This window comes from Balaenoptera musculus, chromosome 4, assembly GCF_009873245.2.
Source record: "Balaenoptera musculus isolate JJ_BM4_2016_0621 chromosome 4, mBalMus1.pri.v3, whole genome shotgun sequence".
In the NCBI taxonomy this organism is placed as follows: Eukaryota; Metazoa; Chordata; class Mammalia; order Artiodactyla; family Balaenopteridae; genus Balaenoptera; species Balaenoptera musculus.
Genome location: NC_045788.1, coordinates 89,753,482 through 89,897,660, shown reverse-complemented (window position 1 = coordinate 89,897,660; position 144,179 = coordinate 89,753,482). Strand labels below are relative to the sequence as shown.

Here is a 144,179-nt window from a genome sequence, read left to right as displayed (position 1 = left end):
CCTACAGGGTTAAGAGAAGAAAAGGGATTACACTAGGTTGAGCAATTAAAATTTGATACACTGGGTCAGGTCAACTGTTACAAAAACACAGGTGCTGCCATTCCATTTTTCACATTCATGGGTCCTTGGCCTATTGATCACAACACTCTTCTTCATGAGTTGTGTTGTCTGCCTCAAAATTCTTCTCAACATAGTGATCCAGACAGCCACTACCAATTTATCAATGTTGGCATCTGAGATGAAACCAATTTATCAACCCAGCACTAGGTAATAGGGGCAAATATGGGTCTTTGAGCAGGTGTGTGTGCACAAATGTGTGTGTGTGAGCGCTAGGGAGAGCAAAGAGTTGAGGGAGATGTAACAAAAATGAACACTTGAACCTGTTTATTAGTTAGGGACTTAAGTTTCAAATACTTCTTAAAAAACATTTTTATTAAAGTATAATTAATTTACAATGTTGTGTTCGTTTAAAAACACGTTTAACACTTTTAAAAAGTCTGAACCCAGAATACTTTGTCTCCGCAGAAGCAATGTTATAAATAAGAATTATACACAAAAGTCGGCACCTAAATTCCTACTTTCCCATACATAAGTATTAAGTATTAATAGAGATGCTTTTGGATCCTAACAAAAAACTCAACACTCATTGACCTTATCGAATAGGGCTTTTCTTTTCCTACCATAGGAAGAAATTTGTACATAGGCAACTGCCAGCATGAGTTCAGGGTTTTAACAATGCATCCCTGTGTTTCTGTTGCTACTTTCCTCATAGTTACAGAATGGTTGTTTTTGTTCCAGATGTTGCTTTCAATGCCAGAAGAATTTGGAAGTAGGGTTGCCCTGGAAAGAACGAGCTCTCTATGAAACCTCCCCTAGAAGACTTCCATTTACATCTCATGGGCCAGACAGGATCACTGACTGTCTCTAGCTTCAAGAAAAATGGGGAAAGCACATGTTTGTTTTTCCAGCCCCGATAGTGGGAGGTGGAAAGAGACAAGGGATTGGGAGCAGCTCATAAACAGCTAACCAGTTGTGAATGACACACCTAGAGGATAGTAATAATTGAATTCTACAGGTTAAAGTGACTCTCAGACATTCTTGAGCACAGGTGGAAAATACTGTTTACTATTCTACTCATTTCCATTTTCCAAATGAAGTCCATGTACAAGTACATTTGTTGGATGAGGGTGGATTCTACATATATGTGCGTTAGCAAAATAAATGCTTATTTTGCTCTTCAAAGAACCTATGTCTTAAAATCAAGTCATTAGGTAATTTTGATCCCAAATATTATGGATACATCACTATTCACTGCAGGATTAACCCAACAACTCACTGCAAACTAAAACAAAATTCTAAAATTAAAGTAACAATGAATTGTAATTAAAGGTAACAATAACTTCAACAGAATTTGAAGTCTCCCGCCCACTCATGATAACAGCTCTAAAAATGTAGAGCATATTTACTCAAAATTACAGAAGTTCCAAACTATCTCCATGCCTTTAAGGAGGTCACATGCCAAAGTTGACAATCCTTTGGTGCTATTCAATCTTCTTGGTAGAATATAGAATTTAGTCCTTGGTAAACTCTAATACTGTGTTATTTTAGATCACAATACCATATCTTAGTAATCCTTAGTAACATAATTTGTTGGTTATTAGAAAGAAGCTCTTATTATATGTAAGAAAGAAAATCTAAGGCATTGTATGTCATGTATGTCATATACTTCCAAGAACTGGAGGAAGGAAATTTTGGGGATTCATTTTTGGTCCAGTTTTGGATAATACATTGAACGCTATTTTAAAGAATCATGATGCAGTAGAAGAGAGAACGGGTTTGAAGCCAACTCCAGGATTTGAATTTTCATTCCACCTCTGACTACTTGGGGCAAGTCTCTTAACCTCTCTAAAGCCCACTTTCCTCATCAGTAGACCAGCTACGAATACAGAAACTCTACCAACAATCAAGTTGCAAGTGAATCCATTTGTTGGAAAGTCCAAAGTGACTAAACTTGCAGTCCCAAGTGCATTTCCAGAAATAGGAGCATGAATCAGTTTTGTAAACTTTTAACTAAGGCTAGCGGTCTTATTCATACATGTGCTATGCCGTGAATGCCTAGCTGAGACAATAGAGCTTGGCACACAGAAGATACTGAGTAAATATTTTTTGAATGATTGAATGATATATTTTCTCCACATCATCCTTGTTTGTGTCTACTGGAAGTCTATGCAGGCAGATAACTGCTTTCCTTGGGAATCTACCAGGGTCCTGAGCTGTCCCTTAGCAGCTAGTGCCCATCTCACCACCTCCCCCCTTGGGTGGATGTAAGGCAGATTGGAAGAGACTTTCTCTTTGGCTAGAGACAAGAGTTTCAGGAGTAGGGCCCCATCAGCTAGCCCTTAAACTTCTCCAATGCCTAGAATTAACCCAAGGCCCCTACTCACCCGGTGTCTAGCCATGCACTCAAATAGAGTTCCACTGTGTCCCTCTTCCCTTCTCTTGATGATATTGTCCATTGGAACAAGCACAGCATCTTTATATGTTACATGATTTGCTCTTTGTCCTTCAGAATCATTTCTACTCTTGAATAATTCATTCTATATTCACATGAAACATTCCTACTTTTCTCACTACTTTAAAAATTTTTAAATCTCTTCTGTTTCCATGGTGATTGTATATCTTACAAAGACTTTTAACACTCTCAGTGCTCTTGGACTTACTGGACCTGATGTGGTTAATAATGTTCAGGGAAAATGTCTTAAAGACAAACACAGCAAGATGCACTGATGGCAAGTAATGCAGTTTTAGAGTCCAAAAGGCAGCAGCCCACATTCCAACATCATCTGCTGGTACCATGCAGTGTGTTCTCACGGGAGAGTTTTGTTTTTATCTGTGCACATCCATAGGTTGAAAGTAGGCAAGCAGAAGAGTGACTGTAACTAATCTACTTTCTTCACAGTTTTGTTGTTGGAATAAAGTGAAAGTGAAACTGTGAAATGTTATTCAGATCTTTGTTATCATTTCCATGAAACATGCCCCATTTCTGCACTTCCATGTTGGGACACCAGGGGCAGATCTTTGTCCCACAGCAAAAGTGGGAACTCCAAGCTCAATCCCTCTTTATTTCAAACATATGAGCATGTGTTCAGTCATCTTCAATTCTCTTTTTTGTTTTCTTTTTCTTTCTCTTTCTTCTCTCTCTCTGTCTCTTTTACCTTCTTTTGTCTTTATGATATTTCAAGTTAAAGAACATTGTTGATGCTGTTACAGATCAATATATGTGGACCAGGTGGACCAATAAAGTAGTACATAAAGTGGCTAAAACCCAGTAAAAATATCTAGCTTCTACATGTCTATTTCAATCTGAGGGTGGTACATGTTTTATTTACACACACACGTACACACACATGCAGTCTCACTTAATTCTCCTAACAGCACAACTCTATAATAATTTTATGCCCAGTTTTTGGATGAATAAACAAATTAGATAAGTTGCTTAATACACACACACACACACACACACACACACACACACACACCCCACTATCAGCAGGAGAGGTAGGGTTCCTGGTCTGCAGACTTTTCATCCCCTACAGCAGGAAGGGGAATAGAGACAAAATTCCTATTTGTGGATAACTTGCGAACTCTCTTCATTTTCACAAGGAAACAGTTCCTATTATTTACTTAATGGAAGAAGGCAAATAATTTGATAAATGTTTTGAATTGGACTAAAAAAGGACACAGATTGAGATTAGGGTGAAGGATTTTTATTACATCCCAGAGCACCAATATAAATTATGTTGCAGTTGTGTTTAACTGAAAGTTTCTCTAAATAATAAAGAGGAGACTCACTGGCATTTCTGAAATGCTATAGGAATGAGGAAGTGGAGATGCCAGCTCACGTTCATGTAATGTAATCAAATAATGAACGACCAATTTTTATGTTAAGTTATAGAATCGCACAGTTATAAACAATTTACATAGAGGGAGGGGGTCATAGAGATAACCTATAGGAAAACAAGATGGATTTTTCCAGCCAAACTTGTCTTGGATCACAACTACCTTAGACATATTGTTAGATTTTATAAAGATATTTTTCCTCTCACACTTCACTTTCACTATCTAGAAGCCAAGTTGAGGCATTTTCCTTGATGAGGGGAACTTGTAAGGACTAGCTCAAGAGTGGAGTGGGCTTTAGGCAAAGCTAAATGCAGGAGGAATTATTGCTGTAGCTGCACCTAGTTTCAGTGTCTTGAGCCCAAGCCCTATCCTCATCCCCTCCCAAGCACCTCGAATTCCTGCAGACACAAAATCCACCACAGAAGCGGCTCCCTGCTCTTTTTAACAGTGCCCTGGGCTTAATTTCTTTTTTGCCACCATCCAAAATTTAACAGTTCAAATATTTATTTCTTCAGGGCCTCAGTTTGTGAACATTAATTGGTACTAATACCCATAGTTCTTATGATGTAAAAGTATTTTTCTTCCGAGTACGTAGTTTGCATTTTAACAAGGGTAAAAACAAATGCTTTAGTTCAAAAGACTGGCATCATAGGGTTGTTAAAATCTCATTTCCTCCAGGAAGTAACTCCTGTCTCCCTCCATCCCCACAGGTTAAAATGTTCTAGAAAGGCTCCCGAGCAAAGTGTACTTTTCCTGCCATGGCACTGAGCACCAATTACTGTGATCACCGTTTAACTGGCCCCCTTCTGGACCCACTGTGAGTTCTGTGTGCGTTGCAGCCTCATATATATTCATATACATATACTGCTCTATGAGTTCCCACCACCTAGTTCTGTGAAGAAACACTTGGAGGACCTCAATAAATACTTGTGGACTGAAGAATGAATGAAGTGTTGAGAATTTCAGAAGCTATAGAAAAGTGAAGGGAGAGGAGAGCAGCATTTTGGAGGCCAGATGGTTTTTGTTTATTCTTCCTATTTAGTTATTTTATGAGGCTAGAAGGCCCTGCTGACAAACCTCGGAAAATGGCACTTGAAGATAACAGACACAGATTTCAATATCACTTTATGTGCTTTAGAAGCCCACTCAGCATTGGATGTAAATGATTAGTTAAGGGGTGCAGTCTTGATCTGTTACAGCCAGAGGTACTGTTCATATACAGAAATTATAAAGAAAAAGTCATGGCATCCACGTTTTACTCAATGAGGGAATTCATTGTTCAGGTTGAAACCAACATGAAAATTACTCCCTCAACCAACAGGAGCAGAGAATGAGAAGAAAAACGAAAGTAAAATCTCCCCAGTATGACCTAGAATACAGTAGGCCCTCCTTATCTGCTGTTTTGCTTTCTGAAATTTCAATTATCCACAGTCAACATTGGTCAGAAAAGATTAAATGGAAAATTCCAGAAATAAACATTTCATAAGTTTTAAGTTGCACGCTGTTCTGAGTAGCATGATGAAATCTCGCTCCGTCCCTCCTGGGATGTGAATCATCACTTTGTCCAGTGTATTCCGCCAGGTAGTCACCTAGGTTATCAGATAACTATTGCGGTATCACGTTGCTTGTTGTCAAGTTACCTTTATTTTACTTAATAATGGCCCCAAAGCACCAAAGTAGTGATGCTGGCAATTCTGATATGCCAAAGAGAAGCCGTAAAGTGCTATCCAAATTTAATGTAAAGGTGAAAGTCCTCAACTTAGTAAGAAAAAGAAAAAATCGTGTGCTGTGGTTGCTAAGATCTATGGTAAGAATGAATCTTCTCTTTGTAAAACTGGAAGAGGGAAAAAGAAATTCACATTCACCACATTAAGTGATAAGTGCTTAGTTAAGATGGAAAAGGTATTAAATCTGTAAAATAAGATATTTTGAGAGAGAGAGAGAGACCATATTCATATAACTTTTATTACAGTATATCATTAAAATTATTCTATTTTATTATGAGTTGTTGTTAATCTCTTATTGTGCCTAATTTATAAATTAAACTTTATCATAGGTATGTATGTATAGGAAAAAAAACTTAATATACACAGAGTTTGGTACTATCTGTGGTTTCAGGCATCCACTGGGAGGTCGTGAAACATATCCCCTGCAGAAAAGGACAGGGGGCTCCTCTGGCCGGATAAAAAAAGAGAAAAAAGCTTTGAGGGAAACAAAAATAAAAAGAGGAGTATTCCAATGATACCCCAAGTACATAGTGGCTAGAATTTTGATTCAGTCTCTGGAGAGTATGAGACCTTCCTTAGCAATACAGTGATAAGAGCTCTTCTCAAAGTAAAGCAAACGTGGAGCAAATGAATGAGAAAATATTGAGAACAGGGGCCAGCTAGACCGCAGCCTCTCAAAGCAGGCGGGGAAGGCTTGGCTGAAAAAGGAGGAAAGGAAAGTTAATCCTAGACCAGAGACTACTCTATTTGTCTTTCCCGTGGGAGTCTTCTTCAGCTCTCAGTGAGGAGGAATTGTGAGTTATATCAGAACTCCACTATATGGAACATACAGTTTTTTAGTACAACTATGGCTAAGTCAACTGCATGTAGCTCTCAGTAATATGGCACTTCGGTCATTTTCAATTCTTTCTTTTTCTTTTTTCCTTTCTCTCTCTCTGTCTCTTTCACTTCCCTTTGTATTTATGATATTTCAAGCTAAAGAGCCTCTCTGATGCTGTGATAGATAAGTATATGTGGACCAGGTGGACCAATAAAGAAGTTAATATATAAAGCAGCCAAAGCGCAGTAAAAGCATCTAACTTCTACATGTCTATTTCAATCTGAGTGTTACATGTTTTGTTTATATACACGCACACACAATCTCATTTAATTCCCCCAACAGCAGTACTCTATAATCATTTTATGCCTATTTAAAAAAATTTTTTATTGAAGTAGAGTTGATGTACAATATTATATGTTACAGGAGTACAATATAGTGATTCACAATATTTTAAAGTTATATTGCATTTATAGTTATAAGATACTGGCTATATTCCTCATGTTGTACAATATATTCTTATAGCTTATTTTATACCTAATAGTTTGTACCTCTTAATCTCCTACTCCTATGTTGCCCCTCTCCTGTTCCCTCTCCCCACTGGTAACCACTAGTTTGTTCTCTATATCTGTGAGTTGGCCTCTTTTTATTGTTATATTCACTAGTTTGTTGTATTTTTTAGAACCTATTCCATTTGGAATCTAAAAAATGCCTATGTTAAGATGAATAAACAAATCAGGTAAGTTAAGTAGCTCGGTCAATAACTAGAACGTGGGGCATGAATTCAAAGCCAGCTTGTCTGGCTCCAAAGCCTTTATTCTTTTCCCTGCCTATCTTGGGAGATAACATGTACAAAGTAGGACCGAATCAGTGTTGCAATTATTGCTTAGCTTAGATAAAGTTGTAATATCCTCCTTCATAGGGAGTACATTTCCCTACTCTTGAAGACAAAATTGTTTTAAAGCTACAAGATACAACTGAAGATTCAGAAGCTATCCATGCACAAGTTTTTAAACACAGCATCTTCATGGTTTCCTTCTTCCTTTAGCCTGGGCCAGTGGACAAAATGGCCATGTTCTTGGCATGGAGATCTCATCCATTGTAGATGTTCCTGAATTGGTGCCTGAGGCTCCAAGGCTTAGGGGAATCCCTCCAGGGTCCTGCACACCTTCCACTCTTCCACAGGGCACCCAGATGAGTGGCATGCCCTGGCACCGGTTCAGGATCTACCACTTCTACTTCTCCCTGTTTGACTGACAGTATGACCTAGTACAGGATCAGAATGTTGATATATTTTAATTTGCTCATATGCCAAATTGCAGTGTTTATATTTGCAACTCTGAAAGTTGATGGGGAGAATAAATAGAATTGGAATTCATAAATATGAACACCATGAAGCACTTTGAGCTTCACTAAAAGGGGAGATACACAAGACATTACACTGAGAAATTGTTTAGGAGCAGCAAATGGAGAGAAGCAACATTTTGTTTTAAAAAAAACCTCACATCACAACCCCTTCATTATGTGCAGCACACAATTTAACAGGTGTGTGATTTATTCATTTATTCACAGACTCATGGACAAACCATTTCATCACAGCACTATTGTCTGTGAAGCAAAACACATTTACAACAAACTGTACCAGCTTCTTCAGAGACACTGAATTAGCTGATCTCCAGAAATCCTTTGCTGCCAGTTGAAAAGAGGGTTAATAATCACCAAAATGGTGAACATGAATAATTAAACTTGACCTCAATAAACTCTTTTCCATCCTGGGATTTCTGGGTCATCAATAACCAGTGCTTGATATGAAAGGAAAAAGTATTTTGGTGTATTATTTCCATTGGAGAAATAATGAAAAATAACAGTTTCTTTACATGCTTCCGGAATGGTCAATGACCCTGGTGGGAAACGTTCTATAGCCCTGCCCTTCCCACCTTCCTCAGTTCTTCTCTTGGAGGAAGATGGTCTTCTAATTGGTGAGACTAGGGAAAGCGCCCCACCTACTCGCCACATTTCCTTACTGGGCAAAGTTAAGTGTTGATAGGTCACTGTTCTTTTTCTCCTGCTTTCTTAGACCCAAGTGCTCCTAGGAGCTGCACGTGCCTATCTCACGTCTCCAAGAGGTTAGCTTGTCACTGATGGGTCCAGCTAAGTGACTTGTTCTTGCTTCTCCACTTGCAGGTGGGTAATAAGTCATGGTCCAGTGGATCCCCAGGTATAGATACTGAGCAGAGAACTAGTAGGTCCGGGCTGAACTTCCGCGCAGGTTAACAAAGCGCCTTGGGTTTTCTGGCCCTATCAGAAAACTGATCCTGTGCTTGGATGTCGCAGTGTTATCCTATCCGGCTTTCCTGCTGGTAAAGCTGATGCTGTGCTTTGTTCTCCAGTTGCTCCTTTTGCCAAGCTCTTAACTGAGTGGAATTGGAAGGTGAGGATTGGATGAGTGATTTTTACCCCGCCCCCAAACTCCAATAGAACGGGAGGATCCCTGAAGAGAGGCAGGGCAGCAAGGAGATGGGTGGGGAGGATATCGTGGAGGAATGTGTATGCCTATGGGTGTGTGTGGAGATATAGCTACTTTTCACTTTCTGCCTGCCTTTAATACATTACAGTGCCCTAATATAAAAAACTAAAAGGCTATGTTCAAAAACGATCCAGGGAACTAGAATGCTGTTGGCACAGTGAGGAACATGCAATCGATAAGTAAACAGACCATGTCAGCCTGAAGAACTTTCAGAACAACATTTCTACTCAGGAAAAAATAAATAAATAAATAAAGGTAGATTTAGTCTATTTAAATATTTCCCGAGATCTCTGTTAAATTTCAGGTAATAATGTTCCTTCCTTTGAACCTCATTGCATGTTTGCCTTTGACTGAAAATAGCCTGGGCTAGACACCATTTGATATTCACCCTGTGACTATTTTAATATTGGGGCTGGACCAAAAGAAATTCGTGCTCACTGAAATGATTTTCACTTACTGAAACAAATTCACTTTTTGCTTCCTTCAGCAATTCATCAATCTAATGGGAGAAACAGAAGCTATCATAATAATGAGAATAGACTTCTAGGAGCATGAGCCAATATCAATACTTTAATAATGCAAATTCGATTGCTATATATTTGGTTTCAATCCAAATTTGCTTTTAATTAAGTTTTTTGCCATTGCATGATCCTCTCTCTCTCTACACACACACACACACACACACACACAAACTTCATATATATATATATATATATTTTATAGCACAGGTATCACATTTGACCAGATCCTATTGTCTCTGGGCAACATTAATAATGACATGGAGGATATCACTATTATCATCATCATTATCATCATCTTGATAAACATTTTTAGAACATTTTGAATGTGACTGTGAACTGCATTTTGGATAAAGTAAATACCTCCTGTCCGATATATCCCAAAACAATAACAGTAATTGAAAATTGTAGAGAATGTTTTTTAAAGTAACATATTAACATAATATATAAGTATCAAAATTTCATAATGTGTCATGGCTTAACTTATATAACACAGGACGCTCTTAAACTAGAAGGGCTACCAAATTCTATTATTTCATTGTTTGTGTATAGAACAATTTTAAATATTTTTAGGGTAAGTGGTTCTGAGCAGCAGGCATCTATCTATCTAAGAATGGTATGAAATCCTGTGGCTTCTCCCATCTTGTCCCTCTATCTTCAGTAAGATGCTCTGGGCATCCCATAGTTAGCAGGCATTTCCCAGTCTCTCTCTCCTTCATTTCTGACCTGTTCCTGGGCTATTTCCAGCCTGTTCCTGACTCTGCTTTATTGTCCCCTACTCTCTATCTCCTTTTATTCCTTGAACCAGGACTTTGATTTTGGGTTCCCTTCAAGGACTCTTGCCTCTCTTTCTATCTGCTTGAAAAGGGATAACCCACCCCAGCAGACTCCAGATACAGCTGCTGACCTAGTTTCTCTGGTGGGTGGATTTGGACAGCACAGATTCAGACTGTAACGCAGTTGTTCTTCAGCCTTCTTTATCCAGTCATTAAACATTGGATTTCCACGAGGCTTAGCCCTGGGTGGAAGAAGGAAAGTCTACACTGGTTTATAAAATAGTTACTAGATTCTGAGAACCATGCTAAGAGTTTTAAATTCCTCATGCCATTTCATATTCCCAACAGTGTTATAACATAGGAAATATTATTGTCTCTGTTTTATAGATAGGAAAATTTGGTATTGTCTCTGTTTTATAGATAGGAAAATTTGGTTTAGAGTATTCGAGTCTTTTCCTCGTGGGTGTACAGTTAGGAGGAAACTGAGCTGGGCTGCAAATCCAGGCAGTTTTACTCCAAGACCCCACCCTCAATCACCACTCTGTATTGCACGAGTTATATGGGATCTCTAAGTGATCTCATCCACACGTATGAGTAGAATTGCCATCAAAGCATGACGACTCCTGAATTTCAGGTCCCTCCTCCAGATCTCCATTTGGATGTCTCAGAAACACTTTAAGCTAAGCATATCCAAAAGTTAACATAATTATTCTCCCCTCCAAACCCAGTCCTCATAAGTGTTCCCTCCATCAGTGAAGGAAAGAGTCCTCCATTTAGTGGTACGAGCCAGACACCTAGGCATAATTCCTGACTCATCCCTCTCCTCTCCTTTAATCCTGTATCCAATCCATTATTAAGTCCTGTCACTGATACCTCTGAAATGTGTCTCAAAGCAGTCTTCTTCTCCCCATCTCCACTGCCACCCGCTTTGCCCAAGCCACGGTTATCATTCATCTGACCTGGTGCCATAGACCCCTGAGTGGTGTTCTCACTTCCAGCCTTGGCCCTCTTCATCTGTTCTTGACACTGCAGTATAAGAGGCCTTTTTAAAATGCAAACTGACCATATCATCCCCTGCTTCACATGGTTCTTGTTGTTCTTAGATAAAGAACTGTCTACTTAGCAGGACCAGCAAGGCCCTGCAAAGTCTGACCCCTGCCTGTAGCTCCAGCCTCATGCGAATCCCCTTCTCTCTGTTCTCTGTACTCAGGACCACTTGCTTGCTTTCATGTGGGCATCTTCAACCCACTGCAGAGGAAACATGCTGTTTCCTCTGTCTGAAACGCTCTCCGCACCAAGTCTGGTTAACTTGCTCATTCTTCAGTTCTTAGACCACATGTCACTTCTGCAGGGACACCTTCTTGCCTCACCACCCCCGACCTTCCCAGACTAGGACAGGTACTCCTGTAATATATCTTTATAACACCCTGAACCTCACTGTCATAACACTTAGCTCCGTTTGCAATAATGCTTTTGTTTATGTGATTATTTACTCAACGACTCTCTTCCCTGTGGGAATATCAAGTCTCTAAGGGCAGGGACCAAGTCAGTTTTTGCTGAACATTGTATCCCCTGCAGGCATTGATAAATATTCATTGAATGAATCCAAGTTGACTTTTAAAACACAACAGAATTAATTTGAAATGCAACAGATTAAATGGCAAGAACTAAATCTCTGTTGAGTGATAGGGAGTATATTAAATTTTAAGGTAGTTAAAATTTTTTGACTCAAAACTCTCTTCTATTGTAAGCCTCTTACCACACTCTGAATTGTATAATCCTTTTAATTCTCTCAGTGACATATGACAAAAGGGTATGATCTAATCTTTTCCATCCTTGGGTCTTGAAACTTGGCCTCGCTGGAGTGTGTGGCAGCCACAGGGTGTTGCTTTGGGGTACTGGCTTGGCTGCCCTCTTTTCCACCACACTCATTATACTTCCCTGCATCTTCAACCGTTTGGGCTTCCCAGCTACCCTGCCTTCAAGTCAGAGCCTGTTTCTGGTCCTTGGTTGGGGTGATTCTTAGGCTCTATCTTTTGCTCCACCCTTGGATTTTGTGTCCCTACAGCTTCAGCAGAAGTGGGGAGTGCAGGGCTGGGGATGGAAGGAAGAGAGGATGGCAGTGGGGATACTGATGGTTGGGCTCATTCCAGGGGCCTGGCAGGAGGGAAATTTGTGAAGGTCTGACCTAGAATCCAAACAGTCTAGAAGAAAGAACAGGGGAGTGTTTAGAATTTCATGAAAGGATGAGACACCAATAGGATCCAATATTTTCAGTGTGCTTTGGGGAAATGATTAAGTGCCAGGTCTTCTAACTCTGAATCTCTGAGACTGGCCCAGAAATCTGCACTTTAATATGCAGCCCAGGTAATTTTAATGCATGTGGTCCCTGTACCGCACTTTGAAACAACAGTGGCATAGAGTCACATTTTACTCAGAGCACTGTTAACACTTACTCTCAAAAAAAAAAAAAAAGTCCTATATTCTTAGCTCTACTGACTTGCTTGGAACAAGATACATATATTCCACCAATGGGCTGATCCTCTGGTCCCTTCTATTAAATATATTAATGGCTATTATTGTGTTTTTATGCTAAGAAACATAGAGGAGCAGTCACCTGTTTTTCTTTGTGAATCCCAGGAACATCTGTTGCCTAACACCTGGCGTTCTCTGTGACAGGTGTATGCTCGAGATAGCAATGGTAAAAAATCAGATGATGTTGGCTCAGATCATGATTTGCAGCCTGTCACTCCTGCCAAATGGGTCAGTTGAGATGGAAACCACAATTTGAGCAGATGTGTATTAATAAGTTAGGGAAGAGTGACAATTTAAAGGAAAGAGGACAAGAAGACGGGCTGTCTTGTGAAGTGGGAGAGGCAGTTTTCAACTGTCCAGGAAGATCATTTTCTTTCTTCCTCTTTATAAGTTCTCATTCCCTCCTTACTCGTCCCCCAAAGCATTAGGTACTTCTAAAGCCTATGAAGGAGATAGAAGTTGGAGCGTTGTTTGAACAAAAGAAAGCAGTTGTGTCGATGGTGGAGACCTCAGCTGGATACTGTTAGATTGTCTGGTTCAAACCTTCCACTACGTAGACAAGGAAATGGAGGCCTAGGGACATTATGTGATTGAGCCCAAGGATGGGCTACTTTATCTTTTATTCTGTCTGGAACCCAAAGCACAGCTAAAGTCCAGGTGTCAGATGTAGTTTATTATTCTTGCCACATTATCACAACATGGTAACTCGAAGAGTTCTAGGCAAGGGAAATGGTCAATGATGTTCTCTCCACTACAGTGGAGATTGTATGACTGCAAGCACCTTGCCTGTCTTGTTCTTCACTGTAACCTCAGCGTTTAAAACAGTGCCAAGCACATTGTGAGTGATTGGTAAGTCTCAAGAAGCCCTGCTAGCTTCTACTTCTGTGTTTCTGGGAACCTTGAGCTGCCCATAAGAAGTCTGGCTACTCTGATGGAGACACCAGGTGGACAGACCATGTGCCAAACCGGAAACTGTGAGTGAGACCTTATTTGGAAATAGGGTCTCTGCAAATGGAATCAAGTTAAAATGAGGTCATATGGATTAGATGGAACCTAAAACTAATGGCTGGTATGCTCATAAGAAGCCCATGTAAATACACAGATACACAAGGGGAAAAGGCCATGTGATGACAGAGGCAGAGATTTTAGTGATGCAGCTGCAAGTCGAGGAACCTCAAGGACTGACAGCAACTGCCAGAAGCTAGAAAGAGGTGAAGAAGGATTCTTCCCTAGAGCCTGCAGAAGGAGCATGGCCCTGCTGACACCTTGATTTTGGACGTTTAGCCACCGGAACTGTGAGACAATACATATCTGTTGTTTTAAGCCACCCGTTTGTGGTACTTTATTTTTACAGCAGCCCTAGGAAACGAATATAAGAGAAGCAGCCTTGGAACTACATGGAGACGGAATGAAGACCAGCTATACAGCATTCTGGTTGGTTCTTCAGGTGACTCTAGCCCCAGCTGTCATCTGACCACAACCACATGAGAGACCCCAGGTGTGACAAGCAGAACTGTCAAGGGGCCTCAGATACACGAGGATCCATGGCATGGGGCGTCTTGGACATTCCAGCCCAGATGACTGCAGCCCCAGCTGTCATCACCTGCGATAGAAGAACCACCCACCAGAGGCAGCCCACCCACTGAATTGTGAGAGAGAATAAAACAGTTGTTTTAACCACTACATTTTGGGATGGTTTTACTATACAGCGAGAGATAACCAAAATATTTGGATTCCTCAGAAGCAGACTCTGAGATAAGGAAGTGATTTATTAGGAGGTACTCCCAGGAATACTAGAAGTGAATGGGGAAGTGGGACAGCAAAGGGAAGACAACCAAGCAAGGATGTGGCATCAAACAAAGTCCCATGGAGGGTAAGTTTGACCTACTCTTGTCAGGAGCACAGGAGACAGTGAAAGTCCTAACTCAGTATTGTCCCCATCAGGGTCAAAAACACTGGTGTATCTAAACCCCTTTACCCTTCAGTCATTGGTTAAGAGCTGGCCCAGGGACAGATAAACCCTCAGTCACTTCTGGCTCTTTGAGGGGGGGTGCGGAGGAGGTTAGGGGAGGTTAGCAGCCTGAGGGCAGCTCTTCAGCAAGGAGACACAGGTGCCAGGAGTGAAGACGCTCACAGAAGCAGGGTATGTAAATTAGAAAAGGGAGGGTAAGCCATTCATCCCAGTTTGCCAGGGACTGTATTTAAAATGGAAAGTCCCACATCTTGGGAACTTGCTCAGTTCCAGGCAAGTCAAACAATTAGTTGGTCACCCTAGAAAGGGATCCCAGGGGACATGGGCAGAGCCTGACAGCATCTGCTATAGCGGATGCATGAATATCTCTAAACTGGAGAGAGTGGGGCTCACAGACTCTCCAGAGGCACCTCTGTAAGAGACCAGGGATGCTGGACTTCAACCAGCAGTCAAGGACCCTCTCAATGATAAGAGCCTGTGACCTATGACAGGTATAAACGATTTTAAACTGTTTCAAGCACTGCAGAAGGGCTGAGGATGATCAGAGTGGGGAAAGGTCTTTTAGTTTGGCAATTAGAGGCATGGGTGAAAGAAGAGGGGCAGAAACACAATGGTACGACATGAAACTCAACAATGGGTAGACAGCACAAGTCCCCCATGGACGAGGGTGTAAAGGGAATAAGAAACCTGGGAGTTAGAGGAATGACAGGGGACAGGAAGAGATGAATTTAGTGCTAGGATGTTTTTTAAAATGTCTGTGTTCAATAATGATCATTTTTGGATGTTTTCTCAGGGAAAAGAGCTCATGGATGAAAATGAAGGTAAAAGGTAGTCAGGGGAGGGTTGAGACTGGTGGCTGATGGTTCCAGTAGGGGGAAGAGATGAAGTCCCAGTCACTTCAATTACAAGCAGAGAAGCTGATTTATGTAATTAACAGAATGGAAATAAGGATTTTATTAGCAGGAATGAGAACTCTTTGGTGAGAAAAAACAAAGAGAATGGGGAGATTTCATTAAGGCTTATAGATTAATGAATGGTCTGAGGACAAAAAACATAAATGTGTTCATTTAATCTCAGCATATTAGATGAAAGGTATTTGTTTTTCAACCAAGAAAGAAATGCTTATAGGATAAACCAAAGGAATCCTATTTTATTTAATTCAACAAGGAAATATATGGAAGAATCCCTGCTAACAGGGTGTAATAGGTAGGCTAAATTGATAAAGAGGTTCAAGACAGGTTTGGATAAATTACTGAGTGCAAATCCATATCAGATTAATAAAGAAAGATGTTTAAGATTTTCTTGTTTATTTTTTCATGTGTATTTTATTTGATTTAAATATTTAGTAAATATAAAAGGCCATACCGTGAAAACTTGCTCTCTTGCCCCTGTTCTACATCTCCCCAGTCCCTGCCTCTCCCAACAAGTAATCACTCTTATGGATTTCCTGTATCTTTTAAAATACTTTTTAAAGTGCATATACAGGCAGATAAGAATAAATTCCTTGAAGGCAAGGAGTTTAGTCTGTTTTGTTTGCAGTCATATCCTCAGAGTCTAGAAGAGTTCCTGGGACATCGAAAGTGTTCAATAAATATATATTAAATGATCAAATATATTTACCCCCATAATTGTTAAACAAATAGCAGCATCCTATACATACTTGCTTCTTTGCATATTGCTTTGTTTATTTGAAAATATGTCCTTGAGATCTTTCCTTATTTGTACATAAAGACCTTCTTCGTCCTTTTTTTAGAGCTGAGTAATAGTCGATTGTATGGATGTGCCCTAATTTATTCAGCCTATCTCATTAACGACCACCTAGTTAGTTCCCAAGTTCTTGTTTTTACAAATGTCAGTGCAATGAATAATCTTGTGTGATTCTTGTATTTGTAGGATAAGTTTTCAGATGTGCAACACCAGTTTTTAAGAAGTCATGTCTTCCCTTAAATGTCTCAGATAATGGTGGCAGAATTCTTGATCAAATGGACCACTGACCTGCCCTGCATGACATTTCTTATGTGTTTTTCGGTGGTCATTGCTAATGCCAGGTGTCTTTGGCCTGCTTAAAAAAAAACAGAGAGATTTGCAGAATGAGAAATAGTGAAGTATAGGAAGCAGTGAAATTGACACATGGGTGCTCGAGATCGGGCTGAAACATCACTGCAGAATCGAATCGAAAATCCCAGCTCTTGTGTGGCCACTGCTTGGATGGCTAAGCTGGCTGTTTTCACTGTAAGGTATAGGTTTTAATTGCCACTGTATCATAATACACATCTATGTTTTTACTTCTTTTCTAAGGACAATTGAGTACCCAGGGTTCTTTGCCAATCTCACTTCATCATAGCCTCTTATTTTCATCGTAGCCTTGGAGCTTTGATCTTATTATTTTGGTCAGACTGTGACACCGGGGGCATCAGGCTGCAATGACAGCATCCCCCTTGGTTTATCGCAGTGTTGTTTCTTACAGGGGAGGGCAGAGCTGAATTGGACGTGGATGATGGTGCTAAAAGAAAACAGTCTCTGAATCCTTAACCCAGACACACGTGGCTATGCTTCTGTTCCCTGCCATGTTTCTGTCGGAAACATAAAAATAATAATACATGCCCTGCACCCATTGAAGGTGTGGTGGTGAATATTAATAAGCTTCAAAATGCAGTTTGAGGTCTTCAGCCCTGAGGTTCTTGATAAAAATTGGGTTATAGAGTTAGTGAGATAAAGAAGCACATTCCAACCATGACCATTTTTCATTATAGAGTACCTTGACAACTGCTTTAAGCCTCGAACTCCAATACGATACCTAGGAACTTTCAGTACAGTGCATGTGTATTTTTAATATTCGGCTTTATCATTTTATGTACTAACTGCCAGGGACTGTGCTTGTTCAGTCAATCAGCAGATGTTTTAAATGTTCACTGGATTCTGTGGAGGCATCAGTCTCAGAAAGAGCCCTGGGCTCCTGGCCGGGAGATTGGCTTTTCTACGACTCCTCCCCAACCACCTGAAAGCCTGTGAACAGCCACTTCACAGAGTCTCAGTTTCCTTTTCAGCAAATCAGGGTAATGACTCCTGCCCTGTGCGTCTCTGCGAGCGAATGGGAAAGCTCAGTGACAATGGATGGACAGGCTGTTTTGTAGGATATGGTCCATTAAAGATTAATATGACTATTAATGTCTATGCAGGGTACTTCCTCACATGGGAAAGAGAACTGAGATGTCAAGAAACAGGGGCCACACACCCCAGGCCAGGGCTTCCCAACCTCAACTGAACTACAAACCGGTAATATATCGAAGTTTTCTACTGTGATATATCAAAATCACATAGGCCTATATATGTGTAAAATATGTACACAGGATATATGTAAAATATGCATATATGGATATAAAATATAGGGATACCAATACTTCAGTGATAGCAACAACAAAAAGATCTTCCTTTCAGTCAGATCACACTGAACTGGCCTATGAGGGAAGCTGGTTTTCTGACCCCTGAAGAGACAGGAAATGTCAAAGGGGCCCAATGCCAAAGTCAGAGCCCTGCCAGCCCACGTTCCAGCCCTGGGAACAGGCTCAAGGCCTTTGGATGCCCTTAGGAGCCTTGTACGGACTCCATTCCAAGAGCTCTAGGGATTCAGTGAGAGGGGGAAAAAAAACCCTGTTGATCATTTTTTTCCCCTGAAAGTAGACAGCTAACTGAGGGCTGGCGGTGCTGGTGCCCTTGAGAGTGATGAGAGTCTAGGAGGAAGTGAGAATTCACTCGTTTCCACTCAAATGCCTACTGGGCTCAGCAGGTAATGCAGAAGCGTGTAGCAGCCAACATAAGAATTCGTATAATCCAGTGTCGTTACATTTCGTAATCAGAGCTGCAACCAAAAGCCTCGTTTTGGGAATACGGCCGGGAGTGGGGAGGGCTGAGGTTCAACAGAGAGTATCGCTCCTCTTGATCTGAGGTCGCAGATGGGGATGCAGGCTTCGTGTTGTGGCATCCTCCGATTTTTAGTTGCGGTCTAATGAATTCTATGTGACATTATTCTAAGTTTTGAATGTTGGCGTGTGTATACATGTACTTATACATACATGCACAGATAGTTATGTGAGGCAAGCTGGGGTGGTCTCCTGGGGATCCCTGGACCCTCAGGGGTGGAGAGGAGATAGTGGTGTCAGGCAGGAGGAGCAGACATGATTATAACTCAACAATATCATGGTCTCTCCTTCTGGAACTCAGCCTAACCTCCAAGGTGCGGGCAGAGAGGCTGCTGGGCCATGACGGAAACATTCATCAATTTCCTAGGGACCGGCAGTTGAGAAAGACTCCTTTACAACTGTTTTAGATTCCCCATTTGATTTGTCAAGGATCATGGGTTCCCCTGGCCGTAAGACAGTTAACAGGCGGATAATGGAACTATGCTTTGACAGCTGTGTGGGTTTCTAAGAGAAAACACTGTGCATTATATTACAGGAAATGAGGGTCTGGGGAGTGGACTTGGTGACTCCTAGAATCATAAACGCTGGCTACTTCTAATAAGGGGAAAAGGTAAGCAGGCCAATGATTAACATCGCTGCACTTGTAAAATAGAAGAGCTAAGCAACAGACCTCCTGTAAGGGAATTCTGGGGAACTGCTTTGCTCCAGAGCTGGAAGGATAAGTACTTCCAAATGACTCATTGTCTTGTTTCTTTTGACTCCCTGGAATCTCCCAAATGCTAAGCAACAGGCAAGAGAGTGTCTGCCAGGGCACAGACTAGAACTATACGTCTGGATAGGGTACTTCTATTCAGCTGATTATTTCAATTTTCTCACCCATTAAAGGGTAGAGCAAAGAACACCTTTTCATACACTGTGAAAGCTGATTTGGAAACCAAAGGCTTGATTCTTTTCTTTCACTATTAAGCCTGTATGTAGAAATCAACCACACCTAATATAATCACACCTGTTTCTATTTTGATGATGAGATCAAGGGACTTACAAGCTGAGGCGTACAACCCCAGGGAAGCGGGAGGGTAGGAAGTGGTGCCAGAAGTGGTGAAAATCAACACACGTTGAGCACCCAAAGATGCAGTCATGTCCACAGTCCCATTTAATACTCACAGCTTCCCCAGAGGGAGGTAGCATTACCTTCATTTTCTAATGAAATGAGTTTTCTTTTTGAAGGTGTGTTCTAATGGGAAATCAAAGTGAAAAATAAAAGTGATACACAGGAAACAAGGGACGGAGGGAAAGAAGGGAAACATTAAAACTACATTCTCCTCACTTACCTTTAACTGATCTGATTAATCCTTCTTACTTTCCTTCCTCTGGACGGCCCTTAAGGGTAAGCACTTCCAATCCTTAGTCCTTTCCCAGTCTCTGTTTCTGAAAGATCTTACCTACTCCAGGCTTGAGGTACAGCCTCCTGAAAGATGACTCCCATCTCTAGCCCTGATTCCGTCCTAATTCCAGACCTGTGTAGCCTTGGTCACTCCCAGCTACCTGTACACATAAATGAGCAGGGCTGAACTGCTCATGGGCAATGGGTGTGTGTGAGGCCAGAGTCACTCCAGCCCCTTCCAGAATCCCAGTGAGAGTAGGACCAAAGAGCATCTGCCTAAAGCAGGAGATCAGAAATCTGACTGAAGGGGGCACCTTGGATCGGCAGTGCACTCTGGAGATAATGGGGCTGCTGAGTGGTTTCCAAGGGCCTTGCGTTTTGTGGTGTCCTGGGCATTTTGGACCCCCTCCCAGGTGTGTTCACTGCATGGGGACACCCATCCAGTATCCCTACCAAATCCTATTTCCCTACCAGCCCCAGGACGTGGGAAGACCAGTTCTTACCCTCGTTCTCCACAATCTGGTTTTACCTACTTTAGCATTTGGTATCATACCCACTCTGCTCTGACCCATGTCCCTGGATTGAAACCTCAGGATTGCCACTTCCTGATTCCAAACTGGACTAAATCGTGACATCCCTGAGCAGACTCGGTCTTTGCCATATGGGTCCCCTCCAAGGAACGGAAGCTTGGTCCATTTTCTCATTTTCCATTTTAGTTTCAAGTCAGGTTCCTCCACCATCTCCCATACCAACTACTGACTGACAGTCCCAGCAGCTGCCTATTTGAGTGTATCCACATGCATGTTTTGAACATGCTTCAAATCCCAGGAGACTCAAATAAAGTAGGGCCTCTCTCCTGACCCTGACTCTGGTTCCTTCTCTCTGTTCAAATGGAAGAAGTGTCAGTGGCAGAAGGCATAGAATGGTGTAGCTGTCATCCATAGCTACCAAGACTTCCTCACTTTTTTTCCACTGATACCTCTCTGCAAAGTCATGACTGGTGTCTTCTCTCCCTCCCTCCCTCAGCTCCCTCTGTCCTTTTTGTGTGGCTTTGCCACTAACTGGGTGACTTTGGTCAAATCTTTTCTTCAAGCTGTTCTGAAAATTTAATACAGGCATACCTTGTTGTATTGCACTTCACGTTACTGTGCTTCACAGATATTGTGTTTTTTACACATTGGAGCTTTGTGGCAACCCCTTGTTGAACAAGTCTATCAGCACTCATTTTCTAACAGCACTTGCTCACTTCGTGTCTGTGTCATGTACTGGTAATTCTCACAACATTTTGAACTTTTTCATTATTATAATACTTGTTATGGTGATCTGGGGTCAGTGATCTTTAATGTGACAATTGTAATTGTTTTGGGGCACCACGAACCATGCCCATATAAGATGGCAAGCTTAATGGATAGATGGTGCGTGTGTCTGACTGCCCCACTGGCTGGCTGTACCCCAGCTCTCCCCTCCTTGGGCCTCTCTAATCCCTAAGACACAACAATATGGAAATTAGGCCAATTAGTAGCCCCATAATGACCTCTAAGTGTTCAAATGAAAGGAAGAGTCACACATCTCTCACTTTAATTCAAAAGCTAGAAATGATCAAGCTTAGTGAGGAAGGCATGTCAAAAGCTGAGAAAGGCTGAAAGCTCGGCCTCTTTTGCCAAACAGTTGGCCAAGTTGTGAATGCAAAGGAAAAGTTCTTGAAGGAAATTAAAGTGCTACTCCGGTGAACACACGAATGATAAGAAAGAGAAACAGCCTTCCTGCTGATATGGAGAAGTTTAGTGGTTGGATAGAAGATCAAACCAGCCTAACATGCCCTTAAGCCACAGCCTAATTCCAAGGCAAGGCCTGACTCTCTTCAATTCTGTGAAGGCTGAGAGAGGTGAGGAAGCTGCGGAAGAAAAGTTTGAAGTCAGCGGAGGTTGGTTCACGAGTTTTAAGTAAAGAGCTGCATCCATACATCAAAAGTACAAGGTGAAGCAGCAAGCGCTGATGTAGAAGCTGCAGCAAGTTATCAGAGATCTAGCTAAGATACTTCATGAAGGTAGCAGCTACAACTAAACAACAGATAGATGAAACAGTCTTATATTGGAAGAAGGTGCCAGCTAGAACTTTCATAGTGAGACAGGAGTCAATGCCCGCCTTCAAAGTTTCAAATGACAGGCTGACTCTCCTGTTAGAGGCTAACGCAGCTGGTGACTTTAAGTTGAAGGCAATGCTCATTTACCTTTCCAAAAAGTCTAGGGCCCTTAAGAATTATGCTAAATCTACTCTGCCTGTGCTCTCTAAATGGAACAACAAAGCCTAGATGACAACACATCTTTTTACAACATAGCTTACGGAATATAAGCCCACAGTTGAGACTTACTGCTCAGAAAAAGGTTTCCACTTAAAATAATACCACTTATTGACAATGCACCCAGTCACCCAAGATCTCTGATGGAGATGTACAATCAGATACATGTTGTTTTCATGCCTGCTAACACAGCATCCATTCTGCAGCCCACGGATCAAGGAGTCATTTCGACTTTTAAGTCTTAGTATTTAAGAAATACATTTCGTAAGACTATAGCTGCCTTAGATGGTGATTTCTCTTATGGAATCTGGGCAAAGAAAATGGAAAACCTTCTGGAAAGCATTCAACATTCTAGATGTCATTAAGAACATTCGAGATTCATGGGAAGAGATCAAAACACCAACATTAACAGGAGTTTGGAAGAAGTTGATTCCAACCCTCATGGATGATTTTGGGGTGTTCAGGACTTCAGTGGAGGAAGTAACTGCAGACGTGGTGGAAATAGCAAGAGAACTAGAAAGAGAAGTGGAGTCTGAAGATGTGACTGAGTTGCTGCAATCTCAGGATGAAACTTGAATGGATGAGAAGTCGCTTCTTACAGATTAGCAGAGAAACTGGTTTCTTGAGCTGGAATCTACTCCTAGTGAAGATTGTTGAAATGACAACAAAGGATTTAGAATACGATAGACGCTTAGTTGATACAGCAGCGGCAGGGTTTGAGAGAATTGAGAAATCATGATTTCTCTACAGAGAAATCATTCGTGAAAGGAAGCGTCAGTCGATGCAACAAACTTTACTGTCGTCTTATTTTAAGAAATGGCCACAGCCACCCTATCGTTCAGCAACCACCATCCTGATAAGTCAGCAGCGTCAACAGCGAGGCGAGACCCTCCACCAGCAAAAAGATGACGACTCTTTGAGGGCTCAGATGATGGTTAACATATTTCAGCAATAAAGTATTTTTTTTAATTTTTATCTATTATTTATTTATTATTTATTTTTGGCTGTGTTGGGTCTTCATTTCTGTGCGAGGGCTTTCTCTAGTTGTGGCAAGTGGGGGCCACTCTTCATCGCGGTGCGCGGGCCTCTCACTGTCACGGCCTCTCTTGTTGCGGAGCACAGGCTCCAGACGCGCAGGCTCAGTAGTTGTGGCTCATGGGCCTAGTTGCTCCACGGCATGTGGGAGCTTCCCAGACCAGGGCTCGAACCCATGTCCCCCGCATTGCCAGGCAGATTCTCAACCACTGCGCCACCAGGGAAGCCCCAGCAACAAAGTATTTTTAAATTAAAGTATTTACATTTTTTTAGACATAATGTTATTACACACTTAATAGACTACAGTATAGTGTAAACATAATTTTATATGCACTGGGAAATAAAAAATTTGTGTGACTTCATTGCGGTGGTCAGGAACTGAACAACAGTATCTCCAAGGTACGCCTGTACGTATGTTAAGTTCCTTACAAAATAGTAGCTGCTCAATAAAGGATTATTATAATTTAAAAAATGTATTACACTATAACCAGCTTGACTTACCGTTGCCCTCCCACGTCATATATCTTTACGTTTCTCAGATTGAAAGTATTATAGCATAATGGGTTCAAGTCTACTACTGTGGGGCCTTGGGCATGTTACTTAGCTTCTCTGCAGCTCAGTTTCGTATCTGTAAAATGGAAATAATACCTCCCTCACTCAGTTGCAAAATGAAATCTGGTAATATAGATAAGATGTTCAGCACAGTGCCTGGCATATAGAGTGACAATCACTATATTTGTGCCTTTGTTCACGTTAGTCTTCTTAGAATAGTGCTTCTCCTCTTTTTCATTTTGCAAAATTCTAGAAGAAAGACCTGGTTGAAACATCCTTTCTTCCTCGTGGATTCATGTTTCCTCAATTGTGTTCCACTGCATTCAGGTCTATTATTACAGTTTATTGCATTATACATATTTGATTTACCACTTTCCCTGCTTGACTCTTTATCCTGGTATTGATTTTACCTTTCCTTTCTCCCAATGTTCCTCTAATACTTCCTCTCAACCACCTGACCCCTTACAGTAACACACCCCCATGACTTTGTGCCTTTCCTTCTGCCTGGAATGGCTTTTCCCCATTTTTCTTTGCTACTGGAATCTTACTCATCCATCAAGGACCAACTCTACGAATTCTTCTCTGTCTCCTCCAAGTTAGAATTACTTTTTTCAACTAGCTTCAGTAACACTGTTTATTTCTCTATTAGGAAACTTAGCATTATAACATTTTAATTATATGCACATATCTTTTGCATTAGACTGTGAGCTCTTGGAAGGAAGGATAATGTCTTATTCATATTTGTTCCCTCAGTACCTAATATTGTGCTCAAAAGATAGGAGTAATTCATCAAAATTTTTTGTTGTATTTATACTACTTAAATGTACTAAATAGCATCTGCCTAAACCAATAGGTCAGATGTATGACTGAAGGTGGCACTTCTGGATCAGCAGTACCTTCTGTGAAGCTCATGGGTTGCTGAATGGTTTCCAAGAACCAGATGAATAGATGGTTTAAAATGTAGTGGGGGCTTCCCTGGTGGCTCAGTGGTTGAGAGTCTGCCTGCCAATGCAGGGGACACGGGTTCGCGCCCTGGTCTAGGAGGATCCCATATGCCGCAGAGCAACTGGGCCCGTGAGCCACAACTACTGAGCCTGCGCGTCTGGAGCCTGTGCCCTGCAACAAGAGAGGCCGCGACGGTGAAAGGCCCGCACACCGCGATGAAGAGTGGCCCCGCTTGCCGCAACTAGAGAAAGCCCTCGCACAGAAACGAAGACCCAACACAGCCAAAAATAAATAAATAAATAAAATGCTGGCTTAACTCCTAGAGTTTCATTAAAAAAAAAAAAAAATGTAGCGCAATATCTATCTGAAATAAAATATCCAGTCATGAACATAAGTATAAGCTAACATTTAATGACTAACGAAGTCCAGGAAGCCTAAAAGAAACCAGGTCATATGCAAGGGCAATAGGTCAGTGAAACTACGAAAAAATCTAATAAACTCTGGCTGTGATTTTTAGTTCCTGTGTATTATGAAGAATCCTTACTGACTGAAATTTATGCTTGTGGAAAACTGGCCAGTTTCAGTCTCAGCATGGTTGGGTCAGGGACATTTCCTGTTATCAATAGGAAGCTGCTATACAATTAAATGGATTAATGATGCAGTGAACTGAATTAGTTGTTTTTTTTACAGCCAAGTAATTGAACTAGTTGTGCATTCTACATATTTTTAGTTGTACAAGCCTGATCTTTGAATCTATCGTGTAAGAAGATGCTTGGGCTGTTTTATCCTATTGATTTGAGAAGCAGTAAAAGGAACTGGGTTTAGTTAGGAAGGCAGTAAAATAACATCAATAAAATGGTGCAGGGGATGCACATTTGACACACTCAGTAAGTTTATGGAGACAATGATTTTTGAGAACAATTTGCAAATCTGGTCTAATTCAGTTAGTACTATAATAATCTACCTTAAAATATGGTGGAACATTCTGTTGTATATTCACTGAATTTGGTTCTAGTCTATGGAACATTATAATACTTATTATCAGTGGTGTGCTGGTAAACCTGATCTCTGTTCTGTTTTCTTTTTGTTTTTTAAAGCCCTGATTTTTAGTGTTTTCCTATTTCTATGGTGTAAATACTCCCATTATGGGCTGGTTTTAAGCTACCAAGTTTAACAACTGCTCTCAAAGTTTCTGAATCTCTGACAGTCAGCTCTTAGGAGATGGTGCACCATTGCAAGTTATTACAAACAGTGGAGGAGAGCCTGTTAAAGTTTTAAAATCAGGCAGTCTTAGGACTAGAAGCGTCCAAAATATTCTAGTCCTACTGCTAAATTTTCAGAAGAAGAAAATTGACACTAAGGATAAGTAACATCCTAAAAGTCATGCAGGCAATTACTAGCAAACTTGGGATTGGAATCAAAGTGTGTGGACTCCCCATGCAGTATTCTATGCAAAAGCCTTTATATAGGGAGTAGAGAAAAAAGTAGTCATTGGATATAAATGGAAATATTACTGTATAATCTTGCGTTGGGATGTGGATGGGACAGGATGGGTGACAGGGGCTGTGAACGTGAAGTTCCCTCAGAGCTGTTTCAAGCTGTGTTGGGAATCACTTAGGAAACTGAAGTTTTTAATCTTGGTTTGTTAAATGGGCAGGCCACTTAACCTTTTGGGGCTTTGGTTTTATGATTTTTTTAAGTGACAGTTTTTAATATTAGTATGTCTTAAACTCTAGTGTTTGTTACATAATCAAGGGTACTTATTAAAAATCATTCCAGGCAGGGCTAATTTTAAGATTGTTTACAGGCCATACTTTAAAAAACAATAATTTAGATCCTCTTTAAAGACCCTTTTAGATCTAAAATGGTTTATCTGTTTACTCGTAGCCAGGAAACATTTCTAGAGTGGTAGCTCCTTAAAGCAGTTCTTCGATTAGCTGCATCAAAGTCACATGAGGAGCTTTTTAAAATTTCTGACCACCCAAGGTCCCACCAGAGACCTGTGAAATAAGAACTGAGGGAGAAGAGGGCTGAAAAATTGGGTATTTTTCTAGAAGCTGCCTATTTGATTTTGATTCCCAATTAGAGTTAGGAACTTCAGCTGTTTCTAGCCTAGAGACTGCTGTGTAGGGTAAGAAAGCAGTAATTAGTTGTTAACTACTGACCCATACAGTAGGGGCTATGTACAAAGACTTTATCCAATAGCTTCTCAAGTAGGGGATGGGAAGAAGCAGGTGGTGGGCTCTAGGGTACTGTCTGAGGGTCAACTGGAAAATGTCCTTGTAGTACTTAGCAATGCAAGGACAAAGTATGGAGGGGACCAAGGTGGGCTTAAAATAAAGCACTGATAGTGAGTCAGCAAATCGCAGGTTTGAACTTTGCATGTCTGTATCAATAGCACCCAATTATGGAAATCCAATGCTTGAGACCTGCTATTTAGAACACGTTTAGATGAGCGTGGTTCTTGCCCTTCTCTTCCCTATATTTTTAAAAAGACTTGTCAAACAACAGCAACAACAACAACAGCTAGTGAACCCCAAATTGTTTTTACCCTTTATAAATGCCATTACACCTCTTCAAATATAAAGTTTTAGGAATTACGACTTGGCTGTTGGGCACACTCAGTTTTAAAAAGGTAATAATGCTTTGACAATGGTTGCTATTTGACCGCAAAGTAGAGGGGTCCTTTCTAACTACTACAATTGCATTGTTATAAATGAAGAAAGAAAACACAAAAAGCCTTTTGGGCTGGCAGAGAAGAGTTTTAAGAAGAAAAACATTTGGCCATTTAATCCCATGTTCTCTACAAAGTTTCCCAAATCCTCAAAGTCTACTGACATTCAGAGAGCACCATCCCATGCTTGTTAACCATATCAGCAGCGAGTTTTGAATCGAAGTACATGTTTTCTATACCTACACAGGTCCACAGTTCTAATAAAAGGTTGGAAAATAATCTCAGATTTGTTTGATTATTATACCCGATTTTCAAAAATATTAAATCTGCATTCTTAAAGCGTGTTCTGAGTGAAAAGGGTCTGTGATTACATATTTGCGAAAAAAAAGGAACTACACTTGTTGCTTGCAGATTCACAATGTAGATGAGAAGTCCTGAAGAAAATGAAACTTGTTTAACGTTTCTCAAATTTACTAGTTACAGAGACTTTTGCTTTTGTTTAAACTCATGGGAAATGCTGACCTAGATAAATTAAGAGGGCAGTAGGGAAAAACTTCCTTAGAGGTGTCAAAAAGTTGTTCCTACTTGGTCAATGAGTAAATGATTATATAAGCTTAAGACATGTTCACCAGGCCATATAATTTTATTGGAGAGGTTATATGATTTATACAGTTGACTGTCTATTTGATTCAGAGGGGGACTAAATTCTGTATAAAGCATATCATTTCCAAGAAACATCATTTTTTTAACCTTTGTATTTTGTAATAATTTCAGATTTATAGAAAAGTTGTAAAAAATGTACAATGGATTTCTATATATTCTTCTCTCAAATTCCCAAAAATGTTAACGGTTCACATTTTAAAAATCATTCTCCCTTTCTCTCTATATGTGTGTGAATATACAAACACACACATATGTATATGTACATTTTTTCCCTGAACCATTTGAGAGCAAGTTGCTGACATGATGCTCCTTTACCTCCAAAGATTTGTGTGTATTGCTAAAAACAAGGATATCCTTTTATATAACCACAGTACAAATATCAAAAAATTAACATTGATTTAATACTATTATCCAGTCTACAGACCTTATTTGAATTTTACCGGTCTCAATAATGTCCTTTTCTGGGACTTTCCTGGTGGCGCAGTGGTTAAGAATCTGCTTGCCAATGCAGGGGACACGGGTTTGAGCCTGGGTCTGGGAAGATTCCCACATGCTGCGGAGCAACTAAGCCCGTGTGCCACAACTACTGAGCCTGCGCTCTGGAGCCCGCGAGCCACAACTACTGAAGCCCGTGCGCCTAGAGCCCGTGCTCCGCAACAAGAGAAGCCACCACAGTGAGTAGCCCGTCCACTGCAATGAGAAGCCTGCTCACTGCAACGAAGAGTAGCCCCTGCTCACCGCAACTAGAGAAAGACTGCGCGTAGTAACGAAGACCCAATGCAGCCCCCCCCCCCCAAATGTCCTTTTCTAACAAAGTTTTGTTTTGTTTTGTTTTGTTTTTTCCTGGACCAGGATCCAGTCTGGAATCACTTGTTGCATTTAATTATGTCTCTTTCACCTCCTTTAATTTAGAGCAGTTCCTCAGTCTTTGTGTTCATGACGCTATCATTTTTGAAGAACACAGGCCATTTTGAACAATGTCCCTCCATTGGATTGTCTGTTTCCTCATGACTAGATTCAAGTCATACATTTTCAAGAATGTGTGCTCTTTTCAGGAGACACATGATGGCTATTTGTTCCACTACTAATAAGGTTAACTTTTGATCACTTAAAGTGATATCTGCCAGGTTTCTCTACCGTAAAGTTACAATTTTTCTTTTCGTGTAATATCTTATAGGCTTCGAGATTAAGTAAATATTCAGTTTTTCATTAAACTTTCACCTACTAGTTTTAGCATCTGTCACCCTAAATGAAGAGGTAAATTGAGGCAAGCTCAAATTACCAGAAATATTGGTGCCATTTTTCCATTTGCTCATTTCATTCTTTGTGTCCCATTTTGGTAATTTTTGCAATATTTCACTTTATTATTATTATTATATTATTATATGATTGGTGATCTTTGATGCTACTACTATGACTATGACTCACTAAACCTCAGACGATGGTTAGCATTTTTTAGCAATAAAGTATTTTGTAATTAAAATATGTACATTGTTTTTTAAAGACAATGTTATTGCACAGTTAATACACTACAGTATATTGTAAACATAACTTTTATATGCATGGGAAACTGAAAAATCCATGTTACTTACTTTATTGTGATATTCACTTTATTGTGGTAGCCTGGAATTGAACCTGCAGTGTCTCTGAGATATTCCTGCATGGTAGTTGCCAGATGGTGATTTCTAAACGCAGTATTCCTTTTACTTTAACTGTCATTCTGTTGTAAGGAAGACCCTTCTCTTCTGCTGTTGATTCATTTATCTCTATCTGTATGGACTTGTGGTTTCTTGTTTCATTCTGTGGGTTATAATTTATTACTATAATTATTTGTTTTGACACTCAATTATCCCAGATTGGCTGGTGGGATACCCCTCAATCTGTGTCCTTTAGTCATATCCCCATCATTCTCTGAGCACGTCCTTACTATCTGGCAGAGCAAGGTATTCAGGCTTATCTTGTGCTTTCCCTGCCCCAGCCCAGGAATCAGTTGTTTTTCTAAGAAGTCTGGGTGTGTTTGTCAGGTTTTTTTCTTTAAGTAGAAAATTTAGAAACCAGGATCTGACTGTTAGGTATTCTCGTTGTTATTGGGCTGTCACTGCTCCTAGACCCTCTTAGGGGACAGAACTAGTAAATACATGTATATGTGTATATGCATATCTGTATCTATAAATATTTATATTTTCTATTCATCTATATGTATGAAAAACCCATGAGTTCATACTGATGCTGCCAATTCCAATCCTGGACCCATCATTTATAATTACTATCTTGAGACTGTGTCGAATCTCATAGACTTGAAGACATTAAATTCACCTGCTGTAGAATAGCAGCCACAAGATATTCTGGAACTGCATAATTCCAGTCATCTACCCATTCACTTACTAAGTCACACCTTATGTGCTAGGACTTGGCTAGGAATATGGAAATGAAAAAGACTTTCTTCTTGTCCTCAAGCAGCTCAATCTACTAGAGACAGTTGAGGAAAAAATAATTACAATATAGTACAATAAGTTCTGTATTGGAGTTATTCACAGTGCTCTATGGAAACAGAAAGGAGGGCCCCCCCAACCCAACCTGAGTAAACTGGGTTATTTCAAGGGAAGTAAAAATAGGTTGCTTACAGTAGTTATTGGAATTCTTAGATTACTGAATTTGCATGCAGCAAAGAGTGCACTTTGCTTCCAAGCAAAAGTACATTTTGTGGAGAGCTCTGATTTATCTAGAAGGGTTCTCTGCATTGATTGAATTCATCACAAAACTACTCAGCCATGACAATACCTCTGCAAATAAGTTTCAGGGGAATCACTGTTAGTTTGTGGGTCCAAAGGTTAGGTTTCACACTTTCTATTCTGCCCCTTCCTCTGACCATACAGGAAGGGAAAAATTTTGGACTTTTTCAAACTGCCTCTTATCCCAAATTCAATAAACTGACTTTGCCATTGTATCGATTGCCACCCTCTTGTGTAATAGTTTACACATACTGATTTTCTTCTATCTAAACTCAATCTTGAACTAGAGAGAGTATGAAGGAAAGAAAAAGATTTATGTGTGTGAGGGTATATATCTAGAAAGTAATGGCTAAAAAAAGAAATTGGGGTGGGGATAAAATATTAAGATAAAAATGAGAAAGGGATTTTATTATTTTTGTTGTATATATATGTATTCTTATCAAAATTTATCACTAGATAAATTTATTTTCCCCCTTCTTTTCAAAAAATAAATGTGGACTATCTTGTGGTTTGAGTGCATCTCACCAGTTTCCCCCAGTTCCAAGTTTGGTCACTCTAATATTGCTTATTTCACCAATTTAGAAATCCCAGACTAGAAAGTTGCTCAGTAAGACGTGTAAGTAAAGATCACCAGTATCAGGAGGCGGATCTTGACATGACTTGCTGTCTCTCCTTCTGCTACAGCATGATTCCTTAGATAGCTGATACCACAGAAAAAAAGTAGAACTGAGAAATGTATATACATTTTCATCACTATAGGAGCAAAGCCAAACACGACTGAAATGTTTATTTTTTATTAGGTGGCCTTAGATCATAGAAGATATCAAATCAGTTTAGTCATGAAATGCTCGTGATAAATAGTAAACTTCAAATGTTAATAAAGATACTGAAGATTTTTCTGAGGCTTTCTTTTTAAAAAATGTAATTTTAGGTAACCAGAAAGCTGAGGCAAGGGTAGTTTGGGTTCTTGGAAAGAATCCGCAGCCATCACTGGCTGCCTCTGGGTGCAGAAGTACTTGTGATCACTGTGTGTGGATCCAGTGGAAGGGGCCAGGCTTATGTCAAAGGTCCATGTGCTGACAGCAGCGGCAGCACCTGCAGAAAGCACGGGTCCTACACATTCTGCATCATGTACCTCTTCCTCAAATGCACGGAACCATAAGGACAGTGAGCCACCAGGTGGGGGCTTTCACATATGTAATGATTAGTGAAAGCTTCTTTGACAGTGAGAATTTTTCATTACTTTATTATATTCAATTGAAAGGCTTTGACCATCCATAATCTTCATTGTATGTATACACACATACAATATGTGTGTATATATGTAAAAAATACCCGTTCAACATGCTTTAAAAGGAATAACTGTGTTTTGAAGTCTATGCAACATGAAATATGATTTGATATAAAAAAAACAACTAATCAGAAGCATGCGAAACGATATGTTTTAATAAGAGCCTATTGCAGATTCTGGAATGATTGTGGCATGCATGTCCCTGGTCATGTTGGACTTCTCCTTCAGTTTTGACTGGAGTAATGTGTGTTCCACAACACCGATTCTAATGTCCATCTGAATAGTTTCTTGCTTCAGCTTCGTTAAACTCTGTTTAATCTTCACCAAAGGAGCTGCAGAATGAAAATAACATGGAATAAAAATATTCATTTGGAGTATCAGTGTATTACAGAATGGTATGACATTTTCCTCACTTTGTCTTAAGCCAAAAATGGGGTTAAAAACACAGCCAACAATTTACTGACATTCACACAGTTTTGCTGTGGCATTTTAAACACCTGAGATTTCTAGGCTGGGAAATGATGCAGCATTTGATGTACTGAGGCTGAACCTCCTTTCTTTTCTAGAGGAAGAGTTGCTAAAGGTGTGTTTAAGAATGTCTTCAATATTTTTTAAGGGGCTAGTATATTTATCTAAAGGAAAAGGGGATACAATGGAAGAAAAAGAGAAGGAAGAACTACCTTTAAGACATAGCTAATGGCTCATTCAAACATACTGCAAACCCCCTATACATCACCTTCTGAAAGATCACTCAGTATATTCCACTGGAACTCTAGAAAATCTTTCTAGAGCAACGAAGGGCCTTAGGCAATCACCACTAGGCCATGTCAAAGTAACTAGCTCACAACAGAGGACGATTACTGCAGGATTATTAATTCTTCTCTATTTGACCCTTGCCCAGTCAGGTCTACCAGGAAAGAGGGGAAAAAAAGGTCATCACATCACCACCTTTGTGCTGTTTGGGCATACACTTAGTGCTTTTTTTGTACATAAAATGGAATAATGAAGCTCATTTGATGAAAACGGAACAAAATATTATTTTTTTAAACTGGCATAACAAAGTGCATATTTAACTATCTCCTACTCTATTTCTGAATTAATATAGTTTGAATTTTTTAAAAAATCCTAAATGACAGTAAAAACATTATGACTCTTCTCAGCTCATTTATAAGGAAAACAGTATACTGATTATCAGACCTCATTTTTGCACCATGTACCTCCCCTTCAAACAAATTCATTTTAAAAAGCAGACTTCCTATTTATTAATACCTCTTTTAAAAATAGATTTCTTAAAGACATATTCTTCTTTTACTCATTTTCTTCTTAAAATGAGTGTGTACTTACCACCATCAGTCATACTGCTGCCTTTTTCTTCCATTTCTTGTTTTACCTTTTCTAGCTCTTCTGTAACCTTTCATTGAAAACAAAAGTTTTCATGAGCACTGGATTTTAATAAACTTTCAAAATTTTTGTATGATGTATTAAAAAATTAATTCAGATATAATACATACATAAAGGGATACAAAGATATTAGCAGTATTCTGGACATAATTTGAATAATAAAGTGTGCAGATATGCAAAGCTTTTTATCTTCTGAGAGTGCTCCTATTGTTAAACTTCACCAAATTATTTTTTTAATTGACTGTCCTCAGGTTGGGTAACATGATAGATAAAAACGATCTAAGTTGTTTTTTTAGGCATCAGGCACTCAAGCTTTGCAGTTATCTCTTAGCATCTACCATGCCAGTCTCTAATGATCAGTTATTCATTAAAACAGCACAAACATCCTAAAAAGATTTTAAATTTCTAGAAGTTTACTACGTATCTTTCTTAATATTACAGTTTTATAAGAGAATATGCCACCTTTCCCTCTATAGGACACTAAAAATAACATTTACACCATATGGCTATATATAAAAATATTCTAACTGCTTTATCCAAACCATGAACTCCAAGAGGCACACTGTGCTGTGATATTGGCTCTAATCTGTACTCTATATCATACTCAAAATTGTACTACTATAGCCTCTATAAAATTCCAAACTAGCATAAATATAGGTAGAAAATATCATCTTTTAAAAATTGAAAAATTTTGATATGATCTAGAACGAAACCATATTTATTGTAACTTAGTAGCCTTTATTTTTATCATGCTGGTGAGTAAAAACTTCCTTGGGAATAAAGTGCTCATCCAAGTAAAAGCAAATTAACTTTTTTTCAGGCACCTGAAATGTTACAACTGGGGATAACTACATACTCCAAAAGAACTAAATGGTTCCCTGGACTCCCTTCAAGTGTTAATTTACCTAACATAAGTGAGCACTTCTGTATAATGTTTTATCTGCCTAGAAGCACCACAGGGTTAGAGTCTAAATATTTCTAAAGTTATATTTTTAGTATTTTAAAATAACTATTTACTCCTCAAATAATCTCCATAAAAGAAGCTTAATTCTATTATACAGAAAAGTTTGTGACAATTATACTTGATTGTATCCAAAGATAATCTTGGACTTTAGTCCCATATTGGCTACTGACCTTGTTGTAAGGCTTTTTTTCCTCTCAGCTCGTCAGTGAAAAATGGGAGTATATATTATTAATATACATATATAAATATACATAGGTAAGACCTAATATATAATATGTATGTATTACTAATATAATTCATGTAGTATGTTATATGTTAGGTCTTACATCTCCTGCAAGATGATGAAAATAAATACACTATATGTAAATATTCCGTAAGTTTTTAGAAGGGAAGGGTTACAAGCCCACTCCCATTTGTGGACAGAGGAAATACGCAGGATCACACACAAGTTACCAACAACGATCACTAAAAACAAAATCTTATATCTTAAAGACTAACATTAAAATTTATTATAAGACATTTAAGTCAATGCTTTACTACTCTTCTATATATTAACTACAATTATTATGTTTTAAAAAAGATTAAGGAAGATTAAAATGTGCTAATATTATCAGCATGTGTTATGTTACATTAGTAAAACAACCTTCAGCATTTTGTGGAAACAAGTAGTATATAAATAGGTAATTGATTCACTGATAAGACAATTTAGGGATTTTCTCCTAAAGGAAAGGATTTAAGAGCCACAGGAGGCAATCACTAGAGTAAAACAACCCACGGCCATAGTCAGATTAACCATCCATGGCTCTGAACCATGTACACCCGCTGACAGGTGAGAATCTGGCTGGAGCACACAGTATGTACCTCGGACAGGAGTCTGGTCCTTTCAGTTACTCCGCCGTTTCCCTGCTGGTAACGCTCCCTTGCCTGAGGGAGAAAACATGTGTTTAATGGCAAGTTCAAAACAGAAGCAGATGACTAAATATGACCTCTTTGTGTTTGTAATTCCTGCATACCATTTTATGACAACGCCCCTCCTTGTTTGTGAATACTATTGTGAAAAGTGACATTTTAACGGTAGCTATTTTATGTCCCTCATAGGCACCATGTATTTAACAAAAGCACTATACAACGATGAACTACCTTAACCTTCATATAATAATTGTGTAACTCACAGGGGCACGGTTCACAATAAAAACTGTCCTCAGCCGTTCCTAAACAGTTTAGACAATGGCTCATGGTCGATCTAATCTGCGTGCTATGCAGAGAAAACATGTTCTAAAAAATCAATCATAATAGAGCATCAGAATCCGTAATTAATAAGGATTAACAAGCAGTATGACAATATGGAATATGTTCTTGGGAATGAACTTAATCAATTATTTAATATCATTGTTTGAGAGATACAGGGTGGATTTAATCAGAGACTTTTTATAGCATTTTAAAAGTAAAAACATTTGCAAATAGACGTGTATATGTGTGAATAACTAATTAAACAAATAATAAAACAGTGAAGGTTACTTTCTGCTTGGTTTTTGAGAACTTCTGAAAGTATGGAAGTATCTCAGGTTTATTTCCATTTTTTTCTCCTTCTAACCTTGTCTGCTGAAAGAAAAAAATATGCCTTCAACTGACATTTGCAGTTGTTGAGGAAGACATTAATAGTCTTCCTCAACATCAGGAAAGGGGGGCAAAGTCACAAAGGAAAGCCTTTAGATCCCTACTGTTGGAACAAAAGCACTGTTGCTCTGAAAGGCTGAAGGTTTTATTTTATTTTGGTTGAATTTCTAAAACTTTGAAAAGATTAAAAAATTTGCTCATTTAATTAATTAAACTGGTTGTCTTCGAACGTGTCTTGCTTTCATATTACTTATTATTGTGGTTTGTAAGCCACAATGGCAAGGATGTCTTTTCCCCCTGACACATGTAAATGCACACTATTCCACTTCCTCCTACTCAGACAGTAAATTAACAGCAGACTTAGAAACAAAACCAGGTGTCCTGACACTCTGTTCCTGTTCTAAGCCATGTTTCTCAGCAATATGACTTCTTTTACTTAAATCAAATGAAGAAATATATTTAAAGACTTCTAGGAGATAATTTCTATCACATGTAAAATGGAGATGACAAGTTGTATTTGCTTCCTAAAGTGGGCAGAGAATCAATGTGCTGCTGTTTGTGAAAAGTATTTCATGATTCTCAAATGAGAGGTCCTGTGTCGGGACTTCCCTGGAGGTCCAGTGATTAAGATTCTGCCTTCCAGTGCAGGAGGCGTGGGTTCAATCCCTGGTTGGGGAAATCAGATCCCACATGCAGTGGGGTGAGGCCAAAAACTTAAAAAAAAAAAAAGTGCTGTGTCAAGTTTAGGGATTAGGGTCATTAATTGGAATGAACCCTGGATATCATTCCTCAGTTACCTCACTCAGCTGGGCTTGAGCTGCACGATATTCCTGAATCAAGTGCTGAAGCTGATTGTTGATGTACTTTTCTCGGCTGCCAATCTTCTCCAGAGTCCTGCTAATTTCATTATGAAGTTTGTCCAAAAATCCCTAGAAATATTATGAAATTTTAGTAGACAGAGAATTCACAAATATATTTTTCAAAAGTAGTTTTAAATGGGTTAAATCTCCCTCAATTCATCTCACAAATTCTCAACCACCAATGAAAAAGAAGATAGTTTGAAATTTTCAGCAACGAAAAAGTCTGTAATGAAAATTATTTTAGTCACACTTTGCAGAATGTTAAAATAAAAAAGCACCTGGTAGTGTAGGTCAACTTATTTGTCCTTACGCAAATCTAAAATATATGTGAGTGGAATGTGCTTTATATAAAGTTCACCATCAAAGTAGGTAAGGGAATAACACGATTTTCCTATAGCACAATTCAAAGATGACTGGAATATTCCAGTTAGAAGTAGATCATTAAACTTCTAGCTCTAGTCTGGGACCCAAAACTTCTTACTCCAGCGTTGCTTCTTTGTGGTATTCTCCAAAAGTCCCTATTTCTGGCAGGGCAGCAAGCCTGGGAAGCTGTAGGTTCTAGGCGTTGCTGGCCTGGTGCTGTTATCCCCTGAGATTCAGAGAGGAAAGAATGATGAAATGATTCTAATACGCCTACCTAGATATCTAGAGTATGTAATATACTAGGTATATATCATATTGCTTTTATATAGTTACCTTTCTTTAGTTGGTTTAAGTGTTAGGGCTGTTGAAACATAAGATGGTACATTCAATCAGGAAACTCCTCAAGGGCAGGGATTGGGTCTTTCTTCCTTTCATGTTCTCCCTTAATAGGTATTACACAGATGAGAAAATGCACTCCTGTACTCATCTGAAGTAATTCACATACCTTGGTCTCCTTTAGAGCAGATTCAATTCCACTTTTGTGTTGGTGCATTTGGTCAACATGGATTCTCCAATCCTACAGGCATAACAGCGTATAGGAACAAGTAAAAAATATTACATTTCCTTCTTTCCACTACTTTTTTGAAGTTGTATCCTTTATTTTAATTACTTTGGTTGCTGCCCTATTTCAGGTGGGAGAGTCCTATATATAGCTTGCAATCAGATTGTAAAGAAATGTGTGTACAGCACTTTAGGATAAAAGGTTCTAAATAAATCTAAATTATTTTATGTGTTCACAGAGTGATGTCTCACAATTTGAATGTAAATTATCCCTGCACTGCTGGTGGTTAATAGTTATGACTACCCATCAAAATGAAAAAAATTCTAATTGCTAGAAAAGAAATACCTGTTTAAACGGTAACAATTATGTTTGCCAGAAGCAACTCTGGAATCAAGTAACATGTATCAAATATTAGCTTGCCCCTTGAAATTGAAGTGGGATGCTTCTTCAGACTTTGGAATCTCTTTCTTAAGAAAGGAAGTCTGTAATGGTAGAGTTCATATATTTGAGATGTACTGTACTACCGCTAGACCGCTCTGAATCTGTGTGCATATGTGAACTCTCTAATCCAACATTTTAATTTCCTACAAGGGCTCCTCAAAATGTTCTGGTTTACATTACTAAAGGTAACAATTTTAAGACTTGAGAAATACTCATCAGAAGAGAAAAAATGTTAAGGTGAGTTGGAGTAAGTGATGGAGCCAGGATATCCCTCAATCACACATATCTGCTTGCATGCCCTGACGCTCCACTTTGCTATCTACACTATTTTGTGAAGGAAAAACTATTTTGTGAATAATCCCATTCTACCGACTTCTTAACTTTGAAACGTGGGCCAGTGACCATAGGGTAAAAAAATCCTTGGGTACTTCACGCATACCAATTATAAAATTACATTACAGCTGCAAAGAACCTCAAAGAATATCTAGCCTGACCTTCATCATTGCAGAGATAGGCAGAGGCCCAGCGACAGAATGGGGCACACCCAAGGCCACGGAGGTGGTGGTGCACCTGGATCAGAAGACAAATGCACTAATTCCCATGCAGTACCTCTTGGCAGTTCAGAGTTAATAAAAGGAGGAATTGGCCGCTTGACACCAGTGAAAGTGCTAGAGCACTCAACGGTACTAATTATTAGAGAAATGCAAATGAAAACTACAATGAGGTATCACCTCACACTGGTCAGAATGGCCATCATCAAAAAATCTACAAATAATAAATACTGAGAGGGTGTGGAGAAAAAGGAACCCTCCTACACTGCTGGTGGGAATGTAAATTGGTATAGCCACTGTGGAGAATAGTATGGAGGTTCCTTAAAAAACAAAAATTTGAGCTACCATGATTTACACTTTTGATTCAGATACTTATTAATATTTTTCTTTAAAAAGTGATTTGTATGTGGATATTTTTGACATATTACTGTAATTATTTACTCATTATTTATTCAATATCCATTGCAATCTAATAATACTTACATAGTCATTATCCTCCTGAATATGTATATTTTAATTTATCCTATGTTATTCTTGGTTAGTTTTGTAATGAATATATATTTTATTAATTTGTTAAAAATTAGAATTAGCTTTATTTTATCCATATGCTCTTATTATTTTGCCATTTTATTTATTTACCTCTGATTTCACTTATATCAATTTCTTCCTTCTCTGAATTGATCTATTTATTTTACATCACTTTTTTATAAATGAGTATTAAATTCATTTTAAGATATGTAAAAAATAAATAAATAAATAAAAAGAAAGTGCTAGAGCAGAGAACAAACAGCACTTTCCTTTGTCCTTAAGCATTTTTCTGTCTCATGAACGGAAAAGTATCTCAGAACACAGAGCGTGGAAAGGACCTTGAAGATCATCTACTCATCCGTCTAACAGTCGTCTAGAGCAAGGCGTTCATTTTACAGTTGAGGGCACTGCTCACCACCTGTGACCACGGCTAGACAGACGCGGCCAGGAAACAGGCCCTCCAGCTCAGCCAGTCAATACTGCAACAGGAAGGAGAAGCAACTGGCTGGCCTCCTGCAACTAGACCTAATATGGTTAAGCTTCAAAATGGAAACCTGCTTAAGCCCAAGCAAGCATCTTTATGAAAGATAATGAACCTAGCAAGTATCATTATATTAATTTTTTAAAGAAGTATTCATCCTGCCTGATTCCAAAAAGAATTTTAGAAGCTTAATAAACACCAAACTCAAGTATTCCTATCGGTCTCTGTCTCCGTCAATAGATATATATGTATATGTGTGTATATATACATATATAAATGTATAAACATACACGTATATATATCTATACATACATTATATATATATAGTTTTAAAATTTACTGTAATTGATGTGTTTAAAATAGTTTGTGTTCTGCTTTTTCTACCCAGCATTATTTTCTATCCAGCAAATGTAAAAAAATATATTTTTTTCATGTTTTGATATTCAAAGTATTTTGAGAGAAGAAAACATGCCTGACTCATCTAAGAAGTATAACTATGATAACTTACATTGATGTTAAGCTCCACGGAGGAGCTGGCATTTCAGTGGCACCTTGAAGCATGAGTAGCATTTCAACACACTGGCAAGGAGGGGGAGAGTAAGGGTATTTTAGGCTGAGGGAGTAACAAGAACAAAGAAAAACAGGAAAGTGTATAGAGAACAGGCAGCCCAGGCTGGCTAGAAGATAACACAAAAAGTTCTTGGTGTGGAGTGTGGAAGGTGAATTACAAGGAAACAAAGCTGGAGAGGTAGGTTGAATTAGATCAAGGGCTTTAATTAAGGAGTGTGGATTTCATCTTGTAGATAACGGAGAGTTATCAATGACTTTTGGTTTCAGTTTTAAAGACAAGTCTGTGTTTTGAGAAAGTAACAGAGTGAGGGACTGATTAGAAAGGCAAGAGACTGAAGACAGGTAGCAGACCAGTTAGGAGGTTGTGTCACCGTCCACCTGACAGATTAGCAGGGGATGGAAGGGAAGGGATGGATTCGAGGGACATTGCAGACACAGATTAGCAGCACTTGATTACTGACTAAGGGGAAGTGAGGGGTGGCTGAAGTGGAGGTGGGCCAGTAGAGAGAAGATGTTTGTAAGGTTTCCAGTCTGAGGAACTGAGAGGATAGTAATATCACAGTGTGACAAGAACAGAGTAGATTTCAGGGAGTCTGAATTATTGAGGAATTTGGTTTTGGACTTTTTAATTTGATAAGCCACTGGAACACTGTGTATTCTTATTGTCTTTTAAAGTGGAAAGCTAGTAATGATTTATAATTACCCATCAGGCAAATCTGAATGTTTGTTTTATTAAAATCTTCTAAGTGGACACATTTCCTGATGTACAGCTATTTTTATAGAAGCCTTAAAAGTGTTCTTACCCTTTAACCCAGCAATTTCACCTCTATAAATTATTTCCAAGGAAATAATTGGGGATACACACAAAGATCAATGTATAAGTTCTGTGTAAAACAGCAGAAGACTCTCTAAATATCTAACAGTAGAGGACAATTTCAACTAATTTTGTAATGTTCATTTCACCCCTAAAAATAATGCGGTATGATACCGTTTTTACAAAGCTCAAAGCAAAACTCAAGGATACACACTATTTGGAGATACACACATATGTGAAAACACACACACACACAAACAAAAACACGAAGAAGAAGAGGCAGCAGCAGCTAATGACAGTACACAAACCAGGGGACAGTGGCTACCTATAGGTGGGAAGGGGCAGCCGCAGAGCAGCACGTAGATAACTTCCAGGATGTTGTAATGGTCTAGTTCTCAAGTTGGGTAGTGGTGTCATAAGTGATCGCTTTATTACTGGATTTTAGAATTCTATATGATTGCATATTAAATACATTAATATTGTATATTGAAATGTTAAATTCATGTTCCCAAAAATATTTCATAGTCAGAAAAAATGCATGTTGACAGCATACAGTAATGTGGAAAAACACTGCCAAAGAGTATACTCATTAGTTGTCCAATTTAGTAAAAATTAATATTTGTGTATATCTGTATGTGTGTATCAACACAGGGATTTGAATACTGGTGTTTTTAATTTCTTCCTCATCCTAACAACATTTTCCAAATTTCCTATAAGAGAATTTTGTCACTCTTAATCATCAGGGGAAAAAATGTCAAAAACTTTCTGGGTGCCCAAGACGTTTCCAAAAGGGGTTTAATATAGTTATAATAGAGAACATAAATGACTGTACTTGTAACAGTTTAAAGACATGAATACACAGCTTTTAAAAAACTGCAACTGAGATGGTTAAAAACTTTATAAACGTTTGTGGTAAGAATGGAGACTATAGGTTTTAATGATATGTAAGGATTTGATCCTCCAAATAAATAACAGTAAAAGGAACTGTTAAACAATAATAGCTATTCTTAAACAAGAGAGAATCCATTGGGTTACAATGCACTTTTAAACATCTTTCCTTACTTGAGACTCACAAAGGTTTGGAGCACTAAGTAGATATTCTCATCCCTTCTTGTTCACCACTATCCTTCCCTGTAAGAGGGTTATGTGACTTGCTGGCTGGTTGTGGGAGGACTGCACCTCACTGCTCCAGTGATGCTGGCCTTGGCCATGTGCTTCTCTTTGGCCAGTAGAATGATGATGGACACGGCCTATGCCAGGACTGTGCAGAAGCTGTAAGAGGTATCCACCAGCTCTCTTGCCCTTTCTTTCAGCCATGATAATAGGCATGCCCCACAGAGGGGTTTATCCTTTAGGTCTGAGAATATGAAACATGGAGCATAGCTGGAATAGAGCCACAGCTGTGCCACACCTCGGCAGATGTGTATCTTGAGTGAGAATAAATGCATGCTATTCTTATTGTAAACCACTGTGATTTGGGGGTGGTTTGTGATACCAAGAAACTGACTATATATACATAATTTATAGGGACAAAAAAGAATCAGATAGGTTAAATGACCTTTCCAAAGTTTTATGTCTGGGAAGTGGAAAGCACTCCACACCAGTGCTTTTCCCACATATTATATGCTGCTTTTCTTTGTGATAAAATGAACTACCAAAGAGTATCTAAGGTAAACCAAGAATTCTTTTTGTTACATATCAAGTGAAACCACATGGGCCACTGGAGGTTACTAGTCACCCATTCCGAAGTGCTCTACGTATGTCTATTAAGCATCATTTCTGATCTCTGTTGAAGTTGAGCTTTTCGCCTAATCTAGCACATTTCCTCTCTATGGAAATGAGAAGACTAATAATGAAACAGAATATCATTTCTTTAGACTTTCTATTTTTAAAAATCCTTTCATATACAATCTCATGTGTAATTCTCTCTGTCACCTGTGAGGTAGATGGCAAAGGTATTGTTGAACTATAACTCCCCTCCTGGCTCCAAATTCTTTAGCACCAAATTATATATCTCCCTTTTTTCAGAAACTGGAGAATTGTGATGACATCTCTGCAGATGGTGATTCACAGTATACCGTAAAATCACAACATATGAGATCTTGTTGCAGAAGTTAAGGTGACTGGAAGACTATACGGATCTCTGGGTTTTCCTTCAACACAACAGCACCTCAACAATTTCCTTTGCGGACACAGAGACATTTTGTTTCTTTGCCTGGATCTCCAGCTCGGTGCTTAAAGTGCCTCTCTGAAACTGCAGGGGAAAGACAGACTGAAACATGAGCTAAGCATGGCAAATGGAACTTCTATCTGTGTATAAGTTACACTAATTTACAACTTGTGAAATGTCAAACTCTCAGTTTTTTTTCACCCAAGTTTGAGCTTCTTTACGTGTGGAGAGGCAGAGTGCCAAAGGACTCTTTTTTTTTTTTTTTTTTTTTTTTTTTTTTTATTCACACACACACACACTGTATTTTATTTTTACAAGACATAAATAGACTGACACCAAGCATTGTACATGGATGACCACAACATAAGCAACAATGATTGCAATTACCAAACATGAAACACACTCATACTATGTCATAATATTGACATTCAGTCCAGTAATCCTCCACTGTAACAGCTCCTTTACTTTGCAGTGAAAATTGATTTGTATATTCTTTGCCTCTGAGTCCTTGTGGGATTTTTTTTTTTTTTTTAAATTCAGACAGAAAGTCACAAAAATTATACTCATCCTCATCAGTTCACTCAGTCCCATGTAATTAATTTTTTTTTCATCTTGATCTTTTGTTAGCACTTTTATGAGTTCATCAGTTTTTCATTAGAGTTCTGAAAATGCTTATTCATTCAGTTCAGCAGTACAGTCAGTTACCAGAAACCTGTACTTGTCAGAGTCTTTTCCATGAATTTCTTGAAGATGAAACCCTTTTATAGGAACATATTTGCAAAATCATCAGAGTACACCCAGAACTGTCTGTAAATGACAAAAGACTTAAAAATGACCACGGTTAAAGATTTGATGAAAGTTCATAATAATGCAGTTGACAAGAAAATTAGTTATTTCTGAGATATACATTTTAAAGTAATAACTAGGATTATTACTTATAACATTATACCAGAACATATAAGATTTTAGAAATTTCATGTAATGTCTGAAACATTTATATTAACATATTTCCATACATATTTCCATACAAATACAAATATAAGATTTTTAGAAATTTCATGTAATGTCTGAAACATTTATATTAACATATTTCCATACAAATAACCCAATGAAAGTTTAGTATTAGTTGTTTTGTTTGTTTTTTTATACTGCAGGTTCTTATTAGGCATCAGTTTCATACACATCAGTGTATACATGTCAATCCCAATTGCCCAATCCAGCACACCACCATCCCCACCTCACCGCAGTTTTCCCCCCTTGGTGTCCATATGACCATTCTCTACATTTGTGTCTCAACTTCTGCCCTGCAAACTGGCTCATCTGTACCATTTTTCTAGGTTCCGCATACATGCATTAATATACGATATTTGTTTTTCTCTTTCTGACTTACTTCACTCTGTATGACAGTCTCTAGATCCATCCATGTCTCAACAAATGACTCAATTTCGTTCCTTTTTATGGCTGAGTAATATTCCATTGTATATATGTACCACAACTTCTTTATCCATTCGTCTGTTGATGGGCATTTAGGTTGCTTCCATGACCTGGCTATTGTAAATAGTGCTGCAATGAACATTCGGGTGCATGTGTCTTTTTGAATTACGGTTTTCTCTGGGTATATGCCCAGTAGTGGGATTGCTGGGTCATATGGTAATTCCATTTTTAGTTTTTTAAGGAACCTCCATACTGTTCTCCATAGTGGCTGTATCAATTTACATTCCCACCAACAGTGCAAGAGGGTTCCCTTTTCTCCACACCCTCTCCAGCATTTGTTGTTTGTAGATTTTCTGATGATGCCCATTCTAACAGGAGTGAGGTGATACCTCATTGTAGTTTTGATTTGCATTTCTCTAATAATTAGTGATGTTGAGCATCTTTTCATGTGCTTCGTGGCCATCTGTATGTCTTCTTTGGAGAAATGTCTATTTAGGTCTTCTGCCCATTTTTGGATTGGGGTGTTTGTTTCTTTGATATTGAGCTGAATGAGCTGTTTATATATTTTGGAGATTAATCCTTTGTCCGTTGATTCATTTGCAAATATTTTCTCCCATTCTGAGGGTTGTCTTTTCGTCTTGTTTATGGTTTCCTTTGCTGTGCAAAAGCTTTGAAGTTTCATTAGGTCCCATTTGTTTATTTTTGTTTTTATTTCCATTACTCTAGGAGGTGGATCAAAAAAGATCTTGCTGTGATTTATGTCAAAGAGTGTTCTTCCTATGTTTTCCTCTAAGAGTTTTATAGTGTCCAGTCTTATATTTAGGTCTCTAATCCATTTTGAGTTTATTTTTGTGTATGGTGTTAGGGAGTATTCTAATTTCATTCTTTACATGTAGCTGTCCAGTTTTCCCAGCACCACTTATTGAAGAGACTGTCTTTTCTCCATTGTATATCTTTGCCTCCTTTGTCATAGATTAGTTGACCATAGGTGCGTGGGTTAATCTCTGGGCTTTCTATCTTGTTCCATTGATCTATGTTTCTGTTTTTGTGCCAGTACCATACTGTCTTGATTACTGTAGCTTTGTAGTATAGTCTGAAGTCAGGGAGTCTGATTCCTCCAGCTCCATTTTTTTGCCTCAAGACTGCTTTGGCTATTCGGGGTCTTTTGTGCCTCCATACAAATTTTAAGATGATTTGTTCTAGCTCCGTAAAAAATGCCATTGGTAATTTGATAGGGATTGCATTGAATCTGTAGATTGCTTTGGGTAGTATACTCATTTTCACAATGTTGATTCTTCCAATCCAAGAACATGGTATATCTCTCCATCTGTTGGTATCATCTTTAATTTCTTTCATCAGTGTCTTATAGTTTTCTGCATACAGGTCTTTCGTCTCCCTAGGTAGGTTTATTCCTAGGTATTTTATTCTTTTTGTTGCAATGGTAAATGGGAGTGTTTCCATAATTTCTCTTTCAGATTTTTCATCATTAGTGTATAGGAATGCAAGAGATTTCTGTGCATTAATTTTGTATCCTGCAACTTTACCATATTCATTAATCAGCTCTAGCAGTTTTCTGGTGGCAGTTTTAGGATTCTCTATGTATAGTATCATGTCATCCGCAAACAGTGACAGTTTTACTTCTTCTTTTCCAATTTGTATTCCTTTTATTTCTTTTTCTTCTCTGATTGCCGTGGCTAGGACTTCCAGAACTATGTTGAATAATAGTGGTGAGAGTGGACATCCTTGTCTCGTTCCTGATCTTAGAGGAAATGCTTTCAGTTTTTCACCATTGAGAATGATGTTTGCTGTGGGTTTGTCATATATGGCCTTTATTATGTTGAGGTAGGTTCCCTCTATGCCCACTTTCTGGAGAGTTTTTATCAGAAATGGGTGTTGAATTTTGTCAAAAGCTTTTTCTGCATCTATTGAGATGATCATATGGTTTTTATTCTTCAATTTGTTAATATGGTGTATCACATTGATTGATTTGCGTATATTGAAGAATCCTTGCATCCCTGGGATAAATCCCACTTGATCGTGGTGTATGATCCTTTTAATGTGTTGCTGGATTCTGTTTGCTAGTATTTTGTTGAGGATTTTTGCATCTATATTCATCAGTGATATTGGTCTGTAATTTTCTTTTTTGTAGTGTCTTTGTCTGGTTTTGGTATCAGGGTGATGGTGGCCTCATAGAATGAGTTTGGGAGTGTTCCTTCCTCTGCAATTTTTTGGAAGAGTTTGAGAAGGATGGGTGTTAGCTCTTCTCTAAATGTTTGATAGAATTCACCTGTGAAGCCATCTGGTCCTGGACTTTTGTTTGTTGGAAGATTTTTAATCACAGTTTCAATTTCATTACTTGTGATTGGTCTGTTCATATTTTCTGTTTCTTCCTGATTCAGTCTGGGAAGGTTATACCTTTCTAAGAATTTGTCCATTTCTTCCAGGTTGTCCATTTTATTGGCATAAAGTTGCTTGTAGTAGTCTCTTAGGATGCTTTGTATTTCTGTGGTGTCTGTTGTAACTTCTCCTTTTTCATTTCTGATTTTATTGATTTGAGTCCTCTCCCTCTTTTTCTTGATGAGTCTGGCTAATGGCTTATCAATTTTGTTTATCTTCTCAAAGAACCAACTTTTAGTTTTATTGATCTTTGCTATTGTTTTCTTTGTTTCTATTTCATTTATTTCTGCTCTGATCTTTATGATTTCTTTCCTTCTGCTAACTTTGGGTTTTGTTTGTTCTTCTTTCTCTAGTTTCTTTAGGTGTAAGGTTAGATTGTTTACTTGAGATTTTTCTTGTTTCTTTAGGTAGGCTTGTATAGCTATAAACTTCCCTCTTAGAACCGCTTTTGCTGCATCCCATAGGTTTTGGGTCGTCGTGTTTTCATTGTCATTTGTCTCTAGGTATTTTTTGATTTCCTCTTTGATTTCTTCAGTGATCTCTTGGTTATTTAGTAACGTATTGTTTAGCCTCCATGTGTTTGTCCTTTTTACGTTTTTTTCCCTGTAATTCATTTCTAATCTCATAGCGTTGTGGTCAGAAAAGATGCTTGATATGATTTCAATTTTCTTAAATTTACTGAGGCTTGATTTGTGACCCAAGATGTGATCTATCCTGGAGAATGTTCCGTGCGCACTTGAGAAGAACGTGTAATCTGCTGTTTTTGGATGGAATGTCCTATATATATCAATTAAATCTATCTGGTCTATTGTGTCATTTAAAGCTTCTGTTTCCTTATTTATTTTCATTTTGGATGATCTGTCCATTGGTGTAAGTGAGGTGTTAAAGTCCCCCACTATTATTGTGTTACTGTCGATTTCCTCTTTTATAGCTGTTAGCAGTTGCCTTATGTATTGAGGTGCTCCTATGTTGGGTGCATATATATTTATAATTGTTATATCTTCTTCTTGGATTGATCCCTGGATCATTATGTAGTGTCCTTCCTTGTCTCTTGTAACATTCTTTATTTTAAAGTCTATTTTATCTGATATGAGTATAGCTACTCCAGCTTTCTTTTGATTTCCATTTGCATGGAATATCTTTTTCCATCCCCTCACTTTCAGTCTGTATGTGTCCCTAGGTCTAAAGTGGGTCTCTTGTAGACAGCATATATATGGGTCTTGTTTTTGTATCCATTCAGCCAGTCTATGTCTTTTGGTTGGGGCATTTAATCCATTCACGTTTAAGGTAATTACCGATATGTATGTTCCTATGACCATTTTCTTAATTGTTTTGGGTTTGTCTTTGTAGGTCCTTTTCTTCTCTTGTGTTTCCCACTTAGAGAAGTTCCTTTAGCATTTGTTGTAGAGCTGGTTTGGTGGTGCTGAATTCTCTTAGCTTTTGCTTGTCTGCAAAGCTTTTGATTTCTCCATCAAATCTAAATGAGATCCTTGCCGGGTAGAGTAATCTTGGTTGTAGGTTCTTCCCTTTCATCACTTTAAGTATATCATGCCACTCCCTTCTGGCTTGCAGAGTTTCTGCTGAGAAATCAGCTGTTAACCTTATGGGAGTTCCCTTGTATGTTATTTGTCGTTTTTTCCCTTGCTGCTTTCAATAATTTTTCTTTGTCTTTAATTTTTGCCACTTTGATTACTATGTGTCTCGGCGTGTTTCTCCTTGGGTTTATTCTGTATGGGACTCTCTGCGCTTCCTGGACTTGGGTGGCTATTTCCTTTCCCATGTTAGGGAAGTTTTCGACTATAATCTCTTCAAATATTTTCTCTGGTCCTTTCTCTCTCTCTTCTCCTTCTGGGACCCCTATAATGCGAATGTTGTTGCGTTTAATGTTGTCCCAGAGGTCTCTTAGGCTGTCTTCATTTCTTTTCATTCTTTTTTCTTTAGTCTGTTCTGCAGCAGTGAATTCCACCATTCTGTCTTCCAGGTCACTTATCCGTTCTTCTGCCTCAGTTATTCTGCTATTGATTCCTTCTAGTGTAGTTTTCATTTCAGTTATTGTATTGGTGATCTCTGTTTGTTTGTTCTTTAATTCTTCTAGGTCTTTGTTAATCATTTCTTGCATCTTCTCAATCTTTGCCTCCATTCTTATTCCGAGGTCCTGGATCATCTTCACTATCATTATTCTGAATTCTTTTTCTGGAAGGTTGCCTATCTCCACTTCATTTAGTTGTTTTTCTGGGGTTTTTTCTTGTTCCTTCATCTGGTGCATAGCCCTCTGCCTTTTCATCTTCTCTATCTTTCTGCAACTGTGGTTTTTGGTCCACAGGCTGCAGGATCGTAGTTTTTCTTGCTTCTGTTGTCTGCCCTCTGGTGGTTGAGGCTATCTAAGAGGCTTGATGGGAGGCTCTGGTGGTGGGTAGAGCTGACTGTTGCTGTGGCGGTCAGAGCTCAGTAAAACCTTAATCCACTTGACTGTTGATGGGTGGGGCTGGGTTCCCTCCCTGTTGCTGTGGCGGTCAGAGCTCAGTAAAACCTTAATCCACTTGACTGTTGATGGGTGGGGCTGGGTTCCCTCCCTGTTGGTTGTTTTGCCTGAGGCAACCCAACACTGGAGCCTACCGGTGCTCTTTGGTGGGGTCAATGGCAGACTCTGGGAGGGCTCACGCCAAGGAGAACTTCCCAGAGCCTCTGCTGCCAGTGTCCTTATCCCCACGGTGAAACAGAGCCACCACTCGCCTCTGCAGGAGACCCCCCAACACCAGCAGGTAGGTCCGGTTCAGTCTCCCCCAGGGTCACTGCTCCTTCCCCTGGGTCCCGATGCACACATTACTTTGTGTGTGCCCTCCAAGAGTGGGGTCTCTGTTTCCCCCAGTCCTGTCAAAGTCCTGCAATCAATTCCCTCTAGGCTTCAAAGTCTGATTCTCTAGGAATTCCTCCTCCCGTTGCCGGACCCCCAGGTTGGGAAGCCTGACGTGGGGCTCAGAACCTTCACTCCAGTGGGTGGAATTCTGTGGTATAAGTGTTCGCCAGTCTGTGAGTCACCCACCCAGCAGTTATGGGATTTGATTTTACTCTGATTGCGCCCCTCCTACCGTCTCACTGTGGCTTCTCCTCTGTCCTTGGATGCGGGGTATCCTCCTTGGTGAAGTCCAGGGTCTTCCTGTCAATGATTGTCCAGCAGCCAGTGGTGATTCTGGTGCTCTCGCAAGAGGGAGTGAGAGCACGTCCTTCTACTCCGCCATCTTGGTTAATCTCCCCAAAGGACTCTTGATACAGAAAAGCTGAGGGAGGCACCTTCACGTGTACTGGGATGGTTTTCTCCTGGGCTCAGGAAACGTCCATGCCAGAGCACAGCTGGCTCTGGCAGCAGGGGCCCTGCCTCTCCCCCAAGGGCAGGTGCAGGGCCCCAAGGCTCTGACGTGCCTTGAATTGCTGTCCATCACAAAATGCAACTTCTGCCATATACCCCACTTTTCTCCTCTATTCTTACTGTTCCTCCCTCAATTCTGTTATGAATAATTAGTGATGAAATCTTAACTCATTGTTCTGCTTTTGCAGTTTTATTTTGATGAATATAAAAATATTTACAAGGGCTTTTATGGGCTCCCTCCATTAAAGGTGCCTAACCCATTTTTTCTTACCAGGCCTTTGTTTCAGCTCTGAATTCACTTTCTCTAGGGATTTTCAAGATCACTCTGGGGAGGAGATCCTATGTACCTCACAGCCATTTTGAGATCTTTCTAAGTCTAATAACAACAACTTCAATGTTAACATTCAGGGATGCTACATAAGTGTCAGGCACTATGCTCGGCACTGTTCGTACATCATCGCATACAATTCTCTGAAAAACTTTACGAGGGTATTGAGATGCAGCTACTTTAAAGTAGGCGTCCCAAGCTCACACAGTGGTAGAGCCTAAACCTGCAAAGACCACTATATCATATCATGTCATTCCCCTAATGAAATGCAGTAAAGCATAACTAGAAATTTTAATGGGGCCATCGCCCCATTAAATTAAAGGAGACTTTAGTTTAGTTAAAGGAGACTTTAGTTTTATCTTTAATATTTGAATTTTTATAAGAATGTATTTATATATCAACTGTATAATGAAAAAATATATTTAAAACATTTTAGGATAAACATATATAATTAAAAACTTTCTCACAAAGAAATAGCCACACCTACATGGCTTTATCAGTGAATTTTCTCAAACATTTAAGAAAGAAATAACAGCAACCTTATATGAATTCTACCAGAGAACAGGAAAAAAAGGGAGAGCAATTGCCAACTTGTTTTATAAGAACTGCATAGCATTACACTAAAAAGCCTGACAAAGTCACTTAAAAAACAAGAAAATTAAAGATTAATATCTTTTGTAAATATAGATATAAAAATCCTCAACAAAATACCAGGAAATAGAATCCAGTAATATACAAAAAGATAATATAACATGATTAAGTTGCATTTATTCCAAAAGGCAAGGTTAGTTTAATACTCAAAAATCAACCATTATATACAGTATTGTAAGCCATATTCATACTGCTCTACATTAGATCTCCAGGATGTATTCATCTTGCATAATGGAAACTTTGTATCCTTTGATCATCCCTCTCCATTTCCCCTTATCCCCAGCCCCTGGCAACCACCATTCTGCTACATGCTTCTATGAATTTGACTATTTCAGATTCCTCTTATAACAGAGATCATACAATGTTTGTCTTTCTGCGTCTGGTTTACTTCACTTAGCATAATGTCTTCTAGCTTCATCCATGTTGTCACAAAAGTCAGGATTTCCTTTATTTTTAAAGCTGAATATTATTCCATGTCTGTATAATATCACATTGTATGGATATACAATCTTTACTTTATTCATTCATCAATTGATGGACATTGGTGTTGTTTCCACCTTTTGGCTATTATGAGTAATACTGTTATAAACCCACGTATCTGTGGTCAACTGATTTTCAACGAGGGGGCCAAGACCATTCAATGGGAAAAGAATAGTCTTTCCAACAAATAATCATGAGGCAACTGGCTATCTATATTCAGAACAATGAATTTGGACCTGTACTTCACATAAATTATAAAAATTAACGCAAAATGAATCAAAGACCTAAATATAAGAGCTGAAACTAGAAAACTCTTGGGAGGAAAAATGGGTGTAAGTCTTCATGGCTTTGGATTAGACAAGGACTTCTTAATTATGACATCAAAAGCACAAGCAACAAAAGAAAACACAGATAAGTTGAACTTCACTGAAATTAAAAACTTTGGCTCAAAGGGAACCATCAAAAAAGTGAAAAGGTAACCATCAAAAAAGTGAAAAGGTAACCCACAGAAGGGGAAGCAATATTTACAAATCATATAATTGATAATGGGATAGTACCCATTATATATAAACAATTCTTATAATGCAAGATGAAAGACAACCCAATTTAAAAATGAGCAAAAGACTTAAACAAACATTTTTTCCAAGGAAGATACACAAATAGTTAACAAGTACTTGAAAAGATACTCAACATCATTAGTCATCAGGGAAGAGTTTTAAAACCACAATGAAATACCACTTTATATCCACTAGGAAGGTGATTTTTTTTGAAAAGGAAAAGGAAATTAACAAGTTTTAACAAAGATGTGGAGAAATTAGAATCCTAAACCCTCTGCTTGTAGGAATGTAAAATGGTATAGCCCCTGTGGAAAACACTTGGTATTTCCTCAAAAAGTTAATAAACTTACCATACAATCCAGCATTTCCACTTGTTGGAATTGCTGCCAAGTACACAAAGACAACTGAAGACATATGTTCATACAAAAACCAGCACCATAAACTTTCACAGCCAGTGACAAACTGTGTCTGCTTTAAGCCTACCTCCTTCTCCCTCCTCAGCTTTTTTCATGCTTCAATTTTCTTTCTCATTTGGGAGTAAAAGTTCTTTTTGTGGAAGAAACACTTTGCTTTTTTATTGAATATATTTAATATATTTTGTTCTAACAAAAATTCACTTATTTGTGTTTTGGTTTTCCCTTGCTATATTGTAAATGATAACATTTATGGTCTGACATACAAACAATACATGTTATTGCATAAAAGTCAACTGCTTGTTAACAAATATATTGATTGTTTAGCAATAAAATGGAGAGAGTAAAAAAAAAAATCAACCATTATAATCCACCATAACAAGAGAGAAAAAAAGAGGAGATAAGTCAAATGGTCATCTCAATAGATGAAGGAAAAAAAAACAATCGCTTGAAAAAATTTAACATCCATTCATAATAATAACTCAGCAAACTAGGAACCAAAGGAGAGTTCCTTAATCTACCTTATGATATTTGTGAAAGTCATAAAGCTAACATCATCCTTAATGGTAAAATTGAAATATTGAAAGCTTCCCCCCTGTTAATGCCACTTATATCCAACATAGACTAGGTACTGTAAGCAAGATAAAGGAAATAAAAGGGATAAGCTTGTAAAGAAAGAAATGAGATTGATGTTATTTGCAGATGATATAATTGTATACACAGAAAATGCAAAAGAATCTACAGGCTTATGGTTAGAATAAGTGAATTTAGCAAGTTTGCTGGAGATGTGTACAAATATACACACACAGAGAAATGTATTTTTATATAACAGCAACGAATAAACAGAAAATAAAATCTAAAAGATACCACTGAAACAAACAGACCAATGTAATAGAACAGAATGTCCAGATACAGACCCTCACAAACATGTTCTCTGTTTATGACAAAGCAGAGCCCTGGTAAAAGGATAACCTTTTCAGTAAACTGGGTCAACTGCATATACATATGAAAACCAAATAAATCTTGAGTTCTACCTCACACCCTCACACTGTACACAAGAATAAATGCTAGATGGACTGTAGATCTCACTGCAAAAGGTGAAACAATACAGCATCAAAAGGAAAACAGGAGAATATGTTCACAACACCGGGGGAAGCAAAGATTCTTAAACATAGATTTAAACAAAGAGTAAACGAAGATTCTTTAAACGAAGATTAAAACATAAATATTAGCCATACTCCACTCCCCGCAAAAGAGATCATTTTGAGTATGTTAAAATTAAGCCGCCTTTATCATAATACACCAATAAGAGTGAAAAGGAAGCTAAAGAGTAGATATTTGCAATACATATATCTGACAAGGGACTCATATCCAGAGTATATAAAGAACTTCTATAAATCAAAAGAAAAAGCAGATAACCCAACAGCAAAAGACAAATGAGAATATCCAATTGCCAAATAAACATATGGAAAGGGGCGCAACTTCATCAGTCATCAGGAAAATGCATATTAAAATGACAGTGAGACATCACAACAAACCTACCAGGATGAGTAAAATAAAAAAGACTGAACCAATACTAAATGTTGATGAAGACGGGGAGCAACTGGAACTTTCAGACGCTGCTAGGAGTATAAATTTGTATAACCACTTTCAAATATGCAGACACTATGACCTAGCAATTTCACTCTGAGCAGAAACTGCAGGAGAAAGGTGTACTTATGTTTTCCCAAAAGACACTTCAAGAATTTTCAAATCAGCATTATTTATGTCACAAACTATAAACAACTCACATAAGCCAGATGTGGGCTCCCCTGGAAGGGCACCACCTTGAGTTAGGCAGCTCTGCACTGAAGGAGCAGACAGCTGGAGGTTGTCTGCTGACCGCACTCTCTGCGGCTCGGCGGCAAGTCCTTGTTTGGAAGGGGATCTGGACTATTCATCTCTGTTTTAACCACAGAGAGACAGACTTAGTTATTAAAATGATAACTGTAGCTGCAGTGGTAGAGAGGTAGGGCCAAGGGTGAGCTGCAGTCCCAAAGTGATCAGTCTCAAGATTTCACTGTGGAATACTGATGTTCCTGTGACACATTTATACTCCATCCACAGTCAATGATAAAATTCTCTGGAAATCTGATGGCAGGAAATCAGGTTAAGTGAAAGAGGCAGAGAAGACAGCTTGATAGAAGGAGTTGCATATGTCTAAGTTCACTGTAGCAAATATTTTTGGGACAAGTCAATAATTTATCATGGTCTTTGCAAGGATATGAGCAGCGTATTTCCCTCCTCCACCCAGAACACTCCCTTCTCTAATGACGGAACATTATTTGTATTCTCTCCTTTTGCCACTTTGCACAAGCAGTTTTGCCATCTCTTCTTCCTGTTCTAATTGTTAGATTAATTTTCAGCTTCATCACTGCTCACATTTATGTGTGTATTTGTGTGTGTGTACGTGTGAGAGAGAAAGAGAGAAAGAGAGAGACTGTCCATTAAATTAAGTAACTTTTTCATGAGATTACTTTCTTAATGAAAAATGCCCATCAGGTTGCAGGATAGTTGCAGAGTGCGGCTTTCCCGAATATTTAAATGTGACATTTTTCTTTAATTGTCAGCAGCTTAAAGTCTTCTGTGGTATACACCTTTGTGGTGTGAGAGCATGATTTTTCTTCATAAGTGTTCAAAGAACTAGACATACGACTTAGGAAGAGTTCACTATGTATGTGTGCTGTATGCTGTATGTGTGTATTTGTTGCAGGGGGTGTGGGAATCAGGCTGGAAATATATGTTTCCTCGGGAAAGTTCTTGCTTTCTAGATATTGCTCTTGTAGAGAAAAATAATACGTGTGCATAGAGGGTAAGCAAAGGCTATCATAACAATCACTGGGATTCTCACACCTGCCTGTAATTGAACTGAAACTGGAGATCCATAATCTCTCCATAAAATACCTTGTTAGTAAAATGATTACATTTCTAATGTGTGTTCAGAGATTATCTTTACTGACTACCATCTGTTACTAAGCATTTTCACATGTTGACTCAGACTTATTATTCATGCTTATTCTATCCACACCCCTTTTCTATGGCCACACAAATCTTCTGAGTGAGGTTTTCCAGACTTTAGAAGGCATTACAAGCCTTGAGAAGAGATTTGGCAAGGCAGAGACTGGGGGCCTTCTGAGAATGCAGGAACACTCTTAGGCTGACTCAGAATGTCATTGTTTCACAGGATGCTGAGGAACCATGGTGGATAGTCGGAAGAGATGACCTCGCCAGTCCCTCTCAACTTTGATAATCTACTAGTCAAAACTTTGATCTCATACTGATACTCAAAAAACAAAAACTGAAAAAATGGAGTCATCTCCATATCTGAAGAACTAAGAAACATTAAATCACTACCTTGGCCTAAAGAAACAATCACATATAATGGGATAAAGACTATGGGGGTAACAATTTGCCCAAATATTAAGAAATTTGTAATAAAACACTCTGATAGTGAGAACTGCTCTAATACTGTTGATTGGAAAAATGAGTCAAGGCAATTAAAAAGTGCATTTTATAGGGAGGTCCATACGATAAATGGTTTCTGCTTCAATTCACATTTTATATTAAGTAAAAGGAAACATGAAATTATACTTTGTAATAATGATATATTTAGGCTAGAAATTTCAATTATAATCAATGTGTATTAACTCAATGCTCTCAATCACAAATGTCTATTTGAGGTATACCTACCATGAGGCATTAGTAACTTTCCTCCTTAGCATTTACATAATATGCAGTCTTTATTGGTTATTTCCTTAAAAATCTACCACTGTTGATGCTCCTTAGTTAGAGATGATGGTAATCTCTAAAGCAAAAACACTTGTTCTCCTATTTCAACTTGTGATAAATGAAACCTTTCCGGATCCAGTTGAAACATTTATCATGCTCAGGGTAAATAGGAAGGACGGCATCATCAACTAACTTTAAACACAGAATATCCTGAATGTTCAACAAGACTGGGACAGAAGCAGCTAAAAATTGTTTCCAGTTGCTTAAGGATGGCTGGGTTTTTCTACACCCCTATGCAGTATTTTCAAATGTATAATTTAAGCATAGTATTCTTTCCCACAACCCTGTCCATGACCCACATGCTACAAAGGAAAAAAAAAAAAACGTTGAACTTGAGAATACAACTTAAAGTCCACCAAATAACACCATATTTTAAAAATAATACAAAAATCCAAAACGGTATTCTGTTTTGTGTAGTCTCCCTTAAAGAAAGCTTGCCTGTAAAAGTCCACCAGTGAATACTTCCCCTCATTCTCTGAGACGACGTGGCAGTTGAGTAATCACACCGGCTGCTCTAAAAATGTATGTGTGTCTAGTTAATTTAGGCAGTTTATTTTGATAGCATTCACCTCTTTTTGATTACAGCAGGTGTTTCAAGGATAAATTTGCTGAAAATTGTATTTTGTTTAAACAACAGCAGCATGTACATTTATGGCCTTACTATATTAAAAAGCATTTACTGTCTGGCAGCAATGGATACAATTACAAACATTTGTGACAGTAATTGGAGCTATTACTCCTGCATGGAGTCTCATGAAGACCAGCTTATTGCCACCTGTATTTACATGTGTTACTGGTAATTGCAAAAGCTGATTTTTAAAAATTTGGTTCCTTATTTTTTAAAAATTGTGTGACTATGTTTCAACAAAAGGTCTGTCTACCAGCACATCTGTAAGAATTATAAATGTGGTTTCTCCGTTATTTAAATAACAGGCAGAATCCCATTTTATGAGGAACATATATGTAAAATGTATTCCTGTATCCTAGCCCACAGAATATATTATACTTTTTTGCTCATGACTGCAAGAAACCTATCAATATAGCCTATCCAGCAACCAGAGTACAAGTCTTGAGAAATGCTCTTTACTCCAAAACTATAAAAATTTATAAATCCCTACAGGTCAGAAATATTTAGAAAGCTAAATTTTATTACACTGCATCCAAACACAGTGATGGCAGAAGGTCAAAGCAAGTTGACCTTCCACTGCTTCGGAATGAAAAAAAATACCCTCCATTGCTTCCAGATATAGATTTGTCTACAAGAGTGAAAAGAGGAAGCCTACCATTGTCCATTTCTGCACGATTTGGCTGCCAATTTCAAGAGACTTAGATCTAATATGGCAATTCTGTGGTTCTCCCAGGTTCATTTAAATGGAATTCCACCTGCTGATTAATGAAGGCCTCTCTATTCCCTCTTAGGTTTTGGCTCTCACAGTGACTAGAGAGCCCAAGAGCTCAAGACTATTGTCATGATTCCATCCTTAGCAGAAAGACTCTTTCCAAAAGGTTTCCTGCTGTGAATTACCCAAGGCAACACCTGTACGACTTATTTACATTAAAACGAAATCCAATTGCTTAGAGTTGAAATTTTAAGTTTAAGGTTATTTTTACAACTGCAACCTTCAGAAAGTTGGACACTGAAGAACAGGTAAAGATGTAAAAAAGCAGTTCAGTAAAGCAAAGGCTTGAAATAACTAGAAACACATGCTGTAGTACTTCCTAAGCCTTAAATAAAAAATAATCTCTTTATCTAAATTCCTTGTAATGAACCTGAAGATTTACATAATTACTAAATACATTTTGGTGGAATGAAGGGGGTACCTAGCCAACTATCTTTTAAAACAACAAAGCAGGAAACATTTAATTATAATTTGGAAAAAAGTCTATTTAAGTCATTAATCAAAATTCTAATTACAATATCCACAGGGCATTAAAGCACGATAAAACATTTGTTCATTGCATTAAATACCTAATATTAAATCATTACAATATACAATCTTTTCGGAATAAATACTGCATAACTGAAAAAAAAGGGCCTATGTAAGGTTTAGTTGAAAACTGATTTCACGCTTGCTGCTCTTCTTTATTTCTGGGGAACAGAAATAAATATTATTAATGATTACTTAGTTTCTTTGTAAAAACCCTTGACTTGAAAAAAATCATTCTCCTGATAAAGATTAATAAGAGTGATCATTTTAAGAAGACACTTTCCCTCAGTTCAGTGAATGAAGTTGAGAAGCTGAACATACAAATGGACAACAGATAACAGCTAGATCATTACCCAAAATATTTAGAATTCTGACCCACAATCTGTGGCAACTAGTCCAGAAAGCCAAATATAACCTCTGTAGCAACTGACCGAAATGGTCAGGACTTAGTAACTGTCAGCTTCCCCAATTTTTGCTCAAACCACACTCTCCCGCCCCGCCCCGCATTTCCAATGTAGGACCAATTAGACAAAGCCAAATATCCTCCCCTAACCAATCACATGGGAGGCCCTGCTTCTAGTTAGCCCACCTCCAAACTTCCAGTCACATCTGAACATACTTGAAGCCTTCCCTTTTTTCCACTACAAGTCTCTCAAATTCTCCTGCGTGCCTTAAGTTCTCTGCCGACGCAGTGGTGAGGGCTGACTCCCTTGCTATGGCAAGCTCTGAATAGCTTCTGCCTGTTCTCATTTAGGCGGCCTCTGTTTATTTCCACAAAGCCAAATAAAAGCTTGCTGTTTTTAATAGTAAAACAGAAACTAAAAAAGATAGAATAATTTTCCTCAAGAAACGGCATTAAGTATTTATTTAGCAATCAAAATTAATCAGAAATACAGAGAGTGAAATCTATATGAATATGCATTCACATTTTCTATTCCCCTAGAAACAGAGGACATGCAGAATTCTTTCGCAGCTCAGCTTCAACCATTTTATTATTCAACTCAGCAACTGTCAACTGATTCACTTAAAAGTTTAAAAAATTACTATTATGGAATTTAAAATATTTCAATCAAGTAGGAAATATTATCCTTCAATAATTATCATGAAGTACCCTGAGGAAGAGCCCCTCACACGGTTAAAAACAGGTAACAGCAGCTACAACCTACAGGCTGGTCTGACTGTACATTCTTGCAGCAATGAGTAAGTATACAAGATTTCTAAATTTCATTTTCTATTTAATCTTCATTTCTGCTTCTTGCTCTCCATGTTTTCTCTTTCAGCTGGATTTCCACATTCAACAACCACTTGTTCTCTAAAATGACCCACTGGCCGATCCATTTCTTGCTATTGGTCTGTGTTCTCAGATCTTCTGGTCCTTAGGCTTGCCCATGTCCTAAGCATCACCTCTTGCAGGACAATGCCCTGTCATTTCTCCACCCAGATCTTAGAGCTCCTGGTTTGACCCCAGCCTGCCTAGCTTGGCCAAGCCATCTCCCTACCACGCACTCAGCTGGAGATTGACGGTAACCTTCTAGCACTACAGACAGCCATCTAAAGTTATGGTTTATAATTTTTAAGGATATGTGGAAATGCTCATGATGAAATGATATGTTAAAAAAGAGGTAAAATCTCAACACCATACATAAAAGCACACAGAAATAGTGGTCAACATATATTAAGTGATTCTTCTGGCACCATTCTAAGTGCTTTAGATATGTTAATTCATTTAATACTTTTAATAACTTTGTTGAGGTAGGCTTTATAATGAATTCCATTTTACAGATGAGGAAACTGAGGCACAGAGTGGTTGAGTACCCTACCCACAGGCTCCAACCGCTAATAAGTGCTAGACACAAGATGAGTACTCAAGTGTCCTGAGTTTAGAATTTGTGCTTTTCACCAGTATGCTATATTGTCAATAACTGAATAGGTAAGAGCCTGGGTTGGAGGTTCAAATATCATATCTGTCATTTACTAGGCAGAGGCAAATAACTTCTCTGTGTTTCAGTTTCCTAATCTGTAGTAAAAGGTACCTGCATATCATAGGGCAGTGGAAAGGATTAAATGAATCAACGTATGTAAAGTGCTAAGAACAGCACTTGGCACAATGCAAATGCTTAGTAAATATCATTTATTATTATTATTTTCATCATATCATATATACCTTTACTAAGGAAAAAATTAGAAAGATTTACCAGAGTGATACTTATATGAATCCAAGTACATCCTAGGTAAAAATATAAGGCTGATTGTTATCAATATTCCCTTAAATGATGGAAGCATTAGGGCAGAAATTTTGTAAATTCTTCCTGAATACTGATACAGACACAAACATGAGAGGGCTATCATAGAATACAATAATATTACAAAACAATATTGTAACATAACAATAATTAACATTTATTAGGCAGTAACTATGTGTCAGACACTGTTCTTGTTGCTTTACAACAACTCCATGAGGTAAGGAATATAATTAGTCCCATTTTACAGATGAGGAAAGGAGGAACAGAGAGCTATAGTAGCTTGCCCTAGATCACACAGCTAGTAAGTGGTAGAAATATGAATTTTGGGTGTCAAGGGAAGGTGTGTGAGATAGGTTTCATCTTCTCTGGGTCTTTATAGCTACCAAAGTTCTACTAAGTTTCTGAAACTTTGGGTCAATAAATCAGGATTTGATGGTGGGACTAAATGTGTGATCCCTAGCTTCTAATTCACAGTACACTGCCTGCCTCCTCTCCCCTTGAAATATTACTTCTGTATTATTTTTATAATTAACAACAAAATTGTGTTTTAAAAAGACTCAGAGATTAGGATAATTCTTGACCAGTTACAGATTTAAGTCTAGTGAGTATAATCACAGATGTTTGCTCTTAGTTTTAAATTCCACCAGAGTAGTTATATAACACTTGTGGGCACTACTATGGGGTCTAATAAAGAACAATAAAAAAAAAAAGATAAAAACACAGCAGAAAAGGAAAGAGTTAGAGAAATAAAGAGTAAAGAAAAGAAAGGAAAGAACAAAAAGTCCAGGATGTATTATACTCGTAGACGATTTTATTAGGTGGCACCGATGTCCACTCTAGTTTAGAGGTGTCCTCAGACTGCCCTTCTAAGGAATTGATGCCTGAGCCTTACTCACTTGGTCAGAACTGAGGCATTAACTAGGTTGGCTAATGACCTGGTTAATGACCCAGGATTTGGCTGAATTTACCGACTCTCTTGGCGCAACTTCTGACTGTGTCTTCAGATACATTATTCCAAATTGAGGCAGATCTGAGATGGGTATATAGCTACTCTAGAAGTAATCACCAGGAGCATTCTCTATACCCAGCTCTAAAAAGGGAACTGCTAATATAGTCCATTCAAGCCAGCATATGACAAAAATCCTTTATCTTCAGTTGTGGAATGTATTATTTGTAGTTTTGGCAACATACTTATTTTCCCAATTGTAATTTGTTTAAGCTAATATTAAAATTTATTTGCATTCTTTGAGAACTGGTAATAGTAACAAGTAGTGCCAGAAACAAGGATAAGCTAACCTAGCAATAAAAACCTGATTACATTATGAAGAATATACAAAATAAAATACTGGTGTATGACAGGATCTCATCAAGCATACAGACTATAATATATGCAAAAAGAACGGAAAAGAAGATTTACTTTTTTTTATAATACACTGCTGGGACGCATACAAGGACTAAAATGAACCTGTGAGGAAAAAAAAGCAAAATATTTGATCCGGTGCCAAATAAATATGGGACTTTTTTTTACTTCTAACACAAGGTAATTTTAAAGAAATTTATAATGGTTTGAAACAATGCTGACCCTATATTACTTATCTCCTACATCTCTATGCTACTTAAAAATTAATGTAACAGTGATCAGTAAAACACATTGATCTGAAAATAATTAATTCCTTTTCTTCCCCCTCAAACATGAAGTTGAAATCTTGAAAGGTCCTAAATGGCCTGTGGTGAGTGAGAGGTTATTGTTTTGTCCAAAAGTAAAAGAGAGGGTTTGGTTTTGGTAGAGTTAGGAGTTGAGGAAGAATGGGATCTACCATGATTCTGGTGTCAACCCTTCCTGATTAAGGAGGATAATGAGTCCGTGAGAAACCACATATATAACCAGATTACTCTATTTCTGAGACATGAAAAACATTTCTCTATTCATTAGCCCCTTATCTTCTCAAATCAACGTATAATTTTGTTTTTCTTAAGTAAGCTGAATAAAGAATTGACCCTAAAGCTGTAATTCCCATTTGCTACAGCTGAAATACTTAGGAGAAAGAAGGGTTTACGAAACACTGGACACAAGGACCAAATTATCTAGAGAAGAATTCTGAAAAAGCAATCAAATAGGACTTTATGTCAGTATTTTTACCACAAAAATCTAAACTCAAAATGACATTCACATATTTGAAAAAATACCAACCCCCCAAAAACTTTATCTGACATTTTCAAATGTTGCCTGTAACACGGACTGTATAATTAATGACAAAGTATATCCTCATAAGAACAAGGCTGGTAATGAATGGCATGAGACTAGGAGTCCAACTCCGAATTAGTTAATTCTTCCCCAAATCAGGAGAACATTGATTCTTTATGAATCCAGGATTTTGACTACTGCAGTAATGGTTTATAAAACTGTACAGGTTAGCAGTTACATTTATATTCTCTCTTTCTTTATTCAGTTACTTCTATTATGTGGAGATCAATGACAGTTCTTAAAAAAAACACACTCGTGTGATCCTATTAGATTTTAAGTGAGATGTTTGATTTCAAGAGTTTACTTACCTTGAAAGCAAACAAATTAAACTTGCTTCCTCACGGGACTAAGATGTACTTGAGAGTTCCCAACTACACAATTATTTTAACATGTCGTCCTAACTACAGTCACAATAATAGTGATGTTTAATTGTATGAAGGAAATTTGTTCTGACAAAACTAAAGAATCAGAAATTACATTTTCACAAAAAAATTACATTTTTGAAAATTATGACTTCCAGCAGAGATCAAATCAGGAAAGAAATTCTTATTAATATGTATTTACATATAAGAGATACATAAACAGAGAATTTACCCCCAATGTACTCAAATAATAGCTGTCCTCCATAATGATTGGGTAAATATACAGTAAACAGGCTGCAGGATTTGCCCACTTACTCTAGATAAAGCTTGTTCCACAGCTGTTCACGCTCCAGGAAGACCTCTGTTGTCCTTATCTTATTTTAGGACTGCCCTAGGAGTCTAGGCTACTTCTTACCTTCTCTAGGATACAGTTCTACATGCCCAAATCCAGGCAATCGAAGTATGAATTAGCTTCCAAGGCACTGAAAACAGCAATCTTTGTATGGCTGCTACTTTGGGGAGTAGACATACAACCACATTTGTAGAGTGACAAGTTTCCCTAGAACCTTGTTCCATAATTCTGGGGCTTGTCTCTAGCCTCCAAGGAAAAAAATCCTTTAATTTTTTTACCTAGATGTCTCTTTAGCCCCTTTTATAGAGATTATTATAATACTAATGAGAGTAGTATTGTCTAGTCACCCATTAGCTTGTTCTGAAGTTCTTACTCATAAATTGTAGGTAAAAAGTAAGCAGAAACTTGATTAAATGGGCCAGTTCATCTGGCCTAATCCCCAAATCTTTATTGCATATGATTTCTTGATTATTTTCTTAATATTTAACTTTTAATCATGTGTACTGAGTAGATTATGTAAGGTAGCTTCCAGGACGCCTTCTGTTTTGCCAACCAGCAGAGTTCTAAACCATTTTTTAACTCTACTCAGTTAGTATACAGTCATAGAATTCCAATTTCATTCACTATTCACCTAAACAAAATATGATTGCCAAGCAAATATATCAAAATGTATTGAGAAAATACGCCTTAATCCCAGGGAAATATGATGTGTTCCAAATCATTTTAAAGATACACCCCTTGCTTTGTGGGCCATATTACATTATTTATTCATTCAACAACAATTTATTAAATCTCTATTAAAATAAAACACTGGAAACTGAATCCCTTCTTAAATCATTTTTGTAACTGGGAGTACCCTTGACCCTGAAATGGCCTTATAAAAATCTATCTGAACAAAATGTGTTCTCTCTTCTATACCTTATTGTCAGTCCTGATCGTGACTTTCAGTTGTGGTAGTACACGTTCCACTTCTAGACTCCATTCCGCAGCATCTGTTGTGGATTCCAAAATATCTTCTTGTTTGGCAGACTCGTTCATATCCTAAGAAAGGAAAGATATCACAGGATTGAGAGTTTATAAAAAGAAATGGTAAAATTTTGAGGCATTTTAGCAGCACTGCACAATTTATATCAAGCATGGTAGTATTAAAATTACAGCAGCAGAAGAAATTTTTTTCTGTCCTCCTATCCATGTTGAAAGAAAATAATGCACCAACCTGGTAGAATAGAAAAGTTAGTATTTATAAAAGAAGCAAATATGTGATTTAACTATTTTTACAAAGAATAATTTTTTTGAGATATCAGAGTGAACTCAATGGGAATACTGTCAAATGAATACGCCATTTAGGTATGTTAATTGGTAATGGTAGAAAAGATACAAACACTCACATGTTTGGTAAGAAAACATTGTCTTATTTTGAATTCACTGTACTGAAATACAAACCCAAAATCTGAAAGACAAAAAAGATAAGATCCCAGAAGTAAAGGGCACGTTGTTTACAAATTTTGTATTTATAAGGTAATATTTTGGTTAGGTCAAACCATAATATAGCTTAAAAATGTGATTTAATGCAGACCTATTTGAACTCAAATAGGGTAGGGGTCGACTTTCTGCATTTGTTTTCTGCTGTTGAGTAATAAGCTCAATTCAGGCCTGTTTTTGAATCAGAAAAGGAAAAATTTTTTTTCCATTTTCTCAGCCTTCCACGTTTCAGCATTAAGTATGTATGATTCTGAAAATATAAAGAATGTAAAAATTAATGATTTAAAGATAAAGTTTAATGCATTAATTTTGGTAGTATTTTTCCTTTTATGCTCCCTTGAAAAATTATTTAAAGAGTAAGAAAAATATAAAAATTTATTAATATAGAAAAAAAGAAACCTGAGAGATACAAACAGCCAAATACAATGTATAAACCTTACATGGATTCTAACTTAAACAATCTGTAAAAAGATGTTTTTGAGACAATCAGGGAAATTTGAATGTCGAAGAGTATTAGATGATATTAAGGAATTATTATTAATTTTATAGGTATGACAATGGCATGGCGGATATGTTAAAAAAAAAAGGCCTTATAAATCAGAGATAAATGTTGAAATATTTACAGGTGAATTTACATAATGTCTGAAATTTATTTTAAAATACTATGGGGCAAAGAGAAAAGGAGGGAGGGGCTTTAGAGGAAACATGATCAACCAAACGTTAACTGTTAAACCAGGTACTGTTGCATAAGGGTTCATTATCTCATTCTAATTCTGTATATGTTTGCAATTTCCCATAATACAACATTTAAAAATAAAAGACTATATAAACAACCTCATGGTGAAATTACATTCTCAGTGTGAATTTATGTCACTAAAAGATATTTCTTGTCCAGTATAACACTAAGTACAAGAATAACCTTATATTGGGATTTAATTTTGGGTGGAGCTTGAGGTCTTTAGGGGCTTTGAACTGACTCCTGACTGAGTCTCTAGGGCACTGCTGATGTGAGAAAGCCTCTCTCTCTCTCTCCTACCTCTCAGCTCATATTAGCAAGTTCTGAACAAACTCAGAGCCTTAAAAGGAGCATATATTGCTTTTTGTTCAGAAATTCAGGGGGCTATACAGTTCTAACCACGCAATTAGAGAATTGGTAACTAATATATGCTTTTACATTTCACAATATGTGGTCTGAATTTATTCAGTTAGTATAAAAAATACAAGCATTAATTTAAGAAAAGTAAAATGTGGAAACTCCAAGTGAATAATGTCCAAGATTCTATTTTAAACATTAAAGTGCTCATTTAAATATAGAAACATTGTATTACTTTGAGTACCTAATATAATGCTATAGACCTATATAAACTGAATCCAAGGTAGCACAATAGCATCATAGCTGGGGACGGGTGGCAGTATTCACAAAGCAGACATGTGTGACGTTATATAAGAATGTATGTGATGGCATGAGAAGAGATACTGGGTCTCCCAGTGGAAACCTAAAGCCACAGTGAAAATTCTCAGTCATGAAACTCCACACTGACATTCATTAATGTTCACATACTTGCACACTCACTGGCACATCCCAGTACCCATCCCTGGCTCTAGGAGGCCCAATTCTGACCGGCTCATTTTCTATAAAAAACCGGGTAGACTTATGAGGATGACAGTGGGGGTGGGAGGATGTACACACTACCAGTGGGATGTGAGCCCTGACATTTGGAGCGTGTGTATGATATATACACAGGCTTGCTCCTTCCAGGGTTATGAGCCTCACATCCCAATCCCACAGAGCCAGACTGAGTCAAAAAGGGGCACGTCCTCTTAAGCAGCAGTTCTGTATGATTCTTAATAGAACGTAGGTGTTCTGGTCACTGATTTAAAAATAAGTTTGACTTACAGAACCACTGTTTGGGTGAATTGAAACTGGTGCTACTGATTAAATCCTTGAGCCACTCTTCCCCAACCCCATCATCCCCTCCATTCCATCCCTCCTTCTTCCCTTCCTTACAGGAGGGTGGAGTCCAGAATCACCAGACAAAGCCAGAGAGGGTACCCATCCACATTCCCACCTTCTTCAGGCCTGTGAACATCGGATTGTTCAAGCTGGGCATAACATACTTGAAATTTTTACTCAAGGAAGGGCACATCGTTCTAATTTTCACAAAGGCAAATGGGTTAGCATTGGCTCTGTTTGAATCGGACTCAGAATCTAACAGTTAGCAAAGTACATGGAGATCAAACACCACATCAAGACAGCCCCGTGCATAAGCTATACTACTATTTGGTTTTATATTGGGCCCTTCAGTAAGTTGCATTTACCCTTCTTAGCTTATTATTTGGTTCCCTCAGGCAGTAATTTGCTAATTCCTACTCCCAATGCCCTGAAATGATATAATGTAGCAGCTCAAAAATTTTCACTCATTCCTAGGCTATAGTTAATATACTGGGGGAAATGGCCTAGTTACTAAATGAAGAAAGGGCAAAAAAAGAGAACATTAGGCTTGGTAGAGCAGCATTAACTTATTCAAACTATACAGTCTCTTCCTACTTCCATCTTTGCACATCTATTTCATAACGTTGTTCCTCACTCAGAATTTCCTAATGCCTAATAAGTGGATACATTAACTGAGCAAGCCCTACATATGAAGTATAAATCATTTTAACCACGCCTTGGTTATAATACTTTGAGAAAACCTTTCCTTTCCGATTGTTTCTCTAATAACAAATGGTATTTTATGTGGAGCTATTAGTTAAAGAGAAATAAACTGCTGTTTCCATTTAATCAAAATTTTACATCATCATGACCAAGTCCCTCTCTGAAACAACATTAACTAAGATAAAGCATGGCTCCTGGGAAATTGCACTTTCCAGTTAATGCTGCTGAAGAAACAATTAGAAGCTCAATAAGACACAGGTTATCCCGAAGTCTCATTTATAATTAATTAATTTACCAGTAAGCCATTTGTTAAGCTCCTACAACATTCAAGGTAAGAATCCAGGCACTGTGCTTGGTATGGAGAGATAAAAGGATTTAATCCCTGCCTACAAAGAGTTTACAGCCTATTAGGAAGAGTCTGAGGCTAGTTAATGGGGGTAATAATTGGTCCTAAGAAAAAGAAACTGATGAGAACTGACCCTAAGACTGCCAAAGGGAGAGTTGAAGAGAACAGTCTAAGGCATCCCCTAACGTAACCTTGAGGCATACTACCCAGGGTCAGTACAAGGATCGAAGGTGCAAGGTTGGAGCTCCGGGCTGCTCCCTCCCCGGGTGCCCCTGCCTCCCTCCCTCCCGGAATGACTAAGGGCAGAGGGGTCCCACCTCCCAAACCCCGCCGCCCAGAATGGAGCCCGCGTTTATGCGGAGCTGGAACGCCTGGCTCAGGGCCTCTTCCCTCCACTGCCGCTGAGCCGCCCCAGAGCCCAATGGGAGGGTGGAGTGACCCCCAACCCCGACCCCGCCCACGGCCGCAGCGCCGCCAGCTCTGGAGGGGCCCCTCCGGCGGAAGCCGTGACCTTCCTGGGGACCGAGGGCCAGGAAATCAAATTATCAGTGCCCGAAGGAGACTGACCAGAGGCCCAAGAACACAGGAAATACCAAAGTCATCACACAAACATCAGCCCCACAGAACCCCTAAAGCCCAGATCCTGAAGAAGCAAAAGGGGAGACAAACTGCCTCAAAAGGGATGTTAGTCATGTATACTCCCTGTAAGAGTACAGCAAAGGGCTTGTTTCCACTGATGATGACAAGAGATGCTACAAAGGCACTTTACGTTTTCAATATAATGAAATAAAAACTATTATACTGGCATTGTAATTTATTTTCCCCAGGCCATCATTGAAGTTGGGTGCCTCTTCATATGTAAAATGATCACTTTTATTTCTTTGTCAGTGAAATTTAATTTCATAGGCTCCAAATAGTTTTATTTGGTCACTTCTATTTTTTCTTTTGATTGAGAGGCAATTCAAATATACTTTATATTTGTGGTGTCTTCTCCCACAGCATCCTTCCAAGCTAATTACTGTCCACACGGTCACTAAAAAATTTGTCAAGGAACTTGTTTTCACAGGTCATCCACCACTCAAGACACTTGATGTGAGGGCCATTTGCCTTGCACAGCCTTATATCAAGAGCTCTGTATGGAGCTCTTTGCTCTCAACTTGTGGACCAGATAAAGGACAGGATGACGATATCTTTATTTCCTCACAACCTGCACCCAAGCACATTGGTCAATGCTCAAACATCATTGCCAAGCTGACAGACAACACGCCTGGGATATTTTCCTATGATTTTCCCCAGCTTGCCACCAAGACATTTGATCTGAACCATGTCACCATCACCTTAATCCTGAGAAGTTTGTTTCTAAAATGAACCTGAGGGACTTCCCTGGTGGTGCAGAGGTTAAGAATCCACCTGCCAACGCAGGGGACACGGGTTGGAGCCCTGGTCCGGGAAGATCCCACATGCCCTAGAGCAACTAAGCCCATGTGGCACAACTACTGAGCCTGCGCTCTACAGCCTGCGAGCCACAACTACTGAGCCCACGTGCCACAACTACTGAAGCCCACACGCCTAGAGCCCATGCTCCGCAACAAGAGAAGACACCGCAATGAGAAGCCCGCGTACCGCAACGAAGAGTAGCCCCTCCTCACTGCAACTAGAGAAAGCCCACGTGTAGCAACGAAGACCCAACGCAGCCAAAAATAAATAAAATAAATTTAAAAAAATAATAAAGTGAACCTGAAATACAAAAAAACCCAAAAACAAAAAAAAACCATGCAATGTTACTAGCCTGCTCAGAATCCTGTTCCAGAAAGTAGTCTCCCCTTTCTCCAAGTAATATTAATGGGATAGTTAAGCATCTGAAGAAATACTGTGTTCTCTGTGTATGTATTTATACACACATACACAAACACACATAAATATACATAGTTGGATGTGGCTGGTCTTATGATGATAGGGGTGTAATAAGAAGAGGCCCTGCATATCGGTAAGGGAGATCATGTGAGGATATATAAAGCCCTTTGCATTGGATAGCGTGCATAGTGCTGCAAAGCTGTTCTGGTCAACTAGGCTAAGTATGACTACAAAACCTGATACATTTTCAAAGTACAAAACCTCTTACTTAACTCTGGAGACTCCAGGTAGTCCACGGCTACCAGTACGGGGAGTAATGTATTAACAGAGAGAGACGGACCTATTAAGTATTAATACAGAAAACTGTTACAGGTGATATACAGTGGAAGCACTGGTCATGTTTTTGGTATACCTGTTGAGTTGCCATCTTAAAACAAAGAACTTAAAACTATCTCTTTGGGGAGAGACTATTCCTAATGGGTACTGCACACTCATTACTGGAAAACCCAGTAAGAGTTTATCATTAAACTCGGGGACTAATCAGGTTACTGGCCAGAGAAATGTTGACTATGACTTCCTGATATCAGTAAGAGTTAACGCCACTCATTTCAACTCTGCTAGGTCCATAACAACAAAAGCCTTGTACTACAGGATCTTTTTGATCCCAAGGGTCCAAGCCAGATTGGGCAGTTGGCTCTGGTTAAGATATCTCCCCATTGGGAATAAAGAAGAAAGCTGGGAATAGCATAAGGCAGTATTTCTAAAACTTGACTAATTATGGCAACCCTACAAAACATCCCTTTATCACTGACTGAGACCGTGTCTGGTAAAGGGAACATATATGGCTGCATGGGCAGACCCAAGAGTGAAGCTCAAGGCTCAGGCACCTTGCTCAGGCAAGGAAATGAGAAGACATTTCCTTGGGAATGGAGTCCCCATGTCAGACATTACAGAGAGATCACAAGTTCAGATGGGAGCCTGCTGGGAGGACCTAGATCGTAAGGGCCTGGACAGAAGCTGGATTCACAGACTTCCAGGTGAAAACGGGAGATGAAGGGAGAGTTAGAAGATCCCAACACCGAACTAGTAATGAAACGAGAATAAGTGGAGGTGCTTACGTCTACAATTACCAAGCCAAAATCCCTACCTCTTAGGAAGATCAGACACCACTGTCAGACTGGATTCTGGATACTGGTAAATGCTGACATTTACTGGCTGTAATTTTTAAAACATATTTATTTGTTTATTTGGCTGCAGCGGGTCTTAGTTGCGGCACGCAGGATCTTCGTTGCTGTGTGCGGGCTCTTAGTTGCGGCATGCGGGATCTAGTTCCCTGACCGGGGATCAAACCCGGGCCCCCTGCATTGGGAGCATGGAGTCTTAACCACTGGACCACCAGGGAAGTCCCTTACTGCCTATAATTTAATCTTTTTGATGTCTCGTATTGTATGTACTATTCCGTAATACAATGATGCCCTCAGGGCGGAGAAATCTGGATATGACTGACTGCACACTAAATGATCCCAGATAACTAAAGTTGCACACATTCTGCCTGTAAACTGTTCCTGTAGCTTCCTGTTATCAAGATGCCAGTGATCACCTGCGGCTGTCTCCCTGCTTGCCTGTAGCACCCCTTCCTCCTCCTAGGCTGCTGTGGGTTTAGAAACCTAATAACCAAGCTTGTTAGAATTTAGGCAAAGTCAGAATACAGGGAAAAGCGAGCACTCAGGGACAGGGGGCAGTGAGGTTAGGACTCTTCACAGAATCTTTTTAAATGGAAGTGTTTATACTTATTTTGGTTGCTCAGAGGCCTTTTTTTCATTTTTCCTCATCTGCTGTTTTTTCAAGATAGGATAGGTGGCCAAAAGGCTAATATAGTATATATGGTCTTACTATGAATTAAACAGGGTTTCTCCTAAGGATATCTAGTGTCCCTGTTTCCTTACAATCTATCAATAAAGCTAGATAGAGGGATAAGTTATTTCAATGAAGAGTGTTCCATCAAAATCCAATAATTTTAACAAATTATACTGAAGGCAGAGTTAAAACCTTTCATGTCCCTACAAGCCAATTCTTCTTCATGATTAAAGAAGCACAAATTGTGATTTTTGATTCATTATTTTCTTTCCAAATTAGGTTTTACATAATTTAACACTATATTACTATGAAGAAGAAAATGTTTAATACCATAAAAAAAAGTATCTTCAGATTTGTTCTGAATAACCAAATTAAACCCCGGCTAATCTATCAAAAGAAATAGATAGATGGTAGCCTCTGTCTTTAAATATATGAAGTTCATAAAAGGTTTTCTTAAGTTCAATTTTAAGACTATCAAAAGAAATTTTATTCTAAGTTATAATGTGAACCAAGATTTGAATAAATTATGCTCCAACAAATCAAAAAAGGTAAAAAGAAAGCTCCCCAAATTAACACAAAATAAATTTAATTTTCCAATAAGAAATACGAAATTATTTTTGAATGAGAATTTAACCTCCAATATTATTTCTATTTAATACATCAAACTACCTTTGCTACTACTTTAACTACTTAGCTACATTGGTACACTAAGTGCTACAATAAAACCATCTCTGACTTTTTATTTTCTCAAAATAAAACCAAAAGAAAGCACCCCTGGAAGTACGTCTGAAGGAACTAATGTAGACATTATACTTGGTGTTGCAGGGTATGCAAAATAAGTCTAACTTTTTATGGCATGAATTTCTAAAAGGCTTCTTTCCTTTGAGATGGCAACCACATAGATATACCAGTGCTCAAATACTATACTTGGTCAATACCAGGAGAAGGGGTCCCCAACCCCCGGGCCGCACACCTGTATTTGTGGCCTGTTAGGAACCAGGCAGCACAGCAGGAGGTGAGTGGCCGGTGAGTGAGTGAAGCGTCATCTGTATTTACAGCCACTCCCCATTGCTCGCATTACCACCTGAGCTCTGCCTCCTGTCAGATCAGCGGCAGCATTAGATTCTCATAGGAGCGTGAACCCTACTGTGTGAACTGCGCATGTGAGGGATATAGGTTGCGTGCTCCTTATGAGAATCTAAGGGCTGATGATCTGAGGTGGAGCTGAGGCAGTGATGCTAGCGCTGGGGAGCGGCTGCAAATACAGATTATCATTAGCAGAGAGGTTTGACTGCACAGACCCTAATAAATCAATTGCTTGCAGACTCATATCAAAACCCTATCAGTGGGCTTCCCTGGTGGCGCAGTGGTTGAGAGTCTGCCTGCCAGTGCAGGGGACACGGGTTCGAGCCCTGGTCTGGGAGGATCCCACATGCCGCGGAGCGACTAGGCCCGTGAGCCACAGCCGCTCAGCCTGCGCGTCTGGAGCCTGTGCTCCGCAACAAGAGAGGCCGTGACGGTGAGAGGCCCGCGCACCGCGATGAAGGGTGGCCCCCGCTTGCCGCAACTGGGGAAAGCCCTCTCACAGAAACGAAGACCCAACACAGCCAAAAAATAAATATAAATAAATAAATAAATTTATAAAAAAAAAAAAAAAAAAAAAAAAAAAACCCTATCAGTGAGTGGCAACTGACTTTGTCCGTGCTAGAAGAGGATCAACTGCTTGAGATCGCAAATGATGGTGGCCTTAAAAGTATGTTTAAGACAACTTCAAATCTCCATATGTTCTAGATTAAAGTCAAGGCAGAGTATCCTGAGATTGCCACAAAAGCACTGAAAAGCCTGCTTCCGTTTCCAACATCCTATCTTTGTGAAGCAGGGTTTTCTGCAGTGACAGCACCCAAAACGGGATCACGGAGTAAAATGGCCATGAGCAACGCACTTCGGGTATCACTGTCTCCCATCACCCCCAGATGGGACCATCCAGTTGCAGGAAAACAAGCTCAGGGCTCCCCCTGATTCTGCATTATGGTGAGTTGTATAATTATTCCATTACATATTACAATGTGATAATAATAGAGATAAAGTGCACGATAAATGTAACGCACTTGAATCATCCCGAAACCATCCCACCCCCGCCCCCGGTCCGTGGAAAAATTGTCTTCCATGAAACCGGTCCCTGGTGCCAAAAAGGCTGGGGACTGCTGTTGTAGAGTGTGCAAAATAAGTCTAACTTTTTAATGGAACGAATTTCTATAAGGTTTCTTTTGAGATTGTAACCACATGGATATACCAGTGCTCAAATACATTTGAAGAACTCGATTCATATACCTACTGAGAGGAACATGAAAGTCCAATTAACTGTCAAGAGTAAATATTCCCAGGACTCAGGGAAAAGGGAACTAAGTTGTCTTGAGAATCACCACAGCATGATGTAAATGTTAAGTGGACAAGTCAGGAATGCCGTCTCCGGTCAAATCCCCCCTTCATCACTTAGTAGCTGTCATTAAACCTCAGGGTTCCCATCTGTAAAATGGGAATAATAATAGTACCCTCTCCTCATTGGAAGGGTTGATATGGGGATTAAATTAAATGATGTATTTGAAAGGCTTTCACAATACCTGGTACATAGTAAGCCCTCAATATATGTTAGCAGCTATAATTATCATTATTATATGCCAAGCTTGGTACTAGATGCTTTTACATATGGGTTAAGTGCCCAGTAATAACACCATGAATCAAAGGAGCCTTATTCCTATTTTTTTCGAATGAGAAAAATGAGGTAGAGAGCAGTTAGGTAATTTTCCCCATGTCACATCATTAGTAAGTGGCAGGGCCCAGGCAATGTTACCCTAGAGCACAAGCTCCGAAACACCTTACTGTATGCCTATCAATCCTTTGTCATATAGGTTACAACTATATCCGCCCAGTTTATTACTTGTTTTTTAACTTTATGGTGTTCCCCACCCCTCCATATATAAGGTTTTAATTTTTATGCATTCAGATTTATTAGTATTTTTCCTTTATGGTTTTTAGTTTTCTTGCCATGCTTTATTATGCCTATTTCAACCCATGAATATTACACTTGCCACTCATATTCTTGTGCCTCATCATTTTTTAATTTGTTGATCCATGTGAGGTTTATTTGGGTGTAAGATATGAAGGAGGAGTCCATCTTTTTTCCCCAAATGGGTAGCCTGTTATCCCATCACCATTTAATTGAATAGTTAGTTTTCCTGATTGATTTGCATTGCTTCATATACTAATATAACTGTATACGTGGATTATTTTATGAACTCTGCACTACTTCATTAATCTATTTTTGTGTCAGTATAATTTTTTTCAGACTTACAAAAAATTACACAAGTAGCTCAAAGAATTCCCATATACCCTTCATCCAGATTCATTAAATGTTAGCATCTTACATGACCTCAGGGCAATTATGCGTAAAGGGATATAATGTTTATACCTGGGTGCTGAGATTTGAAGAAATTTTTAATTTTTTCTTTGTACTCTTTTGCGCTTTCATTTAAAAAAAAAACAAACCAAGGAATATACTTCCCTTTTAAAAACAATAAAGTTTTTTCAATAAAAACAAGTAAAAATATAAGTTTGATTAACTTCCAAAAACTAGCTGGTACAGGTGGTAAATGCTTTAGGAGTTTGAATAAGAGAGAGAAGTGCATTTTAATGGCGATGGTGAGATTTAAGTTTAACTTTACAAGGAAGTTTGGAATGTAAACAGGCAGAAAAGGCAAGCCAAGTGTTTATATAGGCAGGAAAGCATCATAAGCCAAAATATGAAATACTGAATGAACATGGCTTGTGAAGATCATACGAGAAGAGAGACGAGGGGCTTAAAAAGGTGAATCCTGGGGAGCAAAAAAAATTGAATATATTGTGAAAGACCTTAGAGGACAGGCTGAGGAATGTGAATTTTGTCCTTTAAGCCAGAGGGGAGGCAAAGTAAAGTTACAGACAATGTAAAATAACTTAGCCCACCAAACTTTATTTAGTACCTACTATATACCAGGTACTGTGCTACTCCAGGGACAGTGAATAAAATGATAAAAAATCCTCATAAAAGAACATGCTAGTTGTGTTTTATGAAGATTTATGGGTTGTAGATTTGTGGATCATAGGATTAAATGGGGCTGGGTGAGAAGGGAAGGTATCACTAAGAAGGCAGAATTTGAGCTGAACCTTGAACATTGAAGAGTCAGGTAGGGAGATGATGGAAGGCATTTGGGGTAAGAGACAAAGGAAAAGAGGATAGGATGAGAGAACAGATATACTCCTGAGGTGTTTCAAAACCTATGAGAGGTCCTCTTTAACTTACCTGGAAAAGTTATTCCAGTGAAAGAAAATAAAGTTGGCTATGTGGACAGCTGTCAAATCGCTAAGGGTTTTGAAAGCCAGACCAGAAATGTATTGCTTTATAATCTGTATAAACTGACCTGAAGACAACGAAAAGCCATCAAAAGTTACTGAATTCAGAATGATCTGACTCAAGTCATGTTTTGGTAAGTAAGATTGAGGAGCAAGATGAAAAATGTTTTGGAAAAGGGAGGTGGGGAGATGAACATGAGAGAGATTTCAAAGGCCGCATCCACAGGTCTTAGTAACTAACTAGATGTCCTGGATGAAAGTGAATCATTAGTCAGATATTCAAAGCACTAACACTGTTAGGGGGGGATGGGTGGGGGTGGGTGTATTTAAAGATTGTACGTTTGCAGAGGAGGACTGAAAAAAAGCACACATTCTGGGTATGCATCTAATATACTGAATTACATAATAAATATAGGCTGTTAGTGTTGATTTAGGAAATACATCCTACCCGTTTATAAAAGGACGGCTTTCAAATGATTCCTGGAAAAAAAATCATTGTATTACTTTTCATTTAATTCCCCTTAGTCATTGCTGTAGGGGAGACCCTACGTGACAGCAGATTGAGTCCAATGGGCCTTCAATAATACTTCATGTGACAGATTATGAAAATAAAGCCATGCTATCACCAGAGCTTCCTAATTTACATCAAAATGCAACCTTCTTGATAACTTATATGCTATGTAAGCTTCTTATTCAAAAATACTCATGGTGATCTAGAAATTTATTTGTATTGAGAGACTGGGGCTTCTTCTATTCTCCTACAGCACCTAAGAATGTTTGTAACTAATTCCAGTCTCTAGGAGAGGTAAAAAATTATACAAAATAAGAAATGCATCAAATGTATACTCTAGGCCAGCACCATGCTAGGTGTGGTGCCCAAGTTCTATTAACCTTAAAATAACCCTTGGTTGAATTGTGTCCCCATCTTACAGATAAGAAAGCTGAGTTACAGAGAGGATAAATCGGTATGGCCACATGGCTAGTGACGTGTGGTCAGTATTTTATCTAAGGCTGCTTTTCCACTGTAGCATTGACCTTGAAGGTATGGACTGAGCTAGAAGGGACCTTGAAAAGGCCTTGCTTCCTACTTCTTTCTAGGCTCACAATAAAACCACGAATGGAAATAAGGATCTTTCCTATTTCAAGTGTGCGTTCAAAAGCTACACTAAAGATCAAGTAAAACTCTCTTTTACACTCAGCAAGAACTGCTGTTTGAGCCTCCTCTGAGCAGAGAGGAGTACAGCTTTCTTCTCTAACCTACATTTCCTATTCACCTCCAGATGTAAAACTGATGGGGTGGTACGGCCTAGCTACCAGAGAAATAAAAGCATTTACTCAGCAATGTGTTCCATCACACTCGAACATGTGGCGTTTTAATTGTTTCTTCTGTGGAACACCAACGATAGACTTCCCACAGTCAGAGCCCAGACAGGAGAACTCACACCCAAATGTTTCAGGAAAAGAGAAGAAAAAACATTTTCCTCGAGCAGGAATCAGAACCAGGGGCATCCTATGGGGCACATTATGTTGTAGAATGGTATTTTTTCCCTGTATTAAGAAAGGACATTTTGTTGAAGAGTAAAGTGTAAATCATATGAAAAATGAGGAAAATGTAAAGTATTTAAGATATTAATCGAAGTAGATCCATCTTCTCCCCCTTTTGATCACAATATTGCAGCCTTACCACAATGACATCCTAAACTAAAACTGAAATGATGATTTTTATTCTAAGCCCAGATTTTTACTTCCTTACAGCTTTTGCTTTTTAAGCTAAAAATTCTCTCATTCTTGGTACAATGAATTTTTTGCTAAGTAATTAGAAACCAATTGTGTTTAAACCTTTTGAGATAGTTGGTTTTATGCTGTATAACTCAGGATTTGGTTTCTAAAACCTCAAATTTAGCATCTCAAGGAAGAATGGTGTCTATGGCATGTTTGAAAAAAATGTTTTGAAATGAAGTGATGGGCATTTAAAAATAGAATTCAGAGAGCACACAGCTTCCCTCCCATCCTTTTTTTTTCACTGGGGGAGAAGAATGACACATCTGCATCATGCTGCCAGAACACTACTGCTGTGATTCTATTGAGCTTCAGAATGGAGGGGAGCTACAAAGACCACTCATAATTACAGCATAGTTACCATGAACATAAGGCACTTTCCAATCAGCATACTCAAGTTTGAAACAGGAATGACCCAGAACACCTGCCAAACACCTTGTCACCAGAGCCTTCCTTCCCTGCTCCCACCCCTCACACCTCTGAACATTATACCGCACCCCTAACCTCACAGGCTCTGCCCAGCTGTCAGGGCTTTAATTCCACACCAGTGTCCCTCCCACCATGGCCACTCTCAGGGACGCTTTCGCTCAATTTCAGATTTCAAGAACATTCAGAAATCAGAGGGACAGAGAGAGTGTAGAACTTTGTGGGCTAGCCTTAAAAACTAATATCCATCCATACTTTTTTCTTTCTAAGAAAAAATTCAAAATTTAAATAACTAACCTGCAAATCAAACTCTGGAAAAATAAAGCAATCCCTCACTAATTGCAGGAGTTATTATCTTGCAAAGTACAGGCATACCTCAGAGATATTGCAGGTTTGGTTCCAGACCACCTCAATAAAGTAAATACCACAATAAAGAAGCAAGTCATGCAAATTTTTTGGTTTCCCAGTGCATATAAAAGATATATTTACAATACACTGTAGTCTATTAAGTGTGCAATAGCATTATATCTAAAAACATAATGTATGTGCTTTAATTAAAAGTATTTTATCACTAAAAATGCTAACCATCATCTGAGCCCTTAGCAAGCTGTAGTAGTAACATTAAAGATCACTGATCACAAATTGCTGTAACAAATATAACGATAATGAAAAACATTTTGAAACATTTTGAAACATTTGAAAACAATTTGAAACATTTCAAGAATTATCAAAATGTGACACAGAGACACAGTGAGCAAATACTGTTGGAAAAATGGCACCAGTAGACTTGCTTGATGCAGGGTTGCCACAAACCTTCAATTTGTAAAAAATGCAGTATCTGCAAAGTGCAATAAAGTGAAGCTCCACAAGATGAGGTATGCCTGTATTATTGGTAAAACCACAATGGGGTAACAGAATTGGAGGAAGAAATCACAGTAAAAATGGCTTTAAAATACATTTTTTAAACCTCAAAGTAAACAACTATTCTGAAAAACACCTGCTTCCAAACAAACCAGTGCCATCACTATAAGCGTTCGTGATTGACAGGAAGCACCATTTTCTTAGAACAAAGGTTTCAGTGCTCATGAAATACTGCTGCTGCGTTATGGTCTGATTAGGCAGACATCTTAAAGTTTAGTCAATGGGCACACAGAATCTCTTTACAAATTCTTCAAACTAGCGGTTACAGGCTTCAATTATGCAGTGGGAGTCAGGAAGCTAGACCTCTAGGGTCTCCCTTCAAGGAAGGACCTGGCGCACGGTTGCGGGCAAGGTGGCCCTCAGCCGGCTTCCGGCTGTCAGCTCCCTCGGGCTCTGTCCCACCTGCAGAGCCACCTTACCTGGGGCCGCGTCCTCCCCAGGGCAGACCGCCTCCAGCGACCGGCCCAGCAGGCAACACTTCTTAACCCGGCCTTTCACCATGAACATCTTGCATCCCAAACTCTGTCTCAGTGTCCACTTCCAGAGAACACAATCTGCAACTTATGTCTCTTTCATTTACCTTTTCTCGTGCTCCATTTACCACAAATCTCAGGAAAATGTTCGTGTACACCCAGCTTCTTGAGTCACCATGATACTTAAGGGCACACTTTTCAGGGCCTAGACTTTGCTTTATTTAATGAAAGAAAGGAATATAAGTAGATTTCTCCCTGCATTATCCTACACGGTACATAGAAGAGGACCCAATTATTGCTGAGAAGTTCTTTTCTCTATGAAGATTAAACTATACTTTCTCATAAAACTATAAATATAAAATAGCATTCATTCACGTGTGTATTCATTCAACATTATTCAGTATTGAGCACTTTCTACACACCAGGCACAGGTGCAAAAGCAGTTAAAAAAGCTTCTGCTCTAGATGAGTTTGCATCCTACTGGTTGAGATAGACAATAAACAAATCAGATGAATACAATGCCGAAGTCTGTGAAGAACAATAAAGCAGGGGGAGGATTAGAGAATGACTGGAGAAGCATCTATTGTTTCAAAACCACAGGTAGAGGGGGACTGTTGTAATCCGCACGTTGCTCGGCTGGCAGTCACGTATACATTTAGTACATCAATTTCCTAGATAGTATCCATCATTCTTGCTCTAGTGAAGAATTCATCACATCAACTTTAGTAAAATAATATTTCTTCTGCATTGGGAGCCCACATGCTGCATGAAACACAAAATCTTAAATCTGTGTTACTAACCTATAGCGCAATTCTGTCTTGGGGAAAGAGCAGCCTGAGCCATCGCAAGCTATAGTCAGATACAGCTGTCTCAGGCAGATGGCTTTAGTGGGCAACATCATAAACTTGCCAGATTTTTTAAAATATGAAAGGGTTTTCTGCCTCATTAGTACTTCATGGCTGACCATCCACAAACACCTGGTGTTCAGACTTCTTCCTCTTGTGAAAATGCAACCACACATAGTCTTAGTTCAAAAAGGTATATGTTATATAATCATTGTCCAAAGGATCTAATACCTAGATAATTATAAAGTCACAGGTAGAGGGAAAACCCAACCTTACACAGCTTAATTGAAGTGAAAAATTGAAATCAGAACCAATAGGGACTTAGAGTAGTGGTAAAGGCAAGTTAAATCACTTTGCTCCTTCCCAATACTCAAACTACTTAGTCCAGAGGGAATCACAAGTGGCCTTTACCGGCCTCTATTTATACCATCAATATAAGAATGAAGAGTACAAATATCAGCTTCTTTCTAAGAATAAGTGTGTATGCATCTCTACTTTTGTTTTTTTCTTCATACTTTAGAACTCTGTCATCACATCTTCAACACATACAGGAACACCAAGCACCACAGTGTCCTTGCTTAAGATAGGAATCTACCCCGTTGAACTCTTGTTATAAGGTAAAGGAGAAAAAGCAATAGAATTGGGAGTTTGGAGAAACTGAGTTCAAATTAAGCCACTATAATTTATTAGCTTTTTAAAAGATCAAACTGTCCCAAGGTAATAAATTTCAGTTTTTGTAGCTGTAAAATGGAGATAACATCTTCTCAAATGCCTTACAAGGTCACTAAAAAACGTGTTTTAAAGTACTTTGAAAACTACAAAGTGATGTGCAAATGGATTGTTACAACTGGAGTTTATCTGTTTGGATTTAAATGTTAACACATTATTCTGAAATAATTTTCAATTGAGCAACAAAAAAATACATACTTTCATTTAAGAAGCATTTATTCAGAATCTTCTGTGTTATACTATGGAGAATATAAAAAATGATAGTTATCCCTGTTAGCAAGGAGCTTGTACAAGTCAGATTTGAGAGAAGGAATGTGGGGGGAAGGTGTGGTTTTGGTTTTTGCCAACACCTTTTAAGTACTTTCTATGTGCCAGACATCGTTATAAATGCTTTAGACGTAGTAACTCTTTTAATCTTTAAAAACTCTACATAAAAGGTAATATTTTTATCCTCATTTTACAGATGAGGAAGATAAGGCACAAGAAGGTTGGAAACCTGCCAAAGGTCAGACAGCTAGTTAAGTACTGAAAGTCTCAAAGTCAACTCACATACTCAGTCAAGTTAGCCACAATGTTATGTTATATTACAGCTCAAGTTGGGCAGAAAATGCACACATATCATTAATAATAGTTACTAATGCTGACTAACAATACTAAGGCAGTGAATAATAAGTGAAGAGATCAGTGTGGGGTGAGGTGGCCAAGGAAGTCTTCATGACATGAACCCTAGATCCAAACTTGTTGGTAGAATTGAGATAAGAATAATTAAATAAAGAACAAATAAGATTGTGTTTCATACATACATTTTTGAGCATGCAATAGGTATCACTTTATTGAAATATTACATACATATAGGAAAATAGAAAAATCCCAAACGTACTTTTGAAATATCTCATTGAGGGGGTTCTCTTTTATAGACTGGGTTTATTTCCTAATTAAAACAGAGCAAAAACTGACTTGAAGCAACATCTGACTACCTATCCATATACCAGTCTTAATATAAACCATTTTATTTCAAAGAATTACCATTTGAGTATTTCCTATAATCAAGACCATTCAATACTGCCCATTATAATGGAAAATAACTTGAATTATATATGTTTTTCCATAATAAAAAAAAAACAAAAGGCAAATCAATTATTTCCAGTTTACATGAGAAGCACTGAGTTGATATTCCATGGTATGGACGGAAGGCTTTCCCACTTGCCCCTCTGATTTTCATATTTGCTATAATTATAATATTGTATATATAGAAAAACAGTTCGAGAGCTACTTTTCAAATGACACACAAAGCAATGGCCAAGAATGATTTCTACTTGTTCCAATTTCCAGCAGAATATGTGTACTGACTGCTGGTTGGTCCTGTGTGTATCCCATGTAACTTACCAAGCGATAGGTCTGGGCCTTCAAAACACTGAGATCAATAAAGTTTTCTTCATTGTCTGTCTCCTCTTCCTTAGAAAAATAGAAGAGTTTAAAAGTTAATAATTATAAAAGTTGTAATTAAAAAAGGTATTTTCAGATTTCACATACTTAATATGCTAAGCTCTATAGAAAGACTAATGCAGGAAAGGGTATTTAAAAGCCTAGTAGTGTGCATAAAGTAGGGCATAATGTTATCGGTTTTTTGAGGTTTTGATGATGCCATTTAAAAATAGGACCTCTTTTAGATTCACTGAAGAAAAGAAAAAAATAGAGAACGATGCCACTGCTGTGAAACTGGGGATAAATAAACATAAAAACATAACAAGAAACAGTCCCAAGTGGCATATCTGAAATAAAGAGACACTGGAAGGAGTTAATGGAAATTTTGAGTAACATGACTAAAATGGACAAAAATAAGAGGCTGACAGATATAGAATACTCTCACCTACTCCAGGGACCAATCACATTAATGTATATTTTTGACATCTCATCTTTTATATGCTCAAGTTTAAAGATATTAAATATTAAATCTATATAAGGATGTAAAATATACACATGTAAGACACTAACCTTGTATCTTAGATATTAACTATCTAAAAGAAAAGTTCAGGTAGATTCCAAGCTGGTCCTGATTCCTAGCCCAACTGATATGGGGAATGGGGTCAGAAGTGACCCTTTGAGAATCAATCCCCTCTCCAGTATTCAGTAAATACAGAGTCTGAGCAGGTTCTCTAAGCATATACAACAAAACAATAGCAAAGATCAATGAAACTAAAAGCTGGTTCTTTGAGAAGATAAACAAAATTGATAAACCTTTAGCCACACTCATCAAGAAAAAGAGGGAGAAGATTCAAATCAACAAAATCAGAAATGAAAAAGGAGAAGTAACAACAGAAATACAAAGGATCATAAGCGACTACTACAAGCAACTATATGCCAATAAAATGGACAACCCAGAAGAAACAGACAAATTCTTAGAAAGCTACAACCTTCCAAGACTGAACCAGGAAAAAATATGAACAGACCAATCACAAGTACTGAAATTGAAACTGTGATTAAAAATCTTCCAACAAACAGAAGTCCAGAACCAGATGGCTTCACAGGCGAATTCTATCAAACATTTAGGGAAGAGTTAACACCTACCTTTCTGAAACTCTTCCAAAAAATTACAGAGGGAAGAACACTCCCAAGCTCATTTGACAAGGCCACCATCACCCTAATACCAAAACCAGACAAAGATACCACAAAAACAGAAAACTACAGGCCAATATCACTGATGAACATAGACACAAAAATCCCCAACAAAACACTAGCAAACCAAATCCAATAACACATTAAAAGGATCATACACCCTGATCAAGTGGGATTTATCCCAGGGATGCAAGGATTCTTCAACATATGCAAATCAATCAATTTGATACATCGCTTTAAGAAATTGAAGAATAAAAACCATATGATCATCTCAATAGATGCAGAAAAAGCTTTTGACAAAGTTCAATCACATTTATGATAAAAACTCTCCACAAAGTGGGCTTAAAGGGAACCTACCTCAACATAATAAAAGCCATATACAACAAACCCACAGCGAACATCATACTCAATGGTGAAGAGCAGAAAGCATTTCCTCTAAGATCAGGAACAAGACTAGGATGTCCACTCTTGCCACTATTATTCAACATAGTTTTGGAAGTCCTAGCCACGGCAATCAGAGAAATAAAAGAAATCCAAATTGGAAAAATTTGGCAAAAGAAATAAAAGAAATAAAAGAGATCCAAATTGGAAAAGAAGTAAAACTGTCACTGTTTGCAGATGACATGATACTATACATAGAAAATCCTAAAGATGCTACCAGAAAACTACTAGAGCTCATCAATGAATTGGGTAAAGCTGCAGAATACAAAATTAATACACAGGAATCTCTTGCATTCCTATACACTAACGACAAAAGATCAGAAAGAGAGATTAAGGAAACAAGCCCATTTACCACTGCATCAAAAAGAATAAAATACCTAGGAATAAACCTACCTAAGAAGGCAAAAGACCTGTACTCAGAAAACTATAAAACACCGATGAAAGAAATCAAAGATGTTACAAACAGATGGAGAGATATACCATGTTCTTGGATTGGAAGAATCAGTATTGTGAAGATGACTATACTACCCAAAGCAATCTACAGATTCAACGCAATCCCTTTCAAATTATCAAGGGCATTTTTCACAGAACTAGAACAAAAAAATTTTACACTTTGTATGGAAACACAAAATACCACGAAGAAAAAAAGCAATCTTAGAAAGAAAAACAGAGCTGGAGGAATCAGGCTCCCTGACTTCAGACAATACTACAAAGCTACAGTAATCAAGACAGTATGCTACTGGCACAAAAAACAGGAATATAGATCAATGGAACAGGATAGAAAGTCTAGAGATAAACCCACACACCTATGGCCACCTAATCTACGACAAAGGAGGCAAGAATATACAATGGAGAAAAGACAGTCTCTTCAATAAATGGTGCTGGGAAAACTGGACAGCTACATGTAAAGGAATGAAATTAGAACACTCCTTAACACCATACACAAAAATAAACTCAAAATAGATTAGAGACCTAAATGTAAGGCTGGATACTGTAAAACTCTTAGAGGAAAATATAGGCAGAACACTCTTTGACATAAATCACAGCCAGATCTTTTTTGACCTACCTCCTAGAGTAAGAAAATAAAATAAAAAATAAACAAATGGGACCTAATGCAACTTACAAGCTTTTGCACAGCAAAGGAAACCATAAACAAAACGAAAAGACAACCATCAGAATAGGAGAAAATATTTGCAAATGAAGCAACTGACAAGGGATTAATCTCCAAAACATACAAACAGCTCATGCAGCTCAATATCTAAAAAACAAACAACCCAATCAAAAAATGGGCAGAAGACCTAAATAGACGTTTCTCCAAAGAAGACATACAGATGGTCAACAAACACATGAAAAGCTGCTCAACATCACTAATTATTAGAGAAGTGAAAATCAAAACTACAGTGAGGTATCGCCTCACACCGGTCAGAATGGACATCATCAAAAAATCTACAAACAATAAATGCTGGAGAGAGTGTGGAGAGAAGGGGACCCTCCTACACTGTTGGTTGGAATGTAAATTGGTACAGCCACTATGGAGAACAGTATGGTGGTTCCTTAAAAAGCTAAAACTAGAGCTTCCATAGGACCCAGCAATCCCACTCCTAGGCATATATCTGGAGAAAACCTTAATTCGGAAGGGTGCACACACCCCAGTGTTCATTGCAGCATTATTTACAATAGCCAAGACATGGAAGCAACCTAAATATCAGTCATCAGAGGAATGGATAAAGAAGATGTGGTACATATATACAATGGAACATTACTCGGCCATAAAAAGGAATGAAATTGGGTCATTTGTAGAGGCATGGATGGACCTAGAGAGTGTCAGACAGAGTGAAGTGAGTCAGAAAGAGAAAAACAAATATTGTATAATATCGCTTATATGTGGAATCTAGAAAAATGGTAGAGATGAACTTATTTGCAAAGCAGAAATAGAGTCACAGACGTAGAGAACAAACATATGGTTACCAAGGGGGTCAGGAGGAATGGGATGAATTGGGAGATTGGGACTGACATATATACACTGCTATGTATACAATGGATAACTAAGGAGAACCTACTGTATAGCACAGGGAACTCTATTCAGTGCTCTGTGGTGACCTAAATGGGAAGGAAATCTAAAGAAGAGTGGATATATGTATATGTATGACTGATTCACTTTGCTGTACAGCAAGAAACTAACACAACATTGTAAAGCAACTATACGCCAGTAAAAATTAATAAAAGAAATTAAAAGAAGTATGTAAGACAGTGGTTCTCAAAATGTGGTTCTGAGACAGGCAACATCAGCATCAGCATCACCTGGGAGCCTGTGAAAATGTAAGGCTCCATCCCAGAGCTACTCAGAAAGTAGAAACTCTGTGAGTAGGGCCACTAAAACAAGATAGGAGAACTCTGCTAATCTTTGGGGAACTGGAAAGATTTTAGTAAAACATGAAACAATATAAATGCAGATTCCATACACTCAACTAACGTTCGTATTTTTGGGGATGGGGGCAGTGGGGCATAGAGGTGTAGACAAAACTGATCTGTTTACATGTTAAATCTTAAGCATACATGCAGAGGCACACCTTTGAGAAACAGCTCAGTCTATCCTGTGTTTGCACTAATGATGGTCTACTTAACCAGAGCAAATGATTGAAATGCCAGTGACTCAGTGCCCATGGGAGAAGAGATAAGTTTATAATGTTTTTATAATAACCTAATCGGTACTATTTACACAGGTGATCAATAAATACTTGTTGAATTGTGGTGGCTTGAACACTCATAGGCAAAAAGCTTTAACAGTAGGTACCAGAAAAAGGATTTAAGTTACTAAATATTATTAAGAAAGCATTCGAAAGGAATTTGAATATAAACAGACTCAAAAATAGTTTTAAAATAAATTAAGAGGATTTTAATCTCAGTAATTTAGAAGGCACTCAACAATTTCCTGTCATTTCTTTGCCTAATATGTATCCTCTTAATTCTTTTATTGCCAATTACTAAGGATATGATTATATACCGTGAGAACATTCTGTGAGAATATTCTTTGAAAATATTCTGGGTCGTGATCCCCATCCTCCCTCCGTTCCTCTCTGCCTCTCTCTCTCCCTCCTTCCCTCTCTCTCTCTCTTTCTTTCCAATGTGTCCTATCTTTATTTGGCCAGTCTAAAACTGAAGGTTTCGAGTTTCTTGTTGATTATAGACTAACTTTACTCTGTCAGAAATGATCTTTACCATCCTTGAGCTACCCCACAAACTGGCAACAAAATGAAGAACTATCCCACCAGCCAAAGGCTTTTTGGCACTGATCCAGCTCTCCTTAGCAAGAGGAATGGGAGAGGTAAGAGAGGGTTCCTTAGGATAATACAATGACAATAAGGAAGAAAGGAAAGAAAAAAATTCAAGAGACACGACAGCCTCAGAGGCAACCCTCTGAGGAAGGCCTTCAGCTTGATCTTATGACAGTAGAAGGTCTCTACTTCACAGTTCGCAAGAAATGTGTGAAGAGGCTGCTTTCTAGTTTGTTTCTCTAATTTACACAAACAATAATGCTGCTTTGAACTTTAAATCATTCTCAGAAAAAAAAAAAGCTATAATTTCTAAAAGTTACAAGCAATATGCTGACAGGTGATTTTTGGTCAAATATTTAATGAACACCTACTATGCACCAGGCGCTGCATAATAAACTGGAGATACAAAAAATGTGCAAAATTGGTTTCTGCCCTCATAGAGTTTTCCTTCTGATTAGTAGGTTTTCTTCCTTTTTTCCCCCTGACTAGCAGTTTTGAGTTATAGGTCTTTGAAGCTAAATATTGATGCACTAGGACCAGGTATCTGTAGATAAGCTATTAACTAATAACTAATAAACAGTAACTAAGAAGACAAGATGAGGAAGATACCCGAGTAAAATAAGTGAGACGAACAACTGGGACTATGTGAGGACTTAGAATTTTCTGAGCCTGAATGGAAAGATCTATTACACAAAGTATAAAGTCTAAACTTAAAACGCCCAAAATGATCTGGACCTGGTCTATCTCCCCAGTTAATCTTAAGCCACCCTCCCCCTCACTTACAAGATCCGGCCACTATGGTTTTCTCTCAGTTCCTTGGTCATGCTAAGCTCCTTCCTGCCTCAGAGTTTCTGTACATCCAGCACCACCAGGTTCTTGCCCAGTGCCTGCTTCATAACAGATGCTCAATAAACACATGAATGACTACATTTTTACCTTAACTTTAAAAATTTATCACATTAAGGAAGATATCTTTTAAACTGATTAGTTTTATAGTGGTCTTTTTCCTTCTATAAATAGCAGTCATCTTTCTAATACATATGGTTTAAAATATTTCTACTGCTAATAAAATACATGTTAAAAACTTTGAAGATATAAAGATGCATAGAAGAGAAAATAATCATCCATAATCCCTCTACCCATATATAACTAATGTTAATATATTAATATTATTTTTCTTTTTCTGCATATTTTATATAGTTGAGTTTATGCATATAGTATAAGCTGTCATCCTCACGTTACTAACATTTCTTTGTAAACAGTTTTTAATGGCTATATGATATTCTACTATCTGATACAGTCTAATTTATTTAATGGTTATTTTCATCATTCACTATAAAATAATGCAGTGATTAATATCTTTGCAGCATATAGTACCTTAGTAAATTACTTTAAGCTGAAATACAGAATATACTTTCCGTGGATTCAAAAAATCACCTGAAAAATTTAATTGGTTTATGACCGTAAAATACACTACAAAGTTTTTTTCCCTTCCATTTTAATTTCAAATCATATGTACACTTCCTAAAACACCAGGGTCAATCCATATCTGGTTCTGAGGAAAAGCTCTTTTTCTCCACCATTTTCCTAGTCTAGTCTGTTGTAGAGATGTGAACATATAATTTCACACTATGGATAGAATGTTAAGAATGCGGATAGGCCCAGAGGCTGCCAAACAATTTAAATAATGTCGGTACGTATAAGTATTTTTTAAGTTCCTGCAGGGTGGTAATCATCCTAATTTTAGAAGCATAAAGGAGTTCCTGAGAAATGAATGGTGTTCTTATGAAGCAGAATGTATTAATCCTAAATTCTATTGTTCTCTTCTAAATTCTTTATTATTTATGGCCTATTTAAGATCATGAATGGTTGTTAATAAAATGTTAACCCATATAACTAGTGGTCTACAACTTCCTGTCTACATTTGAAGAACCTCTGCTAAAATTCAGACCTCAATCATTACAGAACATGAGCATTAACTTAACTAAAGGTCTAAACAACTGATACTTGGCACTCTATTCAAAAGCTTTTCTTCTCTAGAAACAATGAAATAAAATATATTCCAGAAAATGGAAGTCTAGGAGAATTAAGGGAAATGAATCCAACGGTGAAAATGAACAAAAAGTTCAGCAACACACATACCACAAATTCTTCATCCACTTTATTTAATGTTAATTCTGCATCATCTTCTGCAACAGTTTCTTCTTCTAATTCTTCCACTGGGTATGTTGGTCTAAAATAATAAAGCTTAACATGAGATAAGAGTAAAAAACAAAACATTTCAGCAGAGCAAAAAGGTATAATGTGAATATTAAGGATCCCCCCGCTACACAAGTTCTGGTCCTTTTTCACTTGCCCCCTTTTCCAGAATCACTGTTAAATGTTTCACGTACCCTTCCTGAAACCTTCTACGTAAAGAAGCAAAAATGTTTACCTCCAAATTTGAAGAATCAAGTACATAAATGGGATGATACCACGCATACTGTTAGCCAACCTACTTTCTTTACTTACTAATATACCACACTTAAGTACATACACAGTTGACTCTTGAACAACATGGGTTTGAATTGTGTGGGTCTATTTACACAGAGATTTTTTTCAATAGTAAATACTACACTGCTACACGTTTTCTGGTAGATTGAATCTGCAGATACGGAACTGTGGATTTGGAGCGACGGCTTATAAGGAAGGCCTACTACGAGTTATACACGGATTTTCCACAGCCTTAAGCTCTGCATCGTTCAAAGGTCAAGTGTACAACTTCCCCCCGCTGCCCCCAACACACCTGCACTGTATTCCACTGAACCATAAGTCATATGACTAGCAATCTCTGGCTGAAAATTGACGTTGTTTCTAGTTTCTTTACTAGACAGTACTGAAAAGATCATCCTTATACATTTATCGTTTATGTATATCATTTAAAATAAATTTGTACAAGTATAAGGGCTGGGTCGACAACTTTGTACATTTTATTGTTTTGCTCGATATTGCTAAAACCAGCTTCCAAAACGTTACCCTAATTTACACTCCCAACAACAGGGACTCTGTTTCCATACATTTGCCAATATGGTAAACATCTGCCAATATGGTATACAAACTTTAATCTTTGCCAATCATCTAAGTGAAAAAACCTCACTCTTGTTTTAACTGCATTTCTTTCACATGAGAGCGGTTGAATACCTCTTCATGTTTCAATTGGTTATGTGTGTTTTTCAGTGAAATGCATATTTATGCCCTCTGTCCTTGTGTATGTATATTAAGAAAATTAATGCTTTGCCTAACTGTGTTAAGAATATTTTTCCTATTTATTTCTTATAGTTTTAGCTATTCAGGACTGTTACAGTTCTTATTGCATAGACTTAGCAACATTTTCTTGCATGGGTCCTAGCTTTAACATCATATACATAAGGCTTTTGCATCACATGACACATCCCACACCCCTTTGGTCTTTCAGCACTCCTATAGTTTCATTTTTCACATTTACATTTTTGATCAATCTGAAATTTATTTTTTAAATTTTTTAAATGTATTTATTTATTTATTTTTGGCTGCATTGGGTCTTCATTGTTGCGTGCGGGCTTTCTCTAGTTGTGGTGAGCGGGGGCTACTCTTTGTTGCAGTGCGCAGACTTCTCATTGCAGTGGCTTCTCTTGTTTCAGAGCATAGGCTCTAGGCGTGTGGGCTTCAGTAGTTGTGGCTTGCGGGCTGCAGAGCACAGGCTCAGTAGTTGTGGTGCATGGGCTTAGTTGTTCCATGGCATGTGGGATCTTCCCAGACCAGGGCTCAAACCTGTGTCCCCTGCACTGGCAGGCAGATTCTTAACCACTGCGCCACCAGGGAAGTCCTGAAATTTATTTTGATAGAAGTAATAAGAAGGACTTCAGCTTTGTTCTTATTTCCAAAATCTAATCAGTGGTCCTAACACTAAGTATTGAACACTCATTTCTCCATCAAGATTAATGACACACATTTCCCATACTGAAAATACTCAAAAGTATTTGGGGACTTCCCTGGTGGTCCAGTGGTAAAGAATCCGCCTTCCAATGCAGGCGATGAGGGTTCGATCTCTGGTCAGGGAACTAAGATCCCAAATGCCGCGGGGCAACTAAGCCCGCGTGCCACAACTGCTGAGCTCGCGTGCCTCAACTAGAGCCCGTGGGCCGCAAACTACAGAGCTCACGCGCTCTGGACCCTGTGTGCCACAACTACAGAGCCCATGCACCCTGGAACCTGTGTGCCACAACTAGTGAAGAGAAAAAACCCGCACACCACAACTAGAGAGAAGCCCGCATGCCACAAAGAAAGATCCTGCATGCCTCAATGAAGATCCCGTGTGCCGCAACTAAGACCCAATGAAGCAAAAATAAATAAAATTAAAAAAATAAATAAATCTTTACAGAAAAAGTATTTGCATTTAATCCTGGAAAGTTATTTTAAAAATCCATACCTCAGATAGGTTAACAAAATACAAAAATCGACATTTAATACTAAGGAAGTAAAGTACTACAAACCAAATCAATCTTCTTAAAGAATAATTTCCTTTTTTTTTTTTTTAACTAATTAGAACTAGAAAATATCTTAAAGGCAATGTTTTCCTAGGATTTCTACGTTTTCTAGGGTTTGTTTTAGCATATTTAGATATATAAAATAAGCATCTATAAACACGTAACTTCTACGTCACTTACATATCACATAGTTGATATATTCTCTAATCCCTATTTTCAATGTTTCCCCCTGCTTTCCCCCTATGTATATACGGTCCCTATAAATTATCCAAATCACAAATGCGTGGCCAAGAATAAGATATGCTAAGAAACAAAGGAAGTACCAAATTAAATAGTGGTTAAGATACCAATAATTTCTGGTGAATTTAGAATTAATTAGGCAATAGATTTAATAATTTTTAAAAAATGCCAAATGCAGGATATCTCATAACTTTTCATGGAATCTAATAAAGAAGTAATGTAGATTATGTACTCATTCTTCACACTGCACTAAGTAGTACTGTTTGGGTTGGAGCGTATGAAATTACCACTTTTTTTAGTTCAAAAATAGATGAATATCGGTAATTTCATATGATTCAACCTGATGATAACCTAAGTCAAGTAAGTTTTTAAAAGTATTCATTAATAGAGAGTAGATAACTTTCCTGAGAGAATGTAACTGAATATACATTAAAATATACAAACAATATATACACCTTTCCAAGAAGTTAGTTCTAATCCAAAATCACTGCTTGCTCATGTTTTTACCTGAATAATGCCTTCCACAGTCTCTAACCTATCAATAATCCCAATCTCCAAAGGACCAAATTTATATATTTTCTAATTATAACCTATACAAATTGACAGTTTCTTAATATTTTATTCCCTTATCCATGTGGTCAACATTTATTGAGTATCTATGATACATCAAATGCTATGTTAACTGACATAGAGTACATACAAAGATTTCATAATTTCTAGCAAGAAAGTCAGACCTGTAAACAAATGACTTTAATACCATGGTATAGATACAACAATAGAAATATAAACAAATCACAGGTCAGAGAAAGAAGCAATGAACAATGCCTAACAGAGTGTCAGGTGGCTTCTTCAGTATTATTCTTGCCCAGTCACTATAAACAAAGGAGAAAATCCCACTTAAAATACTATATTAATTTCCATTTTTTTCCTTAAATCTGTAGCTATCATTTACCCCCAAGTATATACTATCTTTGGTTGTATAAATAAATATATGCAAAGAAACTTTTAAAAAATTTCCTAAATTGACCAGGATATACAGTTACAGTTAAATCTTTAATAATTATGTATCTGAACTGGGAAGGGGCACAATATCAGAACTGGTTTTGAAGATACCAGATATTCCAATTTTGTCTATACTAACTTTTCTAATTAAGTGTGGCATTTTCAGTTTAGAACAGTCAAGAAGAAATACTTCCTATCAGTTCAATTAAATAGCTCTGAACCCTTAGAAGAAAAAGCTACGCACATAAAATTACTGTTGCCAGGTTGGGTAATTTTTACCTTTTCCAAGTGAAACCAATATATTTTAATGCTTCTTCGGCTAAACAGTCAAGAACATAGCATACATGCGCTCCATAACCCGATTTTAATTTTGAAGGAGGAAAATCTGCAGTTCTCCCCTGAAATACAAAAGATAAACTGGGTATAACTTGTTATTTATATTGCAAATGTCAAAATATTTTAAGCAAAGTACTGCTGAATAAATGTATCACTTCTCTATTCTTCAAATATGATTTAAAATAACTAATTACATTGCTTCTTAGAAATCCATCTCTTTAGTCTTTTTTTTTAATCCATTGGTACAGAAATACTAAAGGAAAAATGAAGATGTTTTACTGTCAAAAGTATCAAATTAAAAGGCAATAACCTCATGACAGCAGAACAAATCATTGATCTTGTTAGGGTGAAAATTCAGTATAACCACTAGGTTGGTATCATATCATTAAACAACCATGCAAAGGATGAAGTGATTCACTTGTCAAAAATCAATAACATGTGTGCCAAAAATTCTTACTGCTTGTCCCCAGGAAAAGTCAGAAAAGTACAACTGCTATCATGGTCTATTAAATCAAAGTTCCCTTTCAAAATACAGTGTTTCAGCTTCCTAGTTTTTAGTCACTTTTTAGAAGGAGAACTAAGTATCCATAAATTTATCTCAGAGACATATCAAGATTAAGAAAAATATTATTACTTTGGGCTATAATGTGTGTACACTAAACATGTTTAGAAGTGGCATTAATGTTATAATATCAACCATTCTGAGACGATTTTACTTGAAAAATAAATCTAGATATAATTATATATATACATATATACACATATATATGCATGTGTGTATATATAGTTATTCAAAGAGAATTCTTCTAAAAGGCTAGCATTTACGTGGCTGTATTATCAATATTAAAAATGTCCTAACTTGAGAAAATGCAGAAAGAAGAGAGTTGTTTACACTTACGAATGATCGAAGTTCAGATAATATGTTAGAGATTGTTGCATTAGGGTCATCATATTCTTGAGGTTGCTCAAAGGGGCGTCCTGCTTTATTAATCAACCAAGCAGCAAGAGTGCAAAACATGTAGAACTGTTCCCCAGGATTGGTAGGCAGTGCAAAATAGTGTCTGTTTCAAAAGAAGGGGGGAGGGTAGAATATGAAATATTTCAAACAAGTCCATAGTAGCTAAAGGAGCTAAATCCAAAATTGCCAAAGGATTTTTTTTCCAAATGGCTTTAACAACAAAACACATTGATAATTCACTCTTTGAAGTTTCTAGTAATCTACAACACTCACATTAAAGTTTTTAATCAACAGGATAAGGGCAATTACTACTGGACACAAAATATTAGATCAAAGACTTTACATCCAGAAAGTGCAGGTCATGTTAAAAAACCGAGCATGTAGAACTTCGGCCAAAATCATTTATGTGTCAGGAATAATTAATAAGAGAGTACTTCCAGAAAATGGTCATTTGGAATTAAGAGATGCTCAGAGTTTAAAAAAAGACCTTAATGATTATTCACTATGCACTTTTACATTTTTTACAATGTCACTGTTATCTTTGCTTACTGTTTCTAACCTATCCTCTAGGTTAAACAGTTGTTCTCATCTTGGCTGCATATTGAGTCACTTGAGGAGCTTGTCAAACTATTGCTACCTTACTACACATTGCTTCTTCCCTCTCAGATTAAATCAGAACTTCTGGGAGTGAAGCCCCAGTATGCGCATGTTTCAAAAGTTTCCTAGGTGGTTCTAAGGTGCAGCCAGGAGTAAGAACCACTGCGTTTGTATCACATCCCCAGTCTAACAAACATTCGTTGGCTTTAGGTCAAATCCCCTAGCCTACTAAAAATAGCCCTATGAGGGTCAACATGATTCGTGCCTAAACATATCAGGAATAAAACCTGCTAGCAACAGCATTTGTCAGTTTGATCAAAGATCTTATTTTGCTTTTATGTGTAGCTATCACTATTGTGTTTACATTTGGATTTATAGATATTATAACTATTTTTCATAAGAATCAGCAGTCTACTCCTTCCTGTTTCCAAAACTTTTTCCTGCAGGGTAAGTGTAAATGTTCTGAAAGATAACAGAAAGCTGGGAAGAAAAAAAGGCCATGAAGTCCTTCCAGGTAGGTATCAATATATGTTCACACACTACTAACGACTCATCTTTTCCGTATCAGCTGATAACAACTCCAAGACAGACGAATGGATACTGATAAATACTGTAGACCTAGGACAGTGGTTCTCAAACTTTAGCAGGCATCAGAATCACCTGGAAGCCTTGTTAAAACACAGACTTCTGGGCCCCACTCCTAGGATTTCTGATACACTAGACCAGGGAAAGGGCCTGCACTTCTAATAAGTTCCCAGGTGATACTGATTCTGCTGGTCTGTTGACTGCACTTTGAGAACCATTAAACTAGGATATTTCCATGCAAATCCATGACTCAAAGTACCCTGCTGAACTCCTGAGAAAATAGTATAGAGATTATATCAATAGAACCTTAAGGCCTTTCTTTTAGTTTGAAAAATATACTTGGAGAAAAAAAACACATTTTTATTAACATAGAAGTTGTTGGTTGTTTATATTATCCTATTCATTTAAGTAATAACTTCCAATCCTACAATTTCTATCATGAATCAAGCAACGATGATTCTTCCTCTAACTTTTCTCCTATTATGGACTGGCTTAGCAATATGGGCAGTTTACATGAAGCCTACATATTTTCTAATGTGAGTTATTGGAAGAGAGCAAGAAATGAGATCCAAACTGTCAAGGGAAATTATTTGAGACTAGCTGTAGCCTTTAAGAGAAAGTACTACAAAGTCTTGATCTAAAATAAACACAAAAAATTAAGTAAGTACTAATGTGCAGGAAAGCTACAAAACTTATTTATGAGGCTATCACTAAGCTACACTGACTGGAAGAGAAAGTTCTAGCTGTCCACTATCCTCAGTAACTAATGCCAGTGGCTTCAGGATATGATGGACTTATTCCCCGCCAGAACAGGGCAGGCCTTTGCGTTCTATGAGAGAGAGACAATTCCAATAATCGTCATTTCATTTGCCTTTTTCACTTCTCAGTTTCCGAGAATACTGTTACTGCAAAGGCAGAAGTCTTTTAAACCACAGCAATTAGTGAACAAGTTTACTAACTGCATATAAAGTGCTCAGCAAGGTCTAGGTACCCACAGTTACAAGTTGTAGGGACAGGCTCTCAAAGAGGAAAACAAAAACTAGAGATAGATCTAAACTGATAATGGCATTCATCTTTCGGGATGAGATTATGAGTGATTGCAGTACTATTTTTACACATTTCCTTGTGTTTTCTGAGTTTTCTATGAGGTTGTTTTATTACGTTTATAATCAGAAAAAAAAATTGTGTTTTATGGAGCTGCGTGTGTGCTCTAGGCAAGCTGTCTTCCAATCCTATCTGTAGTTCCAAAACTTTACTCTCCCTACAAAAATACGAAGTCTAAGCTCCGTGAGTAGTCCGGCCCTCCGTCGCCAAGTTTGGGGTGAAGTGCCCTTTCCTGCGTAGGAAGACGGAGGCAAGTGCTCGCTAACTCGCGCTTGGCGTTCCCCCGAAGGCCGGAGGAAGGCATCTCCCCAGAGCCCAGCCGGTATCCAGGCGCTCGGGGGACGAGGGCACCCACCTGGACGGGGGCTTCAGGTTGTTTTTCCGGAGGAGATCCTCCTCATAGCGGAGCAACTTCAGCTTCTCCACCAGGTCCTCCATCACCACGAACATGTGGTAGGCCGCGCCGGGGCCCCGCTCCACGACCGCCTCCCCTGCCCCTTCGCCGCGGGACCGAGACACCCCATCCTCCAAACCCGACGGCATGACCACTGCCGCTGCCATCGCGGAACAGACAGAAAGAGCCCAGCGTCAGCTCCGGCCCACAGACCTCCGCGGCCTGCGCTGGCGCAGCCAGGACCTCCGCGGCCGGTTACCAGGCGACCGCCGGGCAACCCATCACCAGGGAAACTAGACTCCGCCTCCTTCCCGCCTAGTCTCTTCTAAATTCCCTCCAACCAGGGCGGGCTCCCTGGATGACGTCAAGCGTGCCCCCCGCCCCTTCCCCGCCTCTAGGGAGGTGGTGGCTGGGAGACAGCCCCGCCCGTGGGGGCGTGGCTTTCTCCCACTCACGTTAGGCCACGCCTCCTCCCGCTGCAATTTAAACACAGAGGAGGGTCCGCGGGCGTTTCCGCTGTGCTCTGTTGGTGGTCGTTAGCAGGCTTTAGGGGGCTTGGGCTGTTGGTTGCCAACAACCCAAGTTGTCGGAGTGTGAGTCAGCTGGTAGCAGTTAAAAAGAGTAAAGGGAGATGTGCAGTATTGAAGACTACGCTAGCCTGATGGTATCTTTTTTACTTTTCTTTTCAAAACTGAAAGTTTTTCACAGTTGTAAAGAGTCGATATCATAGGTTTCCCCTTACCTCAGGAGCTTTCCAACGAGAATTTTCATTAATCTTTCTCTCATTCGGGAATGTTGTGTTTAACAATATATTGTAAGATTTGAAGTATTATAATTCTCCGCTGTTACTCCAGGGCTGGGAAAAGTTGTTGGTTGGGAGGGGGTGGGGAAGAAGAAAGGCTGAGGATAAGCAGAAAGGAGGCATGAGGAAGGATTTGTTCAACCTCAGAAATAAGAACTCTAAACTCACATCCTGCTGCTTACTCTGTTTCAAGCCCATTACACGTAGTATAAAGTTTGGGGGTTCCTTGTTAAAAATCAACAAAATAAAGGAGATAATCTTGAAAGGAATTTCCCTGCGCTATAACTCTTAAGTGTGGCTAAAGACAGAGTGTTAACTACTGTACTGCGCAGCTGTTGACCTGGAAAATACAAGAAAGGGCGTAATTGACCACAGCTTTACAGTTGTCAAAAAGAGTTTGTGTATCAAGCAGATTTCCTACCAGTTACATAAAAAATGAGGTAAGTGGTGGATGCTGGAGGTTTCCTGGGAGAAGAAAACGTATGGCAAGAGGTTGAATGTATGTTTGTATTTATGTGATTTTTGATCTCTGATCTCCTGTATCTGCTACTAGAGAACATAGAAGAGGCCCATTTTTTGACAGAACTGAAGTTTAAAATTTATTTGTAGTATCTTTTTGTTCGAAAAATGGGCAGAAGAACACTTCTCATTTTAACATCAGTCTAGACCTAACTTGCTTTTGATACCAATAAAGGATCAAAGTGAAAAACCAGAAAGGCAAATACCTTTTTCTATTTACCAAAGAAAAAGAATATGTAAAATGACTAATTTATGTAGAAAATAACCCAAAGGGGAAGACCACTGAAAATTTTTTTAGATAAATGTCATCGTTTGCCTACTGCAGGTCATTAACAGCTGCTTTCAATAAAAACGAGTGGGAAATTTGGATTTGATTCTGCACCACTGCCGAATTGTTGTTTTTCTTTGCCTCCTTAGAACGGTGTTTCTCCCCCATACATACCAACAGCAACCACCATACCTGTGGGTAAAGGGTACTGTGGTATGTCTGTATAACTTTCAGAGAACAAGATAGATGCATAGCTTTTTAGGATTGGAAAAAAAAAAAAAAGTATAAGCTCAGTTATATGCTTTGAGGTCCTTGATTAATCAACAAGTAACCTGTGGCTTTTTAGATGACTCAGAACAGTGTCAGCCTTTACAGGTAAATTGATTATAACCAAGGAGATGTTCACTTGAAAGCGGGCTGCCTACGTTAGATATTCTGACATTTTCAGAAAGTTATATATAACACTCAGAATGAAATAGTCAAACATTGTTTTTTGGCTGACGAGAAATCCTCCAACAACATATGTATTTTGATTGGGGGGAGAAAACACCTTTCCCAGAACCTACCCATTTCCTTCCCAGGTACAATACTGGCGCAGCCTGGCTTGAAACCAGTATGAATAATTATTTTCCCCTTTAATTGTGTGAAGAAGAAAAGATGAAATTAAAATATAAACTGTCCCCCAGTAACTGGCACAGAAAAAAATGAAAGAAACAAAGGAAAAACCAACTGTTCAACACTGCATATTTTCTCACAGGAAAAAAAGATGGGAAAGAACACTGAAATGTCATTTTATTTTTATAAGACCTAGGGATTATTTTTGCTGAATTTTTGTTTACCCATAACAGTTTAACACTTCAAGAGGTCTTTTGCCTGATGGAAGTAGTTTCCTTCACGTGTGTGAGAGTACACACTCAAATCCTCTTCCAGCTTCCTCAGCCACCCAGGAGTTTTGGGGTACAGTTGTGTTAGTATTTTGGCAGGACTTGCTCACTGGTTGAGTAAGGAGTTAAATAAGAGCTTGAAGAGAATGGAATGTTGAGGCATGTGTATACTTCCAAGAATCTTAAAGATTTATCCCTTAAAGATTGATCCCAACATCAAATGTGTTGACCACAATTGATAGCCAGGCTTCTAACTCTTTTATCTCTTGCAAACTATCTGTGAAATGATAGGAGGTAATTTTTAAGGCCCTTAAGATATTTCTGTGAATGGGTTAATCTCTGAAAACTAAAGAGCATCCCAATCAAAAGTGATTTAAGCTAAAGAGATTTCCCTGAAAGATGCTGAGCAAGGCTAGGGGTGAAAAGGAGGCAGGTTCAAAGATGGAGGAAGTCTTTCCAGCTGCATCTCCTAATATAAGAAGTCCTCCAGGAAGACTGGGCAGACTTAAAGAACAAAGCTGCTTTGTGTTATAAATGGTCTAGTACCACCCATTTGGGATGTTAAAAACTTAGAAAACCACTAACTGAATAAAATTTCCTTAACCTGATAGAAAGTATTGGCCACAAATCTAGAAAGAAAAAAATGTTTAAATGTGAAGCATTAGAGGCAAAGCTTTTTAAAGTCAAGAACAAAGTGAAGACATCCACTCTTCAAAACTGCTAGAGATCAGAGCCAGTACAATGAGATAAAAAATTAGTAAGTATTGCAGAAGAAAAAACTGTTCCAGGTAATATGATTAAGTGAAAAATCCAAGAGAATCTACAGACAAGCTATTAAGACAGTTCAGCAAGTTTGCCATATATAAGATCCAAACTAAAGAAAAATTATGTAAAAACCAAAAACCTCAAAAACAAACCATATATAACACCCAGGAATAAGTCTATCATTATGATTACAGAGAAATTGTTAAAGTCATGGAAAATCCAAATAGGGATACAATATTCATCAATGAGAAAAGTCAGTTATCCTTACCTAATCCATAAACTCAGTACAATTTCAAGTAAAATTCCAAGAGGGCCTACATTGAAATTCATGTAAGAGTAAATTTAAAGAAGCGAGAGAAAGGAATCATATCAGATAGTAAGTTCCCTAATAAAAGTATAACTTAAAATAATGGCATCACAGGAATAAATAGAAAATAGCCTGGAAACAGGTGAGAGTTTACATGGAAACTCAGTATATGACAAAGTTGGTGTTACCAACTAGTGGAGAAAGATGAACTTTCAATAAATGCTGTTGATGCTATGGGTTATCCATATGGAAACAAAATTACATCTCTGAATTCCAGCACATAAATTCCATATGGATTGAAGACATAAATGTGAAATACTTGTAGGATGGTTAGAAGGAAGCAAAAGAGAGTATCTTCAATCTCAGTGTAAGGAAGGGTTTCTTGAAGGAAATAAAGAACAAATTTTAAAGAAAAGAGAAACTCATCAAAATTTAAGAAATTAAAGACAAATGAGGACTCTATAAACCATGAAGAAAGGAGATACTTGTGACCTATTTAATGTCAATGGATTAATTTCCAGGATACACAAAGATGATAGATCACTGTAAGGCCTCTGTGCCGTGTTGGAGGGTTTTAGATGCATTCTTCTAGGTCAGGATTTCTTGGCCTTAGCACTATTGACATTTTAGGCTGGATAATTCTTTGTTGTTGGGGGCTATGCTGTGCATTGTAGGATTTTAACGGCATCCCTGGCCTCTACCCACTAGATGCCAGTAGCACCCACCCATACTTGTAACAGCCAAAAATGTCTCTAGACATTGCCAGCTGGCCCCTGGGTGACAATATCCCCTCTGGTTGAGAAGCACTGCTCTAGAGACATGGGTTGAAATAGCTAATGCCTATGTAAAAACCAGGAATGTAAAGGTAAATGAGTGACTGAGCGATGCGTGTATGTGGTATGGGGAGGGACTGTGGTGACCTAGAAAACTCATGAACCATCTCAAGGAGGGGACATTTTTGTCATTCAGGAATTCAGCTCAATTTTGCTATGTTTTATGATTTTGCAAGGATCTGAGCTTGGATTTGTATGTCACTGTGAGATCCTAATGACTTTGAGGGTGACCTTTCTAACCCAGAAAATACTATTTCAGGGGCTACTTTAGTTGTTAAATGTATTTGATTTATTAATGCATTGAAGTTCAAAATGAGAAGCCTTATTCTTTTATTTTGATATTCAAATCTTATTCAATTTGTAAATATAGTAAATTTGTTACAGTGGAGTTTAATGAGGAGATTTACAACTTAAATTCCTATAGAGGTTTTAAACTGTTCATAAGCTTATTATATTGTTTTAATATTATCTGACAAACTATTCCAGATACTATAAAATCTCCTGATTCTAAAAGTAAAAAGTGAGAGAGGAGGGAAAGAAGTTCTATGAAATATTGCAGTACTGGTTGTAAAGGTAGATTTTAATGTAAAACCAAAAGTCTAAATCAGTTACTCAACTGTGTATTATAAATCGGAATCACAAGTCAGTCTGTTTCTCTAACAGGCTAAACTTTCAAACATTAGATACTTACGTATCAAATAGGCACACATTATTCTTTAACATAATTATACTACTGTAGGTTTGACTTTCATCATTACTTACCCACTTAGGAACTAATCATCATCCCAACCTTAACCTGTGAAATTTCCCATCCAATGTACCAAGAGATTCCTGGGCCAGAGGTCCAGGAGATTATTGCCCAAAACACCAGTAGGACACACTCAGTCCTAACTTGCTGTAATAAACTCCCTAACTTAGAAAGGGAATTGAGTGGTTTTGTAACCCATTGCCCTGGATTTACTTTGTCTTTTAGTTCTTCTCTACTAAATGGAAGTCTTCTAATGCCTCCAAGATTATAGTTAACTGTTTCAGCTAACTTTGGCTCTCAAGGTAGATAAATGCCATCAAGTTGCATTGTATTATATGTATATCAAGGCTTTTCCTTGCTCCATGGTCTCATTTTCTTGGAGGAGAAACAAAGTGCATGGGTGAACTGAGTTCCATTTACTGCCTCTGTGTAGGTGATGGGGATGGTTATTGAAGGATTTCAAGTAGAGGCACATGTGTTGTGGGAGGGGAAGTGGAAGATGATTAAATTTGCATCTTAGAGTGTTCTGGCAATATTGTAGAGAAGGGACTATGGGAAGATGAACATTGATTCAGAAGGCAATTCAAATAGTGAGGTGAGAGATGCTCCTGAACTGGGATGAGAAGCAATTAGAATGGTGAGAAAGTGATAGATATTCGGAAGGAGATTCAACAGAACGTAGTAATGGGCACCATGATATGTTCTCTGGGGCATGAATGGCACCATAGGATGCCCCACTGTGGGGCAAGATGGCTGGTCTTTATACCCTTGTCTCCGTGGGTCATTGGCTGTGGGCTGTCCCAGACACCTCCGGGTGAGGTGGCCTCTATTGTCAAGAGTAATTTTCTGGAAAAGAATGCAGCTGTGAACACTGAGCCCCCAATATTCATAGCAACTGGGGAATGCATATATCAGCCTGGTGAAAAGGGATCTGGGCAGGCACTGGCAACTTTTACTACAATAGCTGACATTAAAATGCAACACCTCTGAATTTCTTATGTGGTTCTGAAGTAGTGAAGATGGTCTTAAGCTTTTTTTTAAAAGAGTCTGCTAAAGATTGATCAGCTGTAGTATATACTGTCAGATGGCAAAATAGGTAACTCTGCAAATATTGAAACACTCATTCTAGTTTCTTGATAAAGAGTTCTATTCCATCATATACGTTAGTAACACTTAATTTGACACATATTGGGTACTAACAAGAAGGATTGATCGGATTTTTCAGAGTTTTAAAGGTTAAATAGAAATAGGTTTACTCTTTAAGGTCTAGATTGAGAAGATTCAGTTTATTTACGGGACAGCATTTTTTCCCTCAAGGAAAAATTAAATTCAAGATGGAGAGTAAATAATAAATGTGACAAAATCTTTCTTAATGGGGGTCCCTAGAACCTAATAAAAGCAAAATCTGCTAGATGCCACACTTTGCATTGCAATACGCAGTACACCAGGCTTTCTGATGGCCTGTTTTTCAAATGGTTATTGGCACCTTGTCTTGAGGTTTTGGAACCCATTGCTCAAACCATTACATGGTAATCAAACATTAAATCCAAACACCTTATTTTTATTCCTAGCTATTTAGTGGAGATGATTTCCTACTCCATACCTACATATTTTGCTTCATGAATAGAACAAGTAATCCATTCTGCCTTTGCATCTAGTGAGATTTTGACGAGAGAATTTTTTTCTTTCTTTCTGAAGGTGTGAAGGTGAAAGCCCAAAGTAATAGATCCAGAGATCAGTATTTTGCTTTTGACAGCCACAGAGTATTTTCTCAATTTTTTTTCACAGCAAATATTTGAGTACATATAATGCGCTAGGCACTATGCTTGGGCATGGTGATACAAAGACTTATGGAGCCTCCTTTCTGTGCTCAGATAGCTCATACTCTTAACGTGGCATACATGTGTAAATTGGCAAGTGCAATCTAGGATATAGAAGAGTACAGTGTATTTTGGAAGAAGGCTCTTCTTTTCTCATACTCCTCCACAAGACAGTTGGTTGTGCCTCCTCTGTACCCCCATGGCCTGTGATACTTTCTCTCTCTGGAGTCCCATTTTTCTTCTATGCTCTGAAGGGCTGCGAAGTTTTAGGGGAAATTGGTAGGCGAATTCATATGATTGAGGTAGATCTCTTGCCTGGAGAGCCAAACTTCAGAACAAAGGTGACGGGTCCTCTCCTTTGTGTCTAGTATGGGGGACAATGCCCTTTAGCCTTTTGCTTAAGGGTGCAGGGATGTATGAGCTGACTCTCTTTACCTAAGAACTTTAGCAAGGGGTCTGCCATTTAGAGTCAGGTATTTCCAGAATCTGGAGAAGAACATGCACCTATGTCCCATTCACTAAGAATTCGAATTGGAAAGTGTTTAAGTGCATTCCAAAGAACTCACCCCAATGTAGCCCTGAATCAAGAGCATAAACTAAAAATGTTTTTGACTTTCTAACAACTTATTTTCAGTATGTCTTTGTGCTTGATCTGCATGCCCAGTATACATTTTGAAAAATTGTAGCTACCGAGTTCAGAGGAATACTCATAAACCCTGGATAAAACTTTTCTTCCTCCTCTGTAGTACCCCAAGGCAGAGTATGGATTTGTCACAGTAACCTTCTGGGAAAGAGTAGACAATTGTGATGGTACATAGACTGTGTGATTGTCTAAGCCCTCAGGAGGAAGGGGAGACCTTCCCCACAGCTCCCACATGGAGCAGGAGTTGCTGGTTTCCCAGAGAGCTGTGAAAAACATGGCTAGCCATCTACCAGCCCATTCTTACCCTAGTAATGTGAAAGATTTATACTTGGTCCATTTTCAGACTTCAAACTTTGAACAGACTTCCCCTTGCTTATTCTCATGCCTGTGAAGAAAAACTGTTTTTGTTTTTGTGGCTTTAAAATAAGATTTTCTCTCAGGTAGAACAACCCACCTCTAATTCTCTCAGTCCTTTTTTTTTTTTATAATGATAAATTTGTTTCACCTGAAATTTTCCTTTATGATTCAGGAGGCTCTTTTTTTTCAAATTTTTATTTATGTATTTATTTATTTATGGCTGTGTTGGGTCTTCGTTTCTGTGCGAGGGCTTTCTCTAGTTACGGCAAGTGGGGGCCACTCTTCATCGCGGTGCGCGGGCCTCTCACTATCGCAGCCTCTCTTGTTGCGGAGCACAGGCTCCAGACGCGCAGGCTCAGTAGTTGTGGCTCACGGGCCAAGTCGCTCCAAGGCATGTGGGATCCTCCCAGACCAGGGCTCAAACCCATGTCCCCTGCATTGGCAGGCAGAGTCTCAACCACTGCGCCACCAGGGAAGCCCTCTCTCAGTCTTCTTGACTATGATATATTCTTCTTCTTCCAGGTGAACTCTAAAATTTATTTAATGTTAAAATATGTACTCTTAGGATATTTTTTGTAATATTAAGTTTATCATCCAGGGATATAGCATATACTCTATTTGAATCTCTTATTGGGTTAAAAAGGTCTCTAAAAATCCGTTATATTTTCAATTTTTAAACTGACAGGTAATTTTATTTTATTATTATTTTTAAAATTTTTATTTATTTATTTATTTTTGGCTGTTTTGCGTCTTCGTTTCTGTGCGAGGGCTTTCTCTAGCTGCGGCAAGCGGGGGCCACTCTTCATCGCGGTGCGCGGGCCTCTCACTATCGCGGCCTCTCTCGCTGCGGGGCACAGGCTCCAGACGCGCAGGCTCAGTAGTTGTGGCTCACGGGCCCAGTTGCTCCGCAGCATGTGGGATCTTCCCAGACCAGGGCTCGAACCCGTGTCCCCTGCATTGGCAGGCAGATTCTCAACCACTGCGCCACCAGGGAAGCCCCCCTGACAGGTAATTTTAAAACAAACTGTTGCTGTTATGTTACTTACTTATGCTAGTAAGTTAACACTGTTGAGTATGGAGACTCCGTATTTTACTTTCTGAAGGCAAGGAAAGATTGTTATACTGCAAAAGGTTTGAACCTCCTCAGCTTCTTGGAGGAAGAATAATACTTCTGAAATGGGAAGACAGAGCTTTTATATATAAAATTAGAAATGCCCCAGAGGATCTTGCTCTTTCAAAAGGAACAAGAAGTCCTTTCACAAAATAAAAAGAAAAAGGTCTTTATTCTTGCTTGAAATACAATGACAGCTTCCTTCTCTTTTCCCGGCAGACCTGGTCCTCTTTCACACTTTGTCTACATTGTTCCCAGAGTAATCTTTCTAAAATGCAAATATGGACACATCACTGCCCTGCCTGACATCCGTACATGATCCTCCATTTGGGACAATGTCTGCATTTTTTAGCCTGCTATAGAAGCCTCTAGGGGCATATCCCGGCTTTGTGGGGCTTGAAGCTTATGCAATTCGGGGGTGGGGATCCTTCCTAATATAAAGAAATATAAAATTTTGAATTCAAAATGAACCTCAGGGTCTTAGAAGGGGTAATACAAGAGGCAATGCTCCTTGAAACATAAATTTTACTAATTTCCTAGGGTATCTGCCTCTACTAAGGGAATTGTTTTATTATCTCAAATGAGTTGCAATTACCAGGTTAATAAATCATGACTAAGATAAAGTGTCCAATAAGCTAAAGTTGAAAACTTTTTCCTCTGCCCTTCTAGATTCTTTGGCTGAGGCCCTGTGAATTAGACTGAAAAGACAGATTAACGAGAGAAAAATAAACAGTTTATTAACATGTGCAGTGAGCTCACATGCAGGAGAGAAACTCAGTGATGAGTAACTCATACGGGTGGTTAGAACTTGGGCTTATGTAGCACTTTAACAAAGAACAGTAAATGTGTAGAGAAGAGACAAGACAAAGGAAAAGGGTTTTAAGCTTCCAAGGTAAATATATGGGGGAACCAATGGAAGATAAGGGTTGTTTTGTAAAGCATGTTATGTAGATTCCTCTTAGCGCTGTCTCTGGGCTGGTAAGAGTCTCCAGTGATTTACGAGTCTAAGTTTGTTTTAGGCAAATGTGGGGGAGGGCAGAGCGCATTTTTTTTTTTGGCATCTGCTATTTCTCAACTGTCTTCAGCTCAAAATAATCCGTATGCTGAAGTGGCATATTTTGGTGTGTCATAGTCTGATCCCCTACAGACTTGAGATCTGACTGGAACTCAAGACCCAGTGGCTGCATATGGCCAGGATGGTTCTTCCTAAAATGAGACATATTTTGAGCCTTTTTAGAGTCACCACAATAAGGAAAATATTAAGCCCATAATTTTCATACTAGGTTTATTTCAAATAGGTTCCAGTTCAACCCTTAAATTACTAAATTAAAGTTAGTTAAATTACTTCCCTCTGATTTGAGATTGCAACTCTCTACACAGTAGTAACTAACTTCCTTCACTAATCCTTAGCTACATGGTTGAAATATCTATTTAACAGTCTTCTTGTCTGACTGAGCCACCAATCTTAATGATGCTTTAACAATGGCTGATACGATCCTATATCTCTTCTGCCTTTGTCTGGCTTTGTAGTCAACACCACCAAAGTCGTGCTCTGATCAACTCTTCCTCACACCAGATGATGATTCTGGTTTCTTTTCAGTTGAGACTGAGATGGTGGAGTGATGAGAACGGCTACACATACTCTCATTGTTTCCTACCCCATGTGATCATCCTCTCCTCACTCAGTAAATTTGGTTCCTCCCTTTCCTTTCCTCTAGAGCCTCTTTTCAAAGATGGCAATGATTTCTTATTCTTTAGGTGACTTTTCTCTAAAGCACTTGTGTTAGTTTGAGTCTTCCAAGAATCAGAGGCCAAAATGTGATTAGACATGCTATCTCATTTATTAAGCTGTATACCTGGGATGGAAAATGGGAAGGGAGCTGGCAAAGGCTGGGTCAACAGTCAGATCTTGGCACAAGAGAGACCCAAGTGAAGAATAAAGGGAAGAAACTGTGTATGGAAGTGTTCGCTCCTCACTGCCATGCAGTCCAAGGACCTCAGTCAAAGCTGGCAGCCTTTTGTATCACCCTGTATATGGGCAGGGTGAATATTCCTAGGTTTCCTCCAGAAGCTGAAGAGATCTTCCACGTGTATTGCTTCCTTCTTTGTGTAGAGAATGCAAAATACAGTGATTTGTCTTCTACTTTGGAGCATGTCCCAGCATACCTGCGATCACTGGAGTCTTAAAACTTCACTGAAGGGACTGGCACCTGAATCTTTGAACTCTCCCCCTCTAGACTGCATGCATTTTACCACGGCCTCCAGCCTACCAACCACCTCTTGTTCCTGCTCAATCAGTATTATATCATGGATATAATGGATAGGTGTGATGTTCTGTGGCATGTCCTGAAGGTCTAGATCTCTTTGGACTATGACAAAGGACAGGAGAGTTAACATAGCCCTGAGGGAAAATTTTAAATGAATATTGTTGTCCATCCACACTACTGCAAATCTTTCTGGTTCTCTTTCCTGACTGGGATTGATTAGAATACATTCACTAGATTAATGGCTGTGTATGTGTACCTGATGCCATATTAATTTGCTCTATCAAGCATACCATGCCTGGTATGATAGCTACAATCTAGGATACATCTTGGTTGACGTTGTGACAGTCCACAGTTATTCTCCAAGAGCTATCTGGCTTTTTGGAGGGGCCAGATTATCAAGTTAAATTGAGATATGATAGAATCCACCATTCCTGCATCCTTCCGATATTTATTTAATGCTGGTACTCATCTTTGCCACACCCCTCCATGGGATATGATAATGTTTTTTTTTATTATTTTGGGAGGCAGTTTCAGAGGTTTCCATATGACTGTCCCCACTATGACAGCTCTCACTCCAGAGGCCAGAGACAATGTGGAGATTACTCCACCCACCAGTTGTATCAACTTGAATCACACGTACAGTCACTCTGTTGTCATGGTACATGCTTGCCATGGTGTAACAGAGTCCTTCCTCCTGGACCCCCAGCCCCTTCTTTAGTCAGAGGGTTACAGATGTGTTCACATCTGGTCTGGGAACTGAGTAAGCGATTGTGACTTTGTTGGTCAGTCACTTTCAGCATCCTGCTCCTCTGTTCTTTATTTGGTTGTAATATTAAGCAACACCCTTGTTAGCTGCCCATATGTTTTGCCTCTAGAGACACCATGCTCTGTTAACCATTTTTACAACTCCCTGCAGGTGAAGCAGCATTGGCTGCCCTCTGGCCTTGCCAGTCATTATGATAATTACAACCTCCTGGCTCCTGACAGACAAGTGCTGCCATCTGGCCTCTATTACTTAAAGCCCCTGCATCTCCGTGGATGGTAACCAGCCTAGCTATGCAACTGCCTTTAGTATCAACATCCCTGGCTTGTAGAGGAAAGCCATCACAGAATTTCATAGTGGTGCTGGTGCCCCTCTCACCAGTGCATTCCTGATGGTGTTGGTAAATGGTGTGCTCTTTGTGCCCTCCTACAGAACTCAATCTTCTGGTGGGTCTTTTGGCCTTACATATCCATACCACATGCCCTCTTTCCTCAGCTACTTAATTCCTTCACTTGCCTTCTGTTAGGGTAACCTCTTTGAGAATTAGCCGGGCTTTTAGGAGCTACCCCAGCTGCTAGTTTACCTACTCTCTGGGGTCCTTGCTAGGGTGTTAAATCCTGGGTCTTGATAAAGTGTCTCTAAGTCCATGAATTCTGGCTTATTCAGATGTACATTCTGTCCCCATTGATCAAGCATTGCAAAATCCACTTCCAGCAATAATTTCCTGGCTCCTGCTAGTATATCCCAGGTCATTCATATAATTCTTTAGGTGTATAGTCTCTTTCTTTCCTTATAAGGCCCAGCCCATCTTCAGCTGGGTTAAGCTGAGATTTAACCCTGTTTATTGGCCTGGCAGCCAGGAGAGATAGTAGGGGTAGCCCGTGTATATATCACCTACTGCCTTGTCAGGGTGAAATTTTTGCCGTGCTGGGCTTGTTCTTACTGGGGAGGGTTATGCTACCTCTGCAGTCCCAGAGGGTCTGGAAGGTTGCAGAATCAACATCCTTAGGACGTCCACTCAGATGTCCCTATCCAGTTTCAGGGTTCCGGGTTTTCCCTACCAGGGCCCTGACCTTCACACAACTGACCGGCCTTGGCTGAGAATTAAAATGTTTCTGGAGCTCTGGACCTTTAATAATTAAGTCTTCAGCCTGCTGCTCGACTGTGTCTACCCTCCTAGCAAGAGACAGGCGTCTTAGTAAGCTACCACCAAGGCTTTCTGGCTCTTCTATTTAGTTTCTGAGTGATGTTTACAGCCCTCATCTCTCATTTTCCTTCTGTAGAGTGTCAATGCAACTTAGCAGTAACCAGCCAACCCCTCTATCTTTGTAAGCATTGTTCCCCCCAATTTTTTTCAAATGCCAGTATCATCCCTACCTGTCGCAGCATTCACCTCCACTGGAATATTTTCCAGAGAGCATTCACCAAGCCCATCAAGAATGCACTGGTGAGAGGTCACTAAAATCTAGCAATTTAGCCACTATCTTTTGCCAGAAAGTGTGTGATCCACCTACCAAGGAGGATGGTGTCCTCTGTCTGCCTGGTGGTGGGTAAGCCAGTACCAAACCCCCATCTTACTGTGCGTTTTTTCGGACCACTTCTGGTGCTACTGGTGTTTGTCTGGGTCCTCTGAAATCAGACACCAAGACTGGGTTAAATGTAAAAGGATTTTATTAGAGAAAATGCCTGTCTGAGAAAAAATGTTGAGGGAGATGGAAAAGGCTGGAAGAGCAGTCAGACCGTGGGCAAGTCTGAATGTGAATGAGGAAGAGATGGAAGGAAGGTTGAGTGGAAGCACGCCATTACAGTCTAAGGAAGGCTCAGCAAGGCCGTCAAGGAAGTCCAGTCAAAATCGCCCATCCAAGGAGGCCCAAGTCTCCTACAGAACTCAGTCATTGTCTGGAAGCAGCCCTTGGGTGTGTTGCCTCTGTCCAAACATGTAGTGGTTTTTCAGAGCACAGCTGTTGGAGCCTCTGGTCAATTCTGCTCATTCTCGTGACCCCCACAGCTTAATCAGTGTTCTAGTTACTATTTTTGCATAACAACATACATCAAAATTTTGCAGCGCAAGACACCATTCTATTATATTTGTAGTGTTAAAGAAAAACCAAAATGGAGGCCATAGTTTGAATATACCCCTAGATCAAACACTCATAGGCACATAACCAAAATAAGCTGTGCTGATTTCCCTGAAATGCTGACTCTGACCTTAAACAAAACTTAAGCTTTCTTCATGTCAGTGTGACCTTACAGCTTCCTAGCCAATAAGCTACAAATTAGTAAACTTATACAGTGCTATTACCCTAAAAGGAATGTAAGTTTCTAGTAACCAGTCACAAAAGAAAACAATCTACAGTTGACCCTTGAATAACATGGGTTTGAACTGTTTGGGTCCACTTATATGTGTATTTTTTCAATAGTAAATCCTATAGTACTACATGATCTGCAGTTGGCTGAATCCAAGGATGCTGAACTGTGCTGGAGGTTGGTGTTCCTAACCCGAGGGTGGTTCAAGGGTCAACTGAACTCTTTCATTCATTCTTTGTAAATTGAGGTGTAACTGCTGAGACCTGAGCTTCGTGTTACTTTTGGTTTTGAAGTCTCCCTGTTGAAAAAGGTTTGTCTCTTGCTCAATAAAATATTTATATCAAGTAATGCTCTCTGAATTTTCTTTTGATAGTAGATTGGTCCAGGAACTCAAACAGAGCACAACAAGCATGTCTTGTCTTTGCTCTGTAATGTTTGAGGCCTCAGCTAGGAAGACTGGAAGCCTAGGGCGACTCCATGGTTGAGGACTGGATTCCTCCGAAGGCTAATTCACTCATGACAGGCACCTCGGCTGGGATGGCGTGAGGATTAGGACGTCCAACAAGAGTTCCTACGCATGGCCTCTCCATGTGGCTTGGCTTTCTTACAACATGATGATCTCAGGGTAGTCAGAGTTAAGAGTTTTCTTTTCTCCCTCATCTGAATTAAATCCAGGTTGATGAAAACCAGGAATTATCCAAATAAACAAACTACAGGGAGCTATTTCAAGATTCTTCCTTTCTCTGAGGCGGTTGATAAACATTTCAACTATAGTCTGATATTTAATTCCAAAATAATAAAATCCTAACTTGCTTCCTGAAATGGCCTTTCTAAACTGGGAATTAGGGAACAGAGTTCTCATCCAAAGGTAATTAAATGGCCTTAATAGGTAACTAATGACTCCTTAAGGACCTTCTCAGTGTATTCAAGTGCAATGTTTACCACAGTAAGAAAACTATAAGAGAACTGGGAAGAATGACAGGACTTTGTCCTGAAGGACATATATCTTATATCTCCCTTTAAAAATATTATCAAAAAGTAAATGATAAATGTTAGATAATAAAATGGATTAAAGTATTTAGTCTGTCTTTGCACAGTGGTTAAAATGCAAAGTAACAGAAGAAGCAAGAGGGAAATAAATGAGACCAACCAAAATACGTATTATGGCTGAGTGTCAAATTACCCCTGAGTTTGTTTTAATCTCTATGTGATTTATACATGAAGAGCTAGCTAATGTGTGATATTGTTTGGAGAACTCAGAGGTATCAGAGTGAAGGCAGTTTTTCCAAACTAAAATGAGTTGGGAAGATAAGAAAATCCGCCATTTAAAATAAATTGGCTTAGGGACTAGCAAAACTCAGTACAAAGCTCTATCACTAATGAAATCCTTATTGGAAACTTAGCTTTGACCTATCGCTGAATATAAAATTCTTATTTTAGTCTTGTGTAGCAATAGATATCATTTATTTATAAATTTGATTTTGCCTGTGACAATTTGCATAGCCTGGTAACTTAAGAAATCTACACAATTTTAAAGAGAAAACAAACTTCCATTGAAATTAGAAAAACAGTTTTCCTACCAGTCTATGCTTTTCATTATGGATTTGATAAAGCAATAGGTTTACCTTGAGTTGTACTGAATCTAATTTTTGGACTTGGGCCTGTCTTTCTCGAAGATTGGTAGGATTACACCTTTATCTTTCTTATATTCCCTTTGTTTTTGTAGTCAGACTAGCATAGAAAAAAGTGGACTGCTTTCTCCATGGTCTGTCTGTCTCACTTCTGATCAAAGAGAGAATATGTATGTAGAAATGGGGGGTAGTTCTTTTAATTTGTTTTAGCATAAACTACTGGGTTGAAAGCTTAAAATAATAATGAAAAATACCATGAATCCAGAAAGATCTGTTTGGGTAGTTATATCCTGATTAGAGATCAATTCTAAGCATCTTGGAGAGAGGGGAAGTAGGGCACCTATGTTTGATGTTAATTAAGGCTACAAAACTAGAGAGGAGATTCTTTTAGTCTGAGAAATTAATTGAATTTATCTGAGTCTTAAGATAATCTTTCAATATACATCAATAAGACATGTATTTTATAATACCAATTTGTCTTGGCAGTTTCTGGCTATAAAGTCAAGGTAATTAAGGATTAACATTTTAGATTATAAAAGTAACATTTGTTGAGAGTCTTCTTAAACATATAGGGTTGGCAACCCTAATCTGCTAAAAACTAGTTCACTGAGCAGCAGTTATGCTGCTGCTATGCAGATGCCCATCCCCAACCAATAAGGATGTTTTGATTTACTGCATTTGAAAGACGCCTGTACATCTACATGTTTAAAATCTCTACAGTTGAATCTGAAATGCAGCTAGTAGCTATATCATCCTCTCGGGAAATTAACGTTACTGCTTCTATCTTGCATCATGTTGCTATGGATAAAAATGCAGAACTCCCTTCCTTTTCATGAAATACTGCTTGTTGGATTAACTACACTACCCTGTGACATTTTGCGATGTGAAGTTTCCTCCCTCAGTTATCACTTTGCTCTATCCATCTTGGGCTTCAACTTTCTATCAATATTGTTCTACCGTACAATAAAGATTTTTTCTCCTTTATAAAGAAGAAACACAACCAAAATTAAGCAGTTCTGCCTCTTTTCACTGGATGAATGTTTAATCCTATTCTTCAAGTGGTGGGGTCTATCCTGTCTTTATTGCTTTTTCTTTTGAAAACTTAATTTCAACTTCCTGATGCAGTCCTTTCTTGTGTTTTGATTATATGCCTGTTCCCTGAAACTATAATTTGGGTTATTGAATTTATGTATATGTTTCCCTTTTTTCTTTCCTCTGTCACTTCCTAAATGATTCCAGAGTTTAGTTTGAGCCTCCTTTGCAGGCCTGAACTGTCTTTCACAATAATAGGCTGTCTGGCATTTGAGTGCTCTAACTGCTTTGAAATAAACCTTCCCAATATCTGGCATACTTTTCACAATGTACTTGACATTCTTTTCTTTGATTGTAATAGATTCTGAGGTGTTTTCACTTTCTTCCAAAGTTTCTATTACTTCTACTTAAAAAGCATAATATATGTTGATCAGAGTGAAACTAATTCAAGTGGGACAAATACTTCCAAAAAAGCATCTTCTTAAAAACCCTGCTTTATTCCTTTCAGAAGGATTTGTCACACAAATCAAGAATTTTAGAGTACAAGTTTCCCCCACTACCTGAAAGTAGAGCATTCCTATTAAGCTTTTTGTAAGCCGAAATGGTGGAAAGCAAAGAAGCAATTATCTTAGGACACATTTTGCTAACGGATGCACAAAGTAAATCAAGATAAAGCACAGATGCTCACAGAAACAGTTCAAAGCTATGGCAGCTTGATGCTGAGGTGCTGAGTGTAGTTCCTGGGGAAGGAGTTTGGCGGGGCCACTCTCACTGCTTGGGGCACACACTGCCTTTATAACAGCCCACTGCAAAGCAAATGCTGAATGTAATTTTTGCTTTTCGCCTTTTTTTTTTTTTTTTTGTAAAACCCAAAATCCTCTTTGGATTTCCTTCCATTAGCGAAAACAGGTACTAATGTAGGTAATTTGTAAAAATGAAGTGGTGTAAAGCAAACTTTCAAAAAGGGGGGTGGTACCTGTATATTCTTTTTCTTAATATCCCCTCTACAGGAAGCATTCCTTTATCAATAGTCAACTTAGACAAAGTTTTATGTAACTAGAATTTTTCTGCTAGTTTTTACAGTAGAAAAAAATTGGAATCAACTAACATGTCCATTGGTACATAGTTAATATTCCATTGTATATATAGGCTCTAATTTAGGCAACATTGAAAAAGATGTTTTAAGATATTTGATGACATGGAAAAATACGCATGCAATCAAAAAGTAGATTTGCGAATTGTATATAAGTAGCATAATATCAGTGTTCTAAAAATATATGCATATAAAAATAAGGTTAGTCATGTTATTCCGTAATGATGATTGCATTATCTGTGTTTCTTTTTTAATTTTTCCAGTCTCTGTAATCATACCCTCTTTAAAAATAAGGAAAATTTATTAGACAATTTTTTAAAAATCACATATACACTTCTGGTAGCATATGTTTGCTTAGTTGGGGTTCTATGTCTCTTTTATATGTTGCTTTATAATCTAATAATCCCTTGTCAAGTTTAATACAGGGACAGGGAAACAGTTGCTTGCTAAACAATTGTTCTGATTCTTTCTCCTTCATGATAGCTAGCGTTTGAGTACTTACTGTGTGGTTAGACACAGTGCCAAGGGTTTTAAGTATACAGTGTTTTATGTATCTAATTTAGACACTACCTTGCTTAATCCTCAAAAGGAATCCAGTGTTTTATAGATTAGGACACTGAAGGTCAGACTGTCCAAGGTCACACAGCTGATACGTGGTAAGCTATATCTCATCCAAGGTCTCTAATGACAAAGCCCATAGTCTTTCCACTACAAAGTGAACATTACCATACTCCTTCCAGAGTACTTGGATATTATAGCAGCCTCTAACAGAATTATTTGGATATACAATAAATCTTCTCCATTGCCCTGATTCTCAATTAGATTTTTTAATTGAATTAAACTTTTAATTTTAAGATAATTGTAGATTCACATGCAGTCATAAGAAATAATCCAGAGAGATCCTTTGTCTCATTTACCTAGTATACTCCAGTGGTATCGTCTTGCAAAACTATGTGCAATAGCATCAGGATATTGACATTGACATAGTCAAGATACATCACCACAGGGATCTCTCATGTTGAACTTTTGGAGCCATATCCACCTCCCTGGCACCTCACTTAACCACTAGCATCTGCAAAACTGTTCTCTGTTTACATAAGTTGTCATTTAAAGAATGTTACATAAATAGAATCAAACAATATGTAGCCTTTTGGAACTGGTTTTTTAAACTCAGCATAATTCTCTGGAGATTCATCCTCGTTGTTGTATGGTTCAACAACTATGTATAGTTGGTACTTTTTTTTTTTTTTTTGCTGAGTAGTTTTCTATGGTATAGATGTACCACAGTTTGTTTAACCATTCGCCCATTGAAGGATAGCTGTGTTGTTTCCGATTTTTGACTATTACAAATGAAACTGCTATGAATATTACAGGTTTTTGTGTGAACATAAGTTTTCATTTCTCTGGGATAAACGGTCAGGGGTGCAGTTGTTGAGCTGTATGGTAGTTGCATGTTTAGTTTTTAAAGAAATTGCCATGATGTTTTCTGGACTGGCTGTGCCATTTTGCATTCCCCTCAGCAATGTATGAGTGATTCAATTTCTCCACATCCTCACTAGTGTTTGGGGTTGTCGTTATTTTTAAAACATTTCAATTATCATTTAAAAATTTTTATCATTTTTATTTAATTGTTTAATTAAAATTTTTTATGATAGATGTGTAGTGATTATCTCACTGTAGTTTTAATTTGCATTTCCCTAATGTCTAGTGATGCTGAACATCTTTTCATGTGCTTATTTGCTATCTAAATATCTTCTTAGGTACAATGTCTCCTCATGCCTTTTGTCTATTTTCTTTTGGATTCTTTGTTTTTTTACTATTGAGCTTTGGAAGTGCTTCATATACTTTAGATACTAGTTCTTTACCAGATATGTGGCATACAAATATTTTCTCTCCATCTATAGTTTTCCTTTTCATTCTCCTAACAGGGTCTTTCACAAAGTAAAAGTTTAAATTTTTGATGATGTCAAGTTTATAAGTATGATTATGGATCATACTTTTAGTGTCAAATCTCACAACTTTTGCCCAGCTCTGGTTACTAAAGATTTTCTCTTATTTTTTTTTTTCTAAAAGTTTCACAGTTTTACCTTTTATTCTTAAGTTCAGGCTGATTTTCTGCCTCAGTCCTAGAATCAACTATTCTAGCCTACAGATCAAAGAAATATGTGTTATGCTAACTCATACACTAAAACTTGCATGTACATATCTAGAAATATTTTTATATGTAACCATCTATATCTATAATTAAGCTAAACTTGAGTTTATATTGATGTCTCAAACTCTAATCTATTACCACATGTATCATTCTAGCTTCCTTACCTTGCTTATCTGTAAATTCCCAACAGAGAGAAAACTGACTCCTGTCATCTGCCATCTATAATTGCTCAGCTCCAATATAGATGTATAGTGGTGTCAGAATTGTTAATCTGTACCCCAGTGGGAACAACTTTATCAATGAGAGTACAGTGCTTATGTACAGTTTCTTTTGCTTTAGTGTTAGAGACTCCACTCACTTCCAGAGTTACTTTGCTCAACACCTTTCCCCCGCTTTCCACCTTTTCAGTAAAGTTGTTTCATACATTTGTAGTACAATTAGATTGTTTTGTCACAGTTTGCATTCCATCCTAGAATCCCCTGACCTTCTGAATGATTTTTTTAAATTTGCATGTATTAAGGTTTACTCTTTGTGCTATGAAATTCTGTGAGTTTTGACAAATGCAAAATTTAATGTATCCACAATTATGTTATCATACAGAATGTATGCCTTAAAAATATCCCCTGTGCTTCACCTATTCAACCTCCCTCTTACCCCTCCTTCTTGGAAAACACTGATCTTTTTACAGTCTCTACAGTTATACTTTTCCAGAATGTCACATAATTGTACAGTATACTGCCTTTTCAGACTGGCTTCTCTCACTTTGTATTATGCATTTAAAATTAATCCATGTTCTTTCCTGGGTTGATAGCTTGCTTCTTTTTTTATAGCTGACTAATATTCCATTTGTACCACAGCTTGTTTATCCATTCACTTATTTAGGAATATCTTGGTTGTTTTTAGTTTTCTGTGATTGTGAATAAATTTGCAATAAACATTCATGTGCAGATTTTTGTGTGAACATACATTTTCATATTAGTTGAGTAAATATCTAGAAGTATACTTGCTGGATTATATGGTAAGTCTATGTTTAGCTTTGTAATAAGCTTTTTAACTGTCTTCTAAAGTGATCGTACCTTTTTGCATTCCCATCAGCAATGAATGAGTGTTCTTGTTGCTCTGCATCTGCACCAGAAATTAGGATTCTCAGTTTAAAAAAAATTATCCATTATAATAGATGGGTAGTATAAATTACATTTTTATTCTTAAATATATACTGGAAACAGGTTATTTTGCAATGCAGAAGAATTTCTTTTCTATGTCTTTTTTTTTCTCTTTAAATTGGAGTATAGTTGATTAACAATGTTGTGTTAGTTTCAGGTGTGCAGCAGAGTGATTCAGTTATACGTATACATGTATCTATTCTTTTTCAAATTCTTTTCCCATTTAGGTTATTACAGAGTATTGAGCAGAGTTCCCTGTGCTATATATTAGGTCCTTGTGGGTTATCTGTTTTAAATATAGCAGTGTGTACATGTCAATTCCAAACTCCCAATCTATCCCTCCCCCCCCCACCCTTCCCCCCGGTAACCATAAATTCATTTCTAAATCTGTGAGTCTGTTGCTGCTTTGTAAATAAGTTCGTTTGTATCATTTTTTTAAGATTCTGCATATAAGTGATATCATATGATATTTGTCTTTCTCTGTCTGATTTACCTTACTTAGTATGATAATCTCCAGGTCCATTCATGTTGCTGCAAATGGTATTATTTCATTCTTTTTAATGAATGCAGAAGAATTAATTAAAGGAAATGATACTCTTCAAAGGCACTGATAACCATAGACTTTGCCTCCTCCTCACAGAATAAGGATTGACCTCACTGCTAAGGAATTTTCTTCAAGACCCCAGAGAGCCCATGTTTGTAAACATTCCCTGGAATCCATGATTCTCAGCCCTATCAGACCCAGTGCACCCTTACAACAAATGTTTGTAATGCCTTCTTTTCTATGCCAAAATGAAATGAATCAGTAATATAACCTAACTGCATAGTTTTAAGAAATCAATATAATTGATTGTTAAATACAGGAGAAATTTTAAAAATTAGATATTCAAGCATGTAAATGTTCAGTCATAAATATATTAAAAGACAATGAAGTAGTCAGGTATTAGTACTTTCTTCCTGAATAAGTGAGAAGATCAGAAGTCACTCCATACAAGACACACAGGGAAATTGAAGCATTGGTATGAGTGGACACTAGAATAAAATCTAGTATTACTCTTGTGCATAATTGAAAGAGAACTTATTTATATGTAATGAGGAGGAACAACCCCAGTTGAAGTAGGACTAATATGCCAAGATAAATTACAGACTGTTTTTTTTTTTAATTTTTAAAAACTACAGACTGTTGAAGTGAAAGCAATGGTGAGATATGATTCTTGCAAATGAACTCAGTACTACAAGTATGGTTTTAAAATTTCATATATTGTGACATAGAGTGTTAGTGACAAAGTATCATGTCTCCTGCCATTTTGAAATCCCATTACATGTTGGAACATATGTTCAGTCTCAGCTAAAACAGCCTGGGAGGCTATATTCTTCCATAAGCAATAGGGACTATAGAATAGATTGGAAAGAAACTATAAGAGGCTACATGTACACCAATGTTCATTGCAGCACTATTTACAATAGCCAGGACATGGAAACAACATAAATGTCCAACAAAAGATGAATGGATAAAGAGGATGTGGTACATATATACTATGGAATATTACTCAGCCATAAAAAGGAACAAAGTATACCAGAAAGAGAAAAACAAATATCATATATTAACACATACATATGGAATCTAGAAAAATGGTACAGATGAACCTATTTGCAGGGCAAGAATAGAGATGTAGACATAGAGAACGGACATGTGGACACAGGGAGGGAAGGAGAGGGTGGGACGAATTGGGAGATTAGGTTTGATATAAATACACTACCATGTGTAAAATAGATAGCTAGTGGGAACCTGCTGTATAGCACAGGGAGCTCAGCTCGGTGCTCTGTGACGACCTAGATGGGTGAGGGGGGGGGAGGTGGGAGGAAGGTCCAAGAGGGAGGGGATATAGGTATACACATAGCTGATTCACTTCATTGTACAGCAGAAATTAACACAACATTGTAAAGCAATTCTACTCCAATAAAAAATAAAGGCTGTAGAGAAATTATGTGATGAGCCATAAGGGACAATATTGTAGTAAGAGCTGAAAACAGGCAACCCCAAAATAATTCCAATGCTAGTTTCCCAATATAAGTGTTTGTCCCTGTACTACAAAGAAATAATGTAAGATGATAAGAATGTGAAATTTAAAAAATATTTTTATAATGAAATGTAGTGTTCTGCTAGTTTAATAATATTTGGCATGAAGTCGCAAAAGGAGTCCCAAAGCTATCATATATTTGCAATCTGCCTTGTCGTTTTTGCAATAATTGCATTTCTACACTGAAACCCTTTTTAACTAATATGCATTTTAAAATGCTGTATAACATTGAGTAGATAGAAAGTAGAGAGATAGTAAACTATTCAATAGTTTTAAAATAGTCTCTATCCCATTTAAGCTTTTCTCTCTATAACATCCTTCTCTTAAATTATGTTGACTTTTTGCATAAATATATGAAAAATCTTTTTAGTATCTCATCTACTGAAGTATCATTAGTTTGTACTTATAGTGGGTTTGGCACTCTGGAATATTAAAACTGTGTTCAGGAAGATACTCCATGTGTGGGATTGTCCTTTCCGTTTAGAATATCTAACATTCTTTGCCCCTAACCACTAAATGCCTGAGCCTCCGTGTCTCTGTCCCCAGTCGTCAGAAAAACAAAAATGCTCCCACATTTCCAAGATGTACCCTAGCCTACAGTACCTCCCTTGTTGAGAACCTCAACTAAATCTACGGTTCCTAACCTTTCGTGAGGAATATTGTAAGTTTCAGCTGCTTGAGCCTAGAGAGTGAAACCTGGATAAGTAGATTCTGTAACAATTTCGTGCTGACTGGAGAGGCCATCATGTATTTGATGAAATGGGAGTTTCAGAACAGAGTTCAAATGATAAATGTCAGATTTTGCAAAGGTGCGTGCAAAAAATGTCCTTGAGGAGGAAACAGGGTATTAGCGAAGAAGAAAGCTAGGTCAGAAACTAATGTTGCTCATTTTTTGTTGTTTTTTTAGTCCACAAAACTGGGTGAGGACATGGGAAGAAAGACGAAAAGGAAACTGACATGCCAGTGTGTACCATGTGCCAAGAGCTGTACTGACACTTCAAATCTAATCTACATAAAACTCTGAGGAGGCTGCACTGTTCTCAATTAATTCTCATGTTATCGTAGAGGAGACTGGGATTCTAAGAAACTGTGTAACTTTTCCTACCTTGGTTGAAGAACAGAGTCTGTCAAACAAGAGGAACAAGAAGAAAACTGGATGTTGGAAATGGAACAGATTGGCATACTCATGCTGTTGAATGGGAAAGCAGGCTTGGTAGGTGACAGATCAATGTTTTGGGAGACATAGAAAGCCTTTGTGAGATGGTAGGTCCAGACACTCTGTATCCCTAACCTGAGCTAAGGTCTTTTGTCCAAGTGGTAAGAACATACCACTGTTGTACTTTGTTCCCTGTAGGTAGGAACAAAATACACCACCCAAGCTTTAGGCTTTTTGATTCAGGTCTAGCTGTGGCTAGACCCCATTAAATATAGTGGCCTGTGATTATACAATAATTAAACACTTCAAATTGAAAAATGGAAGAAGTTCCCATTAGCTCATATTAAAGATTGAATGTGGGTGAAATGTGTTGCTTTCTACAAGTTTATGGACAGAAAACCTCTAAGTGTTTTTTTTATGTGCCATTCTTGGCAAGATCTACATTTAAATCAGTGGGTCTTGTGATTTAATTCTGGAGTCTCAAAGGTAGTGCTTAGTACATGCTCCTACCAGCTTGTGAGGACCAATTGTTAAATTTTCAGGAGTTTTGCCATCTGTTTATTAAATCCTTGATTGTTTGAAATCAACTGTGATGGCAATATTTACATCTCAAAATCAGAAAACCCTACAAATCCAGCCCCTACCCCCTGCTTAGAACTAATTGTTAAACATTGTATCAGTATACTAGTCTAAAGGTTATAAAATGATTCAACTATGGTCATTGGCATTTACTTGTACTCAAGAGTATCTTTCTATGGCTTACAATCACTGGCCATATGACAACTACTGAAAGAATTATTTGCTCCTTTTACATAACACACTTTTGGTTGGGATGAGGTAAGTAACAAAGTTACTTATTTAGGGGGAGCTCTCTAGTGCGGATAGTGGTGGTAATCAGGTTGTGCCTCATTATCATTAAAGCTTTTATTATTTCCCTTCATCCTCATTCTTTATTCCCAAAGCCCTCTGCTGTCATTGGTAAACATTCTAATCGATTTACTGTCTATGTTTTTGAATGTGTTCTTATAAAATGTGTACTGTTCTGCATACATATATTAATTTATAGAAATGGTTCATCTCAATCTATCTTACACTGTTTCATACCTTTTACACCCAGAACTAGTTTTAATGATTTTTAATTTGACTATGTTGTCACCAATTGTCCTCTGGAAAGACTTCACTAGTCACTTTCCCATCATCCATTCTTGAGGATCCCCATATTCTCACATTCTTGCCAATACTTGACAATTTTCCAACTTTCTATTTCCAGGCTAATAGGTGTAAATAATATCTTTTCTTAATTTACATTCCTTTGATTACTAATGAGTTTGAGCACCTTGTTATACAGTTGCTAGCGTTTGAATTTTCTGTAAATAGCTTGTGGGTATATACTTTGCACAACCTTTTTTCTTTGGTGTTCCTGTCTCTTTATTGTACACTCTAGATATTAATTTCTTATCAATTTCACATGCTGCAAACTTCTTTGGAAAAACAAATTTAAGTTCCTTTACTTAAATTAGGAACCCATAATTTCATATTTTTTGGTGAAAGTGTACCGAGAAGAAAATTGTGGTGATTGGTTCTTTTACCAGTCAAGATAGATTAGATCACGTTTCAGTATCAAACATTTTCCATATCTTTGTGGTTTAAACAGGCAGCATGCCTGAGAGAGAAATAAATATGTCAACTGTGGATCAGCAGAGGGGCTCCGCTTTTCACAGTAACTCAGGGACTGTCAGATCAGCCACCACCTCAGCATTGCTGGTTGCTAAGACAGAGGGAAAGAGGGAATTCTGAAGCATTTAGCACCAGCAAATAAATGCTTGGCCAGGAGTTGGTCATGCGGCCTTACCCATTTCCAAGAGGTCCAGGAAGTACAATCCTGCCATTTTATGAGAAATAAGCAAGATGCAAATAGTCAGAAAAAATCACTGTTATCTGCCTTTCTGGCCATCAGATATGCAGGTTACCACTTTCTTTCCTGCCGCCAAGACCCATTCCACCTTTCTTGAGAGATACAATCCAAAAGTCACTTCCAGTCAGTGCATCAGACTCAAAGCCCAGCATCTCTAAGTAATAAATAGAATTCTTTACATCAGGTCCAGGTGTGGTCCTTCATTATCTGGAAACCTGTGAATTAAGATGACAAGTTATTAGTTTCTCACACACCAAGTATACATTGGTGGAATAAAGGAATGATAACTGAAACAAATAATCCTGTTCAGATTGGAAAAGAATGGGAAGTCAATGGCAATTTTCAGATCACCCTGGGAATGTGTTGTTAGGATCCTTTATGCTGTGGGTGGAGGATATTTCTTTTTTTTTTTTTTTTTTTAAGATTTATTATTTATTTATTTTGGCTGCATTGGGTCTTAGTTGTGGCACACGGGATCTTCATTGAGGCATGCGAGATATTCCGTTGCGGCGCATGGGCTTCTCCCTAGTTGTGGTGGGTTTTCTCTTCTCTAGTTGTGGTGCGTGGGCTCCAGGGCACGTGAGCTCCGTAGTTGTGGCACATGGGCTCCAGAGCTCATGGGCTCTGTAGTTTGCAGCATTCAGGTTCTCTAGTTGAGACACGTGAGCTCAGTAGTTGTGGCGCCTGGGCTTAGCTGCCCCTCATGTGGGATCTTAGTTCCCTGACCAGGGATCGAACCCGCGTCCCCTGCTTTGGAAGGAGTATTCTTTACCACTGGACCACCAGGGAAGTCCCAGATATTTCTAATTAGGACTCAATTTTGCTTTGTGGGAAGGACTTCCAAGTTCACTGCTTTCCAAGGTCCTTGGCTTAGGCCTTGGGAAGTTTCTCCGTTCTCCATTATCTTCTGTGGCTATAGTTCAGGAGAGGGTTGGAGAATATATCTGCCTTAGAGATTAAGAAACTTTCTCAGCTTGTGCTTTAGGGCCAAGAATCATTTTAAGTTTCAAATAATCATCAAATTTTGGTCTAGTCTTGTGGTTTCTTTGGACTAAAACTACATATTTAATTGGGTTCTCATCTGATTTCATTCATCAGCATGTGCCAGTAGACGTCCACAATAATTTTCAAGACTGGGCTAAGTTCAATTAAGTGCACAGCTTGAACCTATGAGGATTTGGTGGGAGAATCATAGCCTTTGTCTGTTTTCACTGAGTCATTTTGTCCTCTTTAAATGATGTAGTAGATGCTATAACCTTAACTAGATCTATGCTTTCTGGTAACAGAAACCATTCAGAAGTTTTCAGTTTTAGCCATGCCTTTGATTTGGTTCTTGCTGTACGACTAAATTTTAATAAGCCTTTTTATTTGGATCAAAAGTCTTCTCATTTTTATCTTTTACCAGTTGGGGTTGAGAAGTATTACCTTTCCCAACCCTGCAAGTCCTAGACTTCCTGGATCCTCTCTGTTCCCTTTCATTCTTTCTTGTAAACCAGCCAACTCTTTCCCCAAGTTAAATGAGTTAATCTATTTCTTGTTTGTTGACAAATATAACCAATGGTAATTAAAATTCTCTTCCAAGCTTTTCCCTCAGAAATGCAAGTTTATCAAGCAAATACATTACATACTTTCCAAGTGTCACAGGTGACAACTTAACCAAATGTTTCACCACTGTATAACATGGATTGTTATTATTTCAGCCTCCAAAGTTTATTTTCTTGCTACCTAGCCCCTAGGCCAATGCCAAAAAATTTGATATTTTTGTTAGGTGATACCTGCTTTTCTAAATACTTACTTGTATAATGATCCAGGCATTCTTCTAAGATGGGTGACTAATGTAGCAGGTAACTGTGAGATTCTGCTGCTTACTGGACTATCTTCCTCTTGTTACTGAATTAGAAGGAGGGGACAATTAATTGGTTCATTGTCTCTTAAGTTCTAATATTTCTAAGTCAGTAACCAAATATAATGTTCAAGTAACACTAAATAAATATAAATATATAAATCATCAGTATCTAAAACTAATATATTGAATATCTCTTTCCCCCCTTGTTACAATTGTAGCAAGCCTGAGGATATTTCTCATATGATTTGCCTTCTTGCCTGATTCTTTCACACAGGTACAAAGAATAAATGGGTAACTTTGTATTACCTGTCTTTTGTCAAAATATGCTTGCATAATCAGAAATTTTTGAGGAATTGTGTTGAGGATACTCAGTCTCCAGCTTTGTGGGTTTGTCCTTTCAAGGGATTTCTGAGTAATTTTAGACACTACTGTATTGAAGTACTGATGTGGGGGAGATAGAGAAATGAACGATGCTCCTCTACTCTGGGGGGTGGGCAACAGACTCTTCCATAAGACTTGAGAGAGCTGACACCAGCTTCATATTTAGAGTTTGTTGAGCAACAGATCTCAGAACCATGCAGCACTGCCAGGGCATAAGAGGTGGATGAAGAGGGTAAAGAAGTCTTGATAGGTTAGAGAGGGTCAGTATGACCCTGAATTAATCACTCCACTGAGCTTGACATCAAGAAGGCTCAAACTCCCAATGAACCCAGGTGGTTAACACCTGATTATTGGGTACCAGAGTATCAACTCTGGAAGATGGGCAGATGGAGGAAAGTAACTGCATCAAAGAGAAATGTAGGCCAACTCATGAAATCTGTATGTAGAGAAAGGGTTGAAAACTTCCTCTAAAGAGCCAGATAGTAAGTATTTTAGGCTTTGCAGGCCATATGTGATCTCTGTCACATATTCTTTTTCCCCTCCTTCTCTCCTAACCCCTCCTCCTTTTCCACCTCCACCTCCTTTTCCTTCTTCTACTCTCCTCTTCCTCTTTCTTCTGCTATAACTCTTTAAAAATGTAAAAACCATTCTTAGTTCTTGTATCATACAAAATCATGCCCGCAGACTATATTTGGCCTAAGGCCTGTCGTTTGCCAGTCCCTGGTATAGAGGAATTTGTCCAAATATCTGTAGGACCATGGATACTGGGACACTACAAGGGAGGTTAGGGGACATCTGCAGGAAAAACTCATGTCATATAATGGAGTCATTATTGGTCAATGACTGTGCTAAAACACCAAATCCCTAGGCACCAGCAGTTATGCATAGAAAGATGTGGATATGCCCTTTCTCCCCACAGCTGCATGGACATAATTTCTGAACAAGGATGAGGAAGAAGCCTGAAGAAGGATCTTTAAATAGGAATGCAATTAAATGATTTTGAACTTAGCTGGAAATAATTATTGAATTGGACCACCTTTTCTACTGCTAAGCATATGTAGGGCTACAGAGCTAAGATGAAATTGGTTATAGAGATGGATTTTCAATTATGTCCTTAACAATTTGGCTTTCTAATCTATACCTGGTTTACGAAGATGTTTGAACAACCACCAGTGAATTTGTACAATGTGGTTAAAAATAATTGGGGATTCCAAGATAAATAACTTTATCTCTTATCAGAGGTTTGTATAGACATAGAGGGAAAGGAGTACAAAAGCTGTATTCACAGACTAAAGGAGGTCTTGAATGTGCAAAAGATGTAAGATGTAATTTTTAAACAGTTTATTTGAGAAATTTTGTAGACTTTGAAAACTGGGTACTTTTCAAACCAGTTTTGACAACACCAAACTTACAGATACTATCAAAGTTTACTTGATTAGAAAATAGTTTGGCACTATCTAGGCTATAAGAAAAAAATGGGAAAATACTGAATATTGGAGACATTTAGGTTTTAAAAGCATACCAAAAGTTCAATTATAAAAAGAAATTTAAAAATGGCCCCTACACTCGTTCTTTGTGATTCCTGATGGGAAGATCTGTAGGACAAACAAAAAAGTCCTCAAATCTTGAGCTGATATCTAGAAAGGGTTATTTAGCTCTTTTAATGCTCTGTATGTTTTGGCCTAAGGAATTGCAGGTATCATGCCCACCTTTGGAGCAGTTAAACTCTTTTAACCACAGCTCTTGCACAATAATCCTGGGAAAAGACCTCTTATGATCTTGAGAAAATCTAGTGCATGTGCCTTTGGTCTTTACATCTCTCCTTTTGAAGGTCTTACTGAGGTTTTGCATGGTACATGGCAGGCGTTTTGCATGGTACCTGGCAGGCATGTGCCAGGGCAGAGTTGTATAGGGTCTGAGTCAGGCTGGTACATGGTAGTATAAACCAGGTCAGGCATCATGGAATCCCCAGGGCCAAAACAGAAAGGAACCCCGAGGCTGGTGTATGGCTGTCAAGAACGTGTGTTTGCATCAACTTCTTGATGGCTTTTGCTGTCTTTAATTCCAAGGCAGCCCAAGTCCCCTTGCCCAGTTCTAGACTACCTTTGTAGTACCTTAAACATTGGACACAAGGAGACTTAAAATTGTATTGCGTTTTATCTCTTGGTCTAATGTCCAGTAAGACTATATTCCTGGAATGACCTGGGAGTCTTCAGAAAGACTTGAGCCAGCCATTTCTCAGAGGTGGGTTATTGTCTTGGCCTGGTCTCCGTCCATGGGATAGGCAGGAACTCTGTTAAGAGGTCTATAGTAGGTGCTAATGGGGACAGTTCTGTCCTGGTAAGTCCTCAGTCTATCCAGTTATCCTTTGTTTGCCCAATCCTTGGGCAGTGGAGAGTATGGCAATTAATGGTTCTGGATATCTTGTTCAGATGATTTAGGGGCAGAAATAGCTACTTCATTCATTTGTCTGCTTCCTCTGAGGATCTTGAATCAGCAGTTGACTTACAGTTGAATGTCATTTTAAGGTCTCTAATAGTTGTAACTTTCTAATTATGTTAAGAATATTTCTACTTTTACAGTGAACTGGGGATTAATAAGGACAGTAAAGTTTCTGAATTAAGGACAAAGCCTTTCATAAACCATGAAAAATTGCTCTCCACCAAAATGTCTTTCCCTATCAATGGATAGGGATAAACGTTAGGTTGACCTAGGTAGAAATCATGAAGTCTTACAGTCTCTCTTTTTCAATTCTGCTCACTGCAATTGCTGTGTCTTCAACCATACAGAAAATAAATGTTCTATTACTACTACATATTCATCTATGGAGTAAACAATTTTAGAAAATTTATTTGGAGATGCTCAACCAATCCTGTCATTCATAGTTTCAGTCTGTATTAAATTTACAGTTTTTTTCAGCATTATGTAAATTACAGATTGAGGCATAAACTGGGCATATCCTCTCTTATCCTAGAAAAGATTCCCATTGATATTTAATGTCAGAAGCAATGTGTCTCAATTATAATTAATTGTATCATGGAGGATTTTAGCAAGGTTCTTTGGAAGTTATCTGGTGACACCAGGTATCCTTCCTCGATTTCATAGATCTTACTTTCATGAATTTTAAAACTTGATGATTTCCATTTTTGCCCTGATTTGGGGGTCTAATATTATGCTTCTATTGTGGACTCCTTGAACTTCTGCATAATTTTTTTCCTTTCTATTCTGTAAGAGAGTGTATTTGTATTAGAACTTTAGTCAATGCAATCTATTAAGAATGGTCGCCTGCTATGGCTATCTCTTTTACTGTAGGCCTCTATCTTGATGATAACAACTTTCTTGGGTAGAGAATCTTTGTGTTTCTATAACATTTCAAATTCATGAACTACTGAACTACTAATGAACTATTCCAAAATCAAATCAGTGATGTGTGTGTGTGTGTGTGTGTGTGTGTTTGTATCATTTACTGGCAATTTAACATGTCCTTTGTATGACCACAAGTTCAAGCATTTGAGCTGATTTGGCTTCTGTTAAGGGATTGGGTTCTACAAGAGAGTCTAGAGTAGTAATTGCATATCCATTCTGGTATTATTACCTTTCACTTTTAAGATAAAACCTATCAATAACAAAAAAGTCTGAATCTGGTATGGGCATGTCCAGAAGATCTGTTCTAGGATAGATACTTTTCAAAGTATAGAAAAAGAACCATGAGGTTGTCTTTCATTAGGTAAGGTTAATCATGTTGCTGGATTAAGAATGTTAATCAATAGGTAAGAATATGAAGGGAAGAAAATAACAATATTTCACAATTAGTTCAGCATCAACAGAAAATGCTAGATTTTTCAGTTAGCAATAGGGACTGTGCTGCATGTGATATCATCAGATTTATAGATGACTGTGTTAGTTCAGAACTTCTGGGAAAACAGATGTCAAGAGGAAGTTAGGGGCTTCCCTGGTGGTGCAGTGGTTAAGAATCTGCCTGCCAATGCAGGGGACATGGATTCAAGCCCTGGTCCGGGAAGATCCCACATGCCACAGAGCAACTAAGCCTGTGTGCCACAACTACTGAGCCTGTGCTCTAGAGCCCACAAGCCACAACTACTGAGACCACGTGCCACAACTACTGAAGGCTGCTCACCTAGAGCCCATGCTCCGCAACAACAGAAGCCACCGCAATGAGAAGCCCATGCATTGCAGTGAAGAGTAGCCCCCACTTGCCGCAACTAGAGAAAGCCCACGTGCAGCAACGAAGACGAAACACAGACAAAAATAAAAATAGAATAAATAAATAAAAAAGAAGAAGTTAGAAGTGCAAGAGCTTCATTGGAAGAAATGAGCTTGTGAAGTGTAAAAGTAAGAGGGAAAGAGGAGTAATCAGGTACAGTCTTTAGACTGTGATGCAGGTCTGATACTTGTGAAGGAAGAGAAAGAAGGAGAATTAAGAACAAATCACCTCACACTAGATAAATCTCAGAGAAAGTCATTTGGTTAACCCAATAGGGACCTCTAGAGCAAAGATTGCCCTTTAAGGAAGTCCTGTGTCAGGAAAAATGGCCAGGACCTTAGACCAGATTGACTGAGCACAACCTGCCTGGGGAGATTGTGTTCTCAATTTGAATGCTATGGCAGATCTCAGAAGCACAGCCGTTGGAAGTTGTCAGCTAGCTGTACTCCTTGTGGCAGGTTCTCTCTTTATAGGAGGTCCTAATGGAACATTACATTGTTGTCCTAGTCCACACTTGAACTACGCAGATCTAGTGAACACAAGTTCAGGAAGCAGCTTCTCCAGGGTTCCCATGGGCCTCTACTCCCGAGTGGGGACTTGGAGGGAGTAACCATAACTTTACCATTGCAGTTGATCTTGTGGCTGTAACTGATGAGATGAATCCTAGTTGACAGTCCAGATCTCTTGGACTGTATTAAGACAGAGAGCCTTATTAAGTAAGGACATTTTAAACTGCCTTTTAGGCAAAATTGTAAAGGAATTTTGTCTGTTTCACATGAATGCAAGTGTTCTGATTCTCATTCCTGATTGGATCAGAAAAAAAATTTGTTAAATCTCTGGTTGCATACCATGTACCTGAGGCCTTACTAATCTGCTCTAGCAATGATACCACATTCAGCACAGTGGCTGTGACAGGGCCTACTAGTTGGTGAGCTTGCAGTGGACTATAGACATTCTCCAAGGTGCGCTCAATTTCTGTAGGATCGGAGTGACAAATTAAATGGAAATATAATAGGGACCACCACTCTTGTATCCTTTTTGGAATGTGATGTTGTTTTATCCTTACTCTTGTATCTGGTATGAGAGTATTTCAGAGACTTCCACTTGACCCTCCTGATTCTGATAGCTCCTACCAATAGGACAAGGACCCACTGTGAGGGTTATGTCAACTGACAAATATGTCAATCCTAACTATATGTTTGAAGACTAAGAGACTGTTGATGTGTAGTGCTACAAACCAAATAGATGTACTCTAAGGCAGTGGAATCCATTTATTACCTGGTCTCCGCATGCCCCCCTCTAACAGGGGAGCCTTAATTCTGTTCTGTGGGTATCAGTGTCAGTGAAGACCCTATGTCCCAAAGTCCTTGAATTGTCTGGGTATTCCCCTTTTCCCTATTTTTCAAGTAAATGGCCATAATTCTCATCGGAAAAGAACTATAGGAATCATTACAGTACATACCTACCATGTTTTTGTTTTTTCTTTTCTTTTCTTTTATATCTTTATTGGAGTATAATTGCTTTACAATGTTGTGTTAGTTTCTGCTGTACAACAAAGTGAATCAGCTATATGTATACATATATCCCCATATCCCCTCCCTCTTGCATCTCCGTCCCACCCTCCCTATCTCACCCCTCTAGGTCATCACAAAGCATCAAGCTGATCTCCCTGTGCTATGGATTTGAAAAGTCCTTCATCATGAGGACTCAGCCACCTCTTTAGTCAATGAGTTCCAGGTCTTAGAACAGATCAAGTCCAGGAACTACACAAAATAAAGTGACTTTTAAATGAGATGACCACATTCAGCTTCCTGCTCTTCCAACCTTGCCTTCTTTTGTTCATATGAACTAGCAGCATCCTCACTAACTGCTGGTCTATTTTGTCTCTGGAAATACTACAACTCCATGTGGGCTAAGCCCCTTAGCTGCCCTTCTAAACTTGCTGGTTGTTAAGGTAATTTGGGGCCCCTGGCTTATGGTATTTAAGCACCACCACCTCTCCCCTATTATTTCCCACTAACCCCATTGCTATGAATAAGCCAACCCTAAGACCACCTTTCCCACTCTTAGCCCTGGCCTGAAGAAGAAAGCAAACACTGTTCTTTTAGAGATGCTGGCATCATACTCTCTAGCACATTCCTAACAGCCTTGTTGAATGGCACATTTTCTAGGCCCTTGTGTGGAACATAATCCTGTGGTGGGCATTCTTTCTGGCCTCATATAATATATCCATTCCAGCAAGCCCACTCTCCTGAGCCCCTTCTCTACTGTCTGTCTCAGCAACTCAGCACGGTGTGGACCAGCACTGGGTTTCTAAGAGCCACTCTAGCAGCATGTTCACTCCAACCCCAGGGTCCTTGCCATATAATAACCATATGTGCCCCCAGGTCAATAAACTCTCATTTATTCAGTCTGGTGCCCTTGCTCAAACACCCTCAAAATCCTTTACAATGGATTTTGTTCCTGTAAGTACAGGCCGACTAATGTTTGCAATTCCTTTAGGATCTAAACCCCAGCTGGTTTATGCTGAGATTTAACCCTAGTTATCAACCTTAAAGCTAGGAAACAAAATGCGGGCATTTCTTAGGGTGGACACGTGATGCCTTATGAGGAAGAGCCCTTCAAAGTGTCTTCCTGTATGATGTTTCCCCTCTGTTGTTCATCAACAAAACTTAGCCCTCTCCCTTTTTTTTTTGATGAGTCTGGCTAAAGGTTTATCAATTTTGGTTATCTTTTCAAAGAACCAGCTTTTAGTTTCATTGATATTTCCTGTTGTTTTTTTTGTTTGTTTGTTTGTTTAGTCTCTATTTCATTTACTTCTGCTCTGATCTTTATGATTTCTTTTCTTCTACTGTGGGTTTTGTTTGTTCTTCTTTCTCTAGTTGCTTTAGGCATAAGATTAGGTTGTTTATTTGAGATTTTTCTTGTTTCCTGAGGTAAACTTGTATTGCTGTAAACTTCCCTCTTAGAACTGATTTTGCTGCATCCCATAGGTTTTGGATCATCGTGGTTTCATTTTCATTTGTCCCTGGATATTTTTGATTTCCTCTTTGATTTCTTCAGTGATCCATTAGTTGTTTAGGAGCATATAGTTTAGCCTCCACATGTTTGTGTTTTTTGCAGTTTTTTTCTTGTAGTTGATTTCTAGCCTCATAGTGTTGTGATTGGAAAAGATGCTTGATATGATTTCAGTTTTCTTAAATTTACCAAGGCTTTCTTTGTGGCCTAGCTTTTGCACAGCAAAGAAATCCATAAGCAAAATGGATTTGTTTTGTTTTGTTTTCTCCCAGTCCGTAAACAAAAAGTTTATGGACTGGGAGAAAATATTTGCAAACGATGCTACCAACAGGGATTAATTTCCAAAATATACAAATAGCTCATACAGCTTAATATCAAAAAAACAAACAACCCAATAAAAACATGGGCAGAAGACTTAAATAGACATTTCTCCAAAGAAGATATATACATGGCCAAAGGACACATGTAAAGATGCTCAACATCACTAATTATTAGAGAAATACAAACCAAAACTACAATGAGGTATCACCTCACACCAGTCAGAATGGCCATCATTAAAAAGCCTACAAATAACAAATACTACAGAGGGTGTGGAGAAAAAGGAACCCTCCTACACTGTTGGTGAGAATGTAAATTTATGTAGCCACTATGAAGAACAGTATGGAGGCTCCTTAAAAAACTAAAAATAGAGTTACCATATGATCCAGCAATCCTACTCCTGAGCATATATCTGGTGAAACCTGTAATTCGAAAAGATACATGTACCCCAATGTTCATAGCAGCACTATTTATTTATTTATTAGTTTTAATATTTTTATTGAAGTATAGTTGATTTACGTTATGTTAATTTCTGCTGTACAGCAAATTGATTCAGTTATACATATATACATTCTTTTTTAAATATTCTTTTCCATTATGGTTTATCATAGGATATTGAATATAGTTCTCTGTGCTATATAGTATGACCTTGTTGTTTATCCATTCTATACATAAAAGCTTACATCTGCTAACTCTAACCTCCCACTACATCCCTCCCCCAACTCCCTCCCCCTTGGCAACCACCAGTCTGTTCTCTATGTCCATGATTCTGTTTCTGTTTCATAGATAGGTTCATTTCATAGGTAGGTTGCACCTATGTTGTTGCAAATGGCAGTATTTTGTTCTACCTGAATGTCCATTGACGGATGAATGGATAAAGATGTGGTGTGTGTATATATATATATATATATATATATAATGGAATATTACTCAGCCATAAAAAGAATGAGATAATGCCATTTGCAGCAACATGGATAGACCTAGAAATTATCATATTAAGTGAAGTAAGTCAGAGAGAGAAAGACAAATATCATATATCATGTGGAATCTAAAAATATGATACAAATGAACTTATTTACAAAACAGAAATAGACTCACAGATATCGAAAACAAACTTATGGTTGCCGGGGTTGGGGGGAGAGATAAATTAGGAGTTTGGGATTAACATATACACACTACTATATATAAAATAGGTTAACAACAAGGACCTACTGTATAGCACAGGGAACTATACTCAACATCTTGTAATAACATTTCATGGAAAAGAATCTGAAAAAGAATATATATATATATATATATATATATATATATATATATGTGTGTGTGTGTGTGTATATATATATATATGTATGTATATATGTATATCTGAAAAAAACAATTTAGCAATAATCAGCCAATTCTACTTTCCTTATATGTGTTGTTACTCTTATTATCTTTTAAATGCCTGAATAGTCCCACTGGAAAGATTATCCCTCCATTAGGATGTTTTTCTTGTCCTAACCAGTGACATTTTTTGGCAATTGGGCCTCCACGTTGTGCCAGGGAGTAGCCTTGCCTCACATACCACTCAAGATGGAGTCCTTCTTGCCACCCAGCTAGTGACTGAATCAGGCCCCAGACCTCATTTACCACCTACTCTTTTGGACCACTCAAGATACCAATTGTGTTAGGTTGTATCTTTTAGGAAGCAGTCACCAAGACAGAGAAATGCATAAGTTTTTGTTTGTTTATTTGTTTGTTTGTTGTTTTGCTGGTAATGCCTGGACACATAAAGAGGAAAGTAAGCAGGAATAGGGAAAGCCTTCTGACTATGATGAAAGTCTGACATTTATGAAATAAGGCAGTGAAGGAAGGACAGATTAGATAGGAAGAGCTTGAGACTGAGATGTAGCTTTGAGAGTCTTTTTTTAAAAAATTTTTATTGGCGTATAGTTGCCTTACAATGTTGTGTTAGTTTCTATTGTACAGCAAAGTGAATCAGCTATACGTATACGTGTATCCCCTCTTCTTTGGGTTTCCTTCCCATTTAGGTCACCACAGAGCACTGAGTAGAGTTCCCTGTGCTTTACAGTAAGTTCTCATTAGTTATCTATTTTATGCATAGTACCAATAGTGTATATAGGTCAATCCCCATCTCCCAATTCATCCCACCACCCCCCGCTTCCCCCTTGGTATCCATACATTTGTTCTCTACGTCTGTGTCTCTATTTCTGTTTTGCAAATAAGATCATCTATACCATTTTTTTAGATTCCACATATATGTGTCAAAATATGATATTTGTTTTTCTCTTTCTGACTTGAGCCTGACAAAGAGCTCCAGAGTAAAGACAGCATATCACAAGATGCTTGCATTGGCCAGAAATGATCACATTCCAGTATCACAGTTTTTCTAAGTCATTGGCTGGGAGCTGTTTGGGGAGGATTGTCTTTGGCTCAAATATAACAATAGATTCTGAAGATGCTACAGCTGGAGGCTGTCAGTGGCTTGCACTCCTTGTTATAGTTTCTCCCTTAAAGGGAGATCTGAGCAATGTGCTTTTTTACTTTTATGCTGCCAGATTAGATATGGGTTAGAGGTTAGACATTACTTTTTACATTTCAGACCCTTTATCTGAGATCATTTCCTTTCTCTTTGAATCACATTCATTAGAATTTAGTTAGTGAATTTATTGTGGTTATAAAAAACCAGAATAATTTAATGTCTTTTTCTTCAGAATGTCTTTAGGTATAGAATGATCTTATCTTATCTTACATATATCATTTCTCTGTCTTCTACCTTCCATGATACTCTTTTAAGTGTTCAACCATCATTCTAATTGCCTTTATTTTATAGACTATCTTTCACTTCTCTCTGACTGCTTTTACAGTCTGTCTTTCTTTAATATTTATGATGTGTCAATGTATGGTTTTATTTTTTATTTTTTACTGCTTCAGACTTCTAGGAAATCTTGGCTTTTTAATAATTATAAAAAATTATCAGGACTTCCCTGGTGGCGCAGTGGTTGAGAATCTGCCTGCCAATGCAGGGGACACGGGTTCGAGCCCTGGTCTGGGAGGATCCCACATGCCGCGGAGCAACTGGGCCCGTGAGCCACAATTACTGAGCCTGCGCATTTGGAGCCTTTGCTCTGCAACAAGAGAGGCCACTATAGTGAGAGGCCCGTGCACCGCAATGAAGAGTGGCCCCCGCTTGCCACAACTAGAGAAAGCCCTCGCACAGAAACGAAGACCCAACACAGCCATAAATAAATAAATTAATTAATTAAAAAAAAAATTATCAGCCACCATCTCTTCCTCAGGCTCTCAAGTCCTTCTGGAACTCCAATTAGACATGGGTTAGACTTTTCATTTGATTCTCCATGTTTCTTGCCATCTCTCTTATATTTATATATCAATCCTTCTAAGATGCATTTTGGATTTTTTTTTCAAATTATACCTCCAGTGTACACAGAGCAAATATAAAATTAGTCAGCTTTTTAATTCATACTCTGAATTTTATATTTTATGCACTGTATTCTTCTTTTCTACATATTCTATTTGGTTGTGTATTAAATCTCTTCGTTTTTGTTCTTTAAAATCTCTTGTTCCTAGCTCAGTCTCAAAGATCTCATTTCTTTAAACATATATGCTTTTTATTCTTATTGGTAATTCTGATATTTGAAATGTTTATGGGTCTATTTCTGCCAGTTCTTACTCATAATATGTTGTCATTATTATTTTGTGATTTGTCTTTTGGTATGTGTATGGAGGTGCTCAGTTTTCTTGGAGTTTTATCTGTGGTAAGTCTTAGAGTTCTGGGTTATTGTTAGGTTCCTAAAGAGGATTGATATTTTCTTTTCTTAGTATCCTGGAGGTTCAACTAATCCAGGACAACTGCAAATTAAATTCTGTGCTTGGGGTTTCCCTGGACCACACAGGTAACTTGAATGTAGGCAGTAAACTTGAGGACTAGTTTATATTTATGTGTTCTCTGGGAAACATTTATTTTCTTTTCCCTTCCCCAAGCACCAAGTTTGAAAAGGCAAGTTTTCTTGATGTGATCTTTTTGGGGCAATGTTCTTTTTTTCCCTTATATTCTGAAGGAGTCAAAATTTTGTGTGGGGATATTCTATTAGATTCCCTAACTAGATGGGCCATAGGATTTAGTTTTCCCTCATATTAGCTCACAAAGAAGCTGCTTGAGAATCTCTAAGGTTCCGCAGAAACTGACAGGTCAAGAAACTGATTTGGGAAGCTCTTTCGATGTGGATTAACCAAGATGGCAGAGTAGAAGGACGTGCTCTCACTCCCTCTTGCGAGAGCACCAGAATCACAACTGGCTGCTGGACAATCATCGACAGGAAGACACTGGACTTCACCAAGGAGGATACCCCACATCCAAGGACAGAGGAGAAGCCACAGTGAGACGGTAGGAGGGGCGCAATCAGAGTAAAATCAAATCCCATAACTGCTGGGTGGGTGACTCACAGACTGGCGAACACTTATACCACAGAAGTCCACCCACTGGAGTGAAGGTTCTGAGCCCCACGTCAGGCTTCCCAACCTGCGGGTCCGGCAACGGGAGGAGGAATTCCTAGAGAATCAGACTTTGAAGCCTAGTGGGAATTGATTGCAGGACTTAGACAGGACTGGGGGAAACAGAGACCCCACTCTTGGAGGGCATACACAAAGTAGTGTGTGCATCAGGACCCAGGGGAAGGAGCAGTGACCCTGGGGGAGACTGAACCAGACCTACCTGCTGGTGTTGGGGGGTCTCCTGCAGAGGCAGGGGGTGGCTCTGTTTCACCGTGGGGACAAGGACGCTGGCAGCGGAGGTTCTGGGAAGTTCTCCTTGGCGTGAGCCCTCCCAGAGTCTGCCATTAACCCCACCAAAGAGCCCAGGTAGGCTCCAGTGTTGGGGTGCCTCAGGCAAAACAATCAACAGGGAGGGAACCCAGCCCCACCCATCAACAGTCAAGTGGATTAAAGTTTTACGGAGCTCTGACCACCACAGCAACAGTCTGCTCTACCCACCACCAGAGCCTCCCATCAAGCCTCTTAGATAACCTCAACCACCAGAAGGCAGACAGCAGAAGCAGGAAAAACTACAATCCTGCAGCCTGTGGACCAAAAACCACAGTTACAGAAAGATAGACAAGATAAAAAGGCAGAGGGCTATATACCAGATGAAGGAATAAGAAAAAACCCCAGAAAAACAACTAAATGAAGTGGAGATAGGCAACCTTCCAGAAAAAGAATTCAGAATAATGATAGTGAAGATGATCCAGGACCTCAGAATAAGAATGGAGGCAAAGATTGAGAAGATGCAAGAAATGATTAACAAACACCTAGAAGAATTAAAGAACAAACAAACAGAGATGACCAATACAATAACTGAAATGAAAACTACACTAGAAGGAATCAATAGCAGAATAACTGAGGCAGAAGAACGGATAAGTGACCTGGAAGACAGAATGGTGGAATTCACTGCTGTGGAACAGACTAAAGAAAAAAGAATGAAAAGAAATGAAGACAACCTAAAAGACCTCTGGGACAACATTAAACGCAACAACATTCGCATTATAGGGGTCCCAGAAGGAGAAGAGAGAGAGAAAGGACCAGAGAAAGTATTTGAAGAGATTATAGTCAAAAACTTCCCTAACATGGGAAAGGAATTAGCCACCCAAGTCCAGGAAGCGCAGAGAGTCCCATACAGGATAAACCCAAGGAGAAACACGCCGAGACACATAGTAATCAAAGTGGCAAAAATTAAAGACAAAGAAAAATTATTGAAAGCAGCAAGGGAAAAACGACAAATAACATACAAGGGAACTCCCATAAGGTTAACAGCTGATTTCTCAGCAGAAACTCTACAAGCCAGAAGGGAGTGGCATGATATACTTAAAGTGATGAAAGGGAAGAACCTACAACCAAGATTACTCTACCCGGCAAGGATCTCATTTAGATTTGATGGAGAAATCAAAAGCTTTACAGACAAGCAAAAGCTAAGAGAATTCAGCACCACCAAACCAGCTCTACAACAAATGCTAAAGGAACTTCTCTAAGTGGGAAACACAAGAGAAGAAAGGGACCTACAAAAACAAACCCAAAACAATTGAGAAAATGGTTATAGGAACATACATATCGATAATTACCTTAAACGTGAATGGATTAAATGCTCCAACCAAAAGACACAGGCTTGCTGAATGGATACAAAAACAAGACCCATATATATGCTGTCTACAAGAGACCCACTTTAGACCTAGGGACACATACAGACTGAAAGTGAGGGGATGGAGAGAGATATTCCATGCAAATGGAAATCAAAAGAAAGCTGGAGTAGCTATACTCATATCAGATAAAATAGACTTTAAAATAAAGAATGTTACAAGAGACAAAGAAGGACACTACATAATGATCAAGGGATCAATCCAAGAAGAAGATATAACAATGATAAATATATATGCACCCAACATAGGAGCACCTCAATACATAAGGCAACTGCTAACAGCCATAAAAGAGGAAATTGACAGTAACACAATAATAGTGGGGGACTTTAACACCTCACTTACACCAATGGACAGATCATCCAAAATGAAAATAAATAAGGAAACAGAAGCTTTAAATGACACAATAGACCATATAGATTTAATTGATATTTATAGGACATCCCATCCAAAACCAGCAGATTACACATTCTTCTCAAGTGCGCACGGAACATTCTCCAGGATAGATCACATCTTGGGTCACAAATCAAGCCTCAGTTAATTTAAGAAAATTGAAATCATATCAAGCATCTTTGCTGACCACAATGCTATGAGATTAGAAATGAATTACAGGGAAAAAAACGTAAAAAAGACAAACACATGGAGGCTAAACAATACGTTACTAAATAACCAAGAGATCACTGAAGAAATCAAAGGGAAAATCAAAAAATACCTAGAGACAAATGACAATGAAAACACGACGACCCAAAAACTATGGGATGCAGCAAAAGCAGTTCTAAGAGGGAAGTTTATAGCTATACAAGCCTACCTCAAGAAACAAGAAAAATCTCAAGTAAACAATCTAACCTTACACCTAAAGAAACTAGAGAAAGAAGAACAAACAAAACCCAAAGTTAGCAGAAGGAAAGAAATCATAAAGATCAGAGCGGAAATAAATGAAATAGAAAAAAGAAAACAGTAGCAAAGATCAACAAAACTAAAAGCTGGTTCTTTGAGAAGATAAGCAAAATTGATAAGCCATTAGCCAGACTCATCAAGAAAAAGAGGGAGAGGACTCAAATCAATAAAATCAGAAATGAAAAAGGAGAAGTTACAACAGACACTGCAGAAATACAAAGCATCCTAAGAGACTACTACAAGCAACTCTATGCCAATAAAATGGACAACCTGGAAGAAATGGACAAATTCTTAGAAAGGTATAACCTTCCAAGACTGAACCAGGAAGAAACAGAAAATATGAACAGACCAATCACAAGTAATGAAATTGAAACTGTGATTAAAAATCTTCCAACAAACAAAAGTCCAGGACCAGATGGCTTCACAGGTGAATTCTATCAAACATTTAGAGAAGAGCTAACACCTATCCTTCTCAAACTCTTCCAAAAAATTGCAGAGGAAGGAACACTCCCAAACTCATTCTATGAGTCCATCATCACCCTGATACCAAAACCAGACAAAGACACTACAAAAAAAGAAAATTACAGACCAATATCACTGATGAATATAGATGTAAAAATCCTCAACAAAATACTAGCAAACAGAATCCAACAACACATTAAAAGGATCATACACCATGATCAAGTGGGATTTATCCCAGGGATGCAAGGATTCTTCAATATACGCAAATCAATCAATGTGATACACCATATTAACAAATTGAAGAATAAAAACCATATGATCATCTCAATAGATGCAGAAAAAGCTTTTGACAAAATTCAACACCCATTTATGATAAAAACTCTCCAGAAAGTGGGCATAGAGGGAACCTACCTCAACATAATAAAGGCCATATATGACAAACCCACAGCAAACATCATTCTCAATGGTGAAAAACTGAAAGCATTTCCTCTAAGATCAGGAACGAGACAAGGATGTCCACTCTCACCACTATTATTCAACATAGTTCTGGAAGTCCTAGCCATGGCAATCAGAGAAGAAAAAGAAATAAAAGGAATACAAATTGGAAAAGAAGAAGTAAAACTGTCACTGTTTGCGGATGACATGATATTATACATAGAGAATCCTAAAACTGCCACCAGAAAACTGCCAGAGCTAATTAATGAATACGGTAAAGTTGCAGGATACAAAATTAATGCACAGAAATCTCTTGCATTCCTATACACTTATGATGAAAAATCTGAAAGAGAAATTATGGAAACACTCCCATTTACCATTGCAACAAAAAGAATAAAATACCTAGGAATAAACCTACCTAGGGAGACAAAAGACCTGCATGCAGAAAACTATAAGACACTGATGAAAGAAATCAAAGATGATACCAACAGATGGAGAGATATACCATGTTCTTGGATTGGAAGAATCAACATTGTGAAAATGACTATACTACCCAAAGCAATCTACAGATTCAATGCAATCCCTATCAAATTACCAATGGCATTTTTTACGGAGCTAGAACAAATCATCTTAAAATTTGTATGGAGACACAAAAGACCCTGAATAGCCAAAGCAGTCTTGAGGCGAAAAAATGGAGCTGGAGGAATCAGACTCCCTGACTTCAGACTATACTACAAAGCTACAGTAATCAAGACAATATGGTACTGGCAGAAAAACAGAAACATAGATCAATGGAACAAGATAGAAAGCCCAGAGATAAACCCACACACCTATGGTCAACTAGTCTATGACAAAGGAGGCAAAGATATACAATGGAGAAAAGACAGTCTCTTCAATAAGTGGTGCTGGGAAAACTGGACAGCTACATGTAAAAGAATGAAATTAGAATACTCCCTAACACCATACACAAAAATAAACTCAAAATGGATTAGAGACCTAAATATAAGACTGGACACTATAAAACTCTTAGAGGAAAACATAGGAAGAACACTCTTTGACATAAATCACAGCAAGATCTTTTTTGATCCACCTCCTAGAGTAATGGAAATAAAAACAAAAATAAACAAATGGGACCTAATGAAACTTCAAAGCTTTTGCACAGCAAAGGAAACCATAAACAAGACGAAAAGACAACCCTCAGAATGGGAGAAAATATTTTCAAACGAATCAACAGACAAAGGATTAATCTCCAAAATATATAAACAGCTCATTCAGCTCAATATTAAAGAAACAAACACCCCAATCCAAAAATGGGCAGAAGACCTAAATAGACATTTCTCCAAAGAAGACATACAGACAGCCATGAAGCACATGAAAAGATGCTCAACATCACTAATTATTAGAGAAATGCAAATCAAAACTACAATGAGGTATCACCTCACACCAGTCAGAACTATCATCATCAAAAAGTCGACAAACAATTAATGCTGGAGAGGGTGTGGAGAAAAGGGAACCCTCTTGCACTGTTGGTGGGAATGTAAATTGATACAGCCACTATGGAGAACAATATGGAGGTTCCTTAAAAAACTAAAAATAGAATTACCATATGACCCTGCAATCCCACTACTGGACATATACCCAGAGAAAACCGTAATTCAAAAAGACACATGCATGGGCTTCCCTGGTGGCGCAGTGGTTGAGAATCTGCCTGCCAATGCAGGGGACACGGGTTCGAGCCCTGGTCTGGGAAGGTCCCACATGCTGCGGAGCAACTAGGCCCGTGAGCC

The 144,179-nt window shown here is 38.3% G+C and overlaps 1 protein-coding gene across 2 annotated transcripts; it reads right to left on the bottom strand.

The window, feature by feature from the left end:
• Positions 1–31,784: 31,784 nt before the first annotated feature.
• On the bottom strand, positions 31,785–98,276 carry IFT57 (intraflagellar transport 57). Of its 2 annotated transcripts, XM_036851060.1 has the most exons (11): positions 97,946–98,275; positions 95,245–95,407; positions 94,290–94,408; positions 90,406–90,496; positions 83,318–83,386; positions 65,093–65,215; positions 37,978–38,049; positions 37,047–37,178; positions 35,494–35,556; positions 33,612–33,678; positions 32,195–32,599 (listed from the first exon to the last, which is right to left on the bottom strand). In XM_036851060.1, exons 1-11 carry the CDS (start codon positions 98,149–98,151, stop codon positions 32,421–32,423), a joined length of 1,284 nt encoding a protein of 427 aa, XP_036706955.1. In that variant the 5' UTR covers positions 98,152–98,275; the 3' UTR covers positions 32,195–32,420. The 2 variants fall into 2 exon arrangements, with proteins under 2 accessions (XP_036706957.1, XP_036706955.1); XM_036851062.1 differs by lacking the exon at positions 37,978–38,049 and having other exon boundaries at positions 31,785–32,599; positions 97,946–98,276.
• Between the last annotated feature and the right edge of the window lie 45,903 nt (positions 98,277–144,179).

What these genes read in the sequence shown, in the direction of transcription:
- IFT57 (XM_036851060.1), bottom strand. Translation starts at nt 98,151, where the DNA reads ATGGCAGCGGCAGTGGTCATGCCGTCGGGTTTGGAGGATGGGGTGTCT. An exon ending in TATCTGAACTTCGATCATTC is followed by an intron (nt 94,409 to 95,244) that starts GTAAGTGTAAAC and finishes TTTGTATTTCAG; the next exon opens with GGGAGAACTGCAGATTTTCC. An exon ending in AGGCCCAGACCTATCGCTTG is followed by an intron (nt 65,216 to 83,317) that starts GTAAGTTACATG and finishes TTCCTTTCTTAG; the next exon opens with GATATGAACGAGTCTGCCAA.